The 110000-nt window shown below is 41.5% G+C and overlaps 8 protein-coding genes across 9 annotated transcripts; 6 read left to right on the plus strand and 2 right to left on the minus strand.

Moving 5' to 3' along the window:
• Window positions 1-3676: 3676 nt before the first annotated feature.
• LOC308174159 (gamma-adducin-like) lies at window positions 3677-23750 on the plus strand (the record flags this gene model as incomplete). Its single annotated transcript, XM_080549228.1, has 14 exons — window positions 3677-3877; window positions 9627-9768; window positions 10409-10569; window positions 11574-11654; window positions 12277-12426; window positions 13977-14117; window positions 14358-14456; window positions 16494-16667; window positions 18463-18723; window positions 19489-19605; window positions 21420-21509; window positions 21964-22087; window positions 22598-22693; window positions 23497-23750. 14 exons carry the CDS (start codon window positions 3677-3679, stop codon window positions 23748-23750), a joined length of 2091 nt encoding a protein of 696 aa, XP_080405354.1.
• Window positions 23751-26730: 2980 nt separating this feature from the next.
• Window positions 26731-27795, plus strand: LOC308173882 (C5a anaphylatoxin chemotactic receptor 1-like; the record flags this gene model as incomplete). Its single annotated transcript, XM_080548935.1, has 1 exon — window positions 26731-27795. One exon carries the CDS (start codon window positions 26731-26733, stop codon window positions 27793-27795), a length of 1065 nt encoding a protein of 354 aa, XP_080405061.1.
• A 5826-nt stretch (window positions 27796-33621) lies between these two features.
• On the plus strand, window positions 33622-42520 carry LOC308173802 (max-interacting protein 1-like). 2 transcript variants are annotated; one of them, XM_080548859.1, is made up of 6 exons: window positions 33622-33899; window positions 36376-36475; window positions 36658-36687; window positions 39319-39433; window positions 40955-41132; window positions 41321-42520. In XM_080548859.1, the coding sequence occupies exons 1-6, from the start codon at window positions 33692-33694 to the stop codon at window positions 41485-41487; spliced, it is 798 nt and encodes a 265-aa protein (XP_080404985.1). In that variant the 5' UTR covers window positions 33622-33691; the 3' UTR covers window positions 41488-42520. The 2 variants fall into 2 exon arrangements, with proteins under 2 accessions (XP_080404985.1, XP_080404986.1); XM_080548860.1 differs by lacking the exon at window positions 36658-36687.
• Window positions 42521-43840: 1320 nt separating this feature from the next.
• Window positions 43841-52926, minus strand: smndc1 (survival motor neuron domain containing 1). Its single transcript, XM_080549300.1, has 6 exons — window positions 52790-52926; window positions 51111-51230; window positions 47929-48071; window positions 46780-46941; window positions 46047-46200; window positions 43841-44692 (listed from the first exon to the last, which is right to left on the minus strand). Exons 2-6 carry the CDS (start codon window positions 51228-51230, stop codon window positions 44555-44557), a joined length of 717 nt encoding a protein of 238 aa, XP_080405426.1. The 5' UTR covers window positions 52790-52926; the 3' UTR covers window positions 43841-44554.
• A 6092-nt stretch (window positions 52927-59018) lies between these two features.
• On the plus strand, window positions 59019-69312 carry LOC308173835 (synaptonemal complex protein 3-like; the record flags this gene model as incomplete). Its single annotated transcript, XM_080548897.1, has 6 exons — window positions 59019-59037; window positions 59161-59278; window positions 60124-60223; window positions 60447-60545; window positions 61025-61129; window positions 69259-69312. 6 exons carry the CDS (start codon window positions 59019-59021, stop codon window positions 69310-69312), a joined length of 495 nt encoding a protein of 164 aa, XP_080405023.1.
• Window positions 69313-74645: 5333 nt separating this feature from the next.
• LOC308174158 (alpha-2A adrenergic receptor-like) lies at window positions 74646-75869 on the plus strand (the record flags this gene model as incomplete). Its single annotated transcript, XM_080549227.1, has 1 exon — window positions 74646-75869. The coding sequence occupies one exon, from the start codon at window positions 74646-74648 to the stop codon at window positions 75867-75869; it is 1224 nt and encodes a 407-aa protein (XP_080405353.1).
• Window positions 75870-77108: 1239 nt separating this feature from the next.
• On the plus strand, window positions 77109-78341 carry LOC308174157 (alpha-2A adrenergic receptor-like; the record flags this gene model as incomplete). Its single annotated transcript, XM_080549226.1, has 1 exon — window positions 77109-78341. The coding sequence occupies one exon, from the start codon at window positions 77109-77111 to the stop codon at window positions 78339-78341; it is 1233 nt and encodes a 410-aa protein (XP_080405352.1).
• A 15725-nt stretch (window positions 78342-94066) lies between these two features.
• LOC308173740 (E3 ubiquitin-protein ligase TRIM21-like) lies at window positions 94067-96137 on the minus strand. Its single transcript, XM_080548783.1, has 2 exons — window positions 96028-96137; window positions 94067-95771 (listed from the first exon to the last, which is right to left on the minus strand). Exon 2 carries the CDS (start codon window positions 95767-95769, stop codon window positions 94129-94131), a length of 1641 nt encoding a protein of 546 aa, XP_080404909.1. The 5' UTR covers window positions 95770-95771; window positions 96028-96137; the 3' UTR covers window positions 94067-94128.
• Between the last annotated feature and the right edge of the window lie 13863 nt (window positions 96138-110000).

Raw genomic sequence — 110000 nt, forward strand, 5'->3', positions numbered from 1 at the left:
GTGCCTGTTTGCATGGGTGTGTCCACACATGTACTGCATTTGTGTGTGGTTTCCATGGGAACCCAGCCAGGGCAGGCAGGGTTACAGGGTAGCCGGGGGCCTTGAAGGTTCACACAACTCTGTAGTGAGAACGTTCTGCTTTTCATTACATCAGCCCATATGTCCCCATATCTCCTTTGCCTCTGAGACCAGTCTGTTTCCTGGAATTGTTATGTCAGTCAGTGACCCAATCCTTCTCACTCACTCCTCTTTCTCCCTTGGTGTGTGTGTGTGTGTGTGTGTGTGTGTGTGTGTGTGTGTGTGTGTGTGTGTGTGTGTGTGTGTGTGTGTGCGTGCGAGTGTGTGTGTGTGTGTGCGTGCGTGTGTGTGTGTGTTTGCGCCTATCTATGTTTATCTGTCTGTATAGTCTGTGTGTGTCTGTGTTGCACAGGTCAATGTTATTAACTGTTCCTAAATGTTGGCAATAACTTAAAGTTGAGGGTTTGTTTAAATGTGCACGTCTTTGTCTTTAAAGTTGGTTTTATCTCCTGTTTATAGCAATAAAGCCAGTTTCATTCACCAGAACAAAAACATTTTGGATACAACAGAGGATGGAACTCCATTAACAGGCTCGGAGAGTTAAATATTATCATTTCCTGCTGTCAAATAAAACTCCCAAGGGACCAAAACTGGGGATAGGGTCCTGCATGTTCTCACCATACAGTACCGTTAAAACATAATTCTGAAAAGTACTCATCGGTACATTTGGTGAAATTAAGACTAGACTATACTTAGCCTATATCCAGATAGAGTTGATTTAATTGAATCACTTTTATAAGCAACTGAGCATTGGTCCAAGCATACAATGAATATACCAGTTTCAGGGGCATTATTCACAGCTGGTTGAAATGTACTGGACTGTATAACTCTCAGTTCTCCAGTCAGTGCCACATGAAAGAGAAGACGTCTATTGTTTATTGTAATTGTCTATTATTTATGTTGAATAGCCCCTGTCTTCCTGAAGTTTTAAATGTTACGGCAGAATGGAAAGATCCTGTGGTGTTCGACTGGCTATCTGACAGTTGGTTCCTTAGAATAGCTACATCATATGGAGGAGAGATTTGATTTAAATTCAAATATGTCTCTGATATCTCTAGAATGTCTGATATGCAATGACATTTAAAGTGCATTATACATACTTACACCCTAAAATATACATACCCTAACCATAAACAATATATATATATATATCTCTGTTTTAAAGGATGGTCTTTACAAAAAGGATATGTAATCAATGTGAATTGAGGTGGAGAGAAATCCTGGAGTGTGTTTTGTATTTCATAAAAGTGAGCATCTGTGTCGTATCGCCTCCTCTGAGAAAACATCCTCTGTTTTAGAATATTTCTGACGGAAATTGATACATTTATTGAATGTATCCATCGAGGGAGGTACAAAGTACTTAGTCAGGCTTTGAAGTCTTCTTGTTTTGTTTCTGTTAGGCCACCGCTTTGATGTCAACCTCTGCTCACAAGGGCATGGGAAAAACAGAGATCTCAATTGTTCATGAAATTCAGTAAGAAGTACACTCTCTTTTCAAGACTATCATACAGTTTTAATCTATGCCTGTCATGCACACAGACAGCCAGACCCAGATACACAGACAGACAGATACACAGACAGACAGACAGACAGACAGACAGACAGACAGACAGACAGACAGGCACACACTTCCCCACAAGAGTGACATCATTCTTGTGCAGCCTATCCACTGTATCCAGATGTGCGCAGAAAGTCAGAACCATCAGAGACTCACACAAAGTTATTTTTATTTAGGAGATCAATTATTTGTGCTGTGGCTATACTTGCTCACTGTAGGCTGATGTGATAGATGAGATATTAATAGATCATTGGAGTAAATCATTGGCAACCAAGCACTAGCAAGTTTTTCCTAAAATGGGGTGGGGGAATTGGGGACTGGTGGTCTTGGCGGCTGCCAGGTTTCGTCCCGCCAAGTTGCCCAGTTAAGTTGGCGGATATGGAAAGTCACATGGTCTCTTTTCCCTTTTTCCCACACACACACGCCCACACACACACACACACACACACGCAACACGCGGAGACGCACGCTTTTTTACACACAAACAAACGGGGCTGCCGGGATGCGCATTGAAGTGCTATAATAGAGGAAATATGAAGTTGTAACGGGATTGCAGAATAGGTCCGAATCTGGAATATCTTTGATTACTTTTCTCCTCCGGGATTTGTTTTTCAACAACGGAATCGTGTGATCATCTTCTAGATCTTCATACGGAATATAGGCTACATTCACTTCTCAGAAAGGTTTGATTATGTTTTGGTACAGTTTGTTTTGATACATTTAACCTGGGCTGTTTCATTGTTGCGATGTGCTTTGTAAACATGCATCATCTTCTTTGGAAAACATACTTAATCACCGACATCCAACTCGAACAGTTGTGATAGTCGTGATCCACTCCACAATGGAAACGCACCGTGAAACCTAAAGGAGTATTTGACTACAGTAGGCCAGAGGTATTTCCATTGGCATGGGAAGGTATCGATAATCATTGTTGATTATTTTTTGTAATCTTTGGGTTTGCTTTTCCATCATTGCATCTCGCCACATGTGCTTTTAAAGTGTTAACTGTTAGGTAACAGGTATTGAGTGCATTCTAGTGCTTCTGCAATATACGATTTAACATTCTCACAGTAGCCTATTTGTATGACCTATCCCAGGTGAAATATTAATTCATATTAAATGATAATAAGCTATGTTTGAGCCATAGCCTACAGGAAAAAGTGACTCTTTGCTGTAACTACTCTACATACTCAGATAACACTATCTCACAGTGTCTTTGTACTATCGACAAAAATAATTTCATTCGGTCATATTGACTAGCAGAGGCCCCATAGGTTTGACATTATTAAATGAATAAAGCACATTCAGCTGTTACTATGTATGAGTCTACCCTTTCACATGCAAGAACATAGAGGGCCCTCTTATTGAATAGGCCAGGTGGGGTAGAGAAAAAAGTCCAGGCAAAAATACCTTCATACTGCTCACTTTCCCCCAGCCTAGATGCCCCCCCATCCCACCACCCCTGTAGGGGTGTTACTTTAGCACCAGAGCTGCTAACTGCTCTCTCCAACAGGTTAATTTACATGAGGCAGCAACACAAAGGCCCCCTGTGGTTTTCTATTGAAATGCTTTATAGCTGTTGGCATGACAGTAGACATAGATAAATGGTTGCTCCCATCCCCCCAGCTCACACACATCCTATATTTTACTTACTAGTATGGGGTTGGTTAAAGATCAAGTGTCTTTTCACTCTATACTTAGAAGTCTAGTAGGCTACCGTCGTAATGAATTGAAAAGCTTTGAGAGTATCAATGTGATTATTGCTAGGTAGTAATGGAATTGAACAGTTTAATGTTATAACCCAAGGGCAATGCTAATGGAAATGCACCAACAGCAATTTCATCGTTACCACATTGTTACTAAACATCACACACAAACTTCCACTTCCAGCTTCCACTATCTGGTCAAAAAATGAAATCATTAATTTCTCCATCCCCACAGATTCATACCTGTTCCTGTGCAGTGAGGCTGGAGAGGACCAGGGAGGTACCAGAGAGAGAGAGAGAGAGAGAGAGTCTATTTTGAAGAGCCTGTGGGATTATGAGTCTTGTGGACATCAGGCCGACAGCGGGGTCTATGACCCTGGCCCTGTCCGGCATTGATTGTAAGGAGTCCTACTTTGACCGCATGGATGAGGCTGACCCAGAGTACCTCCGTAGCAGAAACATGTCACCTGACCTGAGACAGGACTTCAACATGATGGACCAGAAGAAGAGGGTGACCCAGATCCTCAAGAGTCCAGTATGTAACCTAAACCTTCTCTCTCTGTCCATATGTCTATGTCCATTTCTTCATATGGTCCTTCATGGTCCAGTGTGTCCACTCCTACATTTGCAGACAAACACAGCGTCACATTAACTGTCCTAGAACAGGAGCATGCTGTTGAAATGAAAGACTAATGGCGCTTCTCCATTGACCAGACCGGGACGGTACAGGACGGCACGTATTTGTACCTGTACCGTATTTTCAGAAACGCTTCTCCATTATACACAACAGACCTGCCTCCCAGAATGCATTTCGCACTGGCTGGCAGCGGGGATTTTAAATCGTCCATTTTAAACCTCCATTGGGCTAAAAGCTGTAATTTTGGCTCTACAAGTGTTAACATGTTTTCAGGCGAGAAAGTAACCATATATATTCCCAAAATGTGTCCAGTTTATCAAAATAACCTGTTAATATATCTGATCTGATGTTTTTTCCCCACTTCCTACGTTGCTTAGATACCGTCACTGCCTTCACACAAGTTGTAAAATGATTTGGGGGGGGGGGCAATGTTTTTAGCTAGCTAAAATAACTAGCTTACTATATTGTGGTCTTAGCAGTTGATAAAAGAACAGGATTAAAATAAATATATATGAGCAATAACATATCGTGGGCTTGCTACAGCAAGCACAATAACAACCAAATTGTTCCATCTGGGACCATTCGTGAGTCGTGACTGGGCTACTGGCAGTCAAATACTAGGCAAACGTGTGTAAGACACAAATAAACTTGGGTTTCATGCATTTCAAGTGGCATCTTATCATGACGACGTAGTCATGTCTAAGAATGCATTTCATCATGTAACTTCCCAATATAGGCTAGTGAAAATACCACCGCTCATCTGTGATCAGACTTAGCTGTGGTGCTGCAGCTGAAGAGTATCAAATAGAGTGCAAAAAAGCAGCATTTGCACACTCAAATCTGTGCAAAAAAAGATTTTATTGCGAGCTTTCGGTCTCAAGGCTCTCAGACCATTGTAAACAACAGCTGTATGATGCGTCACATAGTACCTTTCTCTCTGACTCAGGAGCAGTAGCTAAAATCAGTACGGGTACTACTATGGTACAAGGCAGTTGGCTGTGGAGAAAGCAAAACAAAGCGGGAGCACAGGTTCTGGTATGGTACAGGACGGGTGTGGAGAAGTGCCATATGGGGCTCTTCCACTAGAGACTTATTTTGGGCCCAAGCACCATGTTTTTTTTGGTGCATTGTGTTTCCGCCACCCAGGGTAATTATAACCACCCATCCCAATGCTACACCCTTAACATGTCATTGAAAGACTTAAGGCCAATGCACACGGCGTGCGATTTTGTCGCACCGCCGAATTCGATTCCATTGTTTTGAATGAGACAATGCACACGGCGTGCGATGCGATATTGTCGCACTACAACATTCGATTCTCAATTCACACCACCGAAGTCAACAACACGGCCCATCTCATATGGGATTACAAGACACCTATATTACATAATAATAACAATCGAGCATGTAGGCACAATATGCCCAGTTGTATCTTGTCGAAATTGTGGAAGCAAGGCAAGCAATATTGGTAGAGCCTATAGTAATCAGCCTGCCTGGTCCGACTTCGGTGGTGTGAATTGAGAATCGAATGTTGTCGTGCGACAAAATCGCACACCGTGTGCATTGGCCTTTAGTGTTCATCATCATCATCACCCTAAAACTCCTGTGGTCAGTATTCATTCTGGTGACTACATGCATTGGTTTGATGACCCTGGGTGTCTGTACAGTGTTCATCTTTGCGATGTAGAGGAATATGCCACCATCAGAGGAAACACCACCACCTGCTGCACTTTTAAATATTAACCAGTCACAAACGGATCTCAGCGCGATACCAACATGAGTTCGTACAAAGTTCACAATGTCTCAGTGGAGTCAAATCGTAATTTGTGGAAAACAAATTAAATCGCAAAGTAGGTATGCTTGACAAAAAAAGATGTATATATATAACCTACTCTGTCAACGTTTACTCTAAAGCTTTATATCCCATTCATTCCCAGTGTATTATGTTGGACCAGAAGGGTTGATAATCAGTACACGGTTTGGTTAGAAATGCCTTATGAAAATGCAACCAACACATCCTCAATGATTACATGGCAATAAGATGAGCCCACGCTCATCTGAGATTGCATAACAGGCCCCAACAAGTTGGACTACTCACAGGGATATCACCATGGGAACAGTGCTGAGATGCTGCGGAATGCTGGCACTGGCGTTCTCCCAGAACTCCCTCACAGGAGTGTTGTTGTTTAAAGGGGGTGGGGTTTTTAAGGATACCCAAGACTTACGGGCAACTCAGTGGGCACAAATGAATAGTCTGGCTGGCTTAATGGTAAGGCTACCTCTCAGACATCTCCTATTCACACAGATACAAAGAGGTTTTCACAACCCAATTATGTGATTTGTGTAAACGTGTATTAAATATGGCGCCAGACCGTTCGGACCAGTTAGGCCCAAGAGTACACAATGCACCCTGTCAGAATGGTGAATAGAAGGAGTTGGAACTGGGTTAAGGTTAGAGGTATGTACACAAGATGTTCAAATAGCCTCCTTTCCATGTCTCCTTTCCATGTCTCCTTTCCATGTCTCCTTTCCTTCATGGCCAGAGATCTGGAAAGAGCCACAAGGCTGAAACTAGTTCTTTCATTTACATTTTCTTTTTCATTTACCTTTTTGACATTGAGCAGACACTTTTATCCAAAGCGACTTACATTATTTGTCTAAAGCAAGTGAATCGTCTATACATCAGTCATCATAAGCAAACATATATCCTAGGGATGGGGGCAGAATAATCGATGATTAGAATAATCGTTACCGAGGGTCAAAGTCGATTTGAAAAATGTTGACCGATAACATTTTCCCCCCACTCAAATAAACGCGAATTAACGGACAGAACTAATGTCGGTTCTGTAGCACTATTAGTTGTTGTTTTTGTATTAATCATGCACAGAAAAACAAATATACACAAGCATAATATGAATATAGTTCAGTCATTATTATTACTTAACACTATTGAGTGCGTAACAGGAGGAGAGTCTGATGTCATTCAACTAAGCAGACAGTCTCTAGAGTGGATTCTACCTATAGGCCTTAACAATGTCAACAACGTCGGGCAGACTCTGACAGAAGAGCGCTGGCAAAAAAATTCGGTTCAGAAATACTTTGTGAATGCACCGGACCGACAGAGGAGAGATATTCACAGGACCAGTGCATTTCACCAGATCATGCTCCTCTTGACTGGTGGAAAAGAAATGAAAATAGATACTCTAGCTCTCGCGTGTTGCTAAGGCTTTACCTCTCCATCCCTGCAACTTCTGTCCCTGCTGAGCGGGTGTTTCCTCTGCAGGTGTCTTGGTTTAGTTTAGTTTAGTTTATTGTTTATTTCACAGGGACAGTGCATATTAAAATACATATGAGACACAAATGCAATATGCCGGAGTTAGCCAATAAGGCTAGTTTAAGTCCGTAGTCCCTGGCCAGATGTTCAGTTGGCACTTGGAAACCTAAAACAATAAAAACAATTAAAATCAACAAATTAAGTACTGGTTAGGCAGGCATAAAAGCAACACACATATTACATAGAGGCACAGACATCAAAGCCGAACATAGTACAATACAAACGCCTTACAAGCAACATGCACATTACAGGGTTAAAAGCACATGGAGCTACATTACAGTCAGCATGCACCAGGACAGGGTACATCACAGGGCAGCACACAACGGTGAAGCACAGCATGGGCACTACAGACACAGACATAGACATCAGGTTACGTAGAGACAGTGGGACAGCATGGCAATGAAAGGCTCTGTACTCGTCTCCTCCCCAGCACATGTTGATATGCTGCTGTTCCTTATTAAAAACTCAGATTGAACTGATAGAATTTCATGTGCCTGTCCAAAGGTAAAAAAAGGCTATGTTGATTTTCCGTTCCTCAAGCCCTTTTGGGAAAGCATTTTGCTTTGTTCTTATTTATTCTAAAGGTAGTTTTTTGGTTATTTATTTTAGCTGTTTGCACTTGCGCCTATGCTTTGTCATGCCAAGAGATTTGGTATGAAGGGAGAACAGTAAGAGTAGCGAAGGGTAGCCCTTCTCTCAGTCCTTCCTTGATGGACTCCCACAGATCCCTCGTCTTTGTGTTTGGCGTCTTCATGTGAAGAGGCTGAGAAGAGGTTGTCGCAGAGGCTGTCTATTAGTCTAGAGACAGAATTTCCACCACTTAAGTCAAAATGTACTTTCACCAATCAGTAGTCATCAAGGACAGGAGACTTAGCAAACCTATCAGAATCAGAATTGCTTTTATTACATCAATGTACGGGTACACAGAGTAAAATTATTGGGTTCAGGTTCTTTGACATTGGCATTGCAGCAGAATACAAAATCAATAACAAAAAAAATAATTTAAAAATAAATAATATAATGAAGCAGGATACAAAAACAACTTAAATCAACAATCAACAATAGCAGCAATAGTAGCAGAATACAAGTCAAGTAAGGTGATAATAGAAACAAGTAGGATGAGGTGATAAGGTGATATGGTGATAGTAGTTGTACTACAGCGGGACCAGTCATGCTGCTGTAGATCAACAGTAGTGCAAAATATTAGAAAAATGAATCGGGATCAGGCCGTAGTGTTCAAGTAATCAGGTAGTGTGCAGGTAGTCATAATAGTGTTAATGCAGTGGGGATGGTTTGGGGGAGACAGCGATTCTGGGCAGTGCAGTTCCCGTACCAGGCAGTGATACTACCTGTCAGGATGCTCTATACATTTTCTTACAGTTTTTTGTTGGGATGGTTCTGCCAATTTTCATGTTTAGGTGAAATATCATCTTACCCCGCATCCTCATACGCCTGTAGATTCTCTGGTTCTCGATTCTCTACTTTGCTTCCACAGCACAGGCTAACTGTTAGCAGCACTCTCTCCAATGGACAGGATTCCGATGGACCCAAAATAAGCATTGTTCAGATAACTTTGCTAAAATCCTTAAAGAAACCTCAAATAAAAGTTAAGTAGCGGCTATATTACCTGATAAACCAGTACATTCAGCGTATTTATTGTAATCACGAACAACATAGTTTTGCAACAATATGCAATTATCAGTTGTCACAACGTTGTCACATACGGTAGACTTCCTGGATACTGGCAACTGCTAGTGATCACTCCGATATCACTATCAAGTCGTGACGTTGGAATTATAAGGTTCTCCATTTTTTATAAAAAATCTAAATTTTTGGTAAAAAAATTAGCTTTTTACATAATCTGATCCATTAGGTGTTTATTAATGCCTGTGTGGTGTTATTTTTAAAATGTTGAAAATGTTGAGTTAGTAATTCATAAAATACAAAGGTTCCATCTCACAAAACATAATGGAATGTAAAAACGTTGACGCTCAATATCTCTGAACTACCCTAAACGGAGATAGAACCGTATAATTCTAGGCTCACAACTTGCTTGGGATGGGAGTGCTTGGCCGGTGAAACCGAAGTAAAGACACTGTGTGAGTCTAAACGATGCTAACTTAAGGTCCACCGTAATCTTGTACATTGGAGAGGTACTGCTATGGTAGCAAAGTGGCGAACAGAGAACTGGAGAAGCTTTCACTACTGGCCTATGAGGTCAACTCAGGGTAAGATGATATTTCACTAAACGTGAAAATAGGCTGAACCAACCATTACGTTTTCAAACCTGAATATTGACTGTTTGGTTTCCAGGTGTTTAAGGACGAGCTGGAAGGCCTGGTTCAGGATCAGATGACGAAGGGCAACAACGCTACAGGCTTGCTGGCTCTGAGTCAGATTGCTGACCTGATCATGTCAAGCGCTGGAGGGGCAGGCTCCTTCACCTCCCCACTCAGTAAGTGGCTGTGTGTGTGTGCGTGTGTGCGTGTGTCTCGTCTCTTTCAGTAATGCACCCTGAATCTCTGCATTGTAACATGAAATTCGCTGTAATCTTGTGACATTGAGATCCCCTTAAACAGCTGAAAAACGCATGAACTTGTTGACAACATTCCACATTCTGAGTGTTTCTAATAAGCACACCACATGGCCATTTTGGGTAATGAATTACAGCTGTCCAATGCGTCAATTATATAGACCTCCATGTTTCAACAGAGGTCACTAAACACCCCAGGGTAAGAAGGTTTAATTTTAAAAAGGCAGAATGTTAAATCTGTTATTTGACAATGTAAACATGACTATATCGTCTCATATGGCTTTGAGGTAGGCTAATGGAGTTGATATGAAGGCAGCTTTTTGTGGCAAACATTTCAGCCAAACATGTAAAAGAAACGTTGCTGGAATCAAACAAATAAACATAGATGTTGCCTCTAAACTCAAGCCAAAGAGAAAACCAATTCTGTGACCATATCATTTATCTAACTTAAACAGAAACCAAACACAGATTTCATGAAAGGTGAGAGTCATAAATGTTATCACTGTTTTTACCGAAGTTACTTTTTTTCAGTTAACCTTGAATATAATGTATTCTTCTCCAGGTTTGGGTGGTCAAGGTATGGTCAACCACATCAATGACTTGTATGGGATCGATTCGCCTTCCTTCGCCAAAGGGGAGAGACAGAGTCGCTGTAAGCTGGCTAGTCTCTACAGGCTGGTGGACCTCTTTTGTTGGGCTAATTTCACAAAATCCTACATTACTGTGAGTACGACCCCCATCGTGGCGTTCGAATTATAAGGTTCTATCTCCATTTTTGGTCAAGATTTAGTTTTTTACATAATCTGATCCATTAGGTGTTTATTAATGCCTGTGTGGTGTTGTTCTTTTAAATGTTGACATTTTTTAGTTAGTAATTAATAAAATACAAAGGTTCCATCTCACAAAACATAATGGAATGTAAAAACTTTGACGCTCAATATCTCTGAACTGCCCTAAACGGAGATAGAACCTTAACAAGCTCACGCCATGTCAAACCTCAGGTACTTCTCTACTATTAACAAGTAATAGCAGCTGTATGAGCACTTTATGAACTTGCCTCCTGCAAAATGTAATAAATTATGGGAACACCAACAACAAGTTAACTTCCAAAACCCAGTTACTGTGGGTACCCCCCACCCCCCCCTTTTCATGAAATAATTGTTGTCACTTGTTAGACAACATCAGGACAATCATTGTTAAAATGTTAAGACGTGTATTTGTAGAAATCATAGTGTTCTTAGTGTAGTAGTAGCTCTTGGCAGTGGGAGCCTTTTGACATTTTCCTTGTTATATACAGGGTATCCGCGGTGTCTTGAAAAGTATTAAAAGTTGATAAATCAATTTTGGGAAAATCAAGACCCTTAATAAGTATTAAAAAGTCTTATCACGATTTTATGAGGTCTTGAATTTTGTAGGTATTTTTCTGAATTAGACTCTGTCCAAAGAGTTTGAGTACTAAAAACCTTTAGTAAAAGTTCGTGAATTTATTAGTTTTATTAAAAAACAAAGATGAACCGGAAATTCTGTTGTATGACAGTGGTCTAGTCTATTGCGAACTCAAACTGTAAAGTTAAAGGTGTCACTGATGTCAACGGTTACAGCTCCAAGTGGCGGTGAGGTCTGGAAAAATATTGACAAGGTCTTTAAAAAGTCTTAGAAAGGTATTGAAATGAACCTCAAGATTCCTGTATATACCCTGTATATAAGATGTCCTCTTCCTTGCACAGGTTCGGGTTAGCAAAGAACAGGACCATGTTCTTATTGTCCCACAAGGACTGTCTTTTGCTGAGGCCACAGCTGCTAATTTGGTAAGAACAATGGTGGTGTTTGTATTTTCATATTCCAGACATGTTTCTGCATAAAACCATCACAAATAGTAGGCATATAATGCAAATAGTTTGTCCCTGATCCATAGGGTGAGTGTATTATCACCATAAACTGTGGCAAGCTGTCCCTAATCAAAAGTGTTCCGTGTGTAGAATATAATACATTAGAGGACAATGTGGTTAGACTATTGATAGAATTAATAAATGGCAATCCAGACAGCCTCTGGGCATGTTGAGCAACATACCACATTATACCTCATTCACCAAGGGGTCAGAAATGTCTGTTATGGGGAATTAATGATTTCCAGCTTCTTTCACAGCATGTTATTACTTAGCTTGTTTATGGTTAAGTCTCTCTGAATTGTATCATAACTGAATATTATTGGAATGGTAATCATCTCACAATATAATACAGTTGTATGTAATCATGCATGATTATCCTGGAATGAAAAACACTAAGATACAATTGGAACAATGATTATCATTGAATTGCAAAATAATTTAGTCTCAACGAGCTTGACTTGACATCCACTCAGCACTTGTTTTGGCTGTCATGACGGTAGAGATAATCCTTCTGATATCGGTTCCCTCATCTTTTTTCCAGGTGAAATTGAACATGATAGGTGATGTTGTGGACCAGGGTTCCACCTACCTGGAGGTGGACCACGCTGGCTTCAGCCCCCACGCTGCCATCTACTCCATGCGCCCAGACGTCAGGTGTATCATCCACATACACACCTCTGCCACCGCTGCTGTGAGTAAGCTACGAGCTAAAGCTAAATGCGACACGGTCTAGTCTTTTGGTCTGCATATCGGCAACCAATCAAAATGTTCAGACTTTTCTTTTGAAACACGGAACTACGTTTCAAGGTTGTTGAGAAGCACAACACAAACTCGCTAGTCAAGCTAAAATACTGCAACGCAATGGATTCGGTTAGTAATCCCCACTGCTACCTAGTTAACTATAACACTACTTTACATTGTTAGCAGGCTCACATAGATAGCTGTTTTCTTTTAGAACCCTCTTAAGGGCTCTGCACACAGCGTGCGATTTCTGTTGCGCGTCAACGTTCCATAATTTCCATTGTTGTTATGAATGGAATCGAATTTTCGCCGTGCGGGGCCGTGTGCATTGCGATGCGATGTTCTCATAGACTTCCATTCAAACTTCAAAATGGAACGTTGACGCGCAACAGAAATCGCACGCTGTGTGCAGAGCCCTTTAGCATCAGACAATATGCGTCGCCTGTTACATGTTATTCATGCTGCCAGACCCTATGCGGTTTTATCCTTAGGTGCCGAAAAGGCATTTGATCAGCTAGAGTGGGATTACTTATGGATGGTTCTTCAGCGGTTTGGTTTTGACTCTGATTTGATCAAACTAACACAAGTGCTCTATTGTAACCCCTCTGCTATGATTGTCACAGGGAATAATATCTCCGCTCAATTTCCCATCTCACGTTCCTGCCGTCAAGGCTGTCCTTTTTCTCCATTGCTATTTGCTCTCTCGCTAGAACCGCTAGCTCAGACAATTAGACAACACCCCCTCATCTCTCCTATTACATTTAATAATAATAATAATAAACACCATATTGCGAATGATATACTTTTGCTTATAGATAACGCAGCCTCTTCTATTCCACCTATTTTAGGTTTTGGGGTTGTGGGGAGAATAGGACAACATTTTTCATAAACATTAACAAATATAATATTTGTGTACTATGTGAATGACATGCCCTCCATAAAGAAAACAATAAACTAATTATTTGATCCCCAAAAATTTTTTTTATATATATATATATTTACAAAAAAAAGTATCTGATCATTACATCAGATCCTGATATGCGGAACAAAGCATTAGAATGTGACACAAATGAGATGGTTAAAAGCTGAAGAGAAGTGGTAGGAGTTATAGTTAGTTACATTTGTAGATGTTTAACTAACCCCAAGCCTAACCATAGCAAGTTGTTGCATATCCACAGTTACCATTGATAGGGTGATCGAAGCATCTGTCGACGATCTTTAGGGCAATAAATAAAGTGTCTCAAGCTAAAGCTAAATGTTAATCAATCTTGTGTTACTAAAGGACTAAATTAAGAACGAACCTTGAACCTCATACATTATTGTACATTACAGTATGTACATTTCTGATATCATTTTATGTGGTCTCATTAAGTACGGTATATAGTTAATGTTTGTTATGTTTATGTTGTACTAGCTCATGTGTGACACGAAGGGAACTTCTTAGTTGTTCTTAGTTGTTGTCACAACATAGTCACAGTTGTTTTTCTGCCGGATTCGCAGGTGTCCTCAATGAAGTGTGGAATCCTGCCCATTTCCCAGGAGGCTCTCGTTCTGGGCGATGTTGCCTACTTCAGTTACCACGGCTGCCTGGATGATCAAGAGACGGTGGAGTTCCAGAAAGCCTTGGGCCCTACTGCCAAGGTAACATCTAACCACGGGGGTTTCCTTAACAACAACTGGCTCACTGTGGTCTATGCCAGATGTAGAAATAGAGAGACTAGACTAGCATCGGCATCAAGGGGGACATTTGACTTGATTTGATCTCATTTTTTAAAAACACTCTGGAATGTTACACTTTAAGTTATGAATTCTTTAGTTTTATTCAGGCAAATGTTTTTGAAGATTCCCTTTCAACAGTATTAAATGCAAATCCTCTTCCAGGTGCTGGTCCTAAGGAACCATGGCCTGCTCGCCCTGGGAGAGACCGTAGAGGAGGCTTTCCACTACATTTACCACTCACAGCAGGCTTGTGAAATTCAGGTAAGACTTTACTTTATTAGTGACATGATTTTTATCAGATCACTTTATAGGTAATGAAATTTAAAGGGAAAGTCAACTAAACTTTTTTAATTTTTCAATCCAAGATGCCCATGTGTTTATTTAAAATGTCTTTACTTGTGTGGTCGAAACATATCAGGATGTATACAGTACTTAGATGTATAAATCATGCCGATATACTTATAGAACTTAAGTCCTCCAAATAAAGAATTTTTTTCCCTGGGTTTGGAAAAGGATCAAACTTGGTTTTGGTCCTTCTCCAATGAAAGTAGAGTGATGTTCTTACATTCAATGAAGTTCTTACATTTCTTACATAGAAAACAAAACGACTGAGATGTTGACCACCTGTTAAAACAAAACTAAATCAAATACATGTATGTGTGATTAAGGCCAACGGACTGACGTATATAGCGCCTTATTCCAAAGCGCTTTACAATGGCCTCTCATTCACCCATTCACACACCAATTCACACACCAATGGCGGCAAGCTACCATGCAAGGCGCCAGCCCACTCATTGGGAGCAATTTGGGGTTCAGTGTCTTGCCCAAGGACACCTCGACATGTGACTAGCCGGGGTGCGAACCGCCGATCTGCCGATCATTAGACAAGGCCACTATTCCCTAACAGTACCAGTTGGGTGGAACCTAGTGGGCTCAGTCAAGTTTCTCTCAGTTCAGTTCATTCTGTGTGGAGCAGACAGATTGGATGTTCTCTTATAACCCTGTGTCTTAACTGTTGGTTTTTCCATTGAGTTTAGATGTGTAATGTGTGCTCAGGTTAGGTTCCTCTGAGTGTACTCTACCAGGATCTACCAGGAGTTAGGTTGTTATGTACATTGTTCCATAATACTATATGTGACAGCAGCTGGTGAAACAGGGAACAAGTTGCCAACCAATCAAAATGTTCAGACTTTTATTCTGAAAAATGTAAATAAATGTTGCTTCAAATGTTGTTGAAAATCAATGACACACTCGCTAGTCAAGCCAAAACATTGCAATGCAATGGATTCGGTGAGTAATACCCACTACTACCTAGTTAACTATAACACTACTTTACATTGTTAGCAGGCTCACAAAACGAGCTGTGTTAAGCCAGCATGAACTGCATTTAACAATAACACCCTGTGCTGAGATTCCTGTGGCACTAAGATCATCTTCCTCCGTCCAATGGACCTAAAGTAATCCTAGTGTTACGGTATGCGTCTTTCTGTAAAGACCCCCCTTGGTTGGAGAGTGTGACTCACCCAGAGTGATGAGTCCAAAGAGCAGACCTAGGAGGAGCAGAGAGAGCAGGAGCAGGCCCAGCAGCCACTTCCACCACCATAAACATCTGAACATTAAATCGCCTGCCGACCATTCCCGGTTTCACCAGCTGCTGTCACATATACACACAATGCCCTCCGTAGATAATAGGACAGTGAAGCATTTTTTCTCTTCAAAAGTATGGATTTGAAATCAAACAATTACTATGAGCTTAAAGTTGAAATTAATACTATTATTATTATTATTATTATTATTATTATTATTATATTTATTTCTTCTTCTATCACAACAACTGCAATTACATTTCAACTCAAACATGACCAGTCAATAACATTACAGTTGTTGGCCCTGCCGTTGCATTTTAGCACATGTTGTCATAGCAAAGGGTCTGAATACTAGTGAGGTATTTCTGTATACATTATAATTTGCCATAAATAATTTATTTAATCCATTTGAAATTGAGTCTATAACACAACAAAATGTGGAAAAAGTGAAGGGGTCTGAACTCTGAATACTTTACAAAGGCATATATATATATATATATAGATTATATATAGATACCTCATCCCTTGTACTATCATCTGATAATGATCTTCACTATCAACCATTTTGAGTCAATTGAATAATTCCCAAATAAAAAGACATGATGTATTGTGACAGTCAGATAATCAGACATTACAAGGGATGATACATGCTTATAAATAGTAGTAAATGCATCATATCTGTGTGATCAAATATCACTGTATCTCTTTACAGGTCAGTGCTCTGAGGTGTTCTGGAGGAATGGACAACCTGGTGGTTCTGGACAGAGAGAGGTTCAAACCGCTGACCCACAGAGTGGCGGCCGCCGGAGTCGACGTGGACAACGAGATCAAGTGGAAAGTGGGCGAGGCGGAGTTCGAGTCCCTCATGAGGATGCTGGACAACCTGGTGTGTGACCTCTGACCTCTTCCCCACAATGCTTTGCGTTTCCTCTCCCATGTACTTCCTGGATGGAATTGTTGGAATTACATTGCTAGACAAATGAATGAGATTTGTCGTTTTCAACTCATAATGAATCAAGCATTGGGTACCATGCTGGATGCAGAACGATGCAAATATAACACTACATTTATGGACAGTGTGTACGCCGATAATATGCAAGGAATTTTTCCTGGATACATGGTGTACAGGTTTTTGCCCTTGCTTGCTTGCTTTGTGCCGGTGGTCCTTGGCCTCCCCTTGGGGACCGCTGGGTACTGGTAGGCAAACTGGCTAGTAGTCGCTCTATTGGTAGAGGGCTGCAAGGGAATTTTTCCTGGCTACATAGTATACAGGTTTTTACTTCTGCCTGCTCGCGGCTCTGTCAGTATTGATTGATTGATTGACTGATTGACTGAACATTTTCATTGTGTGAAGCGCATTGAGTTGCATCTTGTAAGAAATGCGCTATACAAATACACTTTTATTTGATTTGATCATGTATATGCCATGCTGTAGTTCCTTAACATAAGGATGTAGTGTTGTACCAATGTTGTAGCATTACCCCTAGAAACAGCACCAAGTGAGGGATTTTCTATCAAAGACAAGCGTCTAATTCTAGCCTACAGCTATCGGGTTATTTGTTAGCTCTCGGCTGTGTTTAGCGTCCCTTGAAGATCACTGTGTGTGATGCTATAAGTAACACAAGAGCTTCTCCCCCTTAAACACTGTCATCTCGATAACATGGCTAATGACTAGGGGCAGACTGATGCTGCACTACAGGCACAGTAGAGGTTTGAGCGCTGCCTGATCTCTCTATTTAATCTCCTAATGACATGACCATAGCTGGGGATCTGTGGCTGGTGTACAGCTGCATTAACCAGCTCAGTGGCTTTGCGGTTAGAGTGTCCGCCATGAGATTGGGAGGTTGTGAGTTCGATCCCTGGTCGAGTCGTACCAAAAGACTATAAAAATGGTACCCGATGCCTTCCTGCTTGGCACTCAGCATTAAGGGATGGATTGGGGGGGTAAGACCCTGCGACATACCAGTGTCATGTCCAGGGGGTGTACTTGTACATCAAGCCGCCTCACGCTACGGAAACAGGAGATAGGCTCCTGCCCCCCCTAAGGGCCATTAGGCTTGAACCATCGGTTCTCAAGGCTACTTAACTGTACAGCTGCGTTAGCTTGTACAGCTCATAGCCCCCCCCCTCCTCCTCCATGGTGGAGTCCAGATGTCTCTGCATGCTGCGTGGAGTTAAGAGCACAGACCACACAACCATTCAGTGTCAATTGACTGGAAAACTCAACACACAATGGTGGCCCCCATTCTTCAATGTGGTGGAGTTGGTGGTTGGGTGGTCCCCCCCACCATGATTCTTTGATGTGTGTTCTCAACAACAGTCCCCCTGCCAACTGCACTGCTGTGTGGCCCAGGCTCTATCTCTTCCCTTTGAAGACAGGCTGAGTGTTTCACATTGGACACGGTTGACATAATGGAATAAACATTGCGAGGGGGAAAACTTCAGGAAAATGTCAATTAGGGTAAGAGAGTTTGTAAGGATCGTGACCTCCACCTACTTAACATAGAATATGGGATTTTTCCCTCTGATACCACCCCCTCTCATGTTAGTACTACTCTCAAGTATTCCAACACGCAAGTACAAATGCTTTTTACCGCTCATCACAGGCAGACATATTTTCGATGTTTCATTTGTTTTGCTCTGTCTGGGTTCAAGCCGCAAGTGTCTCTCTGGGTTGCTAGGGCTACCGAACCGGCTACGCTTATCGCCACGCCATCGTGAGGGAAAAGCCCCGGACCAAAAACGACGTGGAGATCCCCGCCACGGTGTCGACCGTGCCGACAGAGGACGGCGACCTGAGTCAGAAGAGCCCCTTCACGCTGCTGGCCCAGAAACAGCAGAGAGAGAGGACCCGCTGGCTCAACTCCCCCAACAGCTACCTGAAGGTCAACGTGCCGGAACTTTCCCCCAGCGGGGAGTGCAGTCCTCGGACCAAGACCACGGTGAGCTTCTACTCATTGTACAGGAAACGCATATAGCAACCACACGTGGGTTAAATCGATGTGTGCTTGATTTAGCTCGCAGTTAGCAGTTTTGGAACTATTCCATTGGTTTCATTGTTCCAGGGCAAACTAAATTAAGTGCAGCTCAAAAAGACTATTATGTAGTAATATTATATATTATATATTATAATATTAATTATGTAAAAGACATATTTGACATATGTATGTTACGGTACATGTGGGAAGACGGTACATGTGGGAAAACTAGGGTTATGGTTAGATGCTAGGGTGCTACGGTTAGGGTTAGGGGTAGGGTTAGGGTTAGGGATAGGATTAGGGTTAGGGTTAGACATGCCAGCATGTACTAAGTTGACGTAGCACCTAACCCTAACCCTAGTTTTTGCACATGTACCGTCTTCCCACATGTACCATAACATGTATTTGACTAAAGATTGATAGCAGCAATGTCTGGCTTCCTTTAAACCTTTAACCAACCTAAACCATAGAGTAGAGTTAAGATCTCAGAGGTTTTTTTTCCAACCTGTCACTGTCAATGACAAAATGGGCTCAGCAGCTGAAAAAATACGAAGCATTTCTGTACATTGGAAGATCAGATAACCTGTGTGTTAGTCTGCCCTCTTGTGGACGTTTGGGTAACTGCAAGTGTCATGAAACATTTCCCTGCCTCATCATTCTTGGTTGTCTGAAGCACACATTTATGAGTACCTGTGATATTTTTCATAAATCATTTCCTAATTTTTTTAGTGGATGAAATCTGAAGAGTCAGGCAACAGCAATGGCACCCCAATAAGGATTGAGGACCCCAACCAGTTTGTTCCTCTCAACACTAATCCCACTGATGTTCTGGAGAAGAGGAATCGGGTGAGTTGGACCTCCATGTCCCAATTTTTTCTTTTCCCTGAAGTGTGCACCTCCCACCATCTTGGATTGAAATGGAATGGACTGTTGTAAGAGGATGTGGTTGACACTTAGTTTAGTTTATTAGTTTATTATATCGAGGACAATCCAAATACATGAACCTTATAAAATACAGTAAAAAAGGCAGCGTTAGCCTAGTCGGCTAATTTTCAGCTGAAGTCCCCGGCCAGTTGCAACATGGCATCCTGAAAAGTAACGTCATCAGTTAAAATAAAACATTTAAATATTCTAAGAACACGTGGCTGAGACAAGGTACCCCAACATCACACTTGACAAAAAACACACGTAAGCAAGCTGAGGTGATTGAAGGGGCTACAACAAACACCACATACACACTTATGAGGGCAGCTACACTCACTCATATTTTTACACCACACCACACCTACACGTTTTAAAACTGTGGGCGAGTGCACACTTAAGTGACAAGGAACACGGCATGGGTTTACAGTATATGTTCTAACAGATCAGACTCTATTAGAGCCAAACCATGTAGGATGTACTATTGAACTCTTCCCCCCAAGCAAACAAATATTGATTCCAGACCTTATAGGATCTGAATCATCTCCCCATGGGTGATCCACTGCATCAATCAATCCTAAAGTTGTTTAATTGATGAAGACACCTCACCTGTTGTCACTCAGTGCACCCAAACCAAAAGAAAAGAAAAACGTTCCTCAGCCCCACTTAATTGTCCCCCAACCGATGAAACGTGTTTATTCATTTGTCACACACTTTATGTCTGACAACACTGGGCCATTTTTTTTTTACAAAACTATGGAAGATGCTTCTCGCCATACAGATTGTTTAGGAGTTATTATGAGGTGACGAGGAGTCATCATTAAAAACATAATAATAATAATAATAGCATGCAAAGTGGAGAGCTAAGAGTGTAACCGTAATGCAGTCTAGGTCTATAGCCTAACACATTTGGGAATTTTGAGAAATGAACTCAAAGCTGTAAGAAGCAAGACTGATGGAAATATTGGCTGTGCAATATTTCTGCCTTACCTATTGGTGAAATTTGTGTTTGAAGTAAAGGCATCTTATGATACGTATATATATATATTTTTTTTTTTTTTAATGTTTTCTGAGTGGGGCAGTCCCACTCATATTTTTCATTTTTATTGATAGATTAAGTGGAGAATTAGACAGGAAGGATGTGAGAGAGAGAGGGGGGATGACATGCAGGCGCCACCTAAGCGCCCCCTTATGATACGTATATGATGAGTTAGTATGACAGTAGCCTAATGGCAGCCAAATGATCTTTTGGTCACAGAAGGTGATCGCACCAAGAGGAAAGCCCTCCGCGTGCACCACTGGACACATCACTGTAACACACAGACAAACCAAAGTGTCATAATAAAAAGTTGATGTATAAACGATTTTGCTTCATTCACAGGTTTCTCCATCACTCTCCTTTTATGGATTTATCATTTGTGTGGGACAACATGTTTGTTTACTGTACACTCGTTTGGATAGTTCCCCTATAGATATTAGCCCACAGATGCTAAAACAATCCAAACTGCAAACACTGTTGATTGCTATGCAACACTTTCCAACGGTTATGGGATATTATAGTTCAACCTTCAGTAGCTGAACAGTGTTGATAGCTACAAACCATAACGTAGGAGGACATGTAAGCTGTTAATCCTCCTACAGCACTTCTGTTTGTGAATGTTAATTGCCCATGGTCTGATGAACGATGTTGAAAACAGAGCTTGAAATGTGAGGTGAACTTATTGTGGTCTTTTCTTTAGATAAGGGAACAGAACCGATGTGATCAGATGACCTCAGGACCAAAGTCTCAGCTCCTAGCTGGCATTGTTGTGGACAACGTACCGGGACCAGTGAGTACACTACATCTATAGCCCGATGAGTTCAGTTATACAGACGCTTTATGAGCTGGGGACTGAGAATAGCGCATATGTGCAATATGACAACCCTAGTCGTTTTATCTGTACAGTATAGTATAGTGGATAGTGTACATAGCCTTTATTTATGTAAACCAGCTCCTTTCCCTTCTTGTTTTTTTTTGTTTTGTTTTCCTTTCCTAGCACCAGGGGAGCCCCCCCTCCCAAATGTCGTTGTATGGTACCTGTACTATAGCAATGACAATAAAGACCATTCATTCATTCATTCATTCATTCATTCATATGAATGAAGTACCATGATTCTATCAGCAAAATACCACAAATACCACAGAGCTTCTTTTTTTTTCCTTTTTTCTTTTTTACAATTGGACGTAACTGTAACATAACGGGTATGTGGGGTTGAACTAGTATGGAACTTCTCTACCCCCAGGCCTTCATCATTGAAGACGAGGAACAGACACGCCATCTTCCTCCCAACCCCTTCAGCGGGCTGAGTGAGAAGGTCCTAGAAGAGTACAAGAGCACGGTGGAGCGAAGGCAGCTAGGCCAGGACGGTAGGACCCCCCCATATCCCATTATAAACACTATACCAGACCAGGAGAGCACACATTCTGTGATGTTAGAATTATAAGGTTCTATCTCCATTTTTGTCAAAATTAAGTTTTTTATATAATCTGATCCATTAGGTGTTTATTAATGCCTGTGTGGTGTTATTTTTAAAATGTTGAAATGTTTGAGTTAGTAATTCATAAAATACAAAGGTTCCATCTCACAAAACATAATGGAATGTAAAAACTTTGACGCTCAATATCTCTGAACTGCCCTAAACGGAGATAGAACCGTATCATTCTAAGCTCACGATACTATTTCACACAGTTTACTCCCTACTTCTTAAAAGGTGTATTGATAGGTGCATGTTTCTGTAGTTACTTGAATGATAATGATACTTGGTTGAAATAACCTTAGATGTTTTCACAGTTTTAGTCTGTTGAACTTTCACTACTTTGAGGTGTTTTTTGCTGTTGTATTGGTGAAGACATTTATTGGTGATGACCCCTTTGCAGATGCTAATGATTTCACTGACGCTGAAGAGATGACAACCTTTGACAGCTCCACCATCTCACTCTCCCTCTCTCCGTTCATGAGCCCCGCTAAACAAGGTAAACAAGCTGCTTAGATTGAATGATCTAAGGCATAAGGGCGTAATGTCTGCTGTATCTGTCTAATTCCTCTGTCGTGGTATTTTTTATCATTCTTATTATACAATGGGGTTGATCAGAACAAAAATTGTGATTGGCCCGAGAGGCCACGCTTTATTCCCTGATAAAGTAACAGCGATGATGCAATTTTCCTGTTTACCATACGTGACAGTAATATCCCTCTGCAAACACTTGAGTTGTGAAGATTGGTTTATCACGTTAGCTTCTAAGCGCAGGGCAGAAACCACCACAATGTATCATGCGATAAATACTTACGGCGTTGTTTTCCTGTTCCAATTGACCATTTTGTTTTGTAATCGTCGTATAAAAGCAATAAGGGACTTAAGTGTGCATTAGGGTGAATAAAGTCACAGCTGATTGGTCTAACAACACTCCTCAGCAAGGCCTCTAATGTCATATTGCTTAATGGTAACATTATGATTCAGAAGAATCAGAATTCTTTTTTTTATTGGCAAGTATATGCGCACATACAGGAAATTGACCTGGTGTGGTTGGTGCATAAGACATAAGGACACAGACAGCAATATAATAAAATGTAAAAAAATAATGTAATACGCAATAAACAGAATTAAAAGACAAAAACAGACAGACAATCACGCACCGACACACAGAGGCGACCGTAGGTGGCGCCATCTTGGGTGATACCATGACCGTCGCTGATGGCAGTCATGTAGCAGTAGGGATGGGCACACACTTCTTTTCCACCACCCCTCTTCACTGACATGGATTCTTCCTCTGTTCAGATAACCAGAGCAATCTCATCTCCAACGGGAGAGACCACTTGGCAGAGATGGAGGAGGACCTAAGCTTCGAGGTATCTAAGCTGAGCGTCAGCACCACAGAAACGGTGGAGATCTCCGTAACAACCACAGAGAAATCCGGGAATCAGACACCCGAAAGCCAAACCAAGTCACCCAAGAAGAAGAAGAAGAAGTTCCGCACTCCGTCCTTCATGAAAATGACCAAAAAGAAGGAGAAAGAAAAGGCTGAGGCCTAAAGAAAGAAATCAAAGACGAGAGAAGAGGTTAGCTTGTCTAGTTGAAATGCATTGATTTGAGTAGAAACATTGAGAGTCACTATGAGGTGATTCCAAATCCGAAGAGGTCCTTAGCTTTTGTGTTAGGGGGCTGGATGAACCAAGTTGACTAAACACCTATCTGTCACCTGTCACTTCATCTAAACAAAAACGAGACATGGTCCAATGCATTGTTCTTCGAGCCCAGATCTTTGTTGTGTTTTATCGAATGGACATTATTGAATCAAAACACAAAGGAAATTAAGAAGAAATTAAGAAAATAATTCATTTGAAATGTTTTTAAACTGATACATGAAACATCACATTTTATCCTGCTATATTGTTGATCAGAGAGATATTTTATTGAAGGGCAGACAAGTCAGTGTCATTGAGGAGTAAGTGTCAATTGAGTATTGTAACCTGATGCCTCGACATATTGAAAGTATATGAGGTGTTTAAGCCTTAAGAAGTATGATTTGTATGTGGACCTATTCATAGTAATATCTAGTAAGCCTTAGCTCTAGTTGTTTTTATGAGTAATGTATAGTTTGTAGTAGTATTTATGATGTCTCATTATTCACTTAACAGTTTGATATACAGTACGTGTGTACTTTTTTTTTTTTTTTTTTTTTACAGTGTAAGGCCAAGAAGGCTATAGTTAACCATGTTTCGTTAAGCAAAGTGCCAAGTGGTTTTCATTTAAATGGTTGCTGTTTACTAGTGATTGTGACAAAGGCAATTAAAACTAAGCTTAATGTAACATTTACAGATAATGACGCATTGGTCAGAATTTCACATGAATGAAGGCTAAATGACAAATGTATGAATATGATTGCAGGCTATGTAAAGTGATAAGAATGAGTTGTGTATGTGAATAATCTGTTGAGGGGAGAGTTGAACAGTGCTTTAACAAATGTTGAGTCAAGGTGCAGCCACAAATCATAGGAACATTGGAAAATTGAGGTGCGATTCTAGCTGAAAATTAAAAACTCTGTTTTATTTATCTGTCTAGAAATCCAACTATGAGTTTGGACAAAACTCACACTTTCGTCCTATGATCAGTTGTGGCTCCATAATTTCATATTTTGAAATATGTATTTTTAGTTGATTTTGTCAGATATGGTCATTTACTGCAATATGCTATGAAAAGCTTTTGTGTGGACCTGAAAATAATGTACAGACAATGTGACATCCAGAGATATTATTATTCAAGGACCCACATCCCAATAATGTGAATGATTTTCTTTGACCCAAAGGGAGAAATATAATTTGCCTTTGAAGTTTTATTAAGTTTTAAATGAATGCTAAAATGAAGGTTGGATGAAGATGAATTTGTGAAATGAATGGTGTGAGACAACACTTTTATATCATGTTTTTTTGTGTGTGTGGTAATATCAGTTTATGCTCTATAAAATGATCACAAGCTTACTTTAATTGAATGTACACCGTATATCATGTTCACATTTACAGTTTTGTATCCTGCGTTACTAATGCTTGTGTGTTTCATTGAAATGCTTTTGTATCTATGCTTCTGAGCGTTTGTAATATACAGTCAATGCAGTGTGGTGCTTTGCATAGCAGCTTCAATGCTTTGATTGAATTCTTTATGAAATTACATTTCATCAGATAAAAAAAGAATCCACGATGTGTGTTTGCGTGCTACTTATTTTGAACCACGGTTTCTTGTCATTTGAAACACGATGGATGCAATATTAACTGAACATTTAATCAAATAATCATGCAATATTTGAACAACACAACGCCGCATCTCAAACCCAAATACCAGCCCAGGGGCCTCATTTATTTAAAAAAGTACTTGAACGTCATCTTTGACTTTCACGTAAGCACATTTTTCTAAACGGCCGTAAGCATTATTTATAAAAACGGGCTGCGATGGTTTAAAGTTGCGTACGGGCTTCCTTCTATAAATACCAACGCAGGTAAAATGAACGCAGGTGAATGAGGTTTGTATTAACGCCCTGTGATAGCGGCTCAATTATAGCGGCTGAATTAAGACAAGTGCTATAATATTAATTTCAGAAATGTTATTAATGACATCAGTGGAGTCCTTGATATATGATGGAAGTCTAAGAGCATATGGCTTAATTAAATGATCAACAAAATTAGACAGGGATTCCAAAAGAGATGAATGTTGAAAATGCTGACTTTTATTGCTATTTAACTTCTCAAATGTTAATATATATGTTATTTAATTTATTTAATAAAGTATATGTCTTTATTGAGTGTGTGTGTGTATGTTCATCTAGCCCCCATAGTTCATCTAGAGTTTAGCATTCTGAATGGTGTTTTCCATATGAACATAGATTGTGAGATTGTGGCAGATGTGTGCAAAAAGTGTGGTTTAGAATTGCAAAATTAGTGAAAAGCAGGAAATGTGTATTTCTGCAGAATTGGTGTGAGATAAGGTACACAAGTTTCAGGTTTTGGTGATTGTGTCTCAAGTTGTTATGTTAGTGATTGAGAAAAACTGTATTAGTTTCATCATCCTCTCATGGTTTCTAATGCAAAAAAGGGGAGCAAAGGGAAAGACTATTGACTATTTAAAGACTGGTGTTGAAATACACAGATAAACTTAGTTTCCTTTGCCTCATCACAAATGACAATTTCCTGATGTGTGTGATGAGGTCTTGGTTATGTGGACATGACCTGCGCAGATGATGAACAGTTCCTTTAAAACGATGGTAGTGTAGAGAGCAAGCACAGCCTGACGCCAACACAACGCCAAAGCCATCAGAAATCTGAGGTAAATCATAACTTTAACTTTAACTTTGCTGTGTCTGGTGTGACCAAATTGAGCTATTTCTTTTACTTGAATGGTGAATCTTTTCATTGACGTTACACCCCTTATTATACTGTGGTTCAGCATAATTCTGCGTCAATACAATAATCCTTTTCTAATAGTACAGATTTTTTCCATTCCTCTCAACAGACACCTCCAAGCATGGATGATTTTGTATTTGATTTAGACAGTTTAGATATAGATGACATTTTCACTAAAGAGGAACTGGGAAATGTGACTCAAGTGCAACTTGAGAAGCCTTCTGTGCTTGGACTCCGTCACTGGGCGCTTCTGGTCTGCTACGGCCTGGTCTTCCTACTGGGCGTGCCGGGCAACGCTCTGGTGGTGTGGGTGATCGGCTTCCGCATGCCGCGCTCCGTCACCTTGCAGTGGTTCCTCAACCTGGCTGTGGCCGACCTGCTGTGCTGCCTGACCATCCCTCTGCTCATGGTCTCCCTGGCCTGGGACCAGCACTGGCCCTTCGGCTTCGTGGGCTGCAAGCTTCTGAAGGGCCTGGTCTTCCTGGTCCTGTACTGCAGCGTGCTGCTGCTGGTGCTCATCAGCCTGGATCGCTGGCTGATGGTCAGCCGGCCCATGTGGTGCAGGGTCTGGAGGAGGCCCCAGCGGGCAGGCTGGGTGTGTGCTGGGGTGTGGCTCCTGGCGCTCCTGGGGACCGTCCCCCAGTTCGTCCATTTGAAGGAGATCCACCTGAGCCCCACGAAGGCCTTGTGCAAGGCCTCCTATACAGAAGCCGGCGGCTTGGCGGTCACCACCCTGCGTTTCCTGTTGGTCTTCCTGATGCCCTTCTTGGTGATCGTGGCGTGCCATTGGGTGGTGTTCCGCAAGGCCGGGAGCACGGGACCCAACGCGGGGAAAGGGGGGGCGAACGCGGAGCGCACGCGACGGATGCTGAGGGTCATCGTCGCCGTGGTGCTCAGCTTCTTCCTGTGCTGGCTTCCGCTGCACGTGATGGACTTCGTGTTGCTAAAGACCCCTCTGGACTCGCCGCACAGTGCCAACGTCCACGTGGCACACGCGTTCGCCTTCTGCCTGGCGTACTCCAACAGCTGCCTCAACCCGCTGCTCTACGTGTGCCTGGGCCCCGGCTTTAAGGACAGCCTGTCTCGCTCCCTGCGCAATATGTTCAACTTCGCTACGGAGGACCAGGGGGTCAGGCCAAGCATCGCCACCAGTAAGAGCACAGTGGAAAGCACCTCTATGGTGTAGCGTGTGTTATGTCTGCACATTGGGTTAACAGTGACACATTAGTGTTGTAGCGATTGTTCTGTTATTGCGGTGTGATGTCTGAGTGATGATATCTGTATATCTGTGAGGGATTGCTGTGTCCTGATCTGTATATCTGCGATGGATTGCTGTGTCCTGATCTGTATATCTGCGATGGATTGCTGTGTCCTGATCTGTATATCTGCGATGGATTGCTCTGTTCTTGCAGTCGATGATTAGATGTTTAGTAAAGCCACGTTGAAATACATGCTACGAGTGAGTGAGTGTGTGTGTGTGGGGTGGGGAGGGGGGGCATGAGCATTATTGCACTATTCTGCTCAACAAATCATTGTTACGCAATAACTTCCTTCTGTATTTTAGTTCCCTCCAACAGTCACTCTGACTTGTGTAAACACAACACAACTTCAGTTTTTTTTTTGCATTTCACTGACATTCCATATAGTTTATTTTATGCAGAATTACCATATAATACAATTTGATGAATGCATCGTTTGTTAATGTATTGGCAAGTATGGTATTACTTGGTATTGGTATTATGGTGTTACAACCTAATTACAAAAGGGTTGAGACTGAAGAACCCTGCTGAACCATCTGAATGCAAATACCTAAAGTGCAAGTTGTTGTTGATGAATATGTCTATTTTCCCTCATCTCATGACATTAGAATTATAAGGTTCTATCTCCATTTTTGTCAAAATTGAGTTTTCTACATAATCTGATCCATTAGGTGTTTATTAATGCCTGTGTGGTGTTATGTTTAAAATGTTGACATTTTTTTGTTAGTAATTAATAAAATACAAAGGTTCCATCTCACAAAACATAATGGAATGTAAAAACTTTGACGCTCAATATCTCTCAGCTCTCCTAGCTAAACAAACTTTTGCACCCGCTGTTATGATATTCTATTTTCCTGCACAGATTTTATACAAAAATCTAATGATTAATGATAAGTCTATTCTTCTATGCTGTATTTTAACTTGTCTTGTATCAGGTTAACTAATTATTGTAATCTCATGTTAATCAACAATTTTCTGTACTGTTTAGATATTGGAATACTAATGAATTACTGTTATACTAATGAGTTGGGGTGGTCTATTGTTAAATGTGCTGTTTTATGAACTGGCCGGGTGCTGGTGGTGCGGCGGTCAGCCTTTAAGTCAGCAGTCCCAAGTAATGGGCCTCAGAAGCAGGAGCTGAGTCTTGTGGCTGCTGTGTGACAGGAAACTGCAGACAATGAAGGCTGTAATAACTCCGCATAACCAGTAGGTAATGTTTTTGGTCTGAGTACTTTCTATAAATGAGGCCCCAGGTTGACTAATTCTTGACTTGCCTTCCCAAGACTAAAACAACAAAAGCTTTCTTTCAAACTTTTATTCACACACAAGAAGTTAAGAAAATGGTGGCATGTGGTGGCATCTCTCTCAAACAACACATCTTCGTCGTTGGTAATTGTCTATGTGAAGCCTTCGTGTCGGTTTTCCCCGCCGTGTGAATGGGGGTTGCCGTGGTAATCCATGGAGAGGTCCTAACAGAGACAAAGAAGGGATTTGCTGTTTCCAACAGGTGTTCATGTCAAGGGGGTGACTGGCAGGATCAATTCCACCACTACCCCCCATGTCCCCCCCCCTACCTCAGGAGGTAATACAGAGAGGACCAGGGTGGGGACAGAGACATGTTATAGACTTTACAGTACAGTATGCACGATTCACATAGCAGCAACATGTTTTCAACCACATTAAAGGTGTAGGACATTATCACAGTCAGAGATATACACAAACGATATACAATTCCTTTATTCCAATATGCAGAGGGGGGGGGGAAAGGATAAATTGGAGGGTGGCGGGTGGAGGGGGTGGGGGGTTTGCCTCAGGAGCAGGTGACACACTCTGGCTCACTTGAAGTGTTTGCTGTGACCCCGGGGGCGAAGTGTCGCCATTGTGTTTAAACAATAGACACAACTGCATAATGCCTAACCACAGACAGGCACTGTTAGCATCTAACAGATGACCATCAAGGCATTGAACAGTTTAGCCATAGACAACCTGTTTTCATTAGGTTCTAGACGTTACATGATGGACCTTTTCTCTCTCCGTGCCCCCCTGTGCACCCTCCGCTCAAGTAATCTCAAACTCCTATCAAATGTCTCTCCAACACCCCACGCCTCTAGAAGGCCATTTTCTGTTGGGAGTTTCACCTCTACCTATCTTACACCTAATTTGGCACTTTTTGGTTTATTTATTCTTAATCTATTTTTGTCCCTTTTTTATGCTTGATCCCCTTACTAACTTTTTTTTTTCTTTTTACCTTGTCAAATGCTTTGAGATTCTTTCTGAAATTAAAAACACGGGCCAGTTTCACAGACAAGGCTTAAGCCTAATCCTGGACTAAAAAGCATCTTCAATGGAGATTTTACATTGAAAGTGTGATTTAGTCCAGGACTAGGCTTAAGCCTTGTCTGTGAAACCGGCCCTTTTTAAGTTGTTGTTATTATTATTATTATTATTATTGTTATTATTATTATCACAATTAATATTATTATTCTAGAAAAAAATCTTACAAACAATTAAACACAGTATTTCACAACAGTATGTTATAACAAAATCAGTACAGTATAACAACTGTGTGACTTTGCTTCTCTGACAACTGAGCCACGTGTGTAATCCTGAGGCTTTTCAGATGACTACGACCTGCAGTGTGACAGCTCTCCATGCTGTCTGTGGAACATACATACACAGCTAACCAGTCAGCTGTTCACCCTGGGTAGAGAGATGGACCCTCTATAGGTGAAATATTGTCCTTTCTGATCCCCTATATACTATCATTTCTATATCCTGGTACAGTTCAGTGATAACCTCTCACTACACTATGAGAGTTCTGCTATAAATGTGTGTATTACATAGAGGTAGGACACAATAAAAAAAATAATATATATAATGAATTAGAGGCTTTGTAATTAATTAATCGAAATGAATCACATTTTAATCGCATATCAATATTGGACACGAGAAGCAACAGTTTTCAATTCAAATGGATTCGGTATACGAGTGAATCAATGAATAGACATATACATAAGTTTAAAGCAGCAAAATCCTGTTTATTTTAGCTACACAGACCAACTGATCACACAATGTACCTAACCTAATGTTAGGTGCTATTTTTCTGTAATTCATTAATTAATAGAAATGAACACGTTAAAGTCCCAGCCCTACAGTAATGTGTAGTGTGAAACATAGGTGGTGGATATCAAATATGAAAAGGTCAGCTCAGGAGGACAGCTCAGCCTCCATGTTCTCCTTCTTCAGATGATACAAAGTGGGCAACGTTGTCAAAGTGAACAACATTTAACTATATTTTTCTTCTATGTTAACTTTTTAAACGGTATCAACTTAAGCCTCCCTCTTTCCTGAGGAAGGAACCTTCCAACGTTGGCGTACATGCTAGCGTGTGTGAGTGTGTGCACATGTGTATACGTGTGTGCATCTCTGTGTGTCAGGCTTTTGTCAGGCAGCTGAAATAGACTCCATGGGAGGGTGTTCCCTCTCCGAGGCGTCCGTTACAGGCCAGGCCACATCTGCAGCAAGGCAGCCATCTGCACCCATTGTCTCCCAGGCACAACACAAACTCCACACGCATGGCTGCCCTCCTAAAGGCAGCCTCTATCCTCAGTCCTCCCTCCTTTTCTGCCAAGGAAAACATGACTTCTTAATCAGTCAAAGGCACAATGGTAATGGACCTTCAGGATATAGAAATTAATTACATTTCAAGGTTAGTTTTTGTCTATAGCTCAGCTCTGCAGTTTTAGGTTTAGAACGGGGGAACATTTCATTTCGAGGGAGCAATATATGTTATTGTATATTTTTGGTCCTTTGAAGCGGTTTTCCAACGCACTTTGAGTTGACTTAAGTTGAATACAGTCCTGAATCAGAATCAGAATTAGAATTGCTTTTATTACATCAATGTACGGATACAAAGAGTAAAATTCTTGGGTTCAGGTTCATTAGACATTGGCATTGCAGCAGAAATACAAAATCAATAATAGGATAAGCAGGATACAAACAACAATATCAATAATAGAATAAGCAGGATATAAACAACAGTCAACAATAGCTGTGTATACAATAGCGTCAATAATAGAATATGTGATAGTAGCAGAGTGAAAATCAGCATATCAACATTCTTAATGTAAACAACATTACAGAAAGCTCAGGTAATGTAAGTAATGTCAGTTTGTGCAAAAAACGCTGTGCAGGTTGCAGTGAGATGTGATACACTGTCCATTGACCTCGGTTGTGAATCAAATATTATTATATGTTAACGTCTTTCACAAACCATTAACCATTAATTAAGTTATTGCTTTACAGAAATGCAAGTGTTGATGTGTTTCTATGAACGTTTTGGGCCAGCCCAACAGAGGGTGCTATAAGTGACTATACCTCGAGGAAGGTATACTGTATGCCTAATGCACATGTGGGGGAAACAAAACGACACTATTTCAGCAACAATCTCAGATTGCTTCATAATGTATGCTCACATACCTACTGCATGTCTATGGGGGAATAATTGTTACTGTAACTGTGACTTAGGAGGAACAATTACCTTCAAAGCCTGCATCCAATTCTAATAAGTGATTGAGGCTGAATGACAATGCACTTTGTCAGGGATTGATGTGATAGGTGGAGGAAGACTTTTTCCAAGAGGTACACGTCCCATGTCCTTGGTAAGCAGGTCACAGTATTGATCTTCTTTCTTTTTTCTTTTTTCTTTAACACTGATAGGCTATTGTCAAATGCCCTCAAGCAAGCCTTATGTTCACCCCCATCTCTAGATATACATAATAGGTTACTGTTTACTACAGCACGGTTACTCGGATCAGATAGTTCACTAACCTTTTAAGACAAAATAACATACCATATGCCATGTATTGTGAGTAAGTAAGTGTGATCTAGGCCTAAGAATGGATTGATCAAAGCATAATGTTCAAAAGGTTCAATGCATCATATAGTGCATCTCAGCCAGGGTATTGTTCATTGTTATTTCACATAGACAGACAGTATAATGTTGTGTTGTAGCTTATATGAAGTAGGTTCTATAGACGTTTTGGAGCAATATCGTGAGCTTAGAGTTATAAAGTTCTATCTCCGTTTAGGGCAGTTCAGAGATATTGAGCGTCAAAGTTTTTACATTCCATTATGTTCTGTGAGATGGAACCTTTGTGTTTTATGAATTACTAACTCAAAAATGTCTACATTTTAAAAATAACACCACACAGGCATTAATAAACACCAAATGGATCAGATGATGTAAAAAAACTCAATTTTGACAAAAATGGAGATAGAACCTTTTGATTGATTGATTGAAAACTTTATTAGAAGATTTGTAGAAGTAGGTACATGAAAGTACATATTACATACAAGGTCAACTAACAGGATAAAAACCCAAGAAAGCCACTGGCTTATTTCAATTGGGGTCCTTGATACTCAATTCATCGTTACATGTAAGACAGACAAAAAAACTAGTACTATCTACAAGATAATACAGACAAATAACTAGTACTATCTACAAGATAAACATACATCCAACATGGGAAGAACAATACAACAAAACATAAGGTATGTACAGCATTGTAATTCTAACATCACGATATGTTGATGAGGCTTTATTATGGCACAGTTAACGGGCTGAATGCACTGACTGACTGTGCATGCGTTGGTTTGGTAGGAGGGATTAGCAGACCAAGTAGGGCAAGTGGCTAAAGCCCAGGACAGTCTGATATTTCAATCTACTCTAGTTTGATCTCAGTCGTTGCTCGTTCTGCAATCTGCACAGTGCACACCGACAGGTCAAAGATAACCTAATACAGTAAATATCATTTCGGGAAAATGGTGAAACATAGTCTGAAATCTGACGAGGTGCTTTTGGACTCTGACGCTTGCATGGACCGGCAGGATTGGAGCGAGATGTCGGGATATTCTTTCAATATGAAATACGGATGTTCCGCAATGGACCAAATCGACACTTTTATGAAAAACGTCCAAGTGCTCCTGGATGCGGCGAGTTATATCGAGGACAATGAAAAGAACAATGGAAGTAAGTGACATTTAAGGCTACCCCCCGTATGCGTATTCGTGTGTTCAGATCAGACGCGCACCGGTTGCCAAGGCAGACAACAATGGACCGACCTGGGAAAGGCGACAAAACGTGACGTTAGAATTATAAGGTTCTATCTCAATTTTTGTCAAAATTGAGTTTTTTTTTTACATAATCTGATCCATTAGGTGTTTATTAATGCCTGTGTGGTGTTATTTTTAAAAAATGTTGACATTTTTGAGTTGGTAATTCATCAAATACAAAGGTTCCATCTCACAAAACATAATGGAATGTAAAAACTTTGACGCTCAATATCTCTGAACTGCCCTAAACGGAGATAGAACCTTATCATTCTAAACGGAGATAGAACCTTCTCATTCTAAACGGAGATAGAACCTTTTCATTCTAAACGGAGATAGAACCTTATCATTCTAAACGGAGATATAACCTTATCATTCTAAACGGAGATAGAACCTTCTCATTCTAAACGGAGATAGAACCTTATCATTCTAAACGGAGATAGAACCTTCTCATTCTAAACGGAGATAGAACCTTATCATTCTAAACGGAGATAGAACCTTACCCTTATTTGTTTTTGACTGTAAACCAAAATCACCTGCACTGCACAAATTGCGACGCATGAAAGTTCTGCTAACACACATATTATTTGTTTGTGTCGTTTTAAATGTGAGGTATACAGTAAACAAATACTATAGGCTATATATATAATAAAACATTAAAGAATGGTTAATAAAGCCCATGATCTATTATGCATACATGTACCCGCTCTAAAATGTCCACTAAGTACAACACTTGGAACTTATAACATAACCGTTATTAAAATGCGCATCTGCTTTCTCCATAGACGAGGATAGGATAGGCTATACTTTTTCTTCAATTTGAAAAGGATGTATATTTTTTGTTCTATTACTTTAGAAATACGATCTATGGGTTTAGCTTTATTCTAATTAAATTAATCAAATCAACCCACTGCATTTGTACTTAAAAGTGTGCAGAGAATGAGTTTGTAAATGAGTCTAGAATAGTTTATAATGTCTTGTTTCCCCAATATCAATATCATCCTCAGTGCGCTTCCTCGCGTCTCCATGGTTGGTCACGTGGTTTCCGGCCAAAATCCGTCCGTTTTGATTGGACGACATCCATGTGCCCATAAATAGATCTTCCACACGGCCAATCACACGCAGGTTCAACCTCGCCGTCGCATGTTACCGGGTGCAATTTTCAAACTGTCCCTGGGACTTGTAGTTCACAGATGAGACGACAGTAAAGTGTTAATAATCATTCAAGATAGGACATTGTAAAAGATTTGTGTTTAAACGTTTTAAACTTTTTTTCTCTCAAATGTAGCTTATTTATGATTTAAGAAGTATCCTCCAAAAAGTAATAACATAGCCTAATAATAATAATAATTAAAAAATATTCATATTAAAATTAAACAAAAATGCTGAACTGCATGGTGAGAGAGACGTTTGTCATAACTGGAAATTGTTACGTCTAGTTGATTGGCGTCTGCTAAATGCCAAAAATGTCAATGTTGATTGATCATTTGCTTTGGGCCTATTCTCAGAAATGTTTCATGGTTACTGTGATACCAGGAAATCGGTCTGCAGAAAAATACTTTTTTGTAGTGGGCGTAATACACCGAAATAAAACGAAATAATTAAATATAAGAGTCATTTATAAGGTCTACACCAGTCTAATCCAAAGACTTGAAACCTGTTGACTTGATCTTGATCCCAAAATGCATTGTTGTTAAAGTAGGGTCAGGCTGACTTATCTTTTTTTCTTATGTGGGCATTTCTACAATGCTTTTGTAATAAGTTAAATCACTTGACTCAGTGTCATGTAATTCAAGTCAAGCAGTGCTTTATTGTGACAAGAATCAAGTATCAATGACTTTATAACTAGCACAAATTGCAGTATGTGAGATAATTGTTTACCATCATCGACGGAATGACTGATTTACTGTTTGCCAACATTGAATATTTATTGGAAGCTACTGCATATGTCGTTTGGAGAGAGTGGGGTACAGTAGGCCCTATGTGATATAGTGTGATGTTTTGTCTATGTATCCCAGTACTTGTCTCACTCCTGACAGTAGGCCTACCTCTACCTGGTTTGAAATCAGATACAAATCTGATGCCTGGCCATGCGACATGCGACAACAGTCAAATCTGATTTATTTGCGCTTAAGTGACTTTTCTGCCACTGCTTATGCAACACAGTGTTCTCAGACATCATCACTTTGCGCCACAAACAACAAACAAACATGTTTGAGGTCAAGAGTTCACGGAGAGTTAGAGGAAGCACCAGCACCACCACCTACATTGCAAAGGGTCCCACGCACATCTGATTTGGTCACTTAAATGCTGTTTAAACAGTCAGTATTCATGTCGAAGCCGTTTTGCACTGCTTAGTGTTGATAGAGTATTTGTGAATCTTTTTTTATCACCAGAATGTGAACATGGCTACGCCTCAACGTCCACCACAACCCAGTCCGAACATCACGAGAGAAAGTTGAAATTCAAGAATAAAAAGATGGACCATATTCTCAGGTAGGTTCATCGTGTTCCATATATGGTTCATATATTGTCATTAGGCTTTAAAATAAGGTTTTCAATATAATTGCATTACCAAATGTTTTTGCTACCGTCATAATAACCTAGATATAGTAGTCTTATCAAATATGATGATATAATCTAGACTAAATCATGTCCTTTATGTATTTCACACTTAGGTCAGCACACAATGAGCTGGAAAAGAACCGGTGAGTCAGATGTACTGGTTATTACACGGCAGATTTGGGGGAAAATATAGATTTTAAATGGTTTTAGATATTTGAGCAATTTGAGGTATAGTTGATTTAGCTTTATTTGCATGTAGCATTTGCATACATATACTAGGTAGGCTATACTGTATAAAGTGTGCTTATGATTCAGTGGGTTAATATAACATATATTGAATCTCTTATAGTAGCCTAGTACAGAAAGTGAATTCATAAACCTCGCATTTCCTCTCCATCTGCTTTCCCAACCACACCGATTAGGTCACACAAGTGTGTTGTTCAGGCTAAACCTCTCAAGTTACTCCATAACGAGACAACGATATGTGGTAGATCTGCAATACAGGTGGCTTATGAGAGGAGGTCAGATAGAGTACACATTCAGTAAGAGGCAACAGTCAGACATTTGCTAACTGAGATGAAATGTTATCTCATGAGAAATAGTAAACAGTAACAAAGGTTCAGTCAAAGTTTATAAATGATGGCTTATTTACAAAAACCTGTTCTTACATGTATCATAAACATGTACATTTTTCATTTAGCCTACGCTTCAGCTGTACACCCAATAGTAGTTATTGTTGAATATATAATTTTAATGTACACAAGTCTTACAGGGATATTGAAATGTTTGCATTCGAATGTTTTAAAACATGTGTGGCAAATGTGCCGGCATTAGGCTTGAGCCAGTATTAGAATTCTCAAACCGCTATATCTTCTCTCTTTCTGACTTTTAACATTACTCAAACATGTAGCAAATCTATGGCAAGTAGTTTCAATCTCTCTGGCCATCTTTACCAGCCCCAAAGTCTCAGGTGTATGACGTCATCCAGCCCCTGCCCTCAGACAAGTTATTGATCGTGCCTTGCGATGCCTGTTTGCAAGTTTCATTTGGACCATGTATATTAAACAAACATTGGTGATTTTAATAAGGGCAAAACACAGGTGGAGACTGTATGGACGGTATTGACAGAAATAAACCAGTATACACTCAAATACCTCTTTCACCTGGTAATACCTACACAACCCTAGCTGACATTCCTAGAGACTTAGAGATTCCTAGAGACTATCTCAAGAACCAGCTGTCTTTTCAAAAAGGAGCCAACCAAAAGACTCGGGAGGCTGCACGTATTTCGCTGCACGTATTTTGCATATCCCGATGCTACTGTGTGCTAATGTAAATATATTGACCCACAATGTATATTGACTCAGACTTCTAAAGCAGCAGATTATCAGTGCTGAGCTTTCAAACACCACCTCTTTCATCAACACTGTGGCAATATCTTGCTTGTCTGTATATATAAATACATAAATAGGTATCCCAAAACTGGCCACAGGCTTAAGGTGTGTGAGATATGTTAATTTGTATTAAAAGGTACCCCTCTAATTAAACTGGAACCATTTACGTATTCATTCATTTTTCATTTTTCATTCACACATCAGGAAATTGTCATATTTGTGCTGAGGCAAGTGAAACTAAGTTTATCTGTGTATTTCAACACCAGTCTTTCAATAGTCAATAGTCTTTCCCTTTGCTCCCCTTTTTTGCATTAGAAACCATGAGAGGATGATGAAACTAATACAGTTTTTCTTAATCGCTAACATAACAACTTGAGACAGAATGAATGAATGAATGAATGAATGAATTCGTTGTTTAGTACCTGTACTGTAGCAATGAAATAAAGACCATTCATTCATTCATTCATTCATTCATTCATTCATTCATTCGTTTGTTTGTGGATTGAAAAGCTGCTGATTGGTCCTTCGATTGGAATAAGAAGAAGCACATGTCAGAGCAATTTCCCCCAAAATACAGTGAGCTTATCTATGGAGACCAACCAGGGTCGGTGATCATGTCAGCTAGATCAGAGATGGCTCAGGTCTGATAAAAGCTTATCTGTAATGGACTCTTAACACAACGCAGTGGAGGTCGTCACCAGGACAGAGGCAGGGGATTGCATGACATTACATGACCTGACCTAGATTTTGACTGCATTATTTGAGAGCGAGAGCTTTTTCCTTCGCTACTAGATGTTGTTTTAGACTAGAGAGTACAGGCCCTGGCTTTAACACAAGAATGTCTGGCTGCTGCTCGGAAACTGAGGACCGACAGATATATCCACCTTCAGTAAGGGTGGGAGAAGCATTTCTATTGGTCAGCTTGTCTTCCCAGCAAAATGCCTGCTGTATGCATTTCTTAGGTTATAATGTTAGGCATTTCTTAGGTTAACCGGATAAAGGACTATGCTATGTACTAATTGGTTGTGTACTTATTCATAATATGTATGTGTCATAATATATATATATATGTTACGGTACATGTGGGAAAACTAGGGTTAGGGTTAGGTGCTACGTCAATTTGGTACATGCTGGCATGTCTAAACCTAATCCTATCCCTATCCCTATCCCTATCCCTAACCCTAATCCTAACCTTAACCGTAGCACCCTAGTACCTAACCCTAACCCTAGTTTTCCCACATGTACCGTAACATATATATATATATCCATCCATCTAGAAGTTTTTTTATCAAAACAAGCAAAAAACAATGATCATATTCATTTACAGTATAATAACTGATTGATTTTTCTCCTTTCTCTATTGTCTCCTCCCTCCTCCAGACGAGCGCACCTCCGCCTGTGTTTGGAGAGGTTGAAGTCACTTATCCCACTGGGACCAGAGAGCAGTCGGCACACCACTCTAGGGCTGCTCGACAAGGCAAAGATGCACATTAAGGTAGGGTAGCCTAGTCAACGCCACAACACCAAGTGCGGTGTCATGGGAACAGGGCCTGTCATGGGATCTGACTGGTTGAAATGGGAAGGAGCTTCTATGGATAAGAGAGGCTTTGTTCAGCATCCACCATTACCTGCCACAGCACACAACACACAATGTAATCAACTTCCTTTTCTCCTGTAGATCAGTGACTAGGCTACTTCTTGACTGTACACTTCAGCCTCGAAATCTAGCATCGCATTGCTCACAATGCTACAATGCTATGTAAAGGGAAGGAGTCGTTTTCATGGATGACTGGTAAATTGATGTCATCTAGTTGATTGTTAATATCCTGTTGTCTTATTATTCTACTGGATGATTATTAAACGAATCAGCTCTGTCAAATATTTAGAATAATAATAAATAAGAATTAATTAATTATAATTTGGAATAAGAAGCACATGTCAGAGCAATTTTACCCAAAATACAATGAGCTTATCTATAGGTCTACAGTACGGTAATCACCAATTCTCTCTATTGGATTCATTCAGGATGAGTACATTTGATCACAATCTGAAGTACCTATATTTAGTTAGCACAATCTAATAAACCCTTCATCAATTGAGAATTGTTTCGTACACTCTGCTGAGTTTCAAATCAAAATACTAAACGTGAGGACATGTAGGCTGCAAGCCCAGGCGTACACAGCTGTTCCTCTTGTTTTCCTACCATCAGTAAATCCAGCTCTGCTATTGGCCGGCTTACAAAAATGCCAGGAATTACTTTGCCACTACAGCCGTTTGGATCTGTTGGATATTTATAGCCCAATGTGGATGTAATCGTATAATTCTTCAAGTTAAAAGCAACCCTCTCTTTGGCCCTCATTCTTGGTTTAGTAGCTGTGATACCTGTTAGATATGTTCATAACATCTACTGTAGGCTACTGGAATTTGGAAAATGAAATGTCTATGAATGACTGTTATACAACAGTTAGTTCCGACCAAATCATTTGATTGGACAAGAGGCATTCCATGAGTGCTGATATACAGTATAACAGCACTGGGACTTTTAACTATATGTATCACTCCGAAATGACCGTTAATACAAAGTAGCTAGCCTGCAGATATGTTTGTGTTCAGGTTACTAGGCAACAGTCCAGTTGCGGAACAATTTTTTGTTGACGGAGCCAAAATAAATGATTAAATAAACAAACGAATCATAATCTATTGTCACTTATTACTGTTAACTAATAAACTGCGCTGTAGAACTGTTGTATAAAAGCAATATCACACTCGAGGTCGTGCTGTTATACTGAATATCAGCACGGCTGTGATTGTCTTCGGTACTCGGCCTGCCGCCTTGCTGATATTCAGTATAACAGCACTCCCTCGCGTGTGATATTGCTTAATTAGAGTAGACCATTTCGAAACAGGGTTCAGTATAATGGTTCATACATCATTTGTATGTTATATTAAATGGTCGGTATGAAGAGGTTACTCTGTGTCGTCCCTGTCCCCCCCCCCCCCCCCCCCCCCTCTGTAGAAACTGGAGGAGATGGACTGTAGGAGTCAGCACCAGCTGGAAAGCCTGGAGCGTGAACAGAGACATTTGCAGAGGAGGCTTGCCTATCTACAGACCCCCGGAGAGAGAGAGAGGGTCCGGATGGACAGCCTTGGACCGGACTCCCCTCTGGACTCGGACCCCTACAACTCAGATAGAGGTCAGTCACCTGCCCAGAACTCCACTCTGGTGTCGCCCAAATGGGATATTATCAAGTCAATTTTACATATTCGCTGTCTTAACTGAAGTGTGTTGAACTGGTTGAATATTGCCAGCACTTTGGTTCTTTTCTCCTCTGACCCTATATTGTACGTATGTGTTTTTGTGTTCTTTCTTTGTGTTGAGTAGAGGAGATCGAGGTAGACGTGGAAAGCACCGAGTTCTCCCATGGAGAGATGGACAGTGTCAGCACCATGAGCAGCTGTAGTGACCTGGACGACCTCAGCAGTCGGCAGAGCGTGGCCAGCGACGAGGGCTACTCCACCTGCAGTCTCAAACTGGCCTTCTCCTCTTAATAACAAACCTGCCTGAATCTCACATCACATCCACCTGCAGTCTAAACCTGGCGTTTGAGAAACCAGCCTACATCTCTACTACAGCTGCAGTCTAAAACTGATTGAGTATCCTAAAGAATCAGCCTGAAGCTAAACTCCTTTTCTCTCTAAAACTGTCCGTTTCCTCTCTGTAAATCAGCCTAATTCAGCACCACCTTCTGTCTAAACCGGTATTGTCATACTAAACCTCCACTAGAGGACCGACTATGACCATTGGATGATTGCATTTACAGTCTTAACTTCTCCTTCTCCTAAAGCCAGTGCAAAGACCACATAAAACCAGCCAGAGGCTCTCTTAGTGAAAAGGGGCAACTTCATTTGTGATGCAAAAAAAGTCTCTTCCTTACCCAGTGATCATCTGGGAAGACACAGTGCTTGTCAATCGCCAAGCAATCGATTACAGCTTTTAATGTCTGCATTACCAAACAGTTCCTTTACCCTGTTCTCAAACTCTTGAATTCGATTATGTAACGAACCTGTATAGGTTCCTGTTAGCAGCTCCACCAAGGGAGTTCATTCTCTTGGGGGTTGTGGTTAGTGTAGCTGGTTGGTACGCGGGAGATTGGGGTTCGAGACTCGCATGGGGTGAGTTCCCCTTCCAGTCCTGTTGGCTACAGTTCGCACCCCACCCCAGCGCTTTTATTGCCCAGTAGAACGTCTCCACACTTGGTGGAGGGAACAGTCCAACTCCTACGTAAACCGTGGGCACAAGACACCAACGTGATTCTTAATTTATTTCAATATAATTGTGAAATGTATTTATTTTTTCTGATGTTGTTGTGCTGTATGTATGCTTGAATGATGTAAATGAATGAAGACTTTTTTTTTTTGTGCTGTACAAGGTATTTCCAATGATACGGGACAAGCTAAATGCATCTCGCTGACTCAGTGGTATCATTTGTTAGATCTAACAACATACAGACACACTAGGGGTGGGCATCGACGATCGATAATTGATCGATAAGGATCTTGGTCGATCACAAAATAAAACATTTGGTCGATCACAAAAAAAAAAAAAAAAAAAAAAATCTTTTTTGGTGATCGACCAAATGTTTTATTTTGTGATCGACCAAGATCCTTATCGATCAATTATCGATCGTCGATGCCCACCCCTAAGACACACCCTAACATTTTGAAACAAATCTTTTTATTTGCAGTAATATAAGCTATCCTACACTTGACCAAGCACAAGTTTGAAGCAATAACACTTATTGCGAGTTACGTCGACTCTTCTCACTTTGTCTTTTTTGGCACACACTGTTGTCCGTCCAACACCAAATTGAACATGCACGTTTTGTATGTGACTGCAAAGGCTATATCATAAAATGGTTGATATAATTGGAACAATGCTTGAATGCACTGAATGCAATTTCCAATGTTGTTGTCATGTGCTTTGGATTGACTTGTTTTGAACTATGCTTTATGTCTTAGTATGAAGTTAGCCCTCTGAACATGAGTTGACTTTGTCTAGAAGTTATGAATTCCCTTATTGGCAACTTATTTATTCTATTGTAGCTGAGAATCATTCCAAAGTTCGAATCCTGTCTGTAGCCTATATTTGGAGTGAGTAAATCTACAAAGAATACATGCACACACACAAAAAATTTCACAGATTGCACTGCAGTACTCCGCTCCTAGTAGTAACCAAATTGGGCATTTCATTTTATAATCATGTCCCATATATTTGTGCTACAACAAAAATAGATTATCACCACCAAATGTGTCTTAACATGGCTAAATCTACTCTTGCACAAATCTCTTCATCTTCAGTATCTTCAATGTCTGTGTTGGAGAAATGGTCAAATGCACTATGAAAAAGACTTGCAGTAGGGAATAACTTCTCAGCACATTTCTCTTGTGCTAAATCAGCCATCAAAGGTGACTTTTACAAACAAATATGTTGCTGGTCCCCTGCTACTATTTTGTGTGGTTCCTAATATGGTCCCTAGAAAGTTGATCAATAAACTTCTACCACCGTATCTATGAATCTCCCAACTGTTGTTTGTGTTGAGGCAATGTTGTTGTAGGATGGTCCCTACAGAGGCCACAGGCCACCTAAACAGTGGAGTTGACACATATCCTTATCTATCTTGCTTTTATGGCAAGTAACGTGCCTGACAGCACACCAACTTTACCATTGGAACACAATGAAAATAATTTCCAAGAATCCCCTTTTCTGAGCAAGGGAACTAATGTACAGTTCACTTTTCTACTTGACAGCAAATCATTTATTTCTCCTGAATCGGCACCAAAACATTAAATAAACCACACATTACACAATGGGAGAGTTAAGTGGGAGAAACCACAACTCATCCCTGATTTTAATTGATTTAAAAAAAAAAAAAAAAAAAAGCTTATATCAATAGTATTGACATAAGGGTTATTAATAAACACAGAATACAGATGGTATACAATACTTCCACCTGTAGGAGCTGGGAAACAATTCAATTCAATTCAACATCAAAGCCCAAATTAGGCCAAAATGTAGGAGGGACATTCATCTTAACAAAAAACCATACACTATGTTTTACTGGTAAATGTACAAAAATGAAATGCAAAATAAGCCTTTATGTGAGCTGCTATAAATAATTGAAAAACATGTTTGTTATATTATAGTAATTATCATAGAATGGTAATAAGACATAGTTGTCCCTGCAAAATCTAGGACTAACTCTGTAACATCAACAACTTCAGCACGATGATTCATGCAAAGCCTATAATGTTTGGCCTCTGTTGTTTTCAGAAAGATACAGCAACCCAGACCGAAGTTGTATCGCTATGGAGAGACAGTTCTGTGCTGTAACAATTCAAGAACTGGGGAAAAAACATCAGATTTGGAATTCTCCTACTGTCAATGATACAACAACAATATTCCAATAATATTCCAATGAGTCAACCAATGGTGTGAAAGCAATTATGTTTCAAAGCTCCTTTAAGTGAGTAACCTAAACCATATAAACACAATGGTATGCACTGATCCAGCTAGTAGTATACAGTGGGATACATAACATCAACACAATATATTAGGTCATTGAGGCATAAGATGCCTGACGTTGTATTTGGATGTGTCATGGTACGTGGTCATGGGTTTGTCTGCAATGCCACAAGTTCCTACTCCAACTTTTCCATTGACGCTCTCCGGGGACGCAAATATACTCCTCTTTACCTGCAACACAGATTAGAAAGTTCATACAACAAGCAATTACTGAAAATACAATTATAGCAATTCATACTAGTTTATGTTCTGCAGAAAAACATTAGCGACATAAAATATATACCGTATTTTCCAGACTATAAGTCACACTTTTTTTCATAGTTTGGCTGATCCTGCGACTTATAGTCAGGTGCAACTTTTTTTTTTTTTTTTACTTTATTGCAGGACTTTACATTACATTTCACAAGTTCATTTCACGCACTTTACAAGTTTTCTTCACTTGTTTAGGTGCAACTTATATATCAAAATATATATAATTTCATACTGACTGACATGAACCAAGGAGTAAACATTACCGTCTACAGCCGACAGAGGGCGCTCTGGGCTTGTGACAACTATATGCTGCTCCTGTACCACTGAAGAAATTATCTGAAACATTAACGGGAGCTTGGTGAACTTGTTTACTGGTAACTTGCTTGTTGGACTCGCTGGCTTGTTATGTTAATTTAGCCTCTTCAGCCTCCCAGGTATGTTCTTTATGCTATTGTGTAGCTGAATAACTGTTAATGTGTTACGTTAACACAGCGGACACGTATTCAGCCTGTTGTTCTGTGTGCTATTGTGTAGTTGAATAACTTGCCTTTCCAGATGAAATGTCTGTTCTTGGTCTTGGATTTTGAGAAATACATTTCTAAATAAATGCGACTTATAGTCCAGTGCGATTTATATATATATATTTTTCCTCTTCATGACGCATTTTTTTACTGATGCGACTTATAGTCCGGAAAATACGGTACCTCAATAATCTGTAATTATTCCTTATAAAGAAAACAATCCTAAAATAAGAAAACAATTAACAACAATTACAGTTTACTTCTGGAAAAGACTAGTCTTCCTTGCTTGAAGCAAGCACCATTATCTATCGAAGTAAACACAGTTGCATCTATGTGTGACAATTACAACTAGTTCTTTATTTTTAACAACCCGCCCAAAAAAACTGATAGCAGACCATTATGCAAAAGCTGTGACAAGACCACACATCCTTTAGAAAAAGGTTTTTTTTGTACAGAAGTTCTGCAAGATGTCTCTGCGCAGAGATCCGCTATTCTGTTTCCCCCCCCCCCCCGCTAACAGCAGCCTGCTGTGCGTCTCTGAAACATTATGGGTGGCCCCTGGCCGCGGCTCTAGTAACCTATGCAGGGAGAAATTAAATTGTGCTCCGTCCCTAAACTTTTCATGCGCCTTTAAACAGGGAGCAGTGACACAATATGATTCCATCTTTATCTGTACTGTAGTTTCTTCTGTCCCGTTAGTAGCAAATAAAAACTTTGTCGAGTAGATGAAAATATACACAAGGGCTGTTTACCTGTCCTTTCTTGTTCTTGGAGTAGGCCTTGTTGTTGAACTGCTGCCACTTGGATTTCTGGTCCTCTCGCTCCTGTTCGAGCTCCTTCATCCTCGCCACCTTCTTCTGAGCCTTCTTCTTCTTGTACTCCCTCTGCTCTGCTATCTGCTCCTTCCTAAAGCGGACAGACAAGAGACATTGACATCAAGGACCTGCTCTAATCCTGCTTAATACAATGACATCTAGAACAACGGGATAACATTGACCAACATATTATGTTGGTCTGAACATAAAGCACAGGGCTAATGCACGTGTTTGCATGTGAACAGCTCTGCCCAGAGATCTATCAAGTTAAGTTAGACTTTATCAATAACAAATGCATAGCTGGAAATGCTGGAAATACTGGATGTTCACATCATTCTACAGCTGAGCAGTAATAAACACATCAATCAGGTTCAATTGCTGTTTGGCGCTATGACATCATCATTACACAATCGCAAACAATTATGTCATATCATTAGCACCACTGGCACATGCATGGTAAGGGTAGTGGTGGTCTAGTGGATAGTGAGTTGGACTGGTGATCAGAAGGTTATGTGTTCATAAATCCCGCCTAAAACCCCACCTTAAGTAAGGCAATCAGCCCTCAGTTACTCCAGGGGGAATGTCCCTGTAATTCTTAATCGTAAATTGCTTTGTGTTTAAAAGCGTCTGCTAAATGGCAAATTCTAAATTCTATTGGTCGTTCTCCTACCTGGACTTGTTCTTGCCCATCCCGTCCTCCTCCGTGTTCTTCCCTTCCTCGGACGGTTTGAGGTTCTGGAGGGGAACCACCTCGGCGTTTCCGTAGTTGGCGAAGGTGATGGCGGCCGTGCCGTTCTCCCCGTCTATTTCCTCAATCTCAGCCTCATACACCCTGTCAAACAATCACGGCTGTAAGCAGGTGAGTACAAGTCACAGGTTTAAGCCCTAGTTAACACACACAGCTCACATTACTGGCAAACTAGTAACTAGTAACACATTACCAATGCTTTTAACCTGCTTATTCAGAGCATAGGCCTACATAGCATAGTTCAGTTCTTCTGATCCGAGTTGATGAATTCAATTAACATCTATTCAAGATCCTCATATGAACGCAAACAATCAATCAATTCTGATCTCAATCATTTAGTCATCAAATAGGAAATGACTAGGGCTGGGTTCAAAAAATCGATTTCCCGATTCTGAATCGATCTTCATTAAAATGAGCGATTATCGATTCATAAATCCCGAGATCGATTTTTTTTTTTTTTTTTTTTTTTTTTTTTTGCTTGCAGCTTCAACCCGCAACGAGATCTCGTGGCCAGATCTCGCGCTACAATAATTTATCATATCTCACGCAACGTGAGGTCTCAACACTAAAATCTAAAAACATGGCGATGGCAGGGACACTCAAGTCACCACCAGGCTTAAAGTCAGATGTCTGGGTGCATTTTGGATTTTAAAAATGTGACGATAGAGATGAGCTGGACAAAAGCAAAGTCATATGTAAATAAAAAGTACATTCATGTAACTGCTTTGGAGTCAATTCATTGATATGTTTAACAATGCTACATGTTATAGGGTTCCTTGAACCATTTATAGCATTAGTTCAGAGAATCTCTTTCATATTCAAGCAAAAAATGTATATTGTAACTAGATCGAATCCGAATCGAATCGAATCGTGAATCGAATCGAATCGGGCTGTGAATCGGAATCGAATCGTTTTGGGAAATCAGTGGCGATACCCAGCCCTAGAAATGACAACACAGCAAGCAAAGATGAATCAAGATGACCTTTCCCAACTGCAGTCATGTTTTACATGTCTCATGTTTCTCTCTTGTGAATGCAAGTAGTGTTTGAGGAAAATGCTTCTGATACTCACTGTCCATCCTGGCTCCACACAGCCATACACCTGTCCCCCACGCTCCAGTTGTGTTTCAGGGGAGCCGCATCTGCGCTCTTGGCACTAGTGGTGCCATCGGAGGGCTGAGACGTCAGGAGGTCTTTGGTCAACTCTATGACTTCCTGCGTAGAAGAGAGGTAGTCTTTAGGGCTGCACCTAACGACTCATTATCTGATTATTCTAACTATCATTTTTTTTTACGTCAAAAATATGTTTTTACACATGGCCATTTTAGTTAGTCGTGAACTTGTATTAGTTAATATACGGCTATAGTATTACCGTACTTGTATTTTGAAATATCAACAAAAAATACGATCTGCATTACAGCGGCACTAGATCATGCGTGCATATTGGGAGTATCTTGAAACGTAGCCGACGCATGCACGCAGACAGCAAAGTGGATTCCAACAACTTAGATCTGCACCTGTCTTATGTTAGCCTATGTCTTTTTATTTGTCTAGTTTGGTTTGTTGATGATTGTTGAAGTGAGTGGTATCACCACGGCGAGATCAAAAGAGGCCTTTAGAAAGAAGGTTGTAGATGAGTATGAGACTGGGAAAGGATTTTAAAGGTTCTCCAAACAATTCAGCTATTCCACTGTCCAGAAAAGTATTTACAAGTGGAGGAGAACATTTAAAACAACTGCCAACATGGCCAGGCCGTCCTAGCGAGTTCAGCCCAAGAGCAGACCGCAAGATGCTTAAAGAAGCTTAAAATGTCATCACAGAACCTAAGAACATGCCAAAGAACACCTAGACAAACACCAGGACTTCTGGAACAATGTGCTTTGGACAGATGAATCCGAAGTGGAATTACTCGGGCACAGTAACAGAAGACATGTTATTGCGGAAAACAAAGACAGTGTTTGCGCACAAGAACCTCATACCATGGGGTTGAAGCATGGGGGTGGACATGTCATGGTTTGGGGCTGCTTTGCTTGCTTTTTCACGGCCTGGCCAGCTCAGCATCATAGAATCCACTATGAATTCTTTATTGTATCAGAGGGTGCACGAGGAAAATACCATCTGTCCAAAAAATTAAGCTGATGTGGACCATGCAACATGACAATGACCCAATACAGTCCAGTAAATCCACCAAGGAGTGGTGGAAAGAAATGGAGAGTTCTGAAATGGCCCAAGTCAAAGCCAGGATCCTAATCCTATTGATGCTGTGGGGTGATTTGAAACGGGATGTGCATGCAAGACACCCCTCAAACATCACTGAAATAAGTCTGCATGGAGGACTGGGAAAACCTTTCTCCCAGTCGAAGAGACTGGTAGACAGTAGGGCTGCACGATTTGGGGAAAAAATCGAATTGCGATTAATTGGACAGATATCGCGATTGCGATTAATTTGCGATTATTATTTTTTTAAATAGCAAAAAAAAAAAAAAAAAAAAAAAAAAAACGTTTTTGTAAAGTGTGGCCATATCTCCGGCTAGGAAGGTCGTATCAACGTGCAGTTTGTTTGTACGTCTTCAGGGGACTTAGAGGCTCCCTCCTCTAGCACCCCCACAGCCCGAGCTACGAGTGAAAGAACTAAACTTACATTGGGTTGCTTTAAAGTTGGGTTGCTTTAAAATCAAGCTTCAGATTAAAACATGTGATGGAGCATTACTAACCTGACTCAGGTGGTTTGTTTCACACAACCATCTAGGAAAGCTTAATTGGAAGCTGTTTGGAAAAGGGCAGGTACTTTCAAAAAATACTTGGCAGGTGATTGGATGAATCTATCTATTTTCAGAGAGCATTACCACATGATACCATCAAACTACTTCTGCTGAAGCCATTATCCACCATGAATGTTGCTATTGCTAGCTACCGAAACGTGGGCGTTTCACGTGCGATGTTGTTGGTGTGCGTTCATTGACGTTGACGTTCATTGACGTTCACGTTCATTGTTGACGTTCATTGTTGACGTTCATTGACGTTGACGTTCATTGACGTTGAATCCGACGCGCTGTATGACGTATCCCATACGGGTAGTGGTGGTCTAGTGAGTTGGACTTGTGATCGGAAGGTTGTGTGAGTTCAAATCCCGCCTGAAACCACACCACTACTAGTGTGCCCTTGAGTAAGGCACTTAGCCCTCAGTTACTCCAGGGGGAATGTCCCTGTAATTCGTAATTGTAAATCGCTTTGGATTAAAAGCGTCAGCTAAATAGCAAAAAAAAAAAAAAAAGTAAAAAAAAAAAAAAAAAAAAAAAAAAAAATCGCAGGCAAATCGCAGGCTTTGCGATTAGCTAATCGCATAATTTCAAATCGCGATTTCGATTTAAAATCGATTAATCGTGCAGCCCTAGTAGACAGACAGTTATAGGAAATGTCTAACTGAGGTTATATCAGCCAAAGGGGGCAATACCAGCTATTAGGGCATAGTGTGTCCTAACTTTTTCCTCAGTAGGAATTGACATCTTTGTTACTGTTTTGGTGAAATATGATAAAAAAAAGTATTTTCATTGTTTTTGGTTCAGTTACATCACCTTTATTGTTTGAAAACAGATCAATATTAATATAATAGGGGTGTCCTAATTTTTCCACATGACTATGTGTTTATTATTAAGCATCCTCTTTTATTTGCTTTCTGCTTAAAGGACAACCGTTTATACTCAAACGGCATACTCTATTTCTAGGAAGGATACATTTCTAAGAAGGAAACACTGGCAGTTTCCAGTAGTCAAGTGTGAGAACATGCATTATAATAGGTAAATGTCGCATTATTTGGAATATTTTGAATAGTTTAAAAAGTCCCGACAGGGCTATTTTGCCTGACAACAGACTTTGAACTCGCAACTCGTTCCCATATTGCGGCCAGAATGTTAGACCACACTACTAGTAGTCTTATTGAGGAGCATGCCTGTGTTTAGTCGAAGTCGCCTCCACAGGGTGTCTGTATATCTCAGGTACCCCCTTATAGAAGTCAATTAGATATACCAAACCCTGTAGAGGCTACTTCGAGTTTTCTAAAAAAGTTTAGAAAGCACTAAGATCATTTCAAGTGGTGTGTAGAATGGTTTACAGGTAACTCACTGGCCAGGTATGTTACACAAACGACACATAACGTATGAATGTATAAATGATTACCTAAGACAATAGAAGCTACTGACAATTTAAAAACCGTTGCCATGACATCACGTCTTAACAGAGGTGAGTGACACATACCGATAAGTCTTTCTGTAGTTTAAGGAGGTCTTCATTGTCTTGGTCGGTCGATAAAGCAGCTTCCACCTGTTGTAACTGGGCTTTGTAGCTGTTCAGCTGCTTCACTAAGTCGTCGGACATCTGAGTGAGGGGACAGAGAAGGAGAACACACGGTAGTTAGGGGAGAACACACGGTAGTTAGGAGAGCTCATTCACAACAACGCGTGGAACAGTTTTTGCCGAAGTCGTCTGTACATGTATCCGACATTTGTATCCCCACTAGTACAAATCCTCTATAGGGATCAGGGTATATACAGGAATCTTGAGGTTAATTTCAATACCTTTCTAAGACTTTTTAAAGACCTTGTCAATATTTTTCCAGACCTCACCGCCACTTCGAGCTGTAACCGTTTACATCAGTGACACCTTTGACTTAACAGTTTTAGTTTGCAATAGACTACTAGACCACCATCATAAAACAGAATTTCCGGTTCATCTTTGTTTTTTAATAAAACTAATAAATTCACGAACTTTTACTAAAAGCTTTTAGGAATAACTCTTTGGACAGAGTCTAATTCAGAAAAATACCTACAAAATTCAAGACCTCATAACATCGTGATAAGACTTGTTAATACTTATTACGGGTCTTGATTTTCCCAAAATTGATCAACTTTTAATACTTTTCAAGACACTGTATCCGCGGTGTCTTGAAAAGTATTAAAAGTTGATAAATACATTTTGGGAAAATCAAGACCCTTAATAAGTATTAACAAGTCTTATCACGATGTTATGAGGTCTTGAATTTTGTACTGAAATAAGCCAGTGGCTTTCTTGGGTTTTTATCCTGTTAGTTGACCTTGTATGTAATATGTACTTTCATGTACCTACTTCTGCAAATCTTCTAATAAAGTTTTCAATCAATCAAAGGTATTTTTCTGAATTAGACTCTGTCCAAAGAGTGAGTCCTAAAAACGTATGGTTAGGGTTAAAAAACAAAGATGAACCGGAAATCGTGTTGTATGATAGTGGTCTAGTCTATTGCAAACTAAAACGGTTAAGTTAAAGGTGTCACTGATGTCAACGGTTACAGCTCGAAGTGGCGGTGAGGTCTGGAAAAAGTCTTAGAAAGGTATTGAAATCAACCTCAAGATTCCTGATATACCCTGTAGTAGCTTCACCCCATCGATGTTTAACCTGGAACATTCAACACGCAATTCTTTTTTTCTTCTTCTTTCTAGCTGAAGTCGTTCGTTCTCGTAGGCATTTGTAACGTCTAGTTGTTGTATCCCTATAGAGGATTTGTACTAGTAGGGATACAAATGTCGGATACATAAAAGCCTGTACAACAACATGCATTGGTGTCTGTGTGCTGGTCAGCTGCTAGAGGATGTCAACACCACCCTAGCTACCCTGCTAACACGCCTCTCACACGTTACTCCACCATGTCTTCATCGTAGCTCTCTCAGCTCCTACGCCAGTAATAACACACTGGCATATGACATATCTGTCATTCCTAATAGGTTTCATCAAGCGTGTGTGTTTGAATTTCTACTGATTTCTATTGATTTCCACCCCCTCTGGTTGGGTTGAGTGGTGTTAGCTAGGCTAGGCTAGGCCACCATCTTCACAACGTTACACAATAACGATAACGATTTCAGAACTTCTTGATTATGTTTTGATATCTACTTCTATTCACTTACCTCTCTATGTTCGATGCGATTCGATGAATTTTCGTTTTTTAAATCATATGATTTTTACTTGAATTGTTTTTCATAAAGCAACAACAGAGAGAGGTTAGCACAGTTCCTTTTCCCTTTCCTGTTTGTCCAACGGAAACAATGTCTCTGTTCACGTTAACACATTATGTTTGTCTCGCGATAACGTCTCTGTTCACGTTAACACATTATGTTTGTCTCGCGATAATACGAGCATACGACGAAGAAGGACGTTAGCTCGTGTTCCACAAGTTGTCAGCAGATGGGGCTATATCGTAACCCAGGGTATCCGCGGTGTCTTGAAAAGTATTAAAAGTTGATAAATCAATTTTGGGGAAATCAAGACCCTTAATAAGTATTAAAAAGTCTTATCACGATCTTATGAGGTCTTGAATTTTTTGGGGTATTTTTCTGAATTAGACTCTGTCCAAAGAGTTTGAGTCCTAAAAACTTTTAGTCAAAGTTTGTGAATGTATTAGTTTTATTAAAAAACAAAGATGTACCGGACATTGTGTTGTATGATAGTGGTCTAGTGCAAACTAAAACTGTTAAGTTAAAGGTGTCACTGATGTAAACGGTTACAGCTCCAAGTGGCGGTGAGGTCTGGAAAAATATTGACAAGGTCTTTAAAAAGTCTTAGAAAGGTATTGAAGATTCCTGTATATACCCTGTAACCTCTGTCCATGGTTCTTACATTTCAATTTCAAAACACACACACACACACGCACACACACACACACACACACACACGCACGCACACACGCACGCACGCACGCACGCGCACACACACACACACACACACACACACACACACACACACACACACACACACACACACACGCACACACGCACACGCAGTTGATTTGGCGACCTCTGCCTGTAACTGTGTGTTCTCAACACTGCCTATTAGAGTTGGCGCATGCGCACAATCGCTATATCCATGTCGGAGTTGACTTGTCTCCTCTCGTTTCTTGGTCTGCGTTCGTCATTTTGCTCTGAGAGCGCAGGAACGCACACTAGGTGCACCGTCATAAAGGGGACCAAGTAATTTGATTGGACAAGAGGCATTCCATGAGTGGTGATCAGATTTCCAGAGCGTGTTTACGAACGCAGCCTCGGTTATCTCCGTTTTGAAATGATCGCTGGTAGCATTGCGCCACTCTTTTCCCATTGACATCATGGTGTCAAGTAATGTATAAATAAATGTGCTGAATTGATATGCCCTTTTGTGTTTTCATGTATATATATGCAGGGATGTTCAAAGTATTTGACTTTCAACCAGGTATCTGATTCTGATCACCTGTAGTCACTTACTTAATCATAGGAACTAGTTAACCCAATTATTGTTGCACAGGTGGTTGACTGACTGTGTCCCCTTGTCTAAATGTAAGGGGTATCCTATGGTTGTCTAGTGGTGATGTTAGGATTGACTGTGTGTACCAGAGGCGGATTTAGGATTGTAGGAGATCCGGGGCTTAGCCCAGAGGGAGAATATAATGTGCGCGCAGAGCGCGCCGGAAAAATTTGCCTTCAACCTTCAACTTACCACCACCTTACAGCGGACAAAAGGCTGTATTACAAAATAGACAGTAAACACACACACACACACACATACACACACACACACATCAGTCACCATCATTTATATTTGTATAGAATTACAGAATTGATGGGCTGAGGCTAGTTATGTTACAGTATGTATATCAGGGCAGACTCTGTGCTCACCACTTATATTGTATTTAGAGTCTTGTCCTGTGTTATATGACGATATATTACATGTATTGTTGGCCTGTGTATAGTACTGTGAAATAAAATCCCCCCTGGGACATTAAACAAACTTAGTTAGTTAGCGTTACATCTTAGGATAGATTTGAGTCATGTTCTGTATACATACATACTACCATAAGGGCATACTTAATGTGGTTACTCCATGTTTACTAGCTGTAACATTAACGTTACATCATTCTTTTTCACTTGTTACTCAGTCAACCAGAGTGCAGATATCAAAGACTATCAGCCTGTTATTCACTTTATTTGTATAAGTATTATCCTTTGTTTGATTTCTTACCATGTACCGTAACAGTACCTTGCTATGTTTCATTTTCATTATAACATAACGTTATGTTATGATAGCCAGCTAGCATTAGCAAACCGGAAAAGTAGTGTCAGTGAGTCAGTCACCTTTCTAATAAGATTCACAAACCTGAAACATCATCTATGTCATCACTGCTGGTGATGTCATTGTAGTCAGCTGCTGATACTGCTGCTGCAACAGTTCTTGGCGCTTGTTTTGTTGAAAAAAACTTTCGGATATCCATCCTTACAATTGAAAACTGATTGAGATCACTTCTTCTTCAGGGCAGGGCAGGCTACGCAGTACGCAGGCTAATGTTGCGCAGCTGCTGCCTCTCTGTTGGACTCCGGTACTGCACGTTACTCACGAGAGTTTTTTTTTTTTTTTTTTTTTTTTAAAGTAAAACATTCGGGGCTTTTCAGAAAACATCCGGGGCTTGAGCCCAAGTAGTCACCCCCTAGCGCCGCCCCTGGTGTGTACCCTTGTCTAAATGCAGTGGCGGGCGGTGCATTTCACACCTAGGCCTTCAGTGATGTCCGACACATTCCTACCTGAATTATTCTACCTCTTAATACCATCGTTATGACTTCATGGCTCTAGAAACTAGACAGAAACACAGTATAACCGGGCGTTGCATCACCTTAACATAGTCAGACAAGTACAACAGAGTTATATTAATATTTCCGAAGCATTTTTAATCAATAAATCCGCATTTACAATGAAGAGTGTTAAACTAACATATTTAAGATCGCTACATTACCCACGTCTGTCGTCTCGTCCACCATAATAGCGACAAAGGGTGCCTTTTTAATCTCCATTTTGATCTCTTCTCCCATCACTTCAGCAATAGCAAAAATCTGGTCGTTTTGTATTTTGCCTGACGTCCCAGTAAACACTTTGTTTGTGGACAGGTGGTAATGTAAATCTGGCTTTCATCGTGTCCCCTAAATGAAAGTTATTGTTTACCCAAAAACATGACACAATCGATCAGTATTATCGATCAGTCAACGAAAGGGTGACAATTGTTCGTTGAGCTGTAAATCCACTCGCGTGTCCCCAAAGGTGTTCAAAAATCCCACATCTACCAGCATAGTTACGCATCTCAATAGTGAATATCAATAGTGCGTATCAATAGTGCGTATCCAATCAAAAGACGTGCTGGGTGCTGACATCATTGAGCCTTACAGCAGGCGCCGTTGTTGCTATTGCTCACCAACTCGAAATCTACGTAGGTTTCCACTAGGAACGCCACAGGTTTTCTCGATCAACGTTAAGTTACAGGTCGTATCCGCGGCACGGTTTATTGTGCAGGTGGGCAGATTTTGGAGCCCCCTGGCAACACATTTTGATTGGATAAAAGCTCTAACATAAAGGCCAGCCCTCCAAATCTCAATCGGAGACTGGAAGCAGCGCAACCAAGAGGAAAGCTATGAAATGAAGAGAATAGACTATGGGGAATCATTAATACATATTTGTGGAAAAAAAATCTTAAAATAAAATGTATATTCTGATGATGTTTAGGCCAGCAGAGAAGGCTTTGCTGGCCCTGACGGCACACCACTGTCTAAATGTAAGGGGACTCCTGGTTGTCTAGTGGTGATGTTAGGATTGACTGTGTGTACCCTTGTCTAAATGTAAGAGGTATCCTATGGTTGTCTAGTGGTGATGTTAGGATTGACTGTGTCCACCCTTGTCTAAATGTAAGGGGTCTCCTCTCCTATGAGGACAGTGGTAGGGGTGGTGGGACGGCCCAGGACGGGCGCTGGAAAATGTCCCTAATTTTCAAACCCCAATGTTGACAGCAATGTCATATAGAGACCAAGTCATTTGATTGGACAAGAGCATTTAATGAGTGCTGTCCAGTTTTACGAATACGAACGCAGCAATTACAACGTTGTTGAGAATCACAACACAAACTCTCTAGGCAAGCCAAAATACTGCAACGGTGAGTAAATCCCCACTGCTACCTAGTTAACTAGAACACTACTTTACATTGTTAGCAGGCTCACAAAACAAGCTGTGTTAGTTATTAGCGAGTGTGTCATTGATTTTTAACAACGCTGAAATGTGTTAAATGTTTTCAAAAACAAAAGTCGCAACATTAAATGGGCTGCCGGCTTGTTCCCCTGGCGCGAGGTGGTGGTGGAGGGCAGTGTTGCCAGGTGGGGTGGGGTGGGTTCCCGCTGAATGGGCTACTTTTGATCACACTGGGCCAGAACAAAAGCATTTGGGCGGGGTTGGACTGGATAAATAGCATTTAGGCGTTATCAAAATGTCAGTGCCTGAAAGTTACAAAATGCGTGAAGTTAAAACACACACCCGAGTAGCTACATACAATGTATAATAGTAATTAGCGGTTTTCTGACAATAATATAGTTTTTTTTTTTTTTTGGGTGGAATTAGCGGTTTTTAGGCTGTGTTTAGGCTGGACATTGTCAACCCCATCTGGCAACCCTGGTGGAGTGTCCGCTTGTAGGCTCGAGCAGCAGTTTGTCCTCAGGTAGTTAACACTAGAACAGCCATGGGTGGGGTCATTTGACCCTGTGAGTAAAAATACATGTTACATCTTTGCACTCGATCACATCTCAGGACCCTCCTTTCATGACTTTTCCTAGATATGTGTGTTCTACCACCCAGTATCCTTGGATTTTCAAAATCACATCAGGATAAGCCAGTATAAAGCTATTTTTGCAGTTTTTCTGTGTAGAAGGCAGGCTAATTTACAAGCTGGCCAACTAGTGGTCGTTGTGTGTAAAAAGCAGCTTTGTAAAAAGCAGCTTTGTAAAGACTGTGGTAATTTGAACCCCGAGGCGGCTCTTATAGTAGGTAAAAAAAGGCACGGCTGTTCTAGTGTTAAGAGCAGGTGTCTCTGGGCTTTACTGCTGATTAAAGGGACATATAAGAGTCAAACATGGGTAAGATATGTACCTTTACATTTGTACTTGTTAATGTTGGTGTTGTTCAATGTCAGATCAAATGAAGTAGCACAGTAACGATGACAACTTGGCTAGCTAATTTTCTAGCTGCAGCAAATTATGGACAGTGTAAACATAACCGGGGCAAACATAACTAGCTAATATTCTACACATCTAGGCCTATTCTCTATAGGCCTATTGATGTATGAATCAGTCAAATAATCAATCGATAATCAGATGATTCAGTCAATCAATTATTCATCAACAAACATCAAACTAACAATCCTAAAAAAACTAAGAAAACGAATAAACTAAGGAACATTTAAGAAATGTGTGCTTCAATGCTCACACAACGTTTACTAACACAATTTCTCTAGAAATAATAATACAGTTGTTATGGAAGACAAGAACATGTCATGTATGTTAAATGTTGTCCTAATTCTGGCCAGTTTCTTTTTATACGCAAAGCTTTTTGTTTGAACACACTTTATGTAGCCTAGCACGAGCCTACTATGGCGCGAATCTGCTGATTTGATTGACGTGCGTGACACCTTGCACCGTAGTCATGGCAACTGTAACTATCTTAGCTAGCCAATCAAATCCAGTATTAAGCCATACACCAATATCGTCATGTAATCGTTACAGCAGGCTAACAACAATTTCGTAAAATATGAATAATAAAATATGTATTTTTATTTCTGAGGTGATTATCGTAGTTATCTATCTAGACAGTTAACATTAAGCTAACTAGCCAATCAGCAGCAGCTTCCTTGAGCTCCAGTTTCAGAACCAGAACCATTAACTGAAGATCAACTGGGAGGAAACAATACAAGACAACTAAACACATAGAGGACATGGCCGACAAAGCATTTGATTTCGTGTTTGACGAAGAATTGTTCAGATGACAACAGAGAACGTAGCTAGCTAATCTGTGAGGCTAGCTAATAATGAATTATTATGTATAAGATAATTGATTGGGCCTACTAATTATTGGCTAACTATCACACTTTATATTTCATCTCTGTCTGCAGATGAAACCCCTATTGTTGACAAGTTGGTCAAAAAGAGATTATCCGAACACTTTGAGGAGGACGATCTAAATGTTGAAGAGGGGTAAGTAGGATAATTGCTATTATTTAATATAATAAAACCTAGGCCTATTCACCCATATTTATTGTAAACACTTGTGCTTCCTCTACACCCCTCTAGGAATGGGGTACACACCATGTTGGAGCGTTTTGGAGGTAAATAACAAACTAGCCTACAACAACTTCATTTCCTTGAATCGGTGTCTGTATTTTCTAAAATTGGAAATTGTTCTATCATGACGTGGTGTGCATTACAGTCAAAATGGCTTTCATCCCCAGCCAACATAGACAAGGCAATGCATGCCAAGAGGAAACGTCTGGAGACCTTCACCAAAAGCACACTGGAGGGCAGCAGTCAGAAACTGGAGCAGCTATGGAAGACTCAATATGCACAGAGGTAACACACATAATAATAATACATTAGACTTATATAGCGCTTTTCTAGACACTCAAAGACGCTTTACAAACTGAAAAGATTGAGTAGTAATAATAAAAAGACACAATAAATAAAAGAAAGTATAGGGGCCTAATTAAGGTAGTGCTGGGGACACATGGGAAGGGGAGGGGGAGAGGGATGTTAGCCTGACATGTTAGGGACATAGTTAGCCTGTGTTAGAGCATCAACACCCAGAGATAACAAGCTTTACTAGGGCTGCATAATATGGGCCAAACATTGTGTCTGTGTGTTTGTGTGTGTGTGTAAACAATTACATACATTCTTTAAATCTAAGATCTTTTAGATCTGGTAAGATATTTCACCCGAATATGAAAATACGCTGAACCTTAAATGTGGCCACTCATATTTGTAGTATTGTATAGATATCATATTATTGTATTACTGTTTATTTGGCAGGGACAGTATACATTAAAGAATGCACCAGAATTAGCCAAGAAGGCTAGTTTTCATCCGTACTCCCTGAACAGCTTAAAAGGAGAGACAGGCATTGGACATTACATTACATTACATTGCATTACACATGGTTAGCACATCAGCAAAAAAAACAAAAACAATTTACAGTTGATAAAAGGCATCAGCATAAAAAACATCATCATAGAAACAATAAAAACATCAGCACAACAGAGAGATTAGTACAATCCATCGCTAGTGGTATATGATTGCCGAAATCATATTGATATGTGTGGATGTTGTTGTATGTCTTGATTTCCTTTTTATATTGGCCACCTAACCCCTAGGTAACAGTGAATATGCTTGTAGTAACTAGTGTGAGCTTGTATTTGTAGGAAAACGCTGACTGAGGAGTATACACAGCAGGTGTCCTCTGTGCTACAGCAGTGGGAGATTCAAGCACAGAAAGCTGGGGATCAGGAGGAGAAATTGAATGTCAGTGCTACTCTGTACAGTACATCATTGCAATACTTGTGGTCCATGTAAAAATAATGGCAGCTGTCTGCGCAGTAGGCTACATATCACTTTTTAGAATAAGACAATGATGCCATTTCTGTCTCTCACACAATATACAGCTACAAAGGATGTCATTACTGACGCCAGTAAATGGTGGTGATGATGATGATGGTATCCTATTGTATCATTATTTCCATTGCAGAACATGTTCCGCCAGCAGCAGAAGCTCTCTCAGCAGGCTAGAGTGGTGCAAACTCAGAAGTTGAAAACTATCAAGGAGCAGCATGAGCAGTTCATTAAGGTGAGGCCCAGGCGACATACAGTGTAAGTGTTTGAGAAGAAATGCACCAGAAAAGCAAGGTCCTCAAAGCTACTGACCCTATAATCCTCAATAAAATTAATAGAGGCTTTACGTTTTAATGACTTTTTTATGATGTTTTTATGATTAATCACATCAAGTTATTGTGATTAACTTGGTTACATTTGTTAATGGATTGACAGCAATAGTTTTAAGCACTTCTGACTTGTATTAAAGTATAGATATGTAGTATGTGATATGTGGGTGTGTTTTTTGATTGTTGGTGTGTGCCAGTCAGTGGCTGCGTTCGTAAATTTGCTCTGGAAATCTGATCAGCACTCATGGAATGCCTCTTGTCATGTTATCAAATGACTCGGGCCCTTTATGACGTTGAACCCAGTGTGCGCTCCGACGCTCTCAGCGAATTTATGAACGTAGCCCAATGCCCATTATCTATCTGATCCCCATACGGCTTCTTCTAGAACTTTGAGGAAATGGAGAAAAGTCACCAGACATTCCAGCAGGGGGCGCAGGTGGGTCTGAAGAATGAAATGGCCATGCTGCAGAAGAAGATCATGATGGACACGGTGAGTTACAATCAATAAACATTACACAGTCAGTGTATGGTGAACAGAACACACTAATCATGAATACCCATCAAGTCAATTGTCTCAATACTTTTGGTGCTATGAAATAGGGGGACTATGTATAAAAAGTGTTGTCTTTTCTAAATGGTGAAACCGATATATAATACCCACAAATAAAAGCTGACAGTCTACCGTAACCTCATAGTAAGTGTTGTAAGCTTGTTCAGTCTCTTGGTGTCACGCCCCTTGATGCTGCCCCCCCCCCCAGCATACCACCACATACAGCACTGTGCTGGCCACCACTGACTGGTAGAGGCGCTGTTAGGATCTTGAAACACTGGGAGGGGGGGGGGGGGCTTGCGCAAAATCGTCAGCAATGCCCTAAATCTGATGCATTTGATTTTTTTCACTCTTTTTTTTCTGGATCCAGAGTTCCGGGGCTATTCATAAAACATTTGGGCCTATAGCCAGTACTCAAGTTGTAAAAGAAAATCAGGGGGGATGGTGGATTTTATCATATGGGGCCAATTTTTGCATCCCCACAGCGTCAGTGACTTCAGTGTCAGTGACTTGGTAAACATTTAATTGCATGTGTGCGTGTCCCCTCCTCGCCCACAGTATTTTACTCAATATGCGCAAAACTAAATGTTGAAATAGCAGTAATACCACGTTCATTGATAAACTGACATAAGAGGGGATGGCAGTTTTAAAAGGGGGATGATTTTGACTGTTTTTATTTCAGGGGGGATGCCATCCCCTCTCAACTCGAGTGCTGCCTATAGCCCCGAACACCCAGGGCTAACGATGCCACTGGTAAATCTTGTGACAATCATCCTAATCCAGTGCATTTTCAAAGCATTAGAAGGAGACCACCCCTTTTATAGTTTTGACAAATGTAGTTTATTTGTATTTAATAATGGGCCTATATGTTTGCTCCTGACTGTGGGGCAAGGTATTTACCTCCTGGCCCCTCCCCCTGACCTGATAGGACCACTGGCTGTGACTGCATCTTGACCAAGTTTATAAGTAAGGATGTGGGCTCTGGCCCGGCCTCTCTTCTCCCTCACCTCTTGACCAAGCAGCTCCCTCTCTCTCTCTCTCTCTGTCCCCTCCCCCTCTCGCTCTCTCTGTCTCTCTTTGCCAGACCAGCGTCCATCTTTGATGTCTGTGTACTTTTGCATTTTGAATAAATGGTCTTAAACTGCTCAATAACTGTTCTTCATTTTAGTAGCCAACAGGTTAGGAATTTACGACAGATGGCGAGCCTAGCACGGAGTCCAAAAAAGGAAATCTACGTTTGAAAACTTAAGCTGAAGCCACAGCTCTGAAAACGGTAAGAATTAAAATAGCGCTATTTTCTGTTTAAACCGCTAGGGGCGCGTGTGCAACAGCTGGGTTTTCAAGCGTTTTCTTTGAGACTAAAAACAACCTTCAACTTTAAGGTTTAAAGTAAAGTAACTTGTTGGAAAAGGAAACACATCTTTCATAGTCTTTAAACTGGGGGTGAGAGCCGGGTTAAGAAGCCCGTATTTGAAAATATACGATTTGATTTGTAAGGTATTTGTAAATGAGTGATTTGATTTGCATGATGTTATGGAATATCGTGTATGTGTGTAAAATTCGGTATTAGAGGAAGACGGACTCTAATAGTGTCTATATGAAAAAGTGTAGACTGCCAGCAACAAACTGATAAAGGCATTTTGAAGTGGACTGGTATATATTATTGATTGTAAGTATATTAGATCAGAAAAGAGTCTGATGTGTGTAAAATTGTAATTTGATAAAGTGTAACTGGATTATGAAGTCTATTTTGTAAGATATGTGAAAGAGCATTATTGTAGCAGTGAAAAACATATGAGCAGAACTGTAGACTCCATTACTCTTTGTCTGTGTGAAAGGACACGCGCGCAGACGCGCAGGACACACACAGAGACCTTCTAGAGGAACAGTGAAAAACATATGAGAAAGATTTGGATGAGATAAATAATAGTTTAACTGGATTGAAAGATAATCTTGATATTGCTGTGTCGTGAAAAGTAATCGTTTATGAAAACAAGTTGTGTTAAAGAGATTGTTTTAAAGCAGGCTACAAACACGCGGTGGTTTCTCAAGGACAAAAGGGTTGTTAAATTGAGCCGCCTGCTTTCTGCCTCTGGCCTTTAGGCTTCGGACACGTAGGGGGGTTGCGTGTGATTGTTGCATTACATAGACTATAGTATTTTAGAGAGAGATAAAGTGAATTGATCAGCGGGGTATTTTAAATAGTTTAGAGTTACGGTTAAAACATTCATAGCCTCCATTTTACATGGAAGAGTTGGCGCATGCGCAATCGATGCGCGTTAGCCGGAGCACAGCTCCATCTACTGGTCAGAACACGATAAGACATTTTTAATTATTTACTGCCATCTAGTGGACGAAACACGATAGGACATTTTTAATTGTTTACTGCCCTCTAGTGGACGAAACACGATAAAACATTTTTTATTGTTTGCTGCCCTCCAGTGGACGGAATACGATAAGACACTTTGGAACACTGGTCCTCCATCACTGGTCCTAACATCAGTCGAATAAATGGATGGTTACTTCAATTAATTTAAGTAATTACAAATTGATTGAATTAATTATTCAGATTATTTCATTTTCTGTTTCACAGAACTTTGATCAATTGTTTTGTGATAATCTAATAATAACCATTTCTTTGTGTCGATAATAGCTGAATGACTTTACAGGTTTACATCAATGAAGTGTACGATTGTACAATGACTAAGTCTAATTAATCATTCATTCCTTTCACTTAACAAGTCGATTTCTTTACAGATTGTAATTAATAATTAATCATTCATTCTTTTCCAAATAACAAGTCGATTTCTTTACAGGTTATAATTAATATTTGTAATTTACATCTTTTATTTCAAGTTAGGTCATGTCCACAGCTTTTGATTAGGAATAGCAGAATAGTACATATTTGATAGTTGAGCAGTAAAAGGGTTTTTGTAAATCAGTGAATACTTAGGTGTTGATCAGCCTTTGTGATTTAATAATTGTGTTGACCAGAACTGTAATTAGTATTGAATGAGTAATTAAGTGACACATATTCATAAACAATTAGGAAACATATTTAAGTATAAAGTACTTACACAGAGATTAGATTTAAGTTAATACTGCACTGACATACACAAGAGGCAAATCTGTTATTCTGAGTTGCAGGGTTTTGTGGGGACGGTTAATACAGTTATATTGGACTAGCATTTGTTTAGCAAACAAGACAATAGGAAGGTGGGTTGTAAGAAGCGTACACCTTATCTAATATAGAATATTGTCAGCATATTGAGCAAGTAGAATGGGGTCGAATTCCACGAAGCTGTTAAAAGATATTAGTGAACATCGTGGAATGTTGGCTACGTTATCCCCTATGGCTGTAGTGGAAAAAATGAATCCTCTTGTTAGGGAAATTAGCAAAATGTCTACGAAATGGAATAGCCGTTGGGCATACATTGAACAGCCGTGGCCGAAAGAGGGCAGCCTTAATTTACAATTAATTGCAACATTGGAGATACTTATCAATGGGCACAAAGCACATCAAAGAGGAAAGATTAGATCAGAGAAACGCAAGTTAGAGTTAGCTATTTTAGATCTATTTAAGGTAGAGGGACAGAAAATAGCTCAGATGGAACCGGAAAAGAAAAAAGAATTGGCCAGAACACTGGAACAGAAACTGAACATTTCATCCCCAAACCTGTGTCCTGCCTCCAGTCCCCCTCCATATGCTAAGGCACTGGAGGATCATTCCCAGAAGAAGAAGAAGGAGCCAAGGGGAAAAGGGGACGACAGGAGTGACGAGGAAGATGACAGCGAAGATGGCAGTGAAGACTCAAGTGATGACGACAATGCAGATGGAGGCTACAACGCGCAGGTCAGGAAGATGATAGCCACAGCCGAAAGGAAAGATGGGAGAAGACGCCCGGAGAAAGAGGGAGATTGTCACCGAATGTCATCAAATACATTAAAGAACTGTCCAGTGCTGATTCGGGGTAACAAGATGGAATATCATCCGTGGCATCATACAGATTTGTCTGAAGTGATCGAGAAACTCCCAGTTCTTCAAGAGGGAGGACATTCGTGGACGCGAGAGGTCGACGTGATACTGACAGGAACGCAGGCCGCGATGGGAGACCTGAAAAGACTCTTAGCTTTTATTGCAGGATTGGATACAATGCAGGAAATATTGATGAAGGCAGGACTTCATAGATATATCAATACATCAGTTTATGATCCAGAGCTCTTCGCAGCAAACAGAGGCAGGCTGTGGAAAGCAATCAGAGAGACCTACCCTACTCACATTCACCCAGACAATATCATTGTGAAGCCACTGGGGGGGGATGAGAATCCCAGGGGTTATGTTGCCCGTGTGCACTCTCAATGGAGAAGTGTGACAGGGAAAGACGCTGAAGATAACCCCTTAGAAAAATCCATAATCAGGGAAAAAATACAAGAAGGGCTTCCTACCCCAGTTAAGGATAAGCTAGCAGAAGTGGTGGGGCTACGACACATGAACAAAGCTGTTTATATAGACCACGTAGCTCATCAAGTTGAGTTATATCGAAAGAACATTCAGATACAGAAGGCACGAGACGAAGAATCCCTCAGAATATTGACTCATTTGCAATTGACTGAAAGCGAGAGGAACATAGAGGGAGTGCAGGCTTTAGCCCCACAGCAACAGCCACCTGGAGTGCAGACTGCTACTTACCAGTCCTACTCACAGGGGCCACAAGGGGGGTATCCTGCTACTTACCAGTCCTACCCACAGGGGCCACAAGGGGGGTATCCATACCCACAAGGACCACCAGGGGTGCAAGCGGTTCCATACCAGATGTACACACAGGCTGGCCAAGGACCACCACCAGGGGGATGGACAGCAGCAGGGAAGGAGATGCTAGAACCATGCCAATGCGACCAGAATGGACATCTAGCCTGTGCCTGCTGCAACAGGCCCCAGGGGGGCGCAGGGGGGAGCCAAGGAGGAGGATATTGGCCCCCTACTACACCTGCTCCAGGAGTGATGAACCCTTACGGAGGCCCAGCAGCTGGCCTATAGGGGTGCCCGGAAGATCCGAGTGGGAGGTGCCAGCTGGTGGTGACACAGAAGCCTGAAGGCGCCACGCACCTCCCTATGTCTAGAGAATATGTGAAGACAATCGGATTTGAGGGAATTAAACAGCTGATTCCTACAACTGAGCTTGTAGACTTAGAGTACAAGGGACAGAGAGCAACTCTGTCAACACTTGTGTCAGAACACACGCCAACAGGGCTGCTAGGGAGAGATGCTCTATGCCAATTGAACTGTACAGTAAAATGCACACCTGACGGCTGTCAGGTGACGGTGCCATCCGGTGTTCAGATTCCATCGACAGCCAGAGTGATTAAGCATAGAACAGACCTACAAGCTTTGCCTTTAAAGGGAGCTGATATAGAATATTGGGTTGATGGGTCTTGTTACGGGGTAGGAGAAACGTTGTGCGCTGGGTATTCCTTAGTTAAAGCACAGAATTCAAAGTTTATTGTAGAACAGGCTGAGGCAGTTCCTCAGCCTTGCTCGGCTCAGTTGGCTGAATTGATTGCCCTCACAGAAGCATGCAACTTGGGAACCGGACGGAGAGTGACAGTGTACACCGACTCTGCCTATGCACATAATGTTTGTCATTTTAATGGAGCTGTATGGAGGGGGCGGGGTTTTAAGAGAACTGATGGTACGCCTATACAGCATCACGCACAGATCATGAAGCTGTTACAAGCCATGATGAAGCCAAAGGAATTAGCCATAGTGAAGTGTGCCACACACAGGTCTGACTCATCACATGTCACACAAGGTAACAGGGCTGCAGAGGATGCAGCCAAAGCCATTACAGGAGCAGACAAGGCAGGTAAAGGTCTTCTGGTCACACATGAAAAGCAGTTACAGGGCATGGTCACACTTGAGGATTTATTGATGTTACAGAGTAGAGTAACTACGTTAGACAAGAACGTTTGGCTAGCAAGGGGGGCAAGTCAGGATGACACAGGTCTATGGAGGAATCATGAGGGGTTGGTTGTAGCACCCTCAGATTTATTAGGCATGTTAATACAGGAAGCTCATGGATTAGCACATGTGGCTAGGGGGGAGGTAAGACGCAAGATCACCAAGAAATATGGGTTTTGGAGTCCATATTTGATGGAACAGATTGACCATGCTTTAGGTCAATGTGGGGTCTGTGGGAGAAACAACATCAGAGTGGGTACACCAGTGGTGTCTGGGCATATCCCTACCCCAATAGGGCCACGGGTGGTGGACAGGGGGGTGGATGTACAGAGTAGGCAGGATGTTGTGCCAACAGGTGCCGAGGTCCCCAGAGAACCTGAGAAGGAGGAGCTACGAGGAGATGCTGTGGTGTTGCCAGAGCCAGTGGCAATGCCAGTGTTACAGTCAGTGACATTACCGGCAGTGCCTGAAACCGAGGGGACAGTGGAAAGCTGTCCAGATGCCAATGAACCAGAAACCAACGAAGCAGAGAGTGCTGACAGTCTGGAGGTCCAGCCTGGGAGTGTCCAAAGCCTGGACACCTGTGCTACTGGGGATGCTGGCGAGTGCCTGCACCATGCTTCAGATGATGCTGAGGGCGACTCCCCAGACCTTGATCAGCGTGGGAGGGGACCAGGCGGCTGCCTGAACCTCAATGACACTGACGGACGACGACCAGTTAGGAAAAGATTAAAGACTATGAATAGGGTAGTGAAGCAGCAGATCAAAGGGAACGACGGGAATGGACAGCAGATGATAGCATGGCTGGAAACGGTCTTAGGGGCATGGGAAACTTATTTTGTTAAGATAGGCGCACCTATTATAGCAGACATGATTTTTGACTTTCTTAGGAGGCAGGGCCTCATTGACTGTTTTTGGAAAATCAGTCACTCAGTCCACGTTAATGAACTTTTCAGAAGACTAGTCCTCACCTGAGGTGAAGATCTATGCATTAATGCATTCCCTTTGTCCTATGCTTACTGTTGGAGAATTATGTGTTATGATAACTGAATGTCATTATTTGTGTATTGTTTGTGTATTTGTGTGATTGATGTCAGTTGAGAAGTGATGTGGTGGTTATGCAAAGATAGGAAAGAGGTTCTGTTCCTAGCGCAACGAAAATGGAAGCTCCTGACTATGAAAGTGTTATCAATCTGAGACAGCGGTAAAGGCTGTTCTCCAACTGGGTTCAAGTGCTAGCAACCTCTGACCCTGACGCTTCAAGGACAAAGAAAACATCGGTCGTTGGAAGTTTTTGTGTTGAAATATGTATGATGTACTGTGTTTAGATTAATTTGTATTGTTATTTTTAGGATTCTTTTTTATTGTTGATTGTTTTGTATTTGGTTTATATGATATCTTTGGTTGCTGGTACTGGTGCTGGGTTGGTCTGTGTTATTATGTTTCTTGTGTTGTGTGTTGATGTAGTTTTTCTGTTGTTTATTGGAACATGTTGTTTATTTTTTATTTTTTATTTTTTTTTTTTTTTTTCTCTTTGGTTTCTTAGTTACAATCGGTGGGGTTTTGTGTTTTTGTTTTTGTTTTGTGGTCATTTAGTTTCGGAACACCCTCTGGGTATTCCGAGGGGGGAATCTGTAGTTTATTTGTATTTAATAATGGGCCTATATGTTTGCTCCTGACTGTGGGGCAAGGTATTTACCTCCTGGCCCCTCCCCCTGACCTGATAGGACCACTGGCTGTGACTGCATCTTGACCAAGTTTATAAGTAAGGATGTGGGCTCTGGCCCGGCCTCTCTTCTCCCTCACCTCTTGACCAAGCAGCTCCCTCTCTCTCTCTCTCTCTGTCCCCTCCCCCTCTCGCTCTCTCTGTCTCTCTTTGCCAGACCAGCGTCCATCTTTGATGTCTGTGTACTTTTGCATTTTGAATAAATGGTCTTAAACTGCTCAATAACTGTTCTTCATTTTAGTAGCCAACAGGTTAGGAATTTACGACACAAACATCATGTTGAGTGCGGTTCTGATGGCAAATCTGGTGATTGAATAAAAAAAAACGATTTCCCATCATGCCTCACTTGAGTATGATTGAAACAATCTTTCTTTTTCCCCACAGCAACAGCAGGAAATGGCTACCGTTCGCAAATCACTCCAGTCTATGCTGTTTTAAGGGATCCCTCTTATTAATGTTACTTGTTGCATCGAATGTCACACTGCTTATGTTAAGTTCACAATGGTTAAGTGTTGGCTTTGAATGTTTCCAAAACCAGAATTTGTTTCTTTGTGTTTTTTGCCAGTTGTATGTCTGCTGTATGTCTGCTGTTGTTTCAGGCGCAATTTGACCAAAACAGTTGTGAAATCCCAAACTATTTATACTTAAATAAAATTTTATTATTTAAAGCTATGAGAAGTAGTAGTAATTCTGTTATGTTAAATACAAGATAAAAGGAAGAATACAAGATACTTTTATTTTCAAACCAGTTGCTGGATTTAGTTTTCATGGGAGTTCTACATTCACCACACAATGAGAAAAGACAGTCAAGTGGTCTAAGTGCAGGAGTTCAGTGTCTGTATGGCTTTGGAGAATAATTAGATGTGGTTGAGGAGGTCAGTCCCAGCACCCAGTGATTTTGAAACGCCTGCCAGCGAGCAGGAGTTCAGAGAGGTGAGGTTATGATGACGTCTATCAAATCACCCCCTAACGATAGGTGGCGACAATAAACTATTTCCTTGCCTTAACCCGAATGACAGCAGCCACCGAGGACAGCCAGCTCACCTTTTTAAAATGTCGATTATTCTATTTCTTTCAGGTTGGTGACATGAATTGTTTGATTTAGGGTTAGGGTTAGGAAGCTTGTGGATATCACCTGCTGGGCTAGTTCGGCTAACCGTTCGCATGCTAGCTGGCGAGTGAAAAACGAGTGGGTTTTTACAGAGCTGCCAAGTCTCACGCAATCGCCGTGAGACTCACGCATTTCAACCAGTTCTCACGCTCTCATGCCGCACCTCTATTTCTCACGGCGAGAAATAACAATTGTTTTACGGGACTTTTGAAAGCTACCGGACATGAGTTTCGTGGCATCTTTCTGCACGCGCGTTAAGTTGAGTCTGCAATCGAAGCGGCAGGCGAGCACTGATGGAAGAACCTGTGTTCACCCGAGCTGCAAGAACGTAGCAAGCCGTGTTGCCCAGGGACGTGCCGTCCATATAAGCAGGGTAAGCAGTGCTTACCCAACGAAAAAAGGAAAATATTAAAATAAAAGTGCATGTAACCGTTTGTTTGTTTTCATTAAAAGAGTCGTATTTTAGGTCCCAGGGCAGCAGGAGTCATTCATTTTGACGTTGCATTTTTAGCGCCACCTGTAGGAGTAAAGCACTCCCTACTCTGCTTTGCATATAAGCACTCCGCTCTCTGCTTTCCCTCGCGTACATTCGAATGCGTGAAAATGTCTTTTTTATTTTTTCCCGATGCCTCAACCCGCTGTTTAATGTGACCAGGGTAAGCATGCTTACAGCCAATCAGAGTAGGTCTTTCATTCCGATAAGAGCTACTGATTGGCTCTTATCACTTTCAAGTTCACTTAACATTTCACCTCTCGCCCGGCAGAATAGCTTATGCCAGCTAGCTCAAACGATCTAAATAATAATAATCAATAAGGATAACTTGCTTGATTTTGTGAATATGGACATTACTGTCAGCGACCTAAAGGGATTTCGTAGACTGGACTGGACTGGAAAAACACAACTACTGGCTAAAGGCCGCCCGGCCGCTCGCTCACCGATGTTCACACTGACCCAGAAAGGGAGAGTCGCCAGCGGCTACAGCAAGCCTGGTATGAGCGGTTTATATGATGTATATGATTCGCGAGGCTGGTGGCGATCTGTGCTTGTTTATATGGTTTGATTACTTTGAGAGGGAGGGTCTGTGATGTGATGTCAAGTGCCTGTGTGACAAAGTGTGAAAAGAAAGTGTGTTGTGTTTACTATGGAGGATGGAAACGGTGTGTGTCTGTGTTGTGCATGTGTGCGTGTGCGATGTTGAAACTGGACTTGTAGATTCCAGTAGGTTGGCTACTTGAAAAGATCTTTGAACAATGAGCACCCCTGATATAGTCGAAACTGGCAACTGTTTTTTTTGTTTTTGGTAATCTGATCACAAAGTGACACTACAGTTTATTAGCGGGTTCTAGGGCATCAAAATTGCATTTCCTTGAAACTGCGTTCACTGATAGCGTGTATGTGTAATTACGTGTATTTCTATATCTTATGCTTACCCAATCTAAAAGCTCACGGCACGTGCCTGGTGTTGCCAGATTGGGCTATTTTTGGTCACATTGGACGGGTGGATTCGGCAGCTTTTAGACCGGTTGGGCTGGACACTGGTAGCCTACTGGACTGGGTTGCACCAATTTGGCGTAAGTCATTACTAAATGCAGGCATTTAGTAGTTACTAAACCCCTAGTTGTTACTAGCTAGTTAGTTGTTTACTAATTTCGGTTGCACCACGCCAATCTTTTGCCAATCTTAGCTAGTAAATACTCAGTTTTAGTAAATGTTTTTTGTTTCTCTACTGTAACATAACCAGGTACATTATTATTATTAATAATAATAATAATAATAATTAATAATAATTACAATTTACAATACAAATACAACAATTGGGGGTCCCTCAAATTTTTTGGGGGATCAACAAGATCACAAGATCAACCATCAAGCCCTCATTCTAACCCAGGAAAAACCCTGGTATGTACTGTATAACATGATAACCATCTATGAACAATGCACTGTATATAAGATGATGACCAAGGGTCTTTCTGCTGCTGACCAAGGGGCTGTCCTGTTGATGGGGCCCATTTTTCTTTTAGAGTCTGTAGTTTGTATTTGTTTATCTGTATTTGTTTATTAAGATTTCATAAATATTATATATTGTCAGAATTTTTTTCTTGTTTTATAAAATGTTAATTATTTTCATTTCTTGTGCTGGTTTATTATGAACAGCATGTAAAATTGCAGGAAACTAGCACAAATAATTGGGTGGGAGAGAGGGGCCGCCGCTGCCAAAATGCGCACAGTTTTGGGTCGCTCCACCGCCAAAAAATCTCACTCCAAACTTTTGGTGAAACTTGGCAGCCCTGGTATAGCTTTGTCTAAATGTAAGGGGTATCCTATGGTTGTCTAGTGGTGATGTTAGGATTGACCGTGTCTACCCTTGTCTAAATGTAAGGGGTATGGTTTGTGGACGGTGGGGGGGGGAGGACGGCCCGGGGGCGTGCGGGGAAATCCCTTATTTTCCCTTATTTTGGGGAAAATATCCCTTATTTTCAAATCCCAATGTTGACATGTTGGGTGGTATGTGGTACGTGCTATATATTAGAGCAGTCCTGTGCTCCACGCAATGTACATTTCCATTATAAATCTATTTGAAATAAATTAAAGCTATGAAAATGAAACATGAGCTATGCTTATTTTTTTACTTTATGTGGCAGTTGATGTACACTTATCTTATGTTGCATAGCCTTAGAATGTGAACATGTGCCAATTGAATGATGCCAATTAAATTATAAAAGCCTAATATGTTTAAGCAAAAAGCTCCATAGTCATAGAACCCCGCCCCCATTCTGTTTCCACCAACACTGACTAGACGCAGGGGTCTCCAACCTTTTTTCATCCGAGAGCTACTTTGAAAAAATGTAAGTGGCCGAGAGCTACTCATATCTTATTACTTACATTCATTCACATAACGTATCAAAACACTCTGAAATTCTTCACTAGCATGCTCTGTTTCAAATGTCAATGTGTAAGCTCACTATAGTAGTAGCAGTATATTCTGTATCCATATATCAATGTATCACATCACCTCCATTCACATATCAAAAGCTTATAATTGTATGGTCCACATGTGTGTAATAAGTGCATTCACCTTTTCTAGTTTTTTCAGTCAGAAAACATTAGTATTTTTTTCTTCTTTTGTCTCTTTCAAAAAAATGTGTGCATGTGTGTAATAATGCATTCACTCATTCCTACACTTGAGATGAATGTCACTGCATGGAGTCTACAAGAGTTGTGTATGCTGGAGTGTATCCACTTAGGTTCACTCTTATAGAGTCATTTAAATGCTCATCTGTCAGTCTTGTTCAGAAGTAGTAGGCCTAGTAGTATTTCATTACATTCATATCAGAAAAATCTGATTCTCAAAGGTATGTAGAGCCAAATACAACAAATACTTTCAGGGCTGCTTGGTGAATATTCTTATAGTTTTCTGGGTCTACCAGGCTCCAGAAATTTTGTGAATGCTGTTGCGATTGTATCTGGACATTATTCTGGAGCTTTATAACCGCCATCTCCATTTCTCCAGGCTTGACAGTTCAGCTATCTGCTCTCAGTGTTTCCCCTAAGTTTGCTGCCTTGGGGCGGGGGTGGCATGGACTGTGGCATATGTGGTCTTGACTATCTGTCCACTTTCTCACCTGGTTCTTGCTCTCTCTCTCTTTGGTGTGCCGACACCATCCTGCTCTCTCTCCTTCTCTATCCTCCTCTCCCTCTTTTGTTGTCAACCAAAAGGCAAACATAACAACCAGAGTATGTATAATTTAATAAGAGGTATAAATTGATCCATATCAATTCATAACATAATTCGAATTGAATATTGGGTTGCTGAAAAATAAATTATAGTATAAATAGGATATAGTATATCCATCTATAGAAAACAGACATTTCCAATGAGTGAGGGTTGTGCCAATGCTTCAATCCACTGTCCATGTACTGTAAATATACCATTATGGTATTACCATGAAGCCCAATTCTAGCAGAATAAGGTTTCCAGGGTGATTTTTTTGGGGGAAGGCTGCATCTTTTTTACAGGTAGCTCGCGAGCGACGTGTTGGAGACCCGTGTGTTAAAGGGACCTTCATGGTAAATAGCGCTATTTTTAGAACTTGCCCTACGGGCGACTCGCGTGGTCTCTGCGGGCGACCAGGTGCCCGCGGGCACCGTGTTGGCTACCCCTGTCCCAGCAATCCCCTTCAGCCTCATCAGATGAAAAGAACCGCCTCAACCTTCTCCAGTTCCTGAGGTACAAGTAATATGTGCAGAGTGCAGACGCAACCTACTCTGTGCCAAGTCTAACGTGGGACCTTTCTGGACATCTTCTCAACATAAATGGATAACATTTGAATACATTTGGAATTCTTGAAAGCAGGGGATGGAGTTGAGTCTTTTTAAGGGCAATTTGTTCTTCTTTTTACCTCATTTATTTTCTATGTTTTGTTTTCTTCTTTTTTTTTTTTTTTTAATCAACAGTTTTTAAAATGTTCAATAACAAAAGGACTAAATATGACATAGAGGAGGTGCTTGTTCAATTGTTCACATAATGTTCCCCGGGGGACAAAATTAAAAGGTATTTGATTCCGGAAATGCTCTATTCACGAACATATCCATTTTGCAGACTAATTCTGTCTCTGGAACAAGGACTCCTGTCATAAGAACGGCACCTGATTCATCCTAATGGGGTTTGATAACTTGACCGACGGTAACAGGACTTCAGAGCCTTGGAGGCTCCCGTACACTATCCACACATCCGTTCCTCTGACAATACTGGTGGGTATCCTCATTCTCCTGACCGTGTTTGGCAATGTCCTGGTTGTGATAGCCGTGTTCACCAGCCGGGCCCTGAGAGCCCCCCAGAACTTGTTCTTAGTGTCCTTAGCGTGTGCAGACATTCTAGTGGCGACACTGGTTATTCCCTTCACTCTGGCCAAGGAGCTCATGGGATACTGGTACTTTGGTAAACTCTGGTGTGAGATCTACCTGGCCTTAGATGTTCTGTTCTGCACCTCGTCCATCGTGCATCTGTGCGCCATAAGTCTCGACAGGTACTGGTCTGTCACTCAACCCATCGAGTACAACCGAAAGAGGACGCCGCGCAGGATCAAATGTATCGTGTTCGTCGTTTGGGTTCTCGCTGCCATCATTTCGTTCCCGCCCCTGATTTCTATGGAGAAGGAAGGGGTCAAGGAGGAGGGTCCTACGTGTGAGATCAACGGGGAGAAATGGTACATCATCTTCTCCAGCACGGCGTCTTTCTTCGCCCCCTGCGTGATCATGATTCTGGTGTACGTCCGGATCTACCAGGTCGCCAAGAGGAGAACCAGGAGTCCTCCCCGTGAGAAGAGGAGGGATAACAACGCCACTGATAAAGGACAGAACGGCTTGGTGCAGCAGGACCCCACGGAGCAAGGGAACAGAGATGAAGGGAGAGAGGGAAGGAAGGTAGAGGGAGAGGAGGTCAACAGGGTAGACGCGGAGGAAGACTGTTCCTCGTCGGATGCCAACGAGAACCATCCGTGCTCCATTAAAAAGAAGAGGGGTAAGGGTAAGGGTAAGACTAAAGGGAGTCAAGTCAAACCAGAGGACCCATCCCCAAGAGAAGACGCTACACGGCGGTGTGTGAAAGCTAGCAGGTGGAAAGGAAGGCAGAACAGGGTGAAGTTCGTTCTGGCCGTGGTCATGGGAGTGTTTGTAATTTGTTGGTTCCCCTTTTTCTTCACGTACACGCTGACTGCGCTGTGTGACTCCTGCTGGGTCCCAGAGACATTGTTCAATGTTTTCTTCTGGTTCGGTTACTGCAACAGCTCACTGAATCCAGTCATATACACTATATTCAACAATGACTTCAGGAGGTCTTTCAAAAAGATCCTTTGCAAGAGGGACAGAAGAGTAGTACTGTGAATGTGTTGTTTGTTTTTGGACTACAGCAGATGATTCAGATTGACTTGATATAGATTAGACTGTTTACAAGTCAGGGTCATGGAGTCATGTCATGGAAAGGAAATGTATATTTATTGATTATTATTTGTTATATAGCCTACCTTTTTACGTCTGTTGTGTTCATATCATGTCTGCCACTGTAAAAAGAAAGGTTAGATTTTACATTTTCAGGTAAAATGACATACATTCACTATAATATGATTTTACTGTAATTCGAGTAGTGGCATGGATACATTGTTTCTATTCTATACTGACGAAGAAACAAGATCATCTATATTAAGAGAGACGTGTCTGCAGTAGGATAGGGGGGTGCGGGGGATATCCCTTATTTTCCCTTATTTTGGGGGAAATACCCCTTATCTTCAAATCCCAATGTTGACATGTTGGGTGGTATGTGGTACGTGCTATATATTAGAGCAGTCCTGTGCTCCACGCAATGTACATTTCCATTATAAATCTATTTGAAATAAATTAAAGCTATGAAAATGAAACATGAGCTATGCTTATTTTTTTACTTGATGTGGCAGTTGATGTACACTTATCTTATGTTGCATAGCCTTAGAATGTGAACATGTGCCAATTGAATGATGCCAATTAAATTAGAAAAGCCTAATATGTTTAAGCAAAAAGCTCCATAGTCATAGAACCCCGCCCCCATTCTGTTTCCACCAACACTGACTAGAGAGTCCCAGCTCATATAAAAGCAGCAATCCCCGTCAGCCTCATCAGATGAAAAGAACCGCCTCAACCTTCTACAGTTCCTGAGGTACTGAAGTAATATGTGCAGACGCAACCTACTCTGTGCCAAGTCTAACGTGGGACCTTTCTGGACATCTTCTCAACATCAATGGATAACATCTGAATACATTTTGGAATTCTTGAAAGCAGGGGATGGAGTTGAGTCTTTTTAAGGGCAATTTGTTCTTCTTTTTACCACCTCATTTATTTTCTATGTTTTGTTTTCTTCTTTTTATTTTTATTTTTTAAATCAACAGTTTTTAAAATGTTCAATAACAAAAGGACTAAATATGACATAGAGGAGGTGCTTGTTCAATTGTTCACATAATGTTCCCCGGGGGACAAAATGAAAAGGTATTTGATTCCGAAAATGCTCTATTCACGAACATATCCATTTTGCAGACTAATTCTGTCTCTGGAACAAGGAACTCCTGTCATAAGAACGGCACCTGATTCATCCTAATGGGGTTTGATAACTTGACCGACGGTAACAGGACTTCAGAGCCTTGGAGGCTCCCGTACACTATCCACACATCCGTTCCTCTGACAATACTGGTGGGTATCCTCATTCTCCTAACCGTGTTTGGCAATGTCCTGGTTGTGATAGCCGTGTTCACCAGCCGGGCCCTGAGAGCCCCCCAGAACTTGTTCTTAGTGTCCTTAGCGTGTGCAGACATTCTAGTGGCGACACTGGTCATTCCCTTCACTCTGGCCAAGGAGCTCATGGGATACTGGTACTTTGGTAGAGTCTGGTGTGAGATCTACCTGGCCTTAGATGTTCTGTTCTGCACCTCGTCCATTGTGCATCTGTGCGCCATAAGTCTCGACAGGTACTGGTCTGTCACTCAACCCATCGAGTACAACCGAAAGAGGACGCCGCGCAGGATCAAATGCATAGTGTTCATTGTTTGGGTTCTCGCTGCCATCATTTCGTTCCCGCCCCTGATTTCTATGGAGAAGGAAGGGGTCAAGGAGGAGGGTCCTACGTGTGAGATCAACAGGGAGAAATGGTACATCATCTTCTCCAGCACGGCGTCTTTCTTCGCCCCCTGCGTGATCATGATCCTGGTGTACGTCCGGATCTACCAGGTCGCCAAGAGGAGAACCAGGAGTCCTCCCGGTGAGAAGAGGAGGGATAACAACGCCACCGATAAAGGACAGAACGGCTTGGTGCAGCAGGACCCCGCGGAGCAAGGGAACAGAGATGAAGGGAGAGAGGGAAGGAAGGTAGAGGGAGAGGAGGTCAACGGGGTAGACGTGGAGGAGGACGACTGTTCCTCGTCGGATGCCAACGAGAACCACCCGTGCTCCATTATTAAAAAGAAGAGGGGTAAGGGTAAGACTAAAGCGAGTCAAGTCAAACCGGAGGACCCATCCCTGAGAGAAGACGCCACACAGCGGTGTGTGAAAGCTAGCAGGTGGAAAGGAAGGCAGAACAGGGAGAAGCGCTTCACGTTTGTTCTGGCCGTGGTCATGGGAGTGTTTGTCATTTGTTGGTTCCCCTTTTTCTTCACGTACACGCTGACCGCGCTGTGTGACTCCTGCTGGGTCCCAGAGACATTGTTCAATGTTTTCTTCTGGTTCGGATACTGCAACAGCTCACTGAATCCAGTCATATACACTATATTCAACAATGACTTCAGGAGGTCTTTCAAAAAGATCCTTTGCAAGAGGGACAGAAGAGTAGTACTGTGAATGTGTTGTTTGTTTTTGGACTACAGCAGATGATTCAGATTGACTTGATATAGATTAGACTGTTTACAAGCCAGGGTCATGGAGTCATGTCATGAAAAGGAAATGTATATTTATTATTGATTATTATTTGTTTTACAAACTGTGTCCTAAATGGAAATGGAAATTCTTCTCATGAACTGATAATGCTACAAAATGTTCAGTCAGTGTAAAACAATTTTGAGACACACAATAATCTAAACAATATTGATCCTAATATACATATCAACATGATATTATTACTATAATTGGAAATATTCCATGTTATTTAATAATAATTAAGATGACAGTATGTTGTGACGTAGCTGACCAGTAGCTCCATGAGTGACGTGTCACAGATTTATGAACAATTCTGCATTTTGTATCATCATACAAAATAACATTAAACAACATTTGTGTTAAAATGTGTGGAAAATATGAACAATATTGTGTGAGAGGCTAGGGTATTGTACTTTGAAAAACATCTTCTTCCTCTGTAAATGTTCATAAATTGTGTCCATTTAAGCCGGGATATGATTGTTTTGATCACATTGCCTGTAGGAGTGACAAACATGCCCAAAACATTGTCAGATACTATTGAATTCCAGAAAAACCCAATCACCCTGTTGTACTCAAAATCATTCATTTAAATGTGCAATTATCACACACATCTGCTTGTGTCAAGCATAATTGGGCTTTATGTCTGTACCACATGGTACACACGTTCCTGTGGATCTAACAGTGACGAGGATCATAAGGGGAAGCCAGACTGAATCATCTCTTCCTGACGGAGCGAACAGTGAGATGGAGGGACATCCTCATCCTACTGCAGACACGTCTCTCTTAATATAGATTATCTTGTTTCTTCGTCAGTATAGAATAGAAACAATGTATCCATGCCACTACTCGAATTACAGTAAAATCATATTATATTATAGTGAATGTATGTCATTTGACCTAAAAATGTAAAATGTAACCTTTATTTTTGCAGTGGCAGACATGATATGAACACAACAGACGTAAAAAGGTAGGCTATATAAAACATACCCGCTCACTATGCCAAAGTGTTGAATTGGATTTCTGCCATCTGAGGGAAGTATATTATGTGTTTGATGCACACAATGGGTCTGATTATTGGCCATAAATCAAAAATAAAGTAATCTCTTGCTTCTGTTTGGGATCTGTGTTTACTTTATCACCACCACTTTAGATAGCTGAGTAAACTCAAATAGAGGAACTCAACACCTTATCAATGTGACTGAAACTATACATTGTAACCATATACTGTGTAACCTTAGCATGTGTGGAGATAACTACCCAGCATGTTTATAGATTGTTAGGATCATAATCACACTAAACATGTTTTTATCACGAAGGAAGGGTTAAACCTTTGAAGAAAAAGGTATCTTAGTAGACAACATAGTATTGACATTGTCAACTAAAGTCAAGATATCAATAAATTAAAAAATCAAACATATGTGAATTCTGGAAAACATTAAGATTCATAAAAGTAAACCCTTCTCAGGCATGTAATAACATGCTCTAACCACAGGCAAGTGCTTCCTATGTGTCACTGACTCTATACACAAGCGTGTGATAAAGCTTCTGATAAAAACAAATTACACTGCCTTCTTAAGGCCTCCTCCCCCCTAAAGACCAGAAAGAACAAAACAATCAAATGAGAAGGAAATTATGCCTATAAGGTAGTGATGGCTGGCACAATAATATGAAACACAGCGCAGTAGCCATGATAATGCTACAGTTGGAGATATCATTAAATCCTACCCCCAAGTCAAACAAAAAAATACAGCCAATGTGCCAAATGTGATTGGCCCCACTCTAAACATTAAGGTGTGTGTAATTGCATTGTAATGTCGGTAATATCCACCCGCTTATCAACACGCTCCCACGCTAGACATTTTCTTTTTTTATTTCTGTTCTTTTAAGTGTGTTGTTTTTAGTGTGATTCAGAGGCTATTCGGATTGTTCCAGTTTAAATATTTGTTCTCTCATTTTAGCATTGTTGTCTCATATCAGTGTTAGCCAACTAGCAAGGCACAGAGTGAATATGCACCATTAGGAATTTGTATAACTGCTATCAACAATCAACAATCCTTTGACATAATAATAGATGTGTTTTTTCTGTTTGACATTCCTTTGAGTCCAGCCATGTCTCTATGTCCAGTCTGTCTTAAAATACAACATCTTTTACTCACCACAAATGGTAGACTATACCCATTACTAATGGAGTTCCCACGAGCCGAAGTATATACGGCAAAACGTCAGTGACTGATATATTTTTAGGGTTAGGGTTAGGGTTAGTTTTTTTTTTTTTTTACTGGAATTACAACAGTTTTTTTTTTTACTGCATACGGTGCTGTTTCATAAGCTTAGATCTTTCAAACCCAATCAACATATCATATTTCCCAGTTCATTGATCTACTTCCCTGATGATGCTGATTATTGTTGACATGCTCAAATTGTATAAATCAAGAAGTGGATGTCATAGCCCATTATACCTCTACTATAGGGAATAGTGGTCAGGGACTACTGCATCTTATCCATTACATCTCATCATCTCAGCAATTGATAATTTGACCCCTTTGTCATTATGCACATCCTTATATCAAGATACTGTAGTGCACCTCAAAGAGGTAGAGAGAGGGGGAGAGAGACAGAGACAGAGACAGAGACAGAGACAGAGAGAGACAGAGACAAAGAGAGAGACAGAGACAGAGACAGACACCGAGACAGAGAAGTGTTTAACTACAGGGACAAACTCTCTGTCTAAAGATTTAATTTGTTCACTCTTCCAAAATCCATGGAGGATATGGAATCTTTCCTGAGTCATTTGCATTCATGATGGTTTTCTCCTGGATGTCTTCTTTTATCAGAATTACACCCGCTGTTATAATGAAGGCTTCCAACATTCATGGCCAGCTATAGATTACAATAAAAATGTCACAGTTTCTAACAGGCACAAAAGAGGTTGAATTCAAATGCATGGGTATCAATCCCAATTGCTTTCAATTAGGGGAGGAAATAGTAAATTCACAAATACACGTGTGGTGTCTCTGAATCTCTGATTTAATCGTGCTGTTCCTACTGAAAGAAATGCAGTCCCGAAACCCACACTTGGTTCAGGGCAGGCTAACCTTAAACAAAAGGGTAGGCCTATCAGATGAAGGCTTTATGAATTGTTTAAAAGCAAATGTCATAACAAGCAGTTAATTCCTAGGTCATACTAAAGGCATAGTACATTAACATTAACATTACATGAACACAAGACATATTCTTTTTCCTATTTTAATATTTTCCCATCAGTACTATTCTCATTGCCACTTGCTCACACACACACATCTATTTTCTTCTCGGCAAGGATATCCATCAATGATTTATTCCCACTCCAAAGGTCCTTTACCAGAGTCACAATTTATGGATGACACCAAGGCTTGTAAAACAATGCTTTATAAGCTTTGTGTGACAGCAGTTCCCACGGCTCCCTGACGGCAGCTTCCCATCTTACCCTGCTACCACCAAACCACAGAGATAATAATACATACTGTATGTTATAATTCTGTGTCTGGAATCTTCTACTATATCTGAAATATTGTTGCAAACTTCAGTCTCCTGCTGGAGGAGTACTTAGATGCAAGGGGGTCAGTTGCTTTGTGTGTGTGTGTGTGTGTGTGGAAGGGAGATTAAGCATTGGTTAAGCATAGCACGCCATCCAAACATGTTGTAGTAAGACAGGCCGTTAGTGAGGACAGAGAGGAGGAGGCATGAGACCTAATCAGACCACATGTCGGGAACGCTGAGAGAGCAGAGAAATATACTGTCACAGACAAGCACACACATTAATTGCACAGAAGACATACTATACAGTATCAGAACTACAGTACAGAAGAATGACATGATTGAATTTATGATGGATTTTTATTTTTCCTGAAACCATATCCATGAATGGATAAGCACTCCACAAGAAGCGATGCATATTCTTTCTCTTTTCATTGATTAAGAAAACAGATGATCTAATCAAATTCAGAGAGATACAGTATTTGTAAATATGGTGATTCAGTCTAACTTGTCCCATGTGATTCCCAGTGATTGTCAAATCACAGTTTGCTCCATGAGTCTGTACATATTGTGGTGACCACCACGTAGGACCGGGTATGATGAGCACAACAAGGTAGGAACAGACACCGACGACAGGGAGCAGTTTAGCCTTGACGGCACATTTACTAAAGAATAAACAATACAGGGAAATAAAAATCCAACTCAGGTCTCTGCCTGGCCCTTTAAGGGTCCAGGGAATATAAGTCACTAAGGTCTCTGGGCCTTGGAGGCGTGTGGGGTGGGTCCATGACCAGGGGCGGTTCCGTGGGTACGGATCAGAGGAGGCTTCCACTCTATGGGCTGTGGGGGGCTCTTTCCCCCTTCTCTCCAAGGGCTAGGCCCAGACCGGCCTGGCAACAGACAAACACAAGTTAATGGGCCGGTTTCAGAGACAAGGCTTAAGCCTAGTCCTGGACTAAATCACACTTTCAATGTAAAATCTCCATTGAAGATGCTTTTTAGTCCAGGATTAGGCTTAAGCCTTGTCTGTGAAACTGGCCCAATATCTCTTACTATGGAATTGCTGTGCCGGAAACCGGCCCTCACCCTCACGACGCATCTGGTTCTGTTCACCCCTCCTCTCCTGCTTATCTGTGAGTCCCAAGGAGGAGGCACAGGTGTGGCACGTTCGGTTGACGAGTCTGTAGTTTGCTTCCCTGGGCACTTGTTCATTAGGGAATGCTGGTCAGCTGTGAACGCCTATGTTGCCAATACACCCGGTACTTTGCGGGGGTCACAACAATATGTAATGTCACCAATTTACAATTAAAATGAACATTGTGAGTGTGGTAATTTATAGCATTTATTTTCCAGAGAACAGCTCTACATACTGTAATAGAACCCAATGAATATGTCTTGATGCTATTGCTTTATGATGTTGGGAATTGTGGCTGTGGTCCATATGGGGATACTACTGGGAGCACTGACTCATATGCCACCCTACTGCTTGGATGATTTGGCCTAAGTACTGTAGATAAATAGCCAAACTGTTTGACAGTATGATTATAGATGCCACCTGTTAGAGGCCAACTGTAGAACAGAGCCTCCTTTCCTTTTCACTGAAACCCCTGATTATTGTCAGGAAGTGATGCTCTAGCTTCCGGCTTACTGCTTTAGAAGGGTTCAAGACACTGGCGGACTCAGGAGGGGGGGGGGGCGACCGCCCCTCCTGGTGCCCCCACGGTTGAAAAATGTGAAAATGAGAGGACGTGCCCTATCGGTGCCCCTCCAATGGTCTAAACTTGACCATGTGCCCCCACAGTTGAAAAACGTCGCACTAAAGTGCCCTTTTGAGTGGCTAAATTAGAGGATGTGCCCTATTGGCTGCCCTTCCAATGGTCTAAACTTGACCATGTGCACTGATGGGGTCCCATGTTGTGCAGTAGGTGCCCTTTTTTTCTTTTCGCCCCCCCCCCTGCCCTTCAAACAGCCTGAGTCCGCCACTGGTTCAAGACCAAAAGCAACTCTGTAAAACATTTAATAACATGTACCCAACTGTAGACACAGCCTTGGTGAGCACCAGTGTTAGACTAAATAATTGAGAAGAGAGAAAAAATAAACATAAGAATTATATTAAGAAAACTTATTTTTGGTGACCAGAAGTCACGATTTTCCAAATATACACATGACCAAGTCTTTTTGGCAGCTCTCAGCCTGTCTGTTGTCATTGCTGTCAGCCTCACATTATACATTTTGAGTGCATCTGCATACATTTTCAATGTCAATGGAAATATAAACATCCCCCAAAAATATGGATCTGATGAGACACTTTGACCTCAGATGCTGTTGAGAGAGTACAGAGAGAGAGAGAGAGAGAGGGAGAGAGAGAAAGAGAGAGAGAGAGAGAGACTGAGAGTGAAACAAAAAGAGAGAGAGAGAGTGAGTGAGTGAGTGAGTGAGTGAGAGAGAGAGCGAGAGAGAGAGAGAGAGAGAGAGAGAGAGACTGAGAGTGAAACAAAAAGAGAGAGAGAGTGAGTGAGTGAGTGAGTGAGTGAGTGAGTGAGAGAGAGAGCGAGAGAGAGAGCGAGAGAGAGAGAGAGAGAGAGAGAGAGAGAGAGAGAGAGAGAGAGAGAGAGAGAGAGAGTATGCATGCACACATTATACTTGATAGTATTTAGATGACTGGGTCTCTGCCTTGCTTTTCTGGTAGAATAAAATAGTTTCTCATTACTCATCACATCCATTAGAGCAGCAGATGTTCTACGATAGATGTCTCCTATCTGACACTTATTTTTAAGTAACATGCATTTGGTTCTCTCTCTCTCTCTCTCTCTCTCTCTCTCTCTCTCTCTCTCTCTCTCTCTCTCTCTCTCTCTCTCTCTCTCTCTCTCTCTTTCTCTCTCTCTCTCTAGCACTGGTTAATCTCCCTCTCTGGACACTATAATTCCCTGTTAGCCGCCTCACCCTGTCAACACTATCGATCGTCTTCAATTTCAGCCTGGCCTTTCCTCCGGCTCTCTTCTCCTCTTTTCTCCTCTCCTGTTTCCCCCCATGCCTCCTCCCCCTGCACCTGCCCCCCCCCCCCCGCCATCAACCTCTCCTATTGCCTAGTTCCATTTGCCACCTCTACACCACAGCATGGATCACATTCCCAATAATTTCGGCACTTTCTCTCTGTTCTGAGGTGGAACACAATTTATCCCTCAGTGTGGTGTCAATTATCACTACACACGCTGTAAATTACCACACTGTAGGTACAGTAAATTACACCTTTTAAATTAGTTGTCTTTTTGCTTCTGTTACTTCGCCTTAGAGTCAGACTTTATGTTCCTTTCATTTAGACAGATGCTATAATAATGATATTATCAGGTGTTGCATGTGGTTCCGGTGAGAACCAAGGTACTTCAAACTGTTTGTGTGTGTTACGACCCCATATAAGGTCTAGGGATATGGGGGGGGTAACAATTAGATAAAACCGGAGGGGGGCAAGAACCAGAGGAGATGGGAGAATATAAATAAGTCAAGATTTATTGTATAAGGATAACAAAACAGGTTTCCGTGAAACTGAAAACTACTCTATAAAATGAAGAGCGGATTCATATAATATAGTAGGAAAGGATAAAGTAAATCAGAAAGATAGCCAAAGTAATAAACAGTTAACAATTAAACTAGAGTGAAACAATTAACTTAGTGACACAAAACACAAGGCTAACAACCACACTCCCTCTGCATGGAGGAGTCATAATCACACTACAAGTAATAGCAACATAAATTACAAATTACAAATTACTATACCAGTAGCTTACCATTAATACCATTCAGGCCCTGAACACAGCAAAGACCTAGGTTCTAGGCCCTGGACAATCTAGACAATTTGATGGCAGCTACTAGATTGAAATCAAGTGCAACACTGAAACACAACTGTGAACATTTCAAACCTGCAAACTGCGACACTTTAAATGAATGTGCAATAACACTATGTGCAATATGACAACCCTCGGGTACATAAGGTTCAGAGATAGGAAATGTTAGAATAGGTATAGCATAGCATAGAGTACAGCACAGTGTTTTATTTGTATAGTATAGTATAGTGAATAGTGTACATAGCCTTTATTTATGTAAACCAGCTCTTTTCCCTTCTTGTTTTTCTTTTTTTTTCTTTCCTAGCACCAGGGGAGCCCCCCCTCCCAAATTTCGTTGTTTGGTACCTGTACTATATCAATGACAATAAAGACCATTCATTCATTCATTCATTCATTCATTCATTAAGCTATGAAGCAAGCAACACACCGTAGCACTCTATGGTGGTAGCTTGCGCTAACTAGACACAAACACACAGATTAGGCCTAGACATTTTATAAATAATATTGTCACAAAGTGGGAAAGCAAATACTGGGAAGGAACCCTCCAAAGTCATGCAAGAATAGCCTAAGGCCCTAGGCTAAAGAAAATGTTTATGTTTGACTATCAGGCACTTTCTCTCCTGCACGTCCCGTCCCATCAACCGTTATCCAATGTAAGAGTTAGTGAGGTCCATATCTTATGTGATTTAATAGGAGCCCAATATTTGGTTGTTTGGTTGAGATGGGCGTCAAGATGAGTGCGGTTTGCACAAAGCAGATGAGGGTGTAGGAGAGTTCGGGGAGGGCTGGAGGTGAGGTGAGTTGTCAGAAGGGGGCGGCAGGTCAGATGTGGGTTGAGGGTCTGATAGGTGTGAGAGGGGAGATGTACATACTCTTGTAGCTGGTCCTTTACTTTCTTCAGCTGCCTGAAGAAGTTTCACTCTCCGCATTGTTACAGACATTTCTTAAGTATCTAAATATAAAATCAAAAAGGCAGCCTGCTTCAAATTTCATAGGAAACGTATTTTTTAATATATACTCTTGCAAGAGGGGAACGTTTACAGCGTGTCAAGATCTGTCTTAACAGTCAAAGTTTCCCTGAACGTCTAGAGACAGGGAAGACAGGCATATTTATACATAAATAATGGTCATGCCCTCAGGTAAGGTACAGGCACAGGCATTTCCTGTATGAGGAGGGCTGGCTGTGATGCACATTTTGAAAGAGGTTAGGGGGGAATCGAACCCCACTTTCTCCTGCAGACACAAAGGTGAAAAAGGGCACAAAAGTCACAAACTGGTTTGGTCTTCGAAAGTGAATGAATGGTCTAAAATGAATGAAATGTATCAATAGGCACTATAACTATAACTATAGACTCTGTTTATTCCCTATACTATAGAGATGGGTTGGAGGGGACAGGAGGAAAAATTACTGAAAGCGAGCTTAGAAAACACACTTTTATGAGCTGTCTTATCGAATGACATCTTGCCTTCTTGGGAGGGTTGTTCATAACTGCTGCCACTGTGTCAGTCACACAGAAGCTCTAATACTGTTAAACAGAGGAAACTACTTTGTGTTACATTCGTTATTGTCCCTATTGCTATCATTTCTGATACCCAGCGTGAGAGAGAGAGAGAAAGAGAGAGGAGAGAGAGAGAGAGAGAGAGAGAGGAGAGAGAGAGAGAGAGAGAGAGAGAGAGAGAGAGAGAGAGAGAGAGAGAGAGAGAGAGAGAGAGAGAGAGAGAGAGAGAGGAGAGAGAGAGAGAGGAGAGAGAGAGAGAGAGAGAGAGAGAGAGAGAGAGAGAGAGAGAGAGAGAGGAGAGAGAGAGAGAGAGAGAGAGAGGAGAGAGAGAGAGAGGAGAGAGAGAGAGAGAGAGAGAGAGAGAGAGAGAGAGAGGAGAGAGAGAGAGAGGGAGAGAGAGAGAGAGAGAGAGGGAGAGAGAGAGAGACCACATTGAACATCAAGGAAATGACTATGGACTTTTACTGCCATCTGTAGACAAAACAATTGAACTGTTTTTATAGTATGTGTAAGTATATTTGCATACAGGAAATTGACTTGACAACAACAATGTAATGAACAACACTATATAAGCAAAAATAGTTTAAAAGACAATGGCAGAAAGGGGCAGTAGGACAATAATTATGTAGGCTGTAAATTAGAGTATGTAAAGCTAATATAGATTACATTGTCAGTTGTGTGTGTGTGTTGTGTGTGTGTGTGTGTGTGTGTGTGTGTGTGTGTGTGTGACAGGAGGGGGGTGGGGAAAGTCCCAGAGTCAATTAGGGGCAGGGGGCTTGTTTGTGAGGCCCACTGTCATTACCACTTCATGTTGCTGTCTTAATATTGCTATAATCTCAGAGACGAAATGATCAAAACATCTCGAGAAGATGTTGCTGTCTTCAAGGATTTATATCATCTTACATACTACTTAAATGCTCACACGCACACATGAAGAGCTCTCGCACGCATACATATTTATTTCACATAACACCTAAATGCTCATACATTTTTATTTCATATACTGTAACACCGAAATGTGGGTTTCATATAGGGCCTAGGCCATATACTTCTTTCCAGTAGTTTCAGTTTGAAACATTCAAACTATTGTATATGTGTGCGCTTTACAGTGATGTGTGTGAGATCCTGTTATGTGTGTGAGCTGAAAACGTATGTGTGTGAGAGAGATTTCACTAGAAATGGTTTAGAGCGGCAAAATTAGTGATAAGCAAGAAATGTGTTTGTCATTGTGAAGAATTGGTGTGAGATGAAACACACCAGTTTCAGGTTTTAGTCATTGTGTTTGAGGTTCTGATGTTAGTGTTAAAGCGATAGAGAAAAACGGTCAAATCCAGGCTGTCCATGCTGATCTCCTCCTTCTTCCACTTGCTGCCAGTGGAGACCTTGGCGGTTCTGATGGTGGCCCAAAGTCTGCTGCTCTCCCTTGGACGCCTCCTGTGTGCAGGGTATATACAGGAATCTTGAGGTTCATTTCAATACCTTTCTAAGACTTTTTAAAGACCTTGTCAATATTTTTCCAGACCTCACCGCCACTTCAAGCTGTAACCGTTTACATCAGTGACACCTTTAACTCAACAGTTTGAGTTTGCAATAGACTAGACCACTATGATACAACAGAATTTCCGGTTCATCTTTGTTTTTTAATAAAACTAATAAATTCACGAACTTTTACAAAAAAAAAAATACATTCTCAAACTCTTTGGACAGAGTCTAATTCAGAAAAATACCTACAAAATTCAAGACCTCATAACATCGTGATAAGACTTTTTAATACTTATTAAGGGTCTTGATTTTCCCAAAATTGATTTATCAACTTGTAATACTTTTCAAGACACCGTGGATACCCTGACATACACACATACACACACACACACACACACACACACACACACACACACACACACAGTAGATTTGATGCCATCACAATCATTTAGAATCTCTGAATTTAGAATGTTTGGTTGCTGAGTGCAAAATATGATTTGAAAATATACACATTTGACTCATTGGCAATAGAAACTAAGAAAATAAAGATGCAATTACTTTTGAATATGTTGATGTCACAATCAATCCTAGCAACTTCAGCAGAATGTTTGAGATTAGAATGTTTGGTTGATAGGCAGCAATGTTGAATGGAATTCAGTTTTGGTGGCTACAACCCCAAGACTAGACCTGTGACTTATTTCTACAAGCTAAAATTCCACTTTTCCAAAAATGAGCGTCCATATTCAACAAGTTGACCGTTCTGCCACACTCCAGGTGCTCTCTGCTGCAGGGGAGGGAGGCAGGTGTGCAACCAAGCCTCGGCTCACATCTCCAGTGAGTACCTCTCTCTCGCCCAAAACTCTCTACAACTCTCTAAGTATTTGTAAAACTGCATAATTTGTGAAGAAATTACATTGTAACAAGAATTATTCAGAAATGTATCATGACTTCTTCTACTACAGCCTCCCTCTCCTCAGCCTCACACACCAGTGGCGGCTGGCCAATAGAGGGCGCTAGGGCGCCGCCCCCACCTTCCAACGCAGCCCAACTTCCTAGTTGCTACTTGTAAAATATTTTTTTAAATAAACATTGTTTATTCATAAAATGCGGCTGATATTCTGTCGGCGCCTATCAGCATTCATTAAAAATCCTCCAATACAATAAACATTTTATCTGTGTGTGTGTAAAATTCACTGTGAAAATACATAGGGGAGGAGTCGGGGCGCCGGCCGAATGGCAGTTTATGGCACTGCAAATACTTTTGGCTTACACGTGAGCTGTAGCAGCGCTCCAATTGGCTGTCTCCTATTTCTCGGTCGGGGCGCAAAAAATGCCCCCCGAGCATGCGCAGATTATAGGCTTACCTAGGCTGCAGCCTAGGGCCACTACCACTAGGGGTAGTAAAAATAAAAAAATGCGTGAGACTTGAGAGCCCTGAATATCCGGTTGTTAAGTCTGACATCAAACGTGACGTTTTGCAATTTCCGGTTCCAAACCAGAAATTCTCCGCACCAGAATACCAGTGTACTACAGCGGTAGAATGACAGTTTAATAGTTTTTTAGACTCGGATCTATTCATACAACAAGGGACACAGCACATTCCCGTTTTCCCCATATTGTCAGGGTATTTGAGCCTCGGAAAAGCGCTATATAAATATAATTAATTATTACTATTATTGCGGCATTTCGAAGACAGCGCCTCAGCCAACTTTGGACCCGGAAACACGTCGCGACTTAACAACCGATATTCGGACAGACAACAGGAGAGGAGAGCAACAGAGAGACAGACAACAGGAGAGGAGAGCAACAGAGAGACAGACAACAGGAGAGGAGAGCAACAGAGAGAAAGACAACAGGACAGCAACAGAGAGACAGACAACAGGAGAGGAGAGCAACAGAGAGACAGACAACAGGACAGCAACAGAGAGACAGACAACAGGAGAGGAGAGCAACAGAGAGACAGACAACAGGAGAGGAGAGCAACAGAGAGACAGACGACAGGAGAGGAGAGCAACAGAGAGACAGACAACAGGAGAGGAGAGCAACAGAGAGACAGACGACAGGAGAGGAGAGCAACAGAGAGACAGACAACAGGAGAGGAGAGCAACAGAGAGACAGACAACAGGACAGCAACAGAGAGACAGACAACAGGAGAGGAGAGCAACAGAGAGACAGACAACAGGAGAGGAGAGCAACAGAGAGACAGACAACAGGAGAGGAGAGCAACAGAGAGACAGACAACAGGAGAGGAGAGCAACAGAGAGTCAGACAACAGGAGAGGAGAGCAACAGAGAGACAGACAACAGGAGAGGAGAGCAACAGAGAGACAGACAACAGGAGAGGAGAGCAACAGAGAGACAGACAACAGGAGAGGAGAGCAACAGAGAGACAGACAACAGGAGAGGAGAGCAATAGAGACAGAACTGAGGTGAGGTGAGCAACAGAGATAGTTCAGGATGATAACAAACAGTTCAGTATGACAGAGACAACTAATAGAAAGACAACTGTATGATTATAGAGTTTACATGTTCAAGGAAATATTGTATGATAATAGAAAGGTACACTTTAATTTAATTAAAGAAGTAACAAAGAACACATTTATTATCACAATTGCATTGTGTTCCATGTCTTTCTCCATTGAATAAATAATGCCTAGTTGAATGGCTAAACAAGACAACTGTCTGGACAGTACTGCTAGAATTATTCACCTTACCGCTGCACAGATAGACAAAGGGTATAAGTCCATTCTGTTAACATTAGGTCTACTCTGCTAACAAAGACTATTCCAGTTGATTTGTCAGTTGTTGTGCATTATATTTTTGTTGTGTTTTCAGTTTGCCCTTTAATAAGTTATATATAAAAATAATTAAGTTATATATATATTCTCATGCTAAAATCGACTGTAAATCCAGATTTTAAAGTTGATATTCTTCCCTGTGGAGCATGCCCCCATAACCTGTGCCCCACCCAAATTTTTTATCACCAGCCGCCACTGTCACACACCTGTGCAGGCAGCCGCCCCTGGTCTCCCACCCTGGGACACCTGGCTGAACTGGGAGCAGCGGTTCAGATACAACATGACCGTGCTCCAGCACCACTGCTACCAGATCATGCACGACCACAACCTGTCTGAGCAGGATAAGGGTCGTCTGGTCCACATCTACAAGGGACTGATGTCCAGGGCTTTGAGTGACCACCAGAGAGATAGAGAGGCCATCATTCGTTCAGTAGAATTGCTGAAGAAGAGGAAGGCCAGACTTATGGAGGAGGAAGAGGAGGAGGAGGAGGAGGAGGTGGAGGTGGAGCCTCCAAGGAAAAGGCAGAAACAGGAAGCCATTTCCGGGGTTCCAGATCTGGCTGAGGAGATGGACTTCCTGTGTCTGAGACTTGGGTCCCTCACCCTCTGATTGACAGCTTGACCCCTCCTCCACTTTGAATGGACTGAACTTATGTGTTGAATTATTATTGATATGTTTTGAAAAAGTAGTATAGTAGAGGTAGTACTAAGATAAGATAAGATAAGATGGTAAGTAAGATAAGATACAATATGATTTTGAGACATGATGAATATATCATCATAATGTAAATCAATTATAACTGTAGCACATCTACACATACATGCACATAGGACAAACACACACACACACATACACACACATACACACATACACACACACACACACACACACACACACACACATACACATTTACACACACACACACACACACACACACACACACACACACACACACACACACACACACACACACACACACACACACACACATACACATATACACACACACACACTCACACACACATACCCACTCACTGTGGTTTCTACCTAGCAACACTTTGATTGGCTACAAAATGAAGCATCATAATGTATGCATCTTTGGTGAATAAAGCCACTCTCGGTACTCTAGCATGATGACAGTTTGAGTGACTTTATTCACCTTGGTGATAAATGAATGAATCACTCATTCACAGGTGTCAGGTAACAGGGACTTTATTCATCAGGTGTTGATGTTTGATATGCAGTGATGATAAAACCACCACAGGAACAGACTATTAGACAAACTTATAATATCACACACAGAAAATGTCATCTTACAATCAGAGTCACCCGTATCAACTCATTCTGAAGCATATCTGATTCCCTTTCCAAGACATTAAATCAATAACATTATTATCAAACGTACATTCTGTTAAATGTAATTACGTCACACACATGCAGAGACTGAAGGACAACTTGTGTTTGTGTTTTAAGAAGCCAGACAGCCAGTCTGCTACCTCACATCACGGTTCTAAAGCTCTGGGACCTGGACTAGACTGATTATTAATGTGACCAATGGATCTGATCAATCCAAGTAAATGTAATTGTCTGAACATCCTCAATTTCACTCTGTACACACCCAGTATTCATTACACTTAATATCCCCCAAATACTTAAACATTAGAATGATAACTAGCTAATAATGAAAACACAGTATGTTGTTAGAATCTCATTTATAATAATGTGAACACCCTGAGAAGTCAAACAACCTCAGTTATATAATAATAATAATAATAATAATAATAATAATAATAATAATATTAACTTTATTTGTATAGCGCTTTTCCTGCAAACGTTGCAGGTCAAAGTGCTTTAATCATTATATAATCTTAATTTAATTATTATATATCATTTAAAGGCAATATTAAAAAGATGGGTTTTTAGTCTTAGTCATATCTTCTTATGAGCACTTTGAGCTGCAACGTTTGCAGGAAAAGCGCTATACAAATAAAAGTTATTATTATTATTATTATTATTATTATCATTATCATTATTATGAGGCTGGAGAGGCTGGGCTATAATATATAGTATTATCTTACATTGCTGCTGCATATTCACCATCTCTAGCAGATACACTGATAGCTCAAATGGACCTATCGCTAAGCCACGCCCCAAAATAGAAATTGTTCAATCATATCACAGCAAAAGTCACTACAGGCAGAAGACTCGGACAAACAACTCGCTAATATCTGATGGTGAAAAGCTTCTAGACTAAATATTCTTGTCATCTTTAAAAAAACAAAAAAAACATGTCTATTACTTGCTGTGGTAAATCAGAAATTTGCCAACTTCCGCCATTGTAAGTCATTGAATGTCATTCAGTCACGGTCGGTCAGTCAGTCACTGTCAATGAAGCGTTGTTTGTTTGGCCGAGTTTTCAAAGGAGGCGTTGCTTAGCGATTGGTCCATTATATGATAACAAACGATAACCAGATCAGAAATGAGTCTGTGGTAAATTATACCATAACCTTCCCAAATGACAACAGATACAGATAAATGCTTATTTTACTGCTTGGTCAGAATTTAAGGTTAAAAATCAGTCTGTGTGATTGACAGGAGAGATGATCATAGGGGCAAAGTTTTTACCACCATTCAGGCCAGGGTCAAAGTATGGATAGAGTTTCTCAGTGAAGGTGCAGCCAGTGAAAGAGTAGATCAGAGACCTGGCCTCCACATCATAAAAGGAGACCTGGCCCTCCTCATAATCCACAAACACCCCCACCTTCTGGGGCTTCTCTCTCAGGGACAGGGGGACAGAAGGGTCAGCAGGTGCCCAGTACTCATTTCCATTCCTCAACACTACAGTCCAGTATCCATCCTCAGGTCTCAGTGTGAAAAGCCCCTTCCTGTTGGTGGACTCTCTGGCCACTCCTACATCCCACTCAGTCTTCTCCTTCACCTCCACTTCATAGTAAAACCTCCCTGAGGAGAAACCCTCCTTTCCTAAAACACAGAAACTATTACAAAACCTCTCTGTGTTATCAGGGACATTCTTTCTTGTGTCTCCACATCTAACTTGTTTCCCATCCTTAGATAGAATGAGATTGGGCTGTGCTGTATCAGGGTCCAGAGTCACGTCCACTGCATACTGCTGAATCATCTTCAGCTCAGCATCACACAACTTCTTCACTTCACTCATAAGTGTCTCCCTCAGCTGAGATACAGCTCTCCTCACAGTCCCCACGTAGAGACCACTGTGAACCCTGACCTCAGACCAGTCCTTGGTGTGTGGAGGGGTGGACAGGGATGGGAAGCTCTGGAGGAGGTGGAGGTGGTCCTCAGTGTGTGAGAGCTGCTCCAGCTCAGTGCTTCTCCTCTTTAGCTCAGTGATTTCCTGCTCCAGCTCTTTAATCAGCCCTTCAGCCCGCCTCTCTGCCGCTTTCTGCTTCTCCTCGATCACGTCAAGGAGCTCAGCCTGGCTTCTCTTCATGGAGTCCACCAGAGCAGTGAAGACCTGTACGCTGTCTGCTTTCTCTCTCTGTGCATCTTTCTTACTACGATCTACTGAGTGTTTGATCTCTGAAACCTTCTGCAGTCGCTCCTGGATCATCTGCTGAACATCTGCCTCTGTCTTCCCCAGCTGAGCCTTCCTCTCTCCATACTCCTCCTCTATGGGGACGGTGTCATGGGTCTTGTGGTCTGTCTCAGTGCAGAACTGACACACACACATCTGGTCAGTCCTACAGAACAGCTCCAGGAGTCTGTCGTGCTTCTTACACATCCTGTCTTCCAGGTTCTCCACAGGGTCGATCAGCTTGTGTCTCTTTAAGACTGCGACTCTCTGATGACGCTCCAGGTGAGTCTCACAGTAAGAGGTCTGACACACCGGGCAGGACTTCAGAGCCTTGAGCTTCGTCCCAGTGCAGATGTCACAGGACACTTCTCTAGGTTCGACAGGTGTGTCTGGGGCTGGGCTGCTGGTTGCCTTCACTTCAACTGACTTCCTAAACTGAGCGGCCATCTCAGAGATGAAAATATTGACAAAGAGATCTGGTCTCTTATCAAATGTTTTTTTACACATTGGACACTGGCACAGGTCATTGTTGTCCCAGTACTTTCTGATACAGGCCATGCAGAAGCTGTGTCCACATGGAGTAGAGACTGGTTCAGTGAACACATCCAGACAGACAGAACACAGGAACTGCTCCTCAGACAGGAGACTGCTGGAGGAAGCCATATCTAGAGAGACCAGAGGTGACACCATAAAGCAATTTCCTGGAATCAATCAGATCTCGATAGTTTCAGCTATGGAGCTGTCAAGACTGTCTTATGGGATTATACAGCGACCGATAATGATAACATTATTCTACATCACATAGAAAATAGTCCTTCAAGCAAATCAATACGTTTTACATGCTGAACTGTCTATAAACCAAACTGGTAGAGACTACACAATAGTTTATCTTGACATGTCATTGTAAGACTCTCAACTCACCTGTCTGTGATTCTGTGAGAGTGTGGACGCTGTCTCTGTCCTTTCTACTGTATGTGTGATAGATGCCTGTTTGAGGACGATATCTAACAAGTTTGAGAGAGTCTGCTCTCGTCCACGATACACTTTATGTCTATAGACAGTTTAGTTTCATTTCAGCTGCCTGACGTTGAGATGCTCCTCCCCTCCCAGTACAGCTCTCCTCCCTGGAACAGAGTTAACCCTTTACAGGCTGGTCTGTTTCTAACATGTGGTTTTACAGACACGCTCTTCTTACCTATCATTTCCGGGGTTCCAGATCTGGCTGAGGAGATGGACTTCCTGTGTCTGAGTCTTGGGTCCCTCACCCTCTGATTGACAGCTTGACCCCTCCTCCACTTTGAATGGACTGAACTTATGTGTTGAATTATTATTGATATGTTTAGAAAAAGTAGTATAGTACTGTTGTATATTTCTAACCTGTTGGCTACTAAAATGAAGAATAGTTATTGAGCAGGTTAAGACCATTTATTCAAAATACAAAAGTATACAGACATCAAAGCTGGACGCTGGACTGGCAGAGAGAGAGAGAGAGAGAGGAGAGAGAGGGGGAGGGGGACAGAGAGGAGCTGCGTGATCAGGCACAGAGAGAGAGAGAGAGAGAGGGCCTGAGAGGAGCGGCCTGAGAGAGAGAGAGAGAGAGAGAGAGAGAGAGAGAGAGAGAGAGAGAGAGAGAGAGAGAGAGCTGCTTGGTCAAGAGGTGGGAGAGAAGAGCGAGAGGAGAGAGAGGGCCAGAGCCCACACCCTTACTTATAAACAAAGTCAAAATGCAGTCACAGCCAGTGGTCCTATCAGGTCAGGGGGAGAGGCCAGGAGGTCATAAATACCTTGCCCTAACCCCACAGTCAGGAGACATTTCTTCATAGCAAACATATAGGCCCATTATTAAGTACAAATAAACTACAGTACATACACATACGCACATAGGACACACACACACACACACACACAAACACACACACACACACACACACACACACACACACTCACACACACACACACACACACACACACACACACACACACACACACACTCACACACACACACACAAACACGCACACACACACACACACACACACACACAAACTGTGTGGGCATGATGACACACACACACACACACACACACACACACAGTACACGCACGCTCGCACGCGCACGCACGCACACACACACACACACACACACAGTTCATGTTGGCAGGCTTGATGTCTCCAATATCCAAGGACAAACTGTTAGGTCAATGAACTGGGATAGGTCTAATGGCCCATATACTTCATGCAATAGCCTGTCAAGAAACCACCATTAACCTCTACACCTGAAATAACTGGACAGATAAGCAGTATGGCAGAAATCTGAGAATGAGACTTCTACAGTAACATCTTGCTTATCTTTTCAGATCTCTTCAAGTGGGCCCAAAATTTGAATAAAGAAAATATTTGCTTCAGCATTAATAACTTTTAAAGAAAAAAGATACTGAAACTCCTGTCACTGACTTCTAACGCATACATGTGGAACTGCTGCTGGACTTCCTGTCGTCTCTTCCTTATTGGAAGCGTTTCAACTGCGGCTCTACTGCGGAGCTGCTACAGCCAGCCCTATAATTGTACACTGAGTTTGCCTTTGATAATGGTCGTCAATAATATAATGTTTCATTTCACTTCATTATAAATTGTTCTGGGTTCTGTCTCAGCTGTCATCCTTAATGAGCAGTTCGAAAATGGAGGGAGCGTGGAGAGAGTCTCAACCCTCCGATTCCTGGGGGTGCACATACAGGATGACCTGTCCTGGAAGATCAACACAGCAGCCATCATCAAGAAGGCACAACAGCGGCTCTACTTCCTGAGAGTCCTCAGGAACTGTGTGGTTCTCCAGCTGGTTCTCCAGCTGCACAGCCGCAGAGAGGAATGCGCTACAGAGAGTCGTGAGATCGGCCCAGAAGATCACCGGTGCCCCCCTCCCCTCTCTGGAAGAGCTGTACAACACACGCTGCCTCAGGAAGGCCTCCAAGATCTCCAGAGACCCATCCCACCCTGGGTACGAACACTTCGCCCTCGGACAGGCGGTTCAGGACCATGTTCGCAAGGACAAACAGACTGAAGCTCAGCTTCTACCCCAGGGCCATTCAGGCCCTGAACACAGCAAAGACCTAGGTTCTGGGCCCTGGAAAATCTGGACAGTTTGATGGCAGCTACTAGATTGAAATCAAGTGCAATACTGAAACACAACTGTGAACATTTTAAACCTGCAAACTGCGACACTTTAAATGAATGTGCAATAACACTATGTGCAATATGACAACCCTCGGGTACATAAGGTTCAGAGATAGGAAATGTTAGAATAGGTATAGCATAGCATAGAGTACAGCACAGTGTTTTATTTGTATAGTATAGTATAGTGGATAGTGTACATAGCCTTTATTTATGTAAACCAGCTCTTTTCCCTTCTTGTTTTTAGTTTTTTTTCCTAGCACCAGGGGAGCCCCCCCTCCCAAATTTCGTTGTTTGGTACCTGTACTATATCAATGACAATAAAGACCATTCATTCATTCATTCATTCATTCATTCATTCGAAAAGTGAAACGGTTATAAGCAGAAAGCAATCACGTAATTTATTTAATTATGTAACGTATTATGTATTTATTTTTTATATAAGGTAACTTTACTTTAAATAGTTTACATTAGCCCACTTGTCTAGTCGCATTTCCTAAATAATAGTAACATGGTTAATTCATTTAGAGTGAGTTGTAGACAGAAGGAGAGTGATAGCACTTTATCTGTTAGGGATCCTCCAGGGGTGCGGGTGTGTGTGTGTGTCTGTGTGTGTGTGTGTGTGTGTGTATGTATGTGTTTGTGTGTGTGTGTGTGTGTGTGTGTGTGTGTGTGTGTGAGAGAGAGAGAGAGAGAGAGAGAGAGAGACACACATACACACGCACAGACACACGGAGAAACGCAGAGAGAAAGAGAGAGAGAGATGGGAGGGTAGAGGAAGATAATCACTATGTTGATAGAAGCAGAACGCACCAAGATGACGATACTTTTAGACTGTAGAGACAAGTACCTCTTCTTTGAAAGTCGGATTTCACAGCCAAGTTTTGGGTTAATTAAAATCTCTCCCTCAAACTGATTGATGCACAGCTCACAGTTTTGTTTGATCTTTTAACTTATTAACATCACATAAGTATAGCCTACGTGGGGTTTCTGCTATGACTAGCATATTTTAATACCGCTTTTAATTTTAAACAGATAGCATAAGTGTTGATTTAAAAAAAACAAATAGACATAATATTTACAGATGTAGACATTGAAACTGTCGTGTATGTTGCTGGCATGATCATTTCAGGCGTGCGGCAGGTGGAGAAAATAGGTGACACTCCGGCTCTCACGCGAGCTGTATGGCTGCTCTAACCCTCTAGCGGCCCACCCGACGGACCACGATGCCGACAGTTTATTAGCGGATTTCTGCGAGAGCTGACAAGAAAAAGAAGAAATCGGACCTTGATGGTCTTTTAATGGCCACACACGGCAGTTTTACACTCTGATCACACACATGCACGTTTTTTAGGTGAACACACACACAAACACAAGCACATGCACTATCTTCGGCGGGTCGCCAGGTGGAAATTGTCCTCTGCCTTTGTAACCCATCCGGGCTGCCATTCCTCCACTGGCAGCCAGGGGCAGCGGTCGCCCTTTTTGGCGCGGCTTGAACCGACGCCCGGCGCCCCGGGGACCAAGTAGCGTTCTTCACCATCGTGGTCAGGGACGGGTGCTCACTTTGGCATGTCTTTCCATGTGGGATGAAGGAGACCCCTAGTGGACATGGGGGGAACATGCCAACCCCAAGCCACATATAAGTGCCACGGCAACCAGGCTTTCACCCTTTTTTGGACTCCCATCCAGGTTACTAACCAGGCCCAGCCCTGCTTAGCTTCTGAGATCTGACAAGATCAGGCTTGACAAGGTGGTACGGCCGCACACAAGACAAGACAAGACGGTACATGTGGGGAAACTAGGGTTAGGGTTAGGTGCTAGGGTGCTACGGTTAAGGTTAGGGTTAGGGGTAGGGTTAGGGTTAGGGTTAGACATGCCAGCATGTACCAAGTCGACGTAGCACCTAACCCTAACCCTAGTTTTCCCACATGTACCATCTTCCCACATTTACCGTAACAGAAGCGGAGAGCATTCACATGCAGGGAGGGCTGTCGGTACAACGGTCCGTCGGCATATTGATGCGGCACCCTAACATGAGCACCGAAATGAAACACACACGCCGCTGAGGTTGACCTGAGGGGTTTGACGCAGCCAGTGAAATGAAGTCCCATAGGTTTATTCATAGGTCTTCTGCGTGAAGTAACGGGTGTATTCACACAATAACCACACACAGCTGCCCTGCATTCCCCAATCAGCTGGGTGTCCAGGGAAGCAGACCGCAGGCTCGTTAGCCCGACGTGCCACTCCTGTGCATCCTCACAGGAGGCACACATAAGGAGTGGAGGGAGAGCTACGGACAGACAATACGCCGGTCCCCTGGCAGTACATTTCTGTGACAAGAGGGATTCATGCGTTTCGCCTGCCACCAAACTGAATCCGGCCATTGGCCACAGAGAGAACCCGGCAGCCCTAGAGTGAAGTCTGTAGCCACCTCGGAGTACTGAGTCCACTCTTTTTACCCTCTATACGAGGCAACCCTGAGTTCCACACCATGTTGATTAAGAAATGTAAGGCATACACAAAGTGCAATCCGAAATGTAGTCTTTTGGCTGAGCTGTAAAGAGAAGCTGCTACTTTTTTCTCAATACTATGCCATACAATAAATCAAGATATTCACTGAAGGCCAAGAACCGAATGCTTTTAAGAACATTTTTGTTCAACTGTGTCTGATTGTAGCAACATGCTACAATATGAGATATCTACTATTACCTCTGATATGGCATCAAATCCAAGCCACAAGAAAGGTTGGAAGAGATCTCCATGTTGTGTTCCTGGACCTCGCTAATGCCTTCGGCTCGGTTCCCCATAACCTCCTTTGGACTTCGTTCAACTTCTTCAGGGTCCCAGAAGCTCCCAGAAGCTATCACCGCCCTTGTCAAAACCTACTTTCAGGATGTGCAACTATGCCTGACGACAGCAGAGTGCACCACAGCTTGGCAACGTCTGAATGTGGGCATTATGATGTACCATCTCCCCGCTAGCCTTCACCATGGCCATGGAGGTCATCATCAGAGCATCACGTTGGGTGGTGGGAGGACAGCAACTAAAACCAGGCCTACGGCACCCTCCCATCAGAGCATTCATGGACGACAGGACCACGTTCGCCACAACCAAGGCATGCACCGTGCGATTGCTGAATAAGCTGCAGGAGAACATCGAGTGGGCCCGGATGAAAATAAAGCCGAGCAAGTCCAGGAGCATATCGATCATCAAGGGGAAGCTTTCAGATCAACGCTTCCACATCGGTGGTGAAACCATAGCAACTGTGACAGAGAAGCCAGTCAGAAGCCTGGGAGGCTGGTACGATGCAACCCTCAAGGATACGGAGTTTAAGGAGTGCAAGGAGTTCAAGTGCAAGCCACCCTGGCAACTGGGCGGAAGTGGACCCCGTCAGCAGCTACACAGCAGGCAAAGTCAGCCCTCAAGCACCGGGACATCGTTGGCCCTGTGCAACAAGGGAGAGGAGGCCTCGGCCTCGGAGAGAGCAAACCATCCTGGTACAAGGCAACTCCATCTCAGCTACGACGAGGTCTCGTGGTTGAGGAAGTGCGTCGGCAAGAGCAGGCAGCGAGGTGCGCAAAGGCCGTGTCTCAAGAAAAGCAAGGGCAATGGATGAGATGGGAGGGAGTTGAGAAGAGAAAGTTCTCTTGGAAGGAGATTAGGGACATGGAAGCATTTCGATCTGGCTTCATTATACGAGCCACATATGATGTCCTCCTGCCATCTCCAAAGAACCTCAGCCAATGGTACGGTGAACATCCTACGTGCCCCCTTGGTCCATCTCCAGCAATCCTGAAGCACATTTGTGTTGTCTGCAAGACAAGCCTTACTCAAGGCCGCTACACCTGGCGGCACAGCCAGGTACTGAAGTGTCTAGCAGCTACACTGGTGCAAAGCAACAAAAGGCCCGTACTTCAAATCCAGAGGCCGGGCAGCTGGGAGTGGCACGGGACTGGAAGTTACTGCCAGACCTGGAACAGAAGCTCTGCTTTCCACCGGAAATCGCTACAACCAACCTCAGACCGGACATCGTGCTTTGGTCCACCTCACTTCGCACTGTCAACATCATAGAGCTTACAGTGCCCTGGGAGGATGCTGTGGGCGAGGGCCTACAAATGCGAGAGGCTTAAGTACGCCGAGCTGGCAGCCGACGCTGAAGAACATGGCTGGAAAGCTAAGGTTTGCCCAGTGGAAGCTGGGTGCAGAGGCTTCGTAGGCATGTCAACCACCGGGCTGCTTAAGGACATGGGAATCCAAGGTCGGGGCCCAACGTCAAGCCATCAAAGCCATCAAAGCTCTCCAGCGCTGCTGAAAAGGCCAGCCAGTGGCTCTGGATTAAGAGGATAGACAACACCTGAACTCCAAAATCTCTCCATTGAATGTGTTCCTGATGGGTGGAGTGAGGAGCAGAGTGTGTTAATCATGGAGACGGGACATGGGGGGAGACATGGGCGCTGCACTAGCAACATCAAGAACGAGATGACTTCAAGGGGGATGAGCCTGGGATGCCAGGCCTCATCGCTGAACCCTCAGGAGGTGTAGAGGGCTCATCAGTGAAACACCCTGAGAAGTCGTCGTTGTTCCCAGTTCCCACTCACAACAACAAGGTGTCAAGGTACCAGTGGCGGCTGGCCGATAGAGGCCGCTGGGGCACCGCCCCCACCTTCACTTCCTAGTTGCGATTTGTAAAAGTTTTTTTTTTAAATAAACATTGTTTATTCACAAAATGCGGCTGATATTCTGTCGGCGCCTATCAGCATTCATTAAAAATCCTCCAATACAATAAACATTTGTATCTGTGTGTGTGTGTGTGTGTGTGTGTAAAACTCACTGTTAAAATACATAGGGGGAGAACGCGGTGCGCCGGTCAATGCAAGTCTATGCCAGGACGAATACTTTTCGCTTACACGTGAGCTGTAGCAGCGCTCCAATTGGCTGTCTCTATTTCTTGGCCAGGGCGCAAAAATGTGCGTCCTGAATCTCCGGTTGTATTGCAGACAATGCATTATGCTGAGGACTTCCGACTTCCGGTTTTCAGGACTTCGGGCTTCCGGAGTATTTTAAATGAACATTCGTAATGTCTGTCTCTGATGTTCATGGTCAATTAAATCAGCCTATTTTGTGCAACTAATAATGTTCCCGCTAATGGGTTAACCAAGCAGCCTCGCACCTAACGTGCAAGCACCTATCTTCGAACTATTCATAGCAATATGCGAGGAGCAAAAATAATCTATTGCCTCTAAAATCACCATGAACAGAACGACGGAGGTACGGGTAAACACGGCTCATGTTCTGTCATCAAAGGTAAGAGTTTGTTTTCTTTAACTCAACTGATGCATTACCTTGCTGCTGTTGTTTACCGAATGCTCCATCTGACTGTCACACTGTGATTGTACTTGTGTAAACACAGACGGGGTGAATTTCATGAATGAAAGTGAAAGTTCTGTCGCAAAACGCCGTTACGTATCCTCACACATGTTTAAGTGGGTATTGCGTGGGTAAAGTGAAATTACGTCTTTGTTTTGAGCGCCAGTGCGCTCTTTATGCGCGTGCACGCGAAAAAAAATCGTGCACGCGAAAGAGGACCCCCCCGCCACACTGCTGTGCCCCACCCAAAAATGTTTGCACCAGCCGCCACTGCAAGGTACGTGCAAAATAAGGGATTGTATCACCTAGTCCTGCATCTGTATGTCTGTCTGTCTGTCTGTCTGTCTGTCTGTCTTCCTGCCTGCCTGCCTGTTTGTTTATCTCTGTCTGTCTGGCTGTCTGTCTGTTTGTCTGTCTGTCTGTCTGTCTGTCTATAGATCTCTCTATCTATATTTATTTGCCTACCTACAAACCTAACCCTACAATGTGTCTGCCTCTCAGTCTTGGTCAGTGTCAATGGTTCAAGCCTATTTGATCAGGACCACTTGTTTGTCAATAAAACAAGGACAGTGGAATAACTGACTCACAGATGGATTATTATCCTTCCTCCTATAGTTATCATCAGATATCCCTTCATTGAATTATTTTGTGACATGATTGATTAAAGTTTTTAGGTTTTAAGCAACAAAGTGTTTGGTGCATGGCTGTGCCTGTCCCAAAGTGTCAGTATAGGTATTTTAAGTGGTGAAACAAACTACAGTATTCTAGTATTTGAACCCATAAGATCTAGACACAAATATACAAATAGAAAAGTCTTTATAATAAACAAGCAAACTCTGATCATGTCACTGATCATATAGTGACATCTAGTGGCCAACAGTGGACATATTGTCTTCTCTTCAAAATGCCTCAATGATTTTGGTGCATTTCGTTGTCTGGTAGGCAAGGCAAGGCAAGGCAAGTTTATTTGTATAGCACATTTCATACAACAGGGGCAATTCAAAGTGCTTTACATACATTATTTAAAAATACAGCAAGAGGAGCATAGTAAGAAAATAAAAATTACAATGAATAAAAGCAAATATAGGAAGTAAATAGATAAAACATTTAATAAGACAATAGTTAGTGTTTGTGTTTAATCATAACTGGTGCAAAACATGAAGGTTTTTAGCTTAGATTTAAATATTTTAAGGGTTTGGGCCTGTTTGATTTCTTCAGCGAGTTTGTTCCAGGAGCATGCAGCAGCGTGACTGAAAGCTGCTGCACCGTGTTTTGTTTTTACTTTTACTTTTGTTGGTACTTGTACTCTGCAATGAAAGTTGAATCTAATCTAATCTAAAAATGGTAAGAATAATTTCATTAAATGTTTCTCAGCAACATGATAGGCAGACACTTTATTCAAAACAGTTATCCCACAATACAACATGAAATATTTTACTAAAGGGTTTGACTGTTTAGAATAGTTCAGGTTTTGCAGAGTGGTGTTAATATCCATAGAACTACTTTAGACAACTACTTCACCTGACAATGTGACAACACCACCTGACAACACCTCTAATGATCGCAAAAGGTCGGCAGCTCGCAGCGGTTTGAATCCCTGCTGGGCCACATGTCGAAGTGTCCCTGAGCAAGGCACTAAACCCCTAATTGCTCCGGGGTCGCCTATAATGGCTGTAAATAAATACATAAATGCATAAATGCATTTCCTTGTACTCCCTGTTTGTAATGACAAACTTTGAATCCCTTTCTGTGTCACCCAGACACTCACACTTCTAAATACTGTGTTGATTTGCTGTTGCCACTTTCTATATCATAAAATATCTCAAATATCATAAATATGGGCTTATAAATGGCATCAACACTATCACTCTAAGGGAAACATTTTGCTTTGAAGTCTATCGCTGCATTAACTAATAAAACACCTCCTTAAAAGCCTTAAATGTTTTCCACGATAGCAGTGTGTGTGTATGCGTGTGTGTGGCTGCATCAGGTAAGGTGTTGACTTTATTCCGAGCCTCCAGTAACACCACTGACTCCCCGTCCCTGTGGGAATTCATTATAAGACAGCCGGAGGCTGCTTGTGGATAGTTGCTCTAGCTACCCCGTATGTTAACTTGTCGCTATCACACAAGCCAAACATGTGGTGCAACTGCTTTCTCTTGCTGTGGGCATCCTGGAGAGATTGATTGGTGAGCCCTCTGTTTCATCCCAGGATCACGGCCACATTCAACAGACACGGCGCCTCAGGAGAAATAGCCATTTTTTTCTCCCAAAAAGATATGCCTCATTATTGGAGCACTCAAAATGAAAGGTATATTTACATGTGTGTTTTGTCAGCTTATAACATAGTCCCCCCCCCCCCCCCCCTGCTCTCTCTCTCTCTCTCTCTCTCTCTCTCTCTCTCTCTCTCTCTCTCTCTCTCTCTCTCTCTCTCTCTCCCTCTCTCCTGCAATCTCTCCATCCCTCCCTCCCTTGGTCATTCTCTCCATCGCAGACTGGACCTGTCTGTCTGGTCAGCTCTGGGGCATGAGCTCTGTTCAACCCCTCAGTCATCACACACACACACACACACACACACACACACACACACACACACACACACACACAACAGCAAAGACAAACACTATCAATAATTCAGCGCTGACTCTTGTTTGGCTTCAGAGCTTTTCTTATTATTTCTCTATTGTTGTACGAAGTTCCACTCTCTCCTCCTGCAAGTGGAGAGTCAGGAGACCCTGAGAAAGAAAGATGTGAGGCCGGAGGGTTAGGGCTCTGTCTGGGTTCTCCAAATTAGCTTTGTTAGTAGGTAGACAAGAGTAGAAGTATAGTATATATTATAGAGTATATAGAGTAGTATATATTAGGATTGGCTTCCAAACCTTCTTTGCAGATTTTCTTTATTTTTGATGAGTAGCTCTAAGGGTCTCCTATGACAGAGCAGGGATTGAGGGATGGAATTTGGATTGTTTGTTTATTTGCTTCTTGAAACCCAATGCAATGATGATGAGACTACCCAATGCAGTCAAAATAATGGTCACTGGTCACACTTTTTATTACTGTCAATTGCACAGCTACCAGGCTGTCTTTCGGTCCTTTCAGGCCACCTCGTATGTTCTTAAGCTATCTTTAAATGCACAGAAAAACAAATGTATGATTTTCATGAGAAGAATCTTGCTCCCAGTCATCAAACAATGTCCGCGTTCTCGAGTCAGTGTCCTAATACAAGTATCTAAGAATATGGTTGGATGATGGCTCTCTTTTAAGTGATACTCTTATGTTCACGTTCGGTTTTTATTTTCATAACAAAATGCTTTTCTTTTAAGGCCACTTGTTCAAGACACTGTTTTATAGATTATGTTATTGATTATGGTGACATGATCTATATGCATGAGGCCTTTTCTGTGCTACAGAGTTAGATTAGATTAGATTAGATTCAACTTTATTGTCATCGCAGAGTACAAGTACTATACAACGAAATGCAGTTTAACATCCAACCAAAAGTGCAAATAGTAATATAAGAGTACGACATAATAGAAGAATGGTAGTGATAGGTAACTATGCAATATACAGTTATGTGCAGAGGTAGTATTGTGAACATCAATTTAGTTTAGGTATATACAGTTATGGGCTATATACAGTTATGAGCCATGTACAGTTATGAGCTATGTACAGTTATGAGCTATGTACAGTTACGGGATATATACAGTTATGACCTATGTACAGTACAGTTAGGTAGCTAGTACAGTGAGGTAGTTTATATACAGTATCTAATGTGCAGAAGTAAGCTATATCAGGAGACATGTGCAATGTGAAATACACAGTGTGTGCAGATGCTATGTGCAGCTACTAGAGTCTTCATAGAGTCTTCATAGAGTCTTCATAGAGTCTTAAAGAGTCTTCACTAATCTGACCATGCTTCCTGGTGGTTTATTTCCACTATATAAATAAATAATAATTACTTGTAATCAATGTAATATGTACTGTACTTTTTATTTGCCTTATTCAAAGAATTTCAGAACTAACTCACAGCTTTAAATCATTACTCATAGGATGAGTTTTTACTTCGTTATTGTACTCCACCACATGAAGATAGTAAACAAACTGACTCATACTGACCCAAAACAAAATTGTGAAACAAAATTAATCATTAAATATAATATAATTCATCCTGACCCATAGGTCTTTTGATAAACACTGTCATGCACTGATAAATGCATTGATAAACACTGTCAATTGCCATAATGGTTTGCCAAAAGCAATACACTGACTTATGATAGCACTGAAAGCTTGTGTGTTGAATACAACACTGATGAAACATAGTACTCATTAGACAGGAGAAATTACGTCAGAGGGTCAGAAAACCATAAAAAATACGATTATCATGTCCTGAGCAGGGATAACGGTGAAGTAGGGATTACTATGTGAGCAAGCACAGAACTGAGTACGCTGAGCTTCTTTGTACAAAGTTAATTTACACCCATATCTTGGATTTACAGTACTGTGTAATGAGTGCTACAAAGCTTTGGGGAAATGGGTAATTCTCTGCTATATGCTTTTTGTACACTAGAGGGCACTATGTCACTAATTATTCAGTCATGCATATTGGAAACCTATCATTTCATTGGAACAATCTTATTGAATTTGCACTCCTGATGGGCTTGAATCCCTGAAATCTAAATAATGTTATATGATTTGGTAACAAGCATTTGACAGATAATTGATGTAATATCTCTTTCTCTGCACATACAGTACAATAAAAACAGTTGTATTATGTTCCATACCAACTTGTACAAAATATTTTTCAAATTTTTATTGTTATTTTGAATCAGTGACACCTGAAAAGTGGAAAAAAACACATTGTGTTTATGAATTATTGCTGTAATAATAACAAAATAAATACAATGGTTTAAATTGCATTTGTCTTTTCTTTATAGTTAATGTATATTAATATGTATATGAACTAAAGGGAAATGTGGACCCAGACTCTTCCTTTAATAACTAAAAGCAATGAGGCACTGTCTTGTAACATGGGCTTCCACAATACAGGGTCAGTTTAAAGGGCTTACCAGTTAATAAAGTAACAAGTCTTTAAATCCATGTCAGAAGAGCAGACCACCGCAGGGACCCAGCATACTGTAAGACTTCAACCTGCTGTGTAAAGGTTACATGTTGAACATTGAATTGACCTAACCTGAGGAGTTGATCTAAGCTTTGGATTTCAAACCTGTATTATATTTCTAATAAAGGTATTTTAAAAGAACAGAAACAAAACGATTGATCTGATGATCAAATGATTGATTGACAGCTTTTGGAATATCTGTGTTAGTGTTTGAGCTTTTTTTGTTAATGCACTCACTTTGTTTGATGCTGATTTGAAAAACGATATCTTATATTTGCGAAGAATAATTATTACGCTGCTATTTTGTCTCACATTTACATCAATGGTGTTCACATACTATAGACAGTTTTTTGGGTTTACATCAATTGAATTCAGTAACTTCAGGAGAACAGTATGTCACGTCAGACAGTATAACTACTATGGCTGTGTGTTTCATAAACATTGTCCCCTCTTTCTCTCTGGTGAACGTGTCCTTTACTTGAACACAGACACTCCTCCAGCATTTCCACCCACTTTGTTTGTGACTCTTTGATCCACAGTATTCCAGTTAAAGTTACACCCATGTGCTGCAAGTTGAAACTTTCAGTATTGTTGCTCGGGGGAACCTTATACCCGTGGCGCCTTTTCCTTTTGTCCTTCCCTTTAGCAACAGAACTCTCCTATGGCGGCGGACAAAAGCCTACTCACGACACCATTTTATGATATCTGTGATGATACAGTTTCTCTTTCCCTTGCATGTTACCTAGATCTGAGCCTTTAATCCAGGATGGGAATGTCATGACTTGAGGAACAGCATTAGTTTCATCTATTGTAACCATGCACTGTGATTTAGAACATAATGCAGTGGAGATAAACATTTTTAAAAAGTGTGGAGATGATGACCTGCGATTGACAGCAAAGACCTTTCTTAAATGCAAGGCAGACTGTGTGTGTGTGTGTGTGGGGGGGGGGGGGGGGGCGGGGGGGGGCGGGGGTAATGGACTCACATTAGAGGTACAGAGGTGCTCTAGGGTTGTATTCTGTCCCCATGTTGCAGTTCTCCTGAATATTTTGGTTTGGCATGTTTACATAGGATTTATCTATCTCCCTTTTATAGCCCCACGGGCCAGCTGAAGGTGAAGGGAACTAAGATTATTATCCCTATTTTCCTCTGAGGGGCTTTTCTTTATGCACACCCTCACAGATGTCGACATTTGGTTAGGCGGTGTACATGGAAGCCCTGGATTAACAGAGAGTCTGT

Source organism: Nansenia antarctica (assembly GCF_963989245.1).
Source record: "Nansenia antarctica genome assembly, chromosome: 19".
NCBI classification, from domain to species: domain Eukaryota; kingdom Metazoa; phylum Chordata; class Actinopteri; order Argentiniformes; family Microstomatidae; genus Nansenia; species Nansenia antarctica.

What these genes read in the sequence shown, in the direction of transcription:
- LOC308173740 (XM_080548783.1), bottom strand. Translation starts at nt 95,769, where the DNA reads ATGGCTTCCTCCAGCAGTCTCCTGTCTGAGGAGCAGTTCCTGTGTTCT.
- LOC308173802 (XM_080548859.1), top strand. Translation starts at nt 33,692, where the DNA reads ATGGTGAAACATAGTCTGAAATCTGACGAGGTGCTTTTGGACTCTGAC. An exon ending in AGGCAAAGATGCACATTAAG is followed by an intron (nt 39,434 to 40,954) that starts GTAGGGTAGCCT and finishes CCCCCTCTGTAG; the next exon opens with AAACTGGAGGAGATGGACTG. An exon ending in CCCCTACAACTCAGATAGAG is followed by an intron (nt 41,133 to 41,320) that starts GTCAGTCACCTG and finishes TGTGTTGAGTAG; the next exon opens with AGGAGATCGAGGTAGACGTG.
- smndc1 (XM_080549300.1), bottom strand. Translation starts at nt 51,230, where the DNA reads ATGTCCGACGACTTAGTGAAGCAGCTGAACAGCTACAAAGCCCAGTTA. An exon ending in AACTACAGAAAGACTTATCG is followed by an intron (nt 48,072 to 51,110) that starts GTATGTGTCACT and finishes TCTTCTACGCAG; the next exon opens with GAAGTCATAGAGTTGACCAA. An exon ending in ATGGGCAAGAACAAGTCCAG is followed by an intron (nt 46,201 to 46,779) that starts GTAGGAGAACGA and finishes TGTCCGCTTTAG; the next exon opens with GAAGGAGCAGATAGCAGAGC.